Consider the following 144,179-nt stretch of genomic DNA (forward strand, 5'->3'; position numbering starts at 1 on the left):
TAGCTCAGAAAGACTTTTAGTGTCCTCTATGCTTTCTTCTACGAACTTCGCTACGAACAAATTCCCATTTCTTTCTTACTCGAACCATTAACCACTCGGTTAGTCTACAACTACACCCAGATAGCGTTAAAATAGCAATACTCGGTTCTTGAATCTTCACCAAAGGTGGCGATACGATGATATCATTGTGGGTGTGAAAAGCACGTTGTCTGATGATAACGTAAATCGCTTTCAGGTTCAGTCTTTCGTGTAACCGAACGCTTATCAGAATAGTATCGCGAATATGAACTCACGACGAGAAATCATATCATTTTTCTTCGTAGTTTGTCGTGATATTTAATCAATTTGCAACTTTTCACTTCTAGTGATTTTGTCCAGTGGCCGGGTCAGAGTTTAGTGGAATTTTTATAATTTTATCGCGTGTGACTAATTTAATGAGATTATTACTGTTCGGCGGATTACTTAATATTTTCGTCTCGTAGTTTCTCGTCAATTTTATACGGTCGTGGTTGGGGATTTTCGCGGTCGAGTACGTCGAATCGACGAAATTCATCGTATCGTGGGGTGTTGTGCACGTGAGAACATTTACCTACTTGTTTTGGCACTTGTCGGAAATGCCGGAAGTGTTGTCTGAGGTGAGTAAAGGGCTTGGTGCTTGGTATTTTTTTTTTTTCTAAAAAGTAGTTTATTTATCATCCTTTCCGATGGGTAGTTGGTTGGACCGGTCAACTTATTAATACGAATACGAAGGATTATTTATTGAGAAGGGATTGTTGATGGATTTGTTTTCGTACTTGGAGTATTGTTGATTGACCACACTGCATCAGAAAGGGGATAATGAAGGGGTATAAATTTAACAATCAGTTTTTTTTCTCTGGCAGAGAGTAAATTACCTAGTGGATCATTTTGAGCAGCCGTTGATGCAATTCTGGGATTGACGAACCGGTCATGAAGGAAATGAAACAATCGTCCTCACCTTTCTCTTTGTGGCTCGAATCTCCGCCTTTTCCTCCAAAGATAGAATTTTTTTCTGTTTGAAACTGAATATTTCTGGACTTATTTTTAGAAATACACTTCATATACTTAATTTTTGATTTTAGACTTTTCAATCTTCTGATAAAATCCTCGGCTTGGAGTTCATGGTACAGAAAAGGAAAAGATGGCGTCCATTTTGAGATCCCCACGTGGTTTTTTGAAACCTCACTTCAGCTATTCTTATAGCCAACTTTTTGTGAAAGTTGATAGAGAGGAGGAAGGGATGGAGTCCATTTTGAGATCCCACGTGGTTTTTTGGGACCTCACTTCAGCTATTTTTATAGCCAACTTTTTGTGAAAGTTGATAGAGAGGAGGAAGGGATGGAGTCCATTTTGAGATCCCACGTGGTTTTTTGGGACCTCTTTTCAGATTATTTTTAACCATCTTCTCGTGCAAGTTGGTGGATATGAGGAAGGGATGGCGTCCATTTTGAAATCCCCACGTGGTTTTTTGGGACCTCGTTTCAGTTATTTTTAGTCAACTTTTCGGTGCAAGTTGGATGTTGCAATCGAGCCCACGAATCCTCGTTTCTCGACTCAGCGATATTATCTCAACGTTGGCCAAGGTGTAAGTCGTGTTTGGGTTTTGCGATCGTTAAAAACATACGAAGCTCGGTTTACGAGGTACGCTTTATTACATTAATTTTCTAAAAGAAAGGCGACGCGTGTATACGCCTTATACTATATCTATATGTGTACGAGATAATAAAATGCAACGCCATATATGAATCATGCGGAGCTTAATGACTGTCGGATTTTTCCCAAGGTGTAGAATTTATCATCCAAATGGGCGCTCAGGTTGTAAAATTTTCAGTCTCGTGTTCCCCTTCTTCGTTTTTCTCAAGTTTGTAGAAAAAGCGTCGACTTTATTAGAAAATCATGTCACCTTGTGTGAAAGTAGCTCTGCTCATCGTCGGCGGAATTGACGGTTGGCTGAAGTCTGATGCTGGAAGAATGAGGAGATGAAGAAGAAGGAGCGGAATGAAGGGGTTTCAAATTGGGTACCTATTGGGTAAGTATTATAAGATTCGGTATAATTTTTGAATTTGAAATGAATCGATGACGTTGTCGAAATTGATGGAGTTTGTTTACACTCGTCGAAATATGTTTTACATTTACAAGCTCGTTGTTTCTGGTTTTTTGATACCTTTTCATCGCTATAAGGAGAAAGGAAAGGGTAATATTTGAATTTTGAATTAAGAGTATTCGCAGGCAGATATCTTGTACGAGTATTTCTTGTAATTGAGTTATTCGAGATTGCTTTGATTAGTGCAGGTAACTTTAAAGGATCAATAGGGTCGAAAGACATCGTCGAATTCGAATACCGAATGTTATTTCATAATTGGAAATCGAGACGTCAACGATTGGAAAACATTTTGTCGTGGAATTCTACCTTTTATAGACAGTCGGAGCTCAGTTTCCAACGACGTGGAATGTGATAGAAAATCTTTCCTAAAATACTCGTTTAGTCATTCAATTAAAAGAAAAACACGCGGTATTACGTGATATCGTGTTATATATTCGTTAACGATGAAAACCTATAAGTATAATGTGATTTCGATTTCGAAGTTATGTCAATGGAATGGAAGAAAGCCTGAGATGAGATGAGTTTCTTCTTTCGTAGGTACGTATTAATGAAAATACGAAAAGATGATACTCGTGTTTCAAAATGGAAACAGCAGCAGCCTGTAGCTGTATCGTGCTCGGTTTGTATGCATTTTATTTACTTATACAAAGGTGGGTTCGGTTTTACTTGTGGGTGGCTGAGGGGAGCGCGAATGAGTAAATTATACGAAATATTGTGTTTAGGTAATTCATTATCAGTTTGAATTCAAAATTTGCGATTGCATGTATTTTATAGTTTAAAGGTAGTTCTCGTTTATTGTATCTATTGAATGAATAGGTACCTATACTTACTTATCACATCTATTTAGTTTTTCTTTTGAGAACGGATGCTTTAAAAGCTAATAAGTAGGTACATAAAATATTTTAATATCTGTATTTCTTCGTTTCACTTTTGAAGATTTATTAATTAAGTACTTACTCGACTTATTACCTGTGCTTTTAGTCGTACAAAGGGCGTTTACTCTAATTGCATTGCAATGAATTATTTTCAATTTAGAATCTTGGTTTCGGATTAGATATGTATAAGTAGATACTTGGGTAGGCTACTCGTGTAAGGCACGATAATTGATATCAGACCCGGTATACTCGTATAGCAAATAATTTCGGTAGTAAATTCATTTGTAGTAGGTACCTATTTTTTTCACCAAAAAATAATCATGGACGAATTGCATTTGAATTTGGGCTTTCTTCCGTCCTTTGGGTTCTGGTATTCTTATGATTCAACATTTAAATTTTTTAGGATTTTTTTCCCTTTAATAATGATGAGTATCCAGACAATTTTTTTTTTTGATTTTTTGGTGCAACATTTCTGATTGATTTGATTTTCAACATTTTTCAGAAAAGGTTGGTGAAAATTTGAGCAAATCGGATTAATTATTCAACTGCTCTTGCTGAATCTGAAAGTTTCAAAGGCTTCCGCCGAGAAACTGATTGCATAAACTTGTGCGTCAGAATGTATCATGTATGGTACTGAACAGTGATCATCAATTTTTGTCCTCTTATGTCCGCCCAACCCATTATATTTTTGAATTTCTTATAGCTCTTACCTATCTCATCAAACAGGTCACCTACTTAAAAATCGGCCTTTTTTACTGCTTGAACATTGATTCCTGTGGGGAATAGACAAAACTCAAAATTTGTAAATTTTTGTGTGAGCTATTGAAATGTAGGTTTTTTAGGCCCCCAAACTTTATTTTTTTTGTGGAAGGGGTGTAGTTGAAGCAAGCTTCAAACAAGTGACCCTGTGTGGTATAGGTTTTGATTGTGGGAATCATAGAAGGGGATTTTTAATGAGATATGACGTGTAGGAATCGGATAGGTAAACAAAATAGGAAGCTCATGGGAATTTCAGGGAAGTAGGATCGTTACAGGAATTGGAATAGGAACCTGCCTAACCACATAAATATAAATATCAAAAAGAACTTGTTTCTCATACTCGAAAATCTGGGGAATATTTACAGAGATAGGTATCAACCTACCTAATCAAAAAAGCAAAAGGTTTGGGATAATATCCCTTTTTGAGGAATTACGAAATTCTAATTGATACAAAAAGATAAACTAATTATAAAATTAAGGTGGAAAATTAAATATTCTAAACCATTCGATCAATTCATTGATCACTTTGATTATTAAAATTCTAATTGGAAAAATTCATACATGAATTATATTAATTATTCTTTGAGATCTTTACCTTGACCTGTATAAAGAAAATATTTGAGACACCAGCTATTTACCTTGACTATGTTGTAGACCCAAACTCTTCATTGATGAAGAGAAATTCACACCATTATGCCACAGAAGATGAACAAGTCATCTATGGGCCGGCACACCAGACTCTTCAACTGTTTACTCCATTTTATCACTCATATTCGAATATTAAAATTGATAATTCATAATTTGCGAAATAAATAACTCGAAAATTCAATTCAAATTAACCCATTATAATATCATTGAAATATTACAATTTAAACATTACAAAACTTGTAAAAAATTACTCAAATGCGCGAACGCGGAAAACGATTGTTCTATTCTACTCGAATAAACTTTTCCCCACTCTCACGACTTTCAACATCCATCCACACAGATCAGAAATGACATACTGATTATCTTATCTCAGATTAGAAGGCAAATACCATTTACCTATACGTCACCTGGTGAACATAAGATACCTACTAAGATCTCTCACAAAACTTTGCACTCCCCACCCCACACACGCCTCTCTGAAAAAAGCCATTCACACCATCACTACAAGCCCCACTTCACACGTCTCTGACAGAAATGACAGATTAATACATTTCCAAATTCATTTGTTTTTTTTTGTTTTTTAAATAAATATAAAAACATACAATCTTAAAGTAGGATGGAAAGGAGCCTGCATGAATCCTGATCAGGTTCCCAGCAGAGATAGTCAGGAGCAAGGGCCCCACTCGGTGGCTACCAACCAGCGGTGTCTTGCTTCCAGGCAGAAGGGGAAAGTTTGTTGGTACTGCTACAAAGGACACCATTGCACTATATTACCTAAAAAAAAAGAGTATCTGAAACACTTCGACATGTATTAGTTTCAGGCATGGTAAATATACAATGTAAAATAGTAATATATAGCACAAGGTACATAGATTCACAGGCTTGGTTAGGCAAGGCAGTCTTATATTTGTCCTAGTTTGCTCTACATTAACAGGTAAATCAACATAGTTGTCAAAAATTGGGATGGAATAGATGGATGGTGAGTTCCAGCACCCTGAAGGCCCCTGTTGCAGATCAGCCGCTAATTTGGCACAAAGATACACTTATCCCATGAGACACTCGTAGATGTGAACACCTATCAATGTGTGGTCCAAACAGCTAGAGTATAAGCGCAGCAGCACCAGACACCATCCTGATAATAAAGATGGTAAGGAAGGATGGAAGTCCCACTATGATATCACTGTTGTAGTATTTGTGACAGCCTACATCAAAATCGAGCCGCATCACTAAGCGAAACTCTCATCTGATCTTGCCCTCATCTTCACAATCATAAAACCTACCAAAGTCTTAGCCAGACCGACAAAGGAGAACACTAGGTAGAATCAACGAGGTATAAAGAAGGAAAACTAGGGAAGGAGAGTCACTCTACACGAAATTAAAAAAATAAAAAAGTATGGGGGTGACCTCTCAACTTGGAGAATAGAAGAATACCTATTCCATATTAGTCCTAATTGGGATACTAGCCACTGCCTGAGTCAGCTAGTCTTACTAATCTATGTAAATGAGCCTCGTATTCAGAGTTGAACTTGATGAGCCACACATAACCAATTCCTTAGCAAAATCATCAAACGTTTTGTCAAAAATCATCTTCTTATTCAATCGGTCTATAAACTCGTATTTGGATGTAATAGGCAAAGAATACAGACAATTGTGTGGAATAGTCAGGTCTCAATTGCATATCCGCTCGCTATTCATGCTGAAAGCAATTTTATGATTGATTCTTGTTCTACACACTAGAGCGAATAAATTTAGCTTGTATGCCTATTTTTCCCCCTCCCCCTTTTCCGAGGGTCCACCCCCCAACATTTGAAATTCGTGTATCTCCTAATCTATGGGTCGTACAAAAAAAATTATTGAACAAAAATTGTTCCTTGACATCAGATCTACAATTTGAGCTCATCAAAATTTGTTTTGGAGCAACCCTTCCCCCTCAAATTTCGTAAATACCCCTCCAGAAAACATCAATTTTACGTTTTTCACATTTTTAATGAAAAGTTTCAAAGTTGAAGAAAAATCTGTAATATCTAACATAAATTGTTCAGAATTGAATTTATTTTCCAACGAATTATATTACGAGCATTTTTCCATCCCCCCGCTGCTATAGTGGACCCACCTCCCCCCTTGGTTACAAATACCAGACAACTAGGGAAACAATCCAACGCAAGTTGTTTCGGGTTGAAATTTGCATGGTAGGTGGGTACCATCGAAAGACTTACGCGTGGAAAATTTCAGACCCCCCAGACCCCTCCCTTTTTGAGAAACCTCCCCTTTTCTGAAATTACAATAACAATAATTTTCTCAACCCCATATGAACCGATTTTTTTAATGTTTTAGTATGTTGTAGACATTCATAAGTGGTATCACCATAAAAATTTTCAACCCCCAACCCCCTCCCCTCATAATTACTCCTCAAAATGGCGTTTTTTTGCTTTTTATTAATGAAAATTGGTATTCACAATTTTTTAAACACAATTTTCGGATGTATTTTTGACCTCTAAATATCATTTTATTCAGGAGGTTCGATTCATATGAACACGACGCCAATATTATACAAGTAGCCGTATTTCAAGAATAGTGAAAATTGAGGGGCGCTGAGGCCCTGCAGGGGCTGTATGGGTGTAAAACAAAATCTGACGCAAAATTTGTGCTCAGGGGATTCGAATCATATGAAAACAATACTAATATCACCAAAGTAATTGTTTTCAAAAATGGTAAAATTTGTGGTGGGGGGTCTGGGGGGTCTGGAGGGAGTTAGATGAATGTAGCAGAAAATCTGACGTCATATTCGTACTCAGCGGTATCGAATCATGCGAAAACGACACTCTACTCATTAAATTAATGGTTATTTTCCCCCAAAACTCTCATTTTCAGAAAAGTGGAGGTTTCTCAAAAAGGGAGGGGTCTGGGGGGTCTGAAATTTTCCACGCGTAAGTCTTTCGATGGTACCCACCTACCATGCAAATTTCAACCCGAAACAACTTGCGTTGGATTGTTTCCCTAGTTGTCTGGTATTTGTAACCAAGGGGGGAGGTGGGTCCACTATAGCAGCGGGGGGATGGAAAAATGCTCGTAATATAATTCGTTGGAAAATAAATTCAATTCTGAACAATTTATGTTAGATATTACAGATTTTTCTTCAACTTTGAAACTTTTCATTAAAAATGTGAAAAACGTAAAATTGATGTTTTCTGGAGGGGTATTTACGAAATTTGAGGGGGAAGGGTTGCTCCAAAACAAATTTTGATGAGCTCAAATTGTAGATCTGATGTCAAGGAACAATTTTTGTTCAATAATTTTTTTTGTACGACCCATAGATTAGGAGATACACGAATTTCAAATGTTGGGGGGTGGACCCTCGGAAAAGGGGGAGGGGGAAAAATAGGCATACAAGCTAAATTTATTCGCTCTAGTGTGTAGAACAAGAATCAATCATAAAATTGCTTTCAGCATGAATAGCGAGCGGGAGCTTTTTTTTGTGAAATTGAGACCTGACTAGAAAGATGAAAGCCAAATAGAAAAAACCTTTCATTTGTACCTTTTGTTTTTTTTCTTTTTTATAAAAATATAATTTCGATTGAAATTAAAAACACTTTGTATGCAAATTTTCTTCCATTTTCATTTTTTTTTTTTTGAGAATTTCCCGCACTTTGTTAATTTTTTGTTTGTGTGGTGGGGGAGTCAAATGGAGGGCTTTCTGAAAATGTGGTTGAAAAAAGGTGGTAAAAACTAAAATTAAATCAGTTTTCTGTAACTACCTACCTAATTTAAAATTCAAAAAATTCACTGTACTTTTGCTGTTTGACTGAAAAAATCTTGAATACAATCAATAATTATTCCCTATTTCTGACATGCTGAGTCGACTGTTTTAGGTCGTTTTGGAGCTTCCAGCAAAGTTTCGGAAGTTCCAGTTTCTTAAAGAAATGAAATTAAACCTGTAGAAATGAACTTGAGCACCTATAAATGCATTCAAAGCATATTAGTGACTCACTTGACCTGTTAGGCACAGAATATTTTTTTAAAATGGGTTTCCGCCCATTCAATACCTGCCATAAATTTTTAAAATTTTCCATCATGAAATTTTAGGAGAAATAAACGATTCTAAACTGGCAGAATCGGATTTTGGAAAAATGATGTGTAATCGAACATTGAAATTGAGTCACTAACAAGCATCAATCGTTTTAATCGTGCTGAAGTTGGGTCATTCCGCGTAAAGTGAGAATATCGTGTCCAGATGGGATAGCTCCAAAACTGTAAGGGGGACAATCATTTTTTGGGGGCCTATGGTTAGGGGACATTGTCCCCTACATTTTAGTACCAATTGGGCAGGTGGGGGGTGGGTCATTTTCCCCTACCAATCAAAAATATAGCTGAAATGTCCATCGTCGTGTGTGTCCCAGGGCATGTTTCTGTTGCCTTGTTATGGGTTTTTGGACCACTGATTTGAAGTTTAACTTGAATGAATGAAATATTCTATGTGATATAAGTTGAATATTCGCTTAATGGATCATAAATTTTTTTTGAGGTTCCTCAGTCTGAGTAAAACCAATTAAGAAAACTGTCCCATGGTTTTTATTTTTATTTGTCCATCGTCGTGCTTGATTTTGTTTTGGCCGTGAGGTGTACTTATATGAATTTTTTGAAATTCTAAAATGGCAATCCTGATGACATCTCATCATACCTACATGATCCAGGTATTTTTTTAATGTCATTGTGAGAGGCACTCACGCCACAGCAATAAATTTCTCTAAAACTAGAAATTCCGAACCTGAATGTCCATGGTCATGCCTTATTTTTTTCCCCCTTCCCTAATTTGAAAATTTTGATAACTTACACCAGAAGTGTATTCAAGTACACTAAGTTCAATAAGCCATCAACTTTTGCAAAAAAAAGTTAATCCCCTCCCTTAATTACTGAAAAAGAGAAATTTTGTCCATAGGCATGGCCAAAATTTTTTGTCCATCGTCGTGTTTCTGCTTTTTAAATAAGCAATTAGGCACAACAAAAGACTGATTGACACAATGACAGACATTTTTGACATTGACAGTCATCCATGACGTCGATTGCTTGTTTTATTCGCTATCACAGGCTCTCTTCATGTCAAACATGTCCATCGTCGTGTCAAGCATGTCCATCATCCATCATCGTGTAAAAAAAGAGCCCCCTCGCCCCTAATAGTGGAGCTCCTGCTCCGGAAACATGCTCAATGGTCTCCACCAACTCAACATTAACAATTTTGGCCAAAAAATTTTTCAAAAAATAATTTGAAAATTTGAAAAAATGTCAAACATGTCCATCGTCATGTGAATCATGTCCATCGTCGTGTAGAAAAAAGTGCCCCCTCGCCCCTAATAGTGGGGCTCCTGCTCCGGAAACATGCTCAGTGGTCTCCACCAACCCAACATTAACAATTTTGGCCAAAAAAATTTCCGAAAAATGATTTTAAAATTTGAAAAATTTTAGATCCAATTTTCTCACTTTACGCGGAATGACCCAGTTGAATTGAACAAATTTGAAGACTTAATACACAAATATTTTTAAAAACTGAAATAAATTTGAAAAAAAATTCTGGAGGCTCCAGAGCGGCTTGAAACCACCTCCAATTGATTCAGAATGTTGAAATTAAAGCAGTTAGTAGCTTTCCAACTTTATTGAGCGACATTTTGTGGTAATTTCAATTCTCAAAAATCTGCTGGAAGCTGCAGAATTCCTTAAAACTAGTGTGGTAATTAAATCTCAGCTTTCTGAGTCAATTCGATGTGATTTTGACTTTCCCTCCGTTTTCCCCCAAATTTAATTTTGAAAAATAAAGAAGCTTTTTTGAATTTTTTTAATCGCAAAGAATTCAAAAAACATCTCAGAATCAGGTTATTGATTTATTCATTCGGTGATTTTCATTCCTCCAAGAGTTGCAACTTTGTGTAATTTTCGTACCAAGAATTATACTTTGTAAAAGGTATAATTACCTTTTGAGAAATTTGTCTTTTAGTAACCCTTTTCAACTCGTTGAAATTTATCGAGGCAAAAAATATGTTGAACATTTAAAAGCGTACGTAGGTATACCTACCTTACTCATTTCACTCTTTATGCATTTTTTTTTCGCACGCTCACATTAATTAATTAGTTATTTTTCTCCACGAACGAGCACCTGCAGGTAAAGGTAGTACCTATACACGTATCTAAAGGTACTCTGTGTAAAATAAACGTAATATACGTATTGTATAAGTTAATAATGCTCGAATAAGCATTGGTATTCAGCTCTTGCTGTAGCGAAAGCAAGCTGCGGCACACGAAATATACGAGCTACGAAAAGTCTGAGTACAGCTTGCTACTTTGGAAAGTTCGCCATTCATCTTTACTCTTACTTATTTCTGCAGTTCTTTTAGGTTCTTTCGGACTTTTTCTTGTTCGTTTAATAAAATTTCGCGTATATTAACGATATTAAAAATTCTATCATCAAAGTTTTCGTCGAGGATTCGAGTTAGTTAAGGCCAACGCAGCAGACGGGTTATTTTGTCGGAGCAGTTTGCGCTCTAGAAAAACTAACTCCGCGTATCTCTATATAAGTTTATTTTAAAGAAAACGAGCTTAACAATGAACGAATTTCGCTAATGAAACAAATTCATTTACGTTGTTGTTTTATACTGCTGCATTGGCCGCCTTCGTCGCTGGCATTGTCGTCATCGCGTCGACGACGTTCAAAAATTTTCTAGCGGAGATTTTTAATTGTGAAATCAGTGCGAGGAATAGAGAAGTGTGGAAGGGTAAGAGTGCAAGCTTTATGGATACTGCGTGAGTGTGAGAAAAGAGAATGGAAAAAACGTGCGAAAAAAAACAGCACGAGCAAAAGTATAATCGTTTTGTCGACGGATACGACGACAATATGTAGCCTACGAGTACGTGCAAAGTGTCCCTTTTTTCGCGCGTAGTTTTTCTTCCAAGTAAAGAAAATAAAGCTCTTGGATTTTTGTTACCCTTATCGACAATGTCGTTCGTTACTGTGGTAGGTTTTTTTTTTGTTCCTCTACTTTTCTCTTTATTCGTTAAATGGAATGCGAGCTGTCAGTGCAAGACAACTAATATAATGCGTTATATATTTATCTTGATAGTTCGTCGTCCCTCGGACCCATTACTCGTCGGTGACCTTTTATTACGGGGCAGATTGAATCGTTTCCAAAAACTATACTCGCCCAGAGTGTAGGTAATAACGGGAAATTTATTTAACCGCTTTCTTTTGTTGAGAGGATTTTCCTCTCGGTGTTGATGAATTCGTCTATAGGTATAGCGAAAAAGTGGCTGGATTTGTCAACCAGGCGAAAAGAAATCGTCAGTGGGAGGGTAAGGAAAGAAAAATCTAAACAAAATTATTCAGCTTGAATGTGATTTATAACAAGGTGGAAAATTGAATAATTAAGTTTTCCTTCTCGTAGAAAAACCAATTGACTGAAGCAATTTTGTGACTATAGACCGAGAAAAATTGAAAGAATATTTGAAAATATGTATAGGCTACAAGATCGAGCGAAAAATTGGGTGTGCTAAATTTCATGTTTGGTCCATTTCCCTCGAAAAAAAAATCAAAATTTGTTCAATCTAAGAATAAAAACTGATTGATATTTGATGGATTTTACCGATTTTGAGATTCTCCAGTAGATTTTTGTATTCATTTTTAGCTCATGAATTCAACAAATTTTGATTTTTTCATAGGAAATGAACCAAACACGAAATCCAGTACACCCAAAGTTTCGCTTACTCTTAAAAATATAAATGAAATTCCGAGTCTATTAATTCGGGTCTTTGGATCATTTCAATCAAATTTAGGCTCAATTTTCTAACGTGCTTAGAGTTTTTGCGCGAAGCGCGAAAAAACTCTATTGTAACCACTTTTTCATGGTCGTTGTCCTCCTCGTGTAGATCAAAATAAAATATAACGATATTTCATGCAGCAAAGTTCCAAACATTATTTTGAATTTAATTTTATAAAAATTGGGCATCTTTCTAAGTATCTATACAAGAATTGAAAAGGTAAATTCAGAAAAATGAATAATTTTTCAAAATAAAATAAATTACGATATTTCGTGTATGTCTGAGGTGAGATTATATTGATCATACCATCAAGATTTGTTGAAGAACTATTCAAAAGCATACAGCATTAGAATTTAGATCACCCAATAAGCAAAAGGTAAATGCAAAAACTCTCTTGCAATCAGCGAATAGCTGATGGCTTGTTTTTTTTCAGGTCTGAATATTGTAGTGTACGTATTTTGGTGGTTCATCGCTCAGATCCTACTTCAAAAATTACCATGGATTTTCTAAACAACATATTTTCGAGCCATGGTTTTCCAGTCAATCTTGTCTCAGATAATGCCGCCATTTTCAAGAGTAAAGAATTTGAACAATTTTGTTTGAATGCTGGAATTACTCAAAAATTTATCGCCCCTGGGCACCCTTCTACAATTGGCCAGGCAGAAAGATTCGTCCAAACTATCAAACATGCTCTTGAAAATTGTCTCAAAAATTCAACTTCTCCTATTCCAAGGTTAATACTTACAGCAAATTTTGTTTTGATATAGGGCTATGCCCCTTCAAAATGGTAAATCACCAGCAGAGGCATACTTAAATCGACACTTACGAATTCAACTCGATGCCCTTCACCCCCTGCTCAATCCGAACCTAGAACTACACCACCAGTCAAGCAATTTTTTTAAGTGATGGAGAGAGTTCTCATCTTCTCATATGTATGAATGAAAACTGGCAACCTGGAAAAGTCACTTCTCGCCTTGGAGCACTGTACTATAATGTTGTTATGCCCAGTTGGGTGAAAATCTGCCCTTCTGCCAATAAATACGCGGTAAAGAGCAGTTTAATTGGCGTTTTATACTTCAACCAGACTTTAAAATGCTGCCATGCAGCACAAGCAGCAGATTTTACAATTTTCAAGTGACATTAATTGACAGGCTTCAATTCACAGGTGTAATTTGAAGCGACTTTTTAGGTTGTCACATTTTCTGCACATGATAAACACGCCACAAGAATATTTTGTAGCGTATTTTTATCACGTAAAGCCGCTATGCTTCTAATTAGTTAAGTGGCGTATTTTTGCATGTTGAAAAAACCAGCCACAAAAATATGCTACGCAAAGATTTCGTAGCGTATTTATTCGCATATTTGCTGAAAAACGCCCGTAAATGTGGTATTTTGCGCATGTGTTTCAGCTTAGTATATAAATCTTTAGTCACTTCTACCAAGTGCTCTGGTGGCGTAGGTAGCAAGGATTCTGCTCACAGATCTGGGGACTCGAGTTCGATCCTAGCTGGTGCCAAAAAATTTTTCAAGAATATTGATCAATGGCAGATTTTTACGTGTAAATAAAATACGTTTCAATTAATGGGCAGAAAAAGCATTGGCGTAAAGTGTTAAGCCTGGTACACACGATCCAATATATTTGACAAACCAGGTTTGTCAAATTGACATCGTTGATAAAATTTATCAACATATATTTGGTTGCATGGAAAGTCAAATATATTAGATCATGTAAACGCTCTGATAATCTAAGTTTTTTTCCCAAATTTTCAACGTTTTGTTGATCAATGACACCAATTCTGAAAATAGAAATTATTTATATTTTCAGAATTATTTTCAGAGTTGTGTCTATGGTGTCTCCGATCAACAAAACATTAAAAATTTGAGAAAGACATCATCAGAGCGTCCACACAACCAAATATGTTTAATTAAATTCAATTTGATTTGACAAATCGAGTTTGTCAAATATATTGGATCATGTGTATGCTCCTTTAAATCTCCTGCCCACTTTTTTATGTCGCGTAAGAGCAGATTTTCACCCAACTGGGATGGATGACGGATTCCAAACGAAAAAACATGTGGATCAATTATTACAATCGCATGTGCCGTCTCAGCGCCATGAAACGTTTTCAAAAGATCCTGATCAGGCTCCAGATCTACTTCAAAGGTCAACTCAGACCAAACAACCCCCTAATAGATTTTCCTATTAAGTAGGGGAGAATATTATATCTGTAAATGAGTCATCGACTCAACAGCCTCCAGCTGAATGCATAGTTTAGTCATTAGTTACCTTAGTTCTCGTATAGACGCTGTATAATAAAGATCGCTTCAATATGTGACGTCTTATTTCACTAGCAATGTACATAACAGTGGTATTTTTCAAAAATCAGAAAATTAATAAAAATCAAGAAGTGTATTCGCCGCAGTTTACTGGATAAAGAAAAATTTCCAAGTGAAAAATTCGATTAAAAATGTAACTTGGCGATATTTGTTTTAGAAAAAGAATTTGAGTCGTCATCTCTCTTTGGGAGTTGATGATTTTCTCAAACCTAATTTTCAGGATTTCTGAAACTAAATTCACAGGTTGAATGAAATGTTGTTGAAAATTTCTCGTGAAATTTCATCATCTGAAAATTCATTCATTTCTTTCTCATTTCAATTTTTTTTTAGGGCCCTCGAAGAACAAATTTATTGCATCAAAACAGAGTGTTTTGTTAACTTTTTTGAAAACTCCGAAAACTTAAGGCTCTTTTATTAATGGTAATTGAAAAACTAGCAAAAGTAATTGAAAAGTTGAAAGTTCCAACTTTTCAATGAAAAATCACAGAAATTTCAATTACTGATTATAAATGATTTCATTGAAAAACGACAGATGAACTTTTGAATTATTTTATTTTATGTTTTTCAATTACCATTATAAATGAGCCTTTACTGGAAAAAATTTTAATATCACAACAAAATTAGGAATGAAATTGGGTAAAATATCGTAAAGGTTTTTCATTTTGAAAAAAATTCAGATTTTGAAATTCGAGGTTGGTATTTCTGGCAGTCCTATAAAATCACATTGAAGTACACCAGTTTATTTATTCCAATTCAATGATGAAAATTCAGGAAACGGAGCCAACATTTTAGATGCTGAAGTGCGCTTTTGATTTTTGGTGAATTTTTAAAAATATAATGTGAGCCAAAAATGCAAAAAAAAATAATATATACCTATTAAAAAAAAGGGCTACAGAATTGATATGAAAAACTGAAATTTAGAATGCACCCTATATTCTTCCCCTCTTTCGATTCGGTTAGAAATGGTTTTGAAACATTTTAAGCAGTTCTGAAGCTTTCATCAGTATTAAGTCGATTTTTGAAAGATGAAATTTCCACAAAATCTTACCCAATAACTCTGAAAGGCTGAATTTACTCTTGTAACGTAATTTCAACATGTTGAATCGATTGGAGATGGTTTCAAGATGTTTCGGCGACTCCAGACATATGTATTTTGTGATTCCAGATTTTCAAAAAGTGCTGGAAATACGTACATCAAGTTGGATTGCTCCGAAGGTACCACTGGAGAGGAGAAAATAGCTCTCGAAGAGTACTTATTTTCGAAAAAAAATCGTAGTTTTTCGCTCCTGTCGTTATCTAACCTGTTTTGGACGAATTTATATTCAAAAATAAGCGATTTGAAAATTTCTACACGTTCAGTAGAACCCTAAAAGTGGTTTTGGATTTTGAAGGCAATAGCATACCTGCATGGATCGACGCAGAATCTGAAATACTTTCATTTGGGATTAAGCTATTTTCCCTAAAACAGGTTGGGTAACGAAAAAACTATGATTTTTTTTCGAAAATGCCTCCTCCTTGAGGGCTCATTTCTCCCTTTCAGAAGCATCTCTGGAGCTAAAATTTTTTCTGAATTTAAAATGAAGGTCTCTGATGAATTTGGTCAAAATCTGCCAACTTTTTTTTGCGCGATCCACCCTAAAATACATATTGATGCTTGTTAGTAACCTACCTAAACAATCAAGTACCTACCTACTCACCATTTCTCCAAAATTAACTTTTGGGTAAAATGTTGGGGACATTTTAATTTTTTAAAATCTACCAAAGGCTCTAGAACTGCTCAAAATCTTTCAAAACTGCTTCCAATCCATTCGGGGGGGATGGGGGGGGGTGTGAATACACAGTACATAACTCATAGCAAATTTGAGCTTTCCAGATGAATTTTTATGATATTTCTAATTTTAAAAAATACACCAAAAATGAAAGAAAAGCGCATTAAATTTTGGATAATGATGTGCGGGTAAAATTTAAAAAAAAATCTATTCAACTTTTAAAAACTGTTTTTTTTTGCCATTTTTACAACCTTTTTTCAAAGTTTAAAAAAATTATTGTGTAAAGAAATTATTGCCTCTTCCAAATGGCATGTTCAAAAAAAAAAAAAAAAATTGAATGAAAACTCTGGTAGAAAGGGCTGAAAAACCAAAACTGTATCATAATATATACCATTTACCCCTTAACACTGTGATGAGCAGATATGCCCTGATCACCTTAGCACCTTAGCAGTTATTAACATAAGTAACTATTCTATGAGCATATGTTATTGTATTCATCCTATGGGAGGAGCAATGAGCTACGTAATGTACTTGTGATCCGAGCCTCGTTGCAAGGATCATGATGCTAGAAAAATCACTTGGTCCAGGACACTCGAGCTCTCCGGACCAACGTCAGTTACAGTGAAGGTGAATATTTAAACGGCTGGTATGGCTAGTTCCATACTCCCTACATGTGTTTTACCAATCTTTAGATGGTTACTTAGTACTTGCAACATGACTCGTCGTTAATTTCCTCATATGGTCATGGAACTTATAACATGATACTTCGTTGATTCCCTCGTAAGATTGTGGTACTTATTTCGGCTCATCTCTGATTAATCCGGACAATCGAGATGATAACCTTACAAAAATGGAGCTACTAATCATACCTGCCGAAGCGACTATTATTGGGGTCGCCATGCCAGGGAGAGGCAGGCAATGTGTACAGCTTACTATGTGTATCTTCTTTGCTAAGGTAGTAACTTAAGTAGCTTACTGGGGTTGTGTTTGCCGTTACTTAATGCCAATTGGGGAGTATGAGGATGACATCATAATCATAAAAGCCATCTGAATACTTGACCTTGTTTTATGTTATGGAGTATACTATTGTCGAGTATGCTGTATTCACACTAGTGTTGTCTACCCTGCTTTTAATTAATCTAATCTTCTGAGTGCGAGGTGATGATGTGTTAATCACCTGAGTATTCGAGACTAAAAGAATACAACTACGTCGTATTCTTTTAAATATTTACAACTCGCTTTATAAGAAGTTGCCAGGTTTTCCTGTGGATGTTTGAAGTTACCTACTCATAGAGTAAGAAGATAGGTAGTTTGTATTGTGTACCTATCTCACACACAGATTAATTATAAGTACCTACTTAATTGTAATTAATTGGTATAATATGCTCAATTACTTGTTTTACCCTAACATCTGTAAATAAAAACCATAAGTAATTGGTACGAGAAAGCTTTCTTTATTTATAGTAAGTATAGTAACTTTTCACTGTGTTCATTGAGGTAGAAAGGATTGCCTATTCTAGAGCTAGCCAGGTATATTTGGAAAATGTTCCTTCTCAAAGGAATATTTCTCAGAAAACCACCTTAGGACAAAATTATTATAATCCATTCTTCTAGCAGTCCCATCTAACCCCACTGTTACAACACCAATTCTAAAAAAAAAAGTCGATCTCGATTAGGCCTAGTTGAAGTCAGGTTCAGGAAACAGAACTGGATAATTAGGTAAGATCCATCATTGGTTTTTAATAAGGTAAGAACATGTTGAGAAAATTGAAAAGTTCCATATTTTCATCCAAGTGAATGAAATACCTACCTACCTTTATTATTTCATTTTTTTCCTGAAAATTGTTATGATTGTTTTTTTTTAAATTTAAAATTGAAGACGTCATAGCAAAAAGGACATATGTGTGAAAGTTGTATTTTGAGAAAAAACTGTTTGAAAGTTTGAGTGCTTGTGAAGTTCAGAAATGTGCATATTTGAACATGGTGATGATTTCATCTTATTTTCCCACTATCTAACTATATGAAATGCTATGCACCATCAGTCTGGAGGAAACTGTGTGTTAGCGGTAAGCGCTCAAACATTTCAAATTATATGTCCTTTTTGAAGCAAAAAATTGGCCAGTTTTTTTTTTGATTTAAAAATGTTTTTGAGCAAATTTTTGGATTTAAACCAGGTAAATAATGGTTGATAACACAAAATCGACCATGAGTAACCCATTATCTCTGAAAAAGTGAATTTTTAATCGACTTTGCAGTTTTAAAATGGCGATATCTCACTGGTTTTTTGACTTTGTGAAGTGGGGGTGGTCTCATATGATAGAGGAAGGTCTGAAGAATAACAATATGGATTCGTCTCAAAAAGGACATATGTGTCATATATACCCCTTTTTGTTATGACGTCTTCAATTGCTAATGAAATTTTAATTTTTTCAAACTGCAATTTGAAAAAATCATTCAAGTCTAAGTGAAATTGTAGATTAAAAAATTTATTGCAGTTTTAAAACACCTTCTAATCAACACTATGAAAATACAGAGTCGATGGGCATTACTTTTGGAAATCTGTATCTAAGGATGGGGATTTGAGGGTGGAACTCCTTTGCATTGCATCCATTCCGAAAAATAAAGAATTGGCGCGATAGATGTAATTTCGCAGAAAAAGCAAAGGAGATCAAAGACACATCGTGGTAGGAAAATTCGGCCACCACGTGGCGTTTTTTCTCTCTCGCATGCATGAAGCTATCTTCTTTATTAATGGTCCAACATTAGGTGACAGCTTAGATGGAGTTTTAAAACCGCCTAAAGCGAGACTCCACTCCAGCTCGGGTCATATCGTTGACAAAAAAAAATTACCCGTTAAATGCGAACAAGCGCTATTGAACGTGATGAATTCACGTTCGCGGTTTCCAAAATTGGATAGTTTGTTCGATAATAATACCTACTTTATTTCAACAAAATAAAAGACTATGAGAAACCACGTGACTAGTGATCAAATTAATGTGAATATATGTCACTTTCTTTCTTATTAGTTATTACCCTGTGGCTTGTTGATATACTGTTTTTTCTGTCTTATTTTTTATTTTTGTAGACTTAGGTAGAAAAAATGCTGTAAATTCCAGGTTTTTTTCACTGTATTAAATTTATACATTCCAATCAACGTAAAAAATTGAAGCTATTTTTCAATTATTCTTGAATTTTGATTCGAACAAACCTTTAATATTGTAAGCATTGTTCCCAGATTATTTTTATTTTGTTTTCAAAATTGAGTATTGGATTTTTTTCAAATTGATGGTTTTTTCACATAGGTAATAAAACGATACAAGAGTTATTAGAAATAGCAGAAAAATTCCACATCAAAATGAAGCTGAGATACAAAAAATAAGTGAAAATACCCAATCAGTTAAAATTTAAGGTATCTATCTCATGATCAGTTTGCCAGAAACAAATTCTCGTCTGATGTTTGCCCACTTTTCAGTTCATTACTCCTTCTTATATGGTCAAAAAGTCATTTATTGCAACTTTTGCTCCTTCATTTTCAAAATATGCAACTTTTTCAACTAAAAATACTTATTCGAATACTCTTGTGTAGATCATACCTTCTCGAATGACTGTTTCATTGCATTGTCTTAATATTGTATTATTTGAAATTGAAACTGTTTCATTTTGATCGGAGTAAAATGAAATAAAAATAAGGTAATCTCAATCGGTTCAAAATTACACACAACCTTCACTCAAGTACACAAATAAAACAGTTGAGCTAGCTACAATTTTTATAAAAATGTAGGTGGGCTTTTAACGTTAGCAAAATTGAATTGGAAATCCTTTACGAATCAAATGATTTGAAACAATCTTTTCTTTTTGTACACCTACGATTTTACATCACTATAGGTAGTAGGTTGCTACCTATACCGAAGGAATAAAAAAATATTAAAACCACCAGATATCGTCAAAAAAACCACCTCGCAATATTGTACCATTATTACAACCACACGTTACCATTTTCCCTTATTTTTTTCCCAATAACGTTTGTTCGAATCGGAAATACATATGTAGATATTCGGATTAAATTAAAACATTACCAGAAATATTGCTCTACTGCGTGCCATTCTCTAGAAAGGAAAAATGTATTCAAATGTAACGGGATTGTTTTCTCACCATGCACAAGGTGGACTAGAAATATTATTGCAGTAAGGTACCTACTTCGTATTAAGACTTAAATAAGCCGGAATATTTGGTTCATTTTGAAACAACACGTGACGATGTTTGCGCAATTACTTTACCTAGCTTTGGCATCGGATAATATTCCATTCCGCAGCTTGCAGCTTAAATTGTTCATCTCCGACATTCGTCGCTATGTTTAATAAAGGCGAAACTCCCAAACCGATTTAAATTTTTCATTACCGAGCTCGCGCTGTACGCTCTGTGTTTATATCCAGCTCGTTCGTCGTAACATACCGCAACTTTAGACAGTATTTTCGGCGATATATTACTTGCGGATTCGTTATACTCTTGCTCTTCGTACACTACTCTTCGTGTATGTATTTACGAGCGATAGGGTACCCCTGCGTCGTCGAATTTCAACGCAATTTCTTATATTTTCGGGCCAGTCTAGGTCGTTTGCTTTACCTCTTCCTATCTCGTACTATAGCGAGTAACGACGAAGCTTCGTATTTCGTTAACGTAGGCAAAGGCATAGGCTAGCTCTCTCGACCTCATTTTCATCGGCGAATTACCCTCTGTGAAAATCAACCTTGGAAATATATTTAGGCTTTAACACCCGCGCATACGAAATGAGATTTATGTATCAATTCTACCGTTTCATTGCGTCGAAAAAATTCAACTTTTACGACGCCTCGAGTAAAATGAAAATAATTATTTAGCCAGCATTACGCCACATTTAATGCACAAAGCCTGCCTATTTGCAGCTATACCTACGTACGATAAAACCTCGCAAAATCATCGTCAATTTCCAATAAGTTGAATTAACGAAGCGTTTACTGTACTACTGTACTTACTCGTTTCGTTCATTTCGAAGCGAACGAGCAAAAAAAAATCAAATTTCGCCAATCGATATATTTATCTGCTCAATTTTTCAAACCAGGAATAAACCTACGTCGAATTCGAATTGTAGGTACGTATAACCATACGAGTGCGATAAAACTGCCAACGTTGATAAAAATCTAGTCTTTTTCGATGCTCGTACGTACGTATGAGTACCTAATAAAAATAGATAGGAGCTTGTGGAAAAAATCATCGTTTCGACGACGTCTACGTTTGGTAAGCAAATTGTCTCCGTTGTCGTCGCGTCATCGGCATCGTCTTCGTCTTGCTCAGTTACGCCCCAAAATCGAAACCGACAAATAGACCGAAATTACCTGCAATTTACTTATACCACGGTGTTGGTATATAATTTCAAACCGAGTAGATGTGTGTCCCTTCGTCGTCATCGACAGCGTTTCAGATTTAAATAAATCATCGTATACGTATTTAGCTACCTACTGTGATACTCGACCAGTTGACAATCATTCGCTCATATTCATAATACTACGTACCCTTACCTAAATTCTAGTCGTAATAATCCTTTTGTACCTCTATGTATCTACTAATCGAAGTCTGTGTGTTCTGTTAATCTTTTCCATAATATAGGTTTGCATATTAGGTGAAGGAATATGCACATACTTAAATGTACTTCGCGATATATGTGTTCCTCTTCCTAACTTGTACGTGATATTGTTATAATTTGAGGTTACTTTAAATTCAATTCACTAATAATCATCAGTAAAGGATTATTAAGAAATACGAACAAAATTTTCTCGATTATTGTGCTGTAAAATGATGTTTAGGTACCTATTAACTACCTACCTATGTATATCAATTCCAACTTCCGAGAGAGTAGAATTCAAAATAACCACTGATCATTTGAACAGTCATTTCATATTATCGAGTATCTACAGATCTTTTAAATCTTTGCAGGTAGGTAGGTCTAGGTACGACGTACGAGTAGGTTTAGAAGTATATATTTCCAAGATTTCAAAAATTCGAGAGAATAAGAATGTAAGTGGGTAGGTAGTTCTACCAATTTTACACTTTTTACGTCCGTGTAAAATTTCACTTACAGTATGCACATGAAAAGTAATGGTGAATGGTTTTGTCAATAAAAGTTGTCCCCATCTAACATTTTCAGGCACTATAATGAATTCAACTTCCTCCCCCCGGGCCACAGACCCCCTTATATGATCAAAAGTTCCATCGTCATGGCTGTCTCACATCTCGTTTTTAAATAGTTACATAGCTGGTTAGCAAAGAGTGGTGATGTTCTGCAATTTTGACATTCGTTTTTTTATTCCTGAAAACTATACGCAAATTACAGTATGAACACAATTCACTTCAGTGACGCCTATGTGCTGTGGAGTGACTCCAAACCTCTGTCTTCGAGTTTTTGTTCCCTCGGCGTAGTTAATTTTCAATGCATTCCCAATGGCTCACTATTTACAAATTTTGGTGTTTGAAAATGGAAAAACTGTTTAGGCAGTTCACCAAATCATGTCCACTGATGAAATACTGAATCCGAACACCGCTATGCAGTATATAAACGTGATTCCATGAAAATATGGTTATTTATCTTTTGCCGCTTCTTTCATCATGGTTTCTCACCTCCGCCATACACAAACAGAAAAAAAAAACTAAGAAATGTTGAAAAATTATAATGTGGTGAGTACTGATACTACTTACACTAAAAAACACGAATTTAAACAATTTTACATTTATATTATCCCTACTTAATAAAGTTTTATCCACTGTCATGGGGAATGACGTTTTTTTCCTTCGCCATGGAATTTATACTTTTTTGACCAAGCCGGAGAAATTTTCACCTAGAAATCCTTAAAATTCATGGTACCTATATTCTCAATTTAAAAATATTTGAATTACTGAAACACTTTTCTTAATTTTGTAGGTGATCAGTTCTCTAAACAAAGACTAGTTTTGAAGCGAAATTTGCAGAAAAGCCCCACATTTTCAAATGGCTCTCCCCCCTCCCCTGAGAGATATGAATTGGGCACAAGGCACAACACTATCAATGAAGTCTCGAGTGTATATATTAACTATTCCAACCAAAAAAAAATTCTCAAAACAATTGTTTTTGGCGAGGAAACATACTGCAAAATTGTGTAAAATTGATAGAACTACCCAAGTTCTAATTTGAACCAGTGTTTGAGGAAAAACAAAATGGCCAAATTAAAAAATGAAAATGAATCAGGTCCACAATTAGGTCCTAAATTTTGGAGAAATTATGAAAAATGTTCTCAATCTACCTGCTTATGGTTTTTTGATTTTTGGAAGTAGGCCTTTCGTACAGATTCCTTTCATCTTTTATTCAATACAACTTATGAGCTGTCTGAGTCCTTCAATGAGACTAAGTAATTAATCTTTTACGAAATTTATTTATTTGAAGGAACAAAAAGAAAAGCAATCTGTTACAAAATATGTAATAAGTAGTAACATTTAGTGTGCACAAGATTAAGATTGAAATCCCACTGGTAGGTCCGATGAGTGACATCTATGCAGACGGTTTATTTCTTCATCACAATTCAAAAGATTTTTCACTAATATTGTTGTGGTTACTTAGAAATTCTTTCTTGATAGATATTACTTGATTACTTCTTATGGATATCGTTGATATCACACTAAGTATTTCCAAATCTTTATAAGTTTTCTTAGAATTTTGTTCTGAAATCTTTCGAAGTTTTGATAATCAGGATATTGGATTCACTAGCTGAATCCCATAGTTCAATACCATACAACCAAATTGGTTTGAATAAACATTTTGTATATCAAGATCTTGTTTTGTTGGTTCAGCATATTACCTAGTTCCAAGAAGCCAAGAAAGCGATTTGAGTTTTTTGTCAAGTTTAGCAGAATAATGATCTCTCACTCTCCATGTGAGATGGTTAACAAGGTGTAATCCCAGATATTTGATGACACTTGTTAGAAGTATTTCATCATTATTCGTCAACTGTATATATGTACTTAATGGACGAATAATTCAACATTGAAAATGAGGCAAAATGTGACTGCTAGATTTTGGATGCAGAATCCAGGAACTTGTTTGTCAACTTGGAATTGAAAATTAATGAATTTTGAAAATTTTAGTGAATGATGACAACAACAATGATAATTAGAGATTGTTGTCATCATTCACTAAAATTTTCAAAATTCATTAATTTTCAGTTCCAAGTTGACAAACAAGTTGCACTCTGGTGGTAGAATACATGAAATACAATGTTGACATGCTGGAGGGGGACATTTCATACTCACACACGCTTATACTCGCGCACACTCGACTTGTTGAGATACAATTCTCTATGAAGGCAAAATTACTGCTCAAGCAAAGCGAGAACAAATCTAATACAAAAAAGACAAACGAGTTCTAAGAATAATGTTTTGAAAACATCCAAGAGAATCCTGTAAACCAGTCTTTATTGAAAATAACATACTGCCAGCTCCATGTGAGTACATTTTTCATTTATGTATTGTGGTAAAGAATGGAATAATAAATCACAAGGTACCTTCTCATACATATGAAACACATTTTAAAAATTTGGCTATAAGTGAAAATTTAAGAACAAAAATTATGCAAAATAACATTGATTTCATGGCCTCAAAAATTTAACAAAATACCACAGGAACTAAAAAATATAGCATCCAAAAAACTTTTTAAAAATAAACTCAAGTATTGGCTACAGAGATACATACGCGTTCTACAGTGCTGAAGAAATGTTGCAGGTGGATTAATAAGTTGTTTTCTTACTGTAATTTTTATAATCTGTCTTTTTTTTGTATTGTTTAAATTTTTTTATGCTACTTTATTTCAAACTTACTGTTGTTCTCACAAATGAGTATTTGCTGTGTTTTCATGAAATGATGTATCTTATAATCTGTTGTATTTCTTTTTTATGGTTTTGTGTTTTCCCCCGTTTTTTTTCTCTTTCATCATTTCAAACATATTATTCTCACAAAAGAGTATTTCTGAATATTTTGTATAATTTATTACCTATCTGTATTTTCAATTTACTCCCCCCCCCTCCTGCAGTACTATGTTAATGTTATAATTAATATCTAGATTGTTGACATTGTAAATACAACTAAAGCTGTCTACTGCAATAAATGATTTGATTTGAAATTTTTAGAAAAAATGGGCCCAAACAACAAAACAACGTCCATTTTTCCATGTTTTATTTCAAATTTTTGGTCGCAAGGGGGGCATGGCTCTCTCCCCCCTTGGCTACGCCACTGATATTCAGCTATTTAAACCTTTTTGTTGATATTTGTTTTTGTAATCTGGAGTATTTATTTTTTGTTGAGATTATTGTTGATATGTCCGTTGTCGAGTATGTAACAGATCGTACTTATTCACGATCTTTTGAAGTGTAAGGTAGTTGTTTTAGAGTATTCGAGTATGTTTGAAGTACGGCCATTTTCGCTATTATGATGACTGTATTCTATCCCAACCAACGGAAAAATTTCAAAATTTTCAAAATTTTGAAACATCTCATCATGCTCTTAGCTCTGGCTGTTGCTAAATTTTCCGACTTCGATTGGAGATGAGAGTGAGAGATGAGTCATGAGGTCGAAATCCAGAGATGCTTAAATACATAGTTATCAATAATTATGATAAAAGTTGAATAGGTACCTAAATTTTTTAAAATTTGTAGTCAAGTAGGTAATAGGTATAGGTACTTACTATGTACTTTAGTTCGTCATTCAAATTCACCCAAAAAACAATTTTTTTTTTATTTTTTGCAATTTTTGTATTTTTAATACAAAAGTCTGCATATTTCTTGAAATTTTAACAATTAGGTAAGTAATATTTTTGAGCTTTTAAGCCAATGCTCAAGAGTGAATGACGAAACAACTTCACAATTAAGATTACCTATATTATGAATTAGTCAAGATTGTGCAGTGTGCACATTCAGAACAAATGTAAAATTTAAGGAAAACTGCAGGAATTATTCATAATAGATCCACATCAATAATTTTTTTAGCCACGTTTCTTTCTAAAAAATATTACGTACTGAAGTAATAAATTAAGATAAATTAATCCACCTCTTGATTTTTTTTGTTTTTTGTTTCAGGTAAATACATAACATTTTTAGCCATTTGAGTAACTAAGCCTGCAGAAGATGTAAGATGCGTATGAAAATAAGTAAGTTATTTTTATGATTTGTGAAAGAAATCTTGCTCAATTTTCCCCGATTTTTGAAAAAGTTCCAAAGATTTATCCTCAAAATTCCGTTTAATTTCAATAAATTATTGAAAACGAAGCGTATAGATACTGCCATTCAGTTCCCCTTACTTTTTCTAACCACTGGTTTTTATTGAAACCCCCTCATCGATGAAACGTGATGGTGTATAAGTACATTATATTAATTTTCAAACAAGATAATACACAAAATATTGGATATAATAAGGTTAAAAATTCCATACCTTATCGAATAAAGAAGCGTCGAAAAATATGGCGTAAACCAAGGATTATTTTCCGGGTTAGCGTATCGTCCATAAGTAAATAATTCAAAAAGGTATCTGATGCTTGGTGAACAAGGGTAAAAGAAGAATGCAGGGTGTAGGGCAGAGATGAGGAAAATACGTGCCGGGAAATCGTAATATTACATGTACCTGTTGAACGGGTTAACCTGTGTTGTACAATATATAAAAAGTCGACTATGTACGCGCGATAAAATAATTGCAAAATGCTTTGGGGAATATCTTGATGGTGATTGATTATCTTTTCGTATTTTATTATTACAAAAGTCGGCGTTGCGACGGCCACCACCGCTGCCACCACATATACTAGGTATATAGGCTTACTTTGGAAGAATCGTGTATTTTTATATTCGTATAGTCGTACTGTACAGTGAAGGAAAAAAAAACTCACTCGTGTGTTTATTTTTCCCCTTTTAATGTCTTCGTATAACGGCAATGCGGATCAATGACGTAATTCAATCGAGTAGGCTGTGTAAATAATTCAAAAATAATCGACAAGCTTACAACTTTTAATTGGAACAAAATGAGTGTGTTGACATTAAATTTTTCTTGCTTTTTATACAAAGAAGTTTATATAAGGTAGAATATTAAATTAATATGGAAATACGGTGGCTCGAAATTATTTACATTAATCATTATATAAAGTATATACCGAGTACTCGTCCATTATTTCCTTCTTCATCGAAGAGTTATAGCAGGTAGGCAATCCTTTCGAATAAACACATCCCACGGTAATAATATTTTTTAAAAAGTCGATCTTTGGCAGTAATTGAAATTTAGACCACAAACGAGCTCCTAAGCATAAATGCAACTTGACTAGAAGAACGAAGAGAAGAATCACTGGAGCGGAGTGTTCAAGATACATCATCGTTGGGCATTTCAAACAGCGAAGGACAAATGTAAATCGGTTCGCTGGAATCTTTGAACGTTTCTCGACCTTCTTCTATGTCGGTGACATCTGGTACTCGTACGTCTTCGGCAGGATCTTCATCGATGGGCGGATTCGAGCTGTTGAATAAAAATCAAATCAATGATCAAAGTTTTGTTGCAGAGGTTTTTAATGATGAGACGAACTAAAATAAGTTACCTGTTGCCTTGAGGCTGCGAGTACAAGCTGAGAAATGAAAATAGACTCTGAACTGATGAGCCGTGAGATCTGCTTGCAGGTTCCATACTGACGTTATTCCAAGGACTTGACACAGACGTTGGTTTACTGTTCATTTGCGTTTTACTCATCATTTTCCAGTATTTTCTGCGATGAAAAATGAAACGAATTAGGTAATGGAAGGAGTATTGGTCAAAATAGACGCTTTCAACTTACCTGTAATAGGTTCCTGCAACCATGGCCATGGCCATGATAAGTCCAGTGAATACAAAAAAGATGAAAAGCAATCCGAAATATTCTCCTTTGGTCAAGCAGACATCTGGTACCTCGGTTTGCGTTAGTTGTGACGATTGACTATCACCTTCTGGGATTTCCGATCTTGATTCAAATATCTAAAGCAGAAATATGAATTAGGCAATGAGCTGTGCTAAATCATCCAGGGGCTGGTTATTTACCTCGATCATTTCTCGTAGACGTTCTTCCTCGGTAAAATTACCACTTGGTTGTAGATCTGTACTATCTTCATCTTCGTCAGCGTCCCTTTTTCTTCGTCCATGGGATGTTTCGCTTCTTCCAGCTGGGCCAGAACAATAAGCCTAAAATGGGAAATAATTTCATTGAAGATTTGCCAACAAAAAATGCAGCCAACACATCACTGTAGGTATACTGAGAAGCTCACCGGAGTACATGCATCCCGACAAGTACGAACTGTTGCTTCAAATACCAAGAAGTTTGATTCAGGTAATTTGAAAGCGTTAAAACGAGCTTCCAAACCATCCCCTTCTCTAGACCTGTCCAGTGCTGGAAATACTTCGTTTTGTACAGGACATCTAAAAACATCAAGACATGATTTAGTCAACATCCAGTTGGTATAGGAATTGAATTCAAAGAAAGGAACAGATACCCATATCGATCAATTAGCTGTACAGCTCTGCCAGAATATGGATCTCTGGCTATGACATTTGTGGCAAATATATCATTAACGTAATTGTATCCATCTTGTGCTTCGATTCGGAATGTCAATGGGTCACCAATAGCGATGGTGTTGGTGGGACGACCTTGGTACAAAATCATCAGTCGAACTCTTGAGCTTAGGGAATTTTCTGCTGGTAGGTATTCGATGGGAACTGGACTTCCAGCGCTAAAGTTGGGCAAAAAATGAATTTAAATCGAAAATGAAATATCCCAGAATGTTTATACTTGAAGTACCCAACCGTTTGTTAACCAATTTGGGCAGAATATGAGGATCATTGAGGACCTCAATTTGAGGTAGAGGGAAAGATTATTTTTGGTGGAGTAATTGCAGAGCAATTGAAATTTTAGTTCAGCTTGGGATTTTTTCCTTTCTGATTTCAAATTAATTTGTTCGTAGTGATTTCATATGATTTTTGATAGTGATTCAAAAGAATTTTTTTGTAGATGGGCTAATTCCGAGTACATAATTTTTTTCGCGATCAAGTGTTTTGAATGAATCTTTTGTGCTGATTTCAAATGTAGGTGTTTTCTTGTGTAGTGATTTTTGAATGAGTTTTTTTTGACAGTTTCAAACTTTCAAATGAATTTTCTCGTCACAATTTTAACTGAATTGTCACTTCAGTCTTTGAGTTGATTTAGAATTTGATCAATTTAGCGAGGACTTCTTTTCATGACAATCTCAAATAAATTTTTTCATGGTGATTTAGAATAAAGTTTTTGACGGTGATTTAGTGAACTATTTTTGAGTGGTGATTCAAAATTAATTTTTTGTGCTAACAATTTTTGATGATGATTGGGAGTTTGATCAATTTAGCTAAGAATTTTTGTCTGATGATTTCGAATAAATTTTTTTGTGGAATTTTTATACGAATTTTTCCATGTTCATTTAGAATAATTTTTTTGACTGCGATTTAGAATGCAGAGTTCATATTCGATCACTTTTCAATCAGGTAGGTAATTGAGTCACTTGAGTTACTAAAGGTAATTGTTGATTACTTTTTCAAAATGTTGGTCCAACGTTGCTTTTTTAAATCGAAAATTTCAACAGTACAAGTCTCTTTTTTGTAAAAAATTATTGCTAAAAAATTATCACTTTTTGATTAGAAATAGCAAAAATTTTCATTTATTGCTAAAAACTGTCTGAAAATCGTGTTTTTTCTCGCTTTTTTACTGAAAATTTGCAAATATTCAAATTCATGTTTTCTCATAAATTGTCAAAGCCTCACTCTTTGCTAAAAATTACCTACTAAAAAAAAATTTCCTTTTTTTTAAAAATTGAGATTATCCTAGTCTAACTCTGAAGTTCAGTCAAAAATAACTAACTTCTTGCAATTTGTCAAAATCGCCGTAAAATCTTGTTTTTTTCGCTAAAAATTCCAAAAAGTTCAATGTTTTTTCCAAAAATTGACAAAAGATTTTAATTGGAACGTTTTGTTTTGTGATTTTTTTACACCAAATTCAATTGAAACGTTTTGATTTGTTTTTTTTTATAATTTTTTTCTGCGTTGAAATATAGTTTTTTAGCTACTTTTTTTGTAAAAATTTGAATATTTAAGAGCCCTGAGAATTTGATCGATTTGGTGAACAATTTTTTAAGTCATAGGTATTTCTATTTTTTTGTGATTTCCATTTTTTTTTTTCTAAATGAACGAATGTTTTTATGTTGATTTTAAATGAGTTGATCAGGGTTGAATCTGAATGGGGGACGAATTTTCTCGTGATGATTTTGTGTACTTTTTTCGTGTTGAAAAATGAAGTTTTGGTGATAATTTAGCTTAGAATTCGTGATTTGAAAAGAATTTTCATATAGATAATTCCATTGAGCTGTTCAGAGTAAATTTTGGAGTGACGATTGAAAATTTCATTTTTTGAATTCAGTTTGGAACTTTGTGATTTTAAAATTAATTTTTTGATGGTGATTTTAAGTTGATTTTTTTGTTGTAATTTTTGGCAGTTTTTTTGGGATGTTCTGAGATGAATTTTTCTAGCCAATTTTGAATTTATAATGAGAGACTTCGAATAAATTTTTGCTTTACACAATTAAATTATTAGTGATGATTTAGATTTTGTTTTCAATTTAGTTTAGAATTTTTTTGTGGCTTATGCTGACCAGTTTAATTTTGGGCATTTTTTTTGTCGAACTATGAGATCATCTCTGCTGAATTTATTTCGACGAAATTCTCTTAAATTTGTTGTTTGAACTTAGTTTGGCGTTAGATTGAAGGGGCTTGAGTGGGGATGATTTTGACTCAAAATTCGTGGATGTGGGAGAGGGGAGGGGTGAAAAATTTTAAAAAGTCAAACTGAACAAAAGTTGACAGCTTTCTGGAAATCTGGAGTGATTTGAAAGGGAGAAACTTGGGGTTTTCGTATCTTATGACGTTGAAAAGCCTTGTGTTATTCCCTCAGTCCCTTACCCTTCCAAATTTATTTGAGTGGCTAAAATTTGGCATACCTACATGTAGGTATGTCTGCAAGGTGCTCTTTGGATGCGCCTTTTGAGAGTTTCGTTGTTCAAATCCCTCCCCACTCCTTCAAAGTTATAAAAATAACATGACTTTTCAGTTTTCCAATTTTTTTTTTTTAAGCTTCTGATTTTATGTCATTGCTGGAGCTTTCTGAAATTGTCGTTAGGAAGATAAAATTTGACATCTACATTTAGAGGATGCTCTGGATGTATCTTTTGAAGGTTTTTGCTTTTAACCCTCTTTTCACCCTTCACCAGTAACCAAAAAGTGTTTTTTTTTTACCTACTTTTGTACCGGTGTACGGTTTTTGATTTAAAAAAAAATGAGCTTACTTTGCGGTCATGTAACTCGATGTGACGACAGCCTCGCCAGGACTTCGAAATAAGCAAGTTAGATTATACCGTTTATCACGACTGGTTTGGACGAAGTCGCTGAACTGCACCACGACTATGTTTGTCATCATGTCTCCAATCTGCAAGAAATATTCGCCAGGGGATTGCCAAAGCTGAATTTAACCAGATCTGAATGAATTTTAATAAAGACTTACTCTGATAGTACCACAATCCGGGTATCCTTGAGCTCCACTGATCCTCAACACATTGAGAGTTCCACCATTGCCTCTGTAAAAGCACCGGTCGTAGTATCCATGCGCGTAGATACGTCCAATGAATCCTTCGGGGGTCTTCAAAGTGAATTCCATTCCATCTTCACTGCAGCTTTGACTAACTGCAATATATTTTAAATTATGAATACTGAAAATTTGCCTACAGCATATTCAATATTCAAAAGTATTGGGTTTGAAAATTGAAAATTACCATCCAAACAGTCTTGTCCGCTTCGACCTGTAGCTGCTCTTTCATAAAAATCGTAATCTCCGGCGTTTTCAAAGTAATTGGGATTATTGGCGTCCAAATCCCTGGTATCACGATCTGTCAGTTCACAGTTTTCTCTTTGAGGACCATAAGGCACAGATCTGCGAAAATAGCCCGATTAATACTTATTTCAGTTCGAGTAACAAAGTAAAGTAAAGTAAATGGGAACATCAAACCTGTAATTGAAGGAACGGCACAAGAAATCGCGAGATTCAGCGCATTCTCTTTCGCAAGCAGACAAACTCGGCGCAGCTATAGCTTTTCTCACAAACTGTTTCCTCATTTTTAAATGAACTCCAATCTGTTGACCAAACAAATTCGCAATCAGCAAACCCTTTGAAATTGACCACCACCCAGATAAGTTTAATTCTAGACATAATTGATACCTGTTTAAATCCATCCCCTTCTTGACACCTGACATCAAAAGGTCGAGGAGGATCGAACCCTCCAGGATAGTAACCACCAGCCAAAGGAGGAGGATACGATGCCACTCCAGGTGATAGATGAGGAATACCTAAAGACGACGCTCCCAATGGTGCTGGAGAACCGGTATATGCCGGAGATGAACCAGCACCTGGATAACTGGCTGGTGGAATCGGAGTAATGCTGGCAATTGGATAAGCTCCACTGGTTGCATGTGCTGCATTGTACGGAGAAACATCAGTCGAATGGGATGCTAAATGGTTCCAGTAACCGTGTCCTGGCATCTCTCTCGAAGGAGCATATGGCTGACGTGATTGCTGAATCGGTGCTCCGGAGTAACCTGGGTAGCTACCGCCTCCAAAAGCGTTGCTGAATCCAGCTCCTGTCAAATTACACATCAAGTGTAAGTGTTAGCCTAATTTAAAAGATACATATTTTAGCGACCTTTGTATATAAAAAAGGATTCTAATACCTGTTGGAGGTTTTGCCAAAGGCGAATATGGTAATCTGGAGTAACCTCCTATTGCAGCATCCGGACCTAGTTGACCTATTTCGTTCCTTTGAAATGGCGGTGGAGTTGGACTATCTGAAAAAGTATTCCCACATTAGATGAACTAATTATAAACCAAAATTCTACATGAGTTGGGATACATACTGGCTAAATTCTCGTAGTAATCGAAATCTCCATCGTAAAGCGTTCGATGACCATCTCGTTGATTGTATTTGCTCAGTCGACAGACTCGTAAACGTTCGCTATAAATTATCGAGTGACACTGGAAGCTTACTTGACGTAGACATTCGTCCAAACACTCGCCCAATGATCGACCAGTAATCTCTGAATGGAATTCTCCTCCCAGACGACTATTTCTGTATCTTTGAAATGCTGTATCTGGTTTTCTACTTTCCGATGAAAACAACGCAGAGTTTTCAGGAAAATCGTTTCCTTTAGCTGTGTAAAATATTTTCTCAAATATGAAAGGTACCTCGAAATGGAAAATGTTCCAATAATTTGTGTAAAAAACATCAAATACCAGTATCGAGACAAACGAGATCGTAAAGATCATGAGTAGGGCTGCCACTGGTCCGAAGATCGTCTTTTTGAGACATCGAATCTTCCTCGAATATGATGCATTGCTTGATCTGTTCGTCGTATTCGACAGCTCGACAGAAATATCTGCAATACAGATGATGAAAAGTTATATAGGTATTGTATTGACGAGTTGAAAAATATCTTACGTATGAATAAGCTTACTTTTCTGCACGCAAACATTGAGCTTGGCATTCCAGAAGGGAAATATTGGTGAAAATATCCGCTTCGAATGGTCCACCCAAACGTTTGTTTTCCTCTTTTACGAATATTATTGCTCCATCGCATCTTCTTTCAGCTACAAATAAATAAATAAATTGATTGGAAGAGTTGACAAATCTTCCTCGCCATCAGTAAAAGTTCTTCTAGTCAATTATGGAAAGTACTTACCGTTTAAACAAGTATTCTCAAGGTAATCTGTGGAAGGATCGTCTTCCATAAGCTCGGGGTGAGATCTCCTGGTGAATCGACTCAACGAACAAGTATGCGTGGTCATATCATAAGACGCAGATCGGCATACAAAAGTGAATTCATTCAAACACCTTCAACAAAACAAGATTCTCATTTCAGTGGAGCCAGTGGAGGAAATATTAACGTAAAAATTAAATCGAATTCTGTACGTGATACCTGTCTTCGCAATCACTTCGATTAGCTACTACTATATCTTTGAAATCACTAAGAGGCAGTTTGAGCTTCTTCCTGGGATGTCTTTCGAATATGTAACGTCTGTCCGGACATTCTCTCTCTATTCGACTAGCTGAAAATTTGGTAAAAAAAAATTAATAATACTCGAACTAGAAATTGGGTGCGTTCGAATTCAATTATTATTAGGGTGCTTACAAGATAGGCAAACTTCATCGTAATGTACGCTATTTGGAACCAATACAAGTGTTCCAAGTCCTTCTGGTTGAGCTTGCTCTCGAGTCAAATAGCAAGTTGATTGTTCGTATTCGACTATGCCGTTGAATGAGGCTATTCTACTGCCTGGTTGGAAATCGAAAGAGGCACAAGCTCGAACTAAATTATTGGTAGCGGTTCGATCGCGTAAGCAGAGCTCTTGGCATTTTTCCAGTACTCTGAAAGGTGGCGTTGTATCTTGAACCTGGTGGAAAAGATGAACAATACTTGACTTGTTTGAATTTTTTTTAAAAAAAGGGGGATTTTTCAAGCTTACTGTGTCTTCATCGTAGCCTTGTAATTGGTGATCTGGCAATCTTTCGTACACCACTCGACCTAGACCTTGATTGCACGTGGTTTGAGCTGCAACATAATAATAATTGAAACTTGATTAGCGCCTAATAAGTATGTGAGTAATACAAAGAGGCGTTGAAGATGATGAAAGGAGCACATCATTTTCAAATTGAACGCTATGCAACTTTAGATAATTTTCAGGCATTTGCGTGCAATTTTTTGCACAGTTGCCCGAGTGCCTTTTTTAATTTTTAATTTTTAAATCGACTCTTCTGAGCCTTGAACCCTAACTATTGTCCTTACGAGGGTGGATTTTGAACAAGCACTCTCCGATTTGAACGAAACCAAGCCAGATCTCAAATATCAGGTGCTTATGCTCAAGTTCATTTGTAGACTCTTGGCAAATTTTATCCTAAGGGCAATTTTAATTTTTTTTTCATAAAATTTCAAGATTTTTGGGCAAAAGTTAATAACTTTAATGAATAAAATTATGTTATAAGTAAGAGCCCTTAAAATCTAAAAAATTAAAATTCTACAAACATTCTACGAAATGAAAATCTGAGAAAATCAAAAATTCCAGGACAAAACAATTATGGAAAACCAAAATTCTAGGTAAAAAACAAAAACTACGGAAAATAAACAATTTCCTGGGATCGAAATTCTGGGAAAAAGAAATTCTAGGAAGTAAAAAATTTGAAAGACAATGCGCGCCCGAGTTGAAAAATGGAAGTCTCCTGAAAATTTTCCACATCCTCTCCCTCTTCTAAAGCAAGGACCAATATGAATGTTTTTTTTCAAAAATGAGTTTTTTAAAAAAACAGATTATTTTACAACTTTTTTTCTACGAAAAAGTCTCTTCCCCCCAAAAAATATATATATACTTAATTTCGTTTTAAAAACAAAAATTTAAAAATTTATTGGAGAAGTTTCTTTGAATTCTTTCCCCTAAAAAAAGAAGTTTTGCTTTTTGAAAGTTGAGGTCAAGAACAATTGTTTTGCAATGACAATTTTTTAGAGAGAGGTTTTTTCTTTTCCAGAAAATTTTTAACAAGAGAATTCTTTTTAAAGAAAAGTAGGTACCTATAATAACTTTCTTGCATCCATTTTCTTTCACAAATTAAGATTATGTGTATTTTCAGCTCAAAAATAAAGTTCTCATTCTCTCTTTAAAAATCAGTTTGCTTTTAAACGCCGAGCCATCAACAACTACATACTCTGATTTTTTTATTATGCCTGGTAAAGATGAAACTCATGAAATTGCCAAAACAAAGAAGGCTGAAATGATGACTGAGCTCAAGGATGTCCTAGCGGGAGGTTTTTGTAAACCAAAGAAAGCCGTTAAAATTTCTAGTTCTATCAAAGAAGACAATAAGCCAATCATTATCAAAAATAAATTTAGTACAATACAAGTTGCTGACGTTCCAGACAATAACCCTAATCCAGTTGTAATTGAAGAAGTTGAAGAGAAAATTCCGCCCATATTTTTTACTGAATACTCTGATTATATTCACAAATTAACTGCGATTAAGCGTATTGTTGTTAATGACTTCAAGATAAAACTACTGAACAAGCAAATTCGAATCTGCCTCACCAATATAGATGACTTCCACAATTTAATGCGACAGTATTATCATCAGCTTTGTAAGAAATATAATATAGTGCAGTCTTGATAACTCAAACTCCGTTAACTCGAAAACTCTGGTAACTCGAAGCAAAATCTGTTTCTGTGCAACTCTCCATATGATTCAATGTAAAATTCACTTCTTTAACTCTAAGTAAAAAGTCCAAAACCTTCGATAACTCGAAGTAACATTTTTGAAAAATATAGAAAAAACCTCTGTAAGTTGAACGTTGGTAATGTTTTGCATCTATAACTCGAATTTCTTGTTGAAAAAACTTGTAAATGCAAATCTGATTGATGCAAACCTCATTTAACAAACTCATCAGAGTTACTTATAAGTACATTTATGTCCATAAACATGTACGTTTCGCTCAAATACACAGGTATATGTGTTTCCATTTCGTTCCGGGGTAAAAAAAACATTCATCCAATTCAAACTTTGCTAACTTGAAATATGCCAAAAACAAACTTCCATAACTTGAACTCCAATAACTCAAAAATTCCGATAACTCGAAGTCAACTCTTTCTCCCTTCAGCTTCTAGTTATTGAGACTCCATTGTACTTTCAGAAATTCTGAATACCAACAATCATGGTTACCAGATTACATAAAAATGGAAATGTGATTCCTGTATGTGATGTTACAGTACCAAATTCTGCTGATGGCTGTAAAATCTATAAATAAATCTTTAAAAATGATGAAGGTTGCATTAAAAAAAAAATAAAGGTCGCATTTCCTTTACAAAATGAAGTTTTAATTTTCTCTTCAAAAATAAAGTTTGCATAGCTTTTCAAAAACAAAAAAAATCTTCGTTTTCTGTTCAAAAATAAAGTTTTCATCTTCTGTTCAATAATAAAGTGTTCATTTGATTTCCAAAAGTGGCGATTGCATTTCCCTTCTAAAAATGAAGTTCTCAATTTTTTTTATACATATATAACGCTGGCTCTCTGGAAAACGCATTCCTGGGACGAAATTCCACTCTTGCTTTCCTCTTCGTTGGTTGCACTACTTACACAAGTCAACAACTACTGGTTCTGGGCCATTTTGGTGCCTCCAGTCATTTTTCAATTTTCACCAGAAACTTCAAATCACTCTGGAAATTTCAGAAATGAACTTTGGCACCAATAACATTGGTCGGTGCTTATTGGGTACCCTGTTGAGCGTTTTAAATCGTTACTTTGAAAATTTTGAAAGCACCAGCTCAAAAGTAATTTTTTTTTACCAATTTGTGAATTCCAAAAAAAGTGAAAATATCATATTTTCAAAGAAGTTTCGTGACGAGCGGTTTTTTCGACGAAGTATCCTTTGGCGTGTCTACACGATCACTTGACTCGAAAACAATCTCAATTGGCATTTTTAGAGCTTCCAGCGAGATTTCAACTTTCTCCAGGAATTTCAAATCGTTCTGAAAGGGACTAACATGAACTTGAGCACCTATAACATCGGTCAGTTCTTATTGGGTACTCTCTCGACCGTTTTAGGTGGTTACTGCAAAATTGCTGGAGCGCTGGAGTGCCAGTTCAAAAGTTGATTTTGCCGAATTCGTTAATTCCAGAAGAAGTGAGAATAGGAAATTTTCAAAGAAGGTATGAAAATAGCAGGGTTTTTTGGTTGATGTAGTCACATTAAACGATATCTTGCCGAAAAACCTGCTCGTTATATGCCTTCTTTGAAAATTCATTTTTTTTTAAATTTTCTGGAATTTACAAATTGCTCAAAAATTTATTTTTTCTCACTGATTTTCCTCGAATTTTTCGGTTATCACCTAAAACGACCAGGAGGGTGTTCAAAAATCACCGACCAATGTAAAAAGAGGTTTAAGTTCATTTTTAGATTCTTCAAAATGATTTGAAATTTCTGGAGAAAATGAAAAAAATCTCTGGAGGCTCCAGAATGGCTCTAAACTGCAGGGTAGCTGTTGATAAAGATTCCCATATTCATATCGGTTCACTTTGCTCAAAAAAATTTATATTTCACGAAAAAGTTTAAAAATTGCTCTAAAAGCAGCTTTTTAAAATTTTCAAAATTTTCAAAAATTCGCCAAAAATCCAAAAAAAATAAACTTTATAATCTGAAGTTTTCGTTATCAGGGGTTTTGAGAAATGCTCTTTATTTCTTCTAATCGAAGAATGCCAGTTCAAAAGATTCCCTTGCTAGTCATTTTCCAGCATTTGCTTTAAATTTCTCGCACAGCTTCTACAATTTCAGTTTTTTTTCCACTTCGACTATTTTGAACCCTGACCTGTGTCCTTATACAGACACAATCAAAATACCAAAAATATTAAAAGAGTCAGACAGACGCAACTAAATGCATGCTTTTAGATGTATCGGGTTAACCAACCGATGAAAATAGACAGATAATACCACTGGAAAGAGTAAACTCCGGAAATAATTCTGCTCGCTGCCGAATGCCTATTAAAGCGATTATCGATCGGCCATATTTCCTCAATGGGTGAATCACTGGTATATAGATCGCGAAGCACTAGTCCTATTTTTCCTACACACGAGTGCTAATACTCGTACATTATAAATAAACGTAAACGTACTCGTATAATGCAGTTTTAATTTCACAGATCGATTAAGTACTCGATGATGCAAGTTTTAAATACATACTTTAGGTAGGTACCTATAGACAGGTTTACGTATTATTAATACAGCCTACCTACGCGAAGGATTTAATTCCAGCTAGAAAAAAATTTTTAATTTCGAACTTATTTTGCATTTTACGATGTAACTCGCAGTTTAGCGGTACCTACGGTATATTTGTGAATTTTAATTCGTACACTGGATGGAAGAGCGATGTCGCGAGGAAGCTTTATTCATTCATTAAAAATTTATTGCATGATTAAAAAAAAAAGAATCCAACGAACGCCAAAGCTCATAACCCCCGTGGTTTTATTGCGTTTATTTACTCTACGAGTACGTAGCACCTACAGCAGCAGTACAAGTACCTGCGTATACGTATGGCGCTTTAATATGAACCGATGACGACGACGATGGTGTCGATAAAAGAGCTAAAAACGGAAGTGAATATAATTCGTTCTAACCCAATAGAAAAATTAACATATGCGACCAACGGTGTACTTCCTCTTAAATTATCGGTCAACGTGTGAAATGCGCTCTCGTATAAAATTAACAATAATTTTTTATTGTAAAAATACCAACATAGTATTAATATGTACTTATACGCGTATGTAGGAGTTGGAGCACATACTTTGAAAACTAACGATTACCCGACAAACGTGCACTCGTATAGTAATTATTTGGCATGAAAATATGATTTTTTTTAGTGACTTAGTTTTCGCAGATGGTTGGCCGAGGTGAAGGGTGCAGTTTTATGGGTGATTGTTTTTTCTCTTTCAAGTTACATATCGTAGGAAGTAGAGGAGTTGGGAAGGGGGTAATGTTCGTTTGTTTTAGCGTTTTAATTTTTTAGATTTTTCAAATAGTGATTTATTGTAGGAGATGCGGTGACGTAATTTGTTCTTTTCGTTCGAGTTTAGAAAAAAATTGGTTAACGGCTATTGAATTTTTTAAGATTACTGACTACTGTGAAAAATGTGAAAGCTCGGAATATAAAAAGATGATGTGGAAAAGTTTGAGATTGTAGAAGGTTTTTGAGTTTTTAATCTTTAAGTGGTATGTGAACTATTTCTCGCCGCATAAGTAGATATGTCAGAGAATCCCCTTCCCCAAAAATTGCTAATTTTTCGAGGTGAGAAAGGAAGACGTTGTCATCTAATTTTTATAAAATATTATACATTTTTTACGTACTATTTTGATTTTGTTTCAAGGCTTTGGGAAATCAAATCAATTGCTAGTATATTTGTTCGTGTTGGAATCAGTCCCCACGACCCCCCCACCCCCACCCCCACCCAAACGTTAGGTCGAACGTTGAACTGATAATACTTCTAAAATTGGAGTAAAAAAAATCATAGGTATAATTTTCTCTAAATTTTCTAGTTTTTCTTGTGCCCACTTTTTTTATTTGTTTAACGAAGAGACGAAGTGAATGATTTCAGAGTTTCAAAATCTGTTTCAACGGTTTCAAAAAACCAATGTTTTTTTAATGATCAGTTTAGAAAAATATGAAAAGTCCATCAAAAGTTAAAATTTGGTTTGTCTTCTACGTACCTATATCTGTGAACTACCGATCAATTGAACGGTCCCTTTCTACTCATTCTGGAACTTCTTGCAGATCTGTGAATTTTTTGTCCTCCCCCCCCTCTACCACAAAAAAAAAACAACTCAGACTATTGGAATATGTTCGAGCATTAAACAATCAGAAACAGATTTTTAAGTAGGTAAGTATACCGACTTGAAGCGATCGAAATTGACACTAATTTTGACCCTTTTATGAGAAATTTTTAAAACTAGAAAAATTGTAAAATCCACTGGTGATTACGGAATATCTCGATGATTTTTTTTAGATTTTGAATACTTTTTTTTGTTGTGATTGTTGTGATAAGTACCTATTTTTCGTGGTGATCAAAAAATATTTTTTTTTGTAAGTAGGTTAAGTGTGTCAAAAATATCATTTTCTGAAAAGTGTCAAAAATCAAAAATTGAATTTTGGATCCCTAATATGGACTGTTTCAAAAAATTAAAAAAAAACACGCTGAAATATTATAAAAATACGTTCAATTGCTGAAACACCGTTAAAATATGTTTAATTAACACAATAAGAGTAAATTCCAAATGGGCCAAATTAATTTTTTCCTGAAAGTAGTCAAAATTTGAAAAGTCAATTTTGGATCCCTAATATGCACTGGTTTAACGTAAAATTAACTGAACCCATAACAAATGTACACCAGTCCATATTAGGCTACCCTATAACTTTGAACTTTGAAAAATCATAAGTATATGTACCTTGAATAATTTGTAGATTGTCTTGATTGATTCAGAAAACTTCATCACTTCTTAATAATAATAATAAAAAACACTATAGGGTGTCCCCGGAAAATTTTTGGAAAAGCCAGATTTTTGAAACACATGAAAAATTTTTTGAGGTTCTTAATTTCGTTTTTTCTCTCTAAAATCGCGAGTTTTGGCTTTAGAGAGTTGATTTTGGTCTCATTGTGTTTTTCTGTGAAAAATACATCAGATTAAGTTTGTTCCCACCAGGTAACGTTAATAACCACCGAGATCAACCATCAGTCCATATTAGGAACCAGTCCATATTAGGCTACCTTACCCTTAGTGAATGTTTTTTCACACAATTCATTCTAAAAAAATTATACTTAACTGAAAATTGTTAACAAGAAATGTGATCACAAAAAAATTCATTCGAAATCGCTTTTTAAAAAAATTCATTAGAATTCAACAGTGCAAATCTAATTAAAACCCACAATCATAAACGAAAAATTTGTTTGGGGACAATCCACAATGAAATTTTTGCAGAATGAAGAATTTTTCTGAGGTGATTTCGAATTTTTTGGTGGTTGGTGGTGAGAGGGGGGGAGGGTGATTTCACAATTTTTTGATAATTTTTTTAGAACGAAATTCAATTTTTGTAAATTCAAGTTTGGAATTTTTTTCGCGTTTTTACCCGAATTTTTCGTTTATGATTGTGGGTTTTAATTAGATTTGCACTGTTGAATTCTAATGAATTTTTTTAAAAAGCGATTTCGAATGAATTTTTTTGTGATCACATTTCTTGTTAACAATTTTCAGTTAAGTATAATTTTTTTAGAATGAATTGTGTGATGGTGATTTACTTGAGATTTGAGTTTTTTGGTTTTTGGTTCCGAATTTTTTCATGATTCCAGATATGGATTTTGAAGTGATTGAAAATTATTTTATTAAAATTTCAAAATTGGATTTTTCCGCGACAATTTCAGATTTTAAATGAGTTTTTGGTGTTGCAAATTTTTTTGAGGCAATTACGAATGAATTTCTGTGTAATTTATTCAAGATTTACTTTACTTATACACAGGTGGACTTTCTGAACAAAAAATTGAATTTTTCATCACTCGATTTTCAAACTAAGTTTTTCATGAAAAATTTTAGATTTTTAGGTGAAAATAGGTCAAGTAAGTATTTATAAAGTTCGGCTAGGTAATTAGAAAGAGTAAAAATCAGAGGACCTGATTTCAAATTTATGACAATGTAAAAAATGTTGAACAAATGAGGCCGTTCCTAAGGTGGAAAATGCTGTCGAAACAAAATGTTTAAATTTTTCTAGAAATCATTGGAATTAATTTGAGCTGCTAAAATTCGAGTTGCCCAGAAGAATATCTCAATTGCGTTTTTTGGCCACAATAGTAAAGAAAAAAATTTAAAATTCAAAGTTTTTTGTTCTTGATGAAATTTTTGAAATTTGCACAAATGGCTGAATCTTGAATAAAATCAATCCCCTAAATTCGAATTTCATGCATCATTTCTGGCATTTCTAGATACCGTAATTTCATTTTGATAGGAAATTTTTGGAATTTGCTCGAATGGTTAGGTACATTTATTGTCTGAAACCAATTCCCTGAATCTGCAGTGAAGCCTCCAGTGCCATATTTGATTTGTCCAAAATAAGCGTGAACATTGATTCAAGCAGCTAAAAATTGACTTGCTCAAAAAAAATCAAAAACTTTCCGTTCTTTTGAAAATGAAGCATACGTTTCCAAAACGCTTCAAGTCCAAAAAAATATTGATAAGAAATTCATGATATTTAGTACAATTTGAAAACGTAGAAATGGCCCAAATTAGCTGATTTTTTGATATGTTGTAGCCAAGACTCTTGAGCACAACATATCAAAAAACCAGCCATTTTGGGTCGCAACTTTATGCTAGATGGCTTTGCAACCTCAGAATCTTTGAAAATGGACTTAGTGCGTTTTGGAAACGTGTGCTTCAAATACATATTTACACGAATGGTTTTTATCTTGCTCATGTAAAACCAACTCTCCAAATTCAAATTTTCCAATTTCGGGCAACTGGAGCTTACAACGTAGTTTTTCAATTTTTCTGAAATACCTAAATCATGCTGGAAGCTCAAAATGGCCAGAAACGGTGAAATTCGGTTTGGGGGTGTTGATATGTGTAGTTTCAGGGTCAATGTCCTGAATGTCCATCGTTCTTACTAATGACGCGAGTAAGCAGATATAAAAAAGCATAAATCGTCGGAAATGGGTAATCAATTTTGAATTTTCAAAAATCCGCCAATAATCGAAAAATCAATTTAGACAGCTCAAATTTTAGTTATGGAGGTTTCAGATCATGCTCTTTTCAACAAACTCGATCCCGTTTCAATTAAAGACGGACATCTTCAGAAGTTCCTTTGTGATAAAAATTGAAAAAAAATTGTGTGCATTTTTATGAAATGTGAACTTTTACATTCCTGACAAAATGTCGTATCAAGTATTTTTGGGTAATTCTCAAAAAAAGTTTAAATTTCAGAACTAAAATTTTTCGAAAATGAAAACCTTTTTTTGAATTTTTTTCAAATGGGACTTGATTCTAGGCATACCCAGGACCCCAAAAATGACTTCAGGCCCAAGTCATCTTCAATAGGGGCGGGGGAGGGGCTTTAAAAAAATTAATGTCACATGTTGAAAAAAAAGGCTGTTCACTACTTTTGGGTAGGTATAGGTATAACTGGAGCAGTTATTAGTAGCTTTAGCTCACAAAAAGTTCATCAAGTAGGTACCAGGTTCATTTTAATGGGAGTATTCAAACATGATAAGGTAGGTACTTTCCTTCGCCGTGGACAAAAAAATCATGATAGCCACGACGAAATACCAAACTGTACTATCCACGACGTAAGAAAAAAAGAACTAAAATTTGTTTTACCGGTAATAGAATCAATAATTTTTCAATTTTCAAAGTTGTGGTCATCAAGTACTTACTATTTGAATATTTTCTTTTTTTTCGAGAAAAAAAATGTCTCTTTTGAACGTGAGAATAATAAGCCACGGCGATGGATCCGAAAAAAGGAAATCAGTACAATTTTCACAGATTACAATTTGCAGACTGGTTAATTGCATTTGCTTGATGGATTTGAAATGGGCGCAGCACTGCTATCACTAAAACCATACAGTGTACCCATTTCACCTTTAAAAAAATCGAATAGGAGAGCCAGAAAAAATTAACAAAAATTGGCCACGGCGATGGACCAAAAACTGGTTACATCACTTTATGACCTCGGTTTCAGGGTATAAGTATCATTCCAAAAATTTATATCAGTTCTGTCATTTACTCTCATATCATATAATAATATGTACCACTTTTTTTTTTCAAAAAAAGTGATAGTGTAATTCATTTTTGAAGATGAAGTTGAAAAATTTAAGTGGTTACAGGCCACGACGATGGAGTTTTCAGGGTTTGGGGGGGACTTGACCCATAGTGGAGGGGGGGTTGGGGGCCATTAAACTATATGCACGTGATGCCCGAGTTGGTATCTACACAATACCACTGAAAAAAAATTTCAATTGTCAATAGTATTCAAGTAAACCACCAGTTACATGATTTTTAAACTTTTTTTGAGAATTACCCTTTTACCAAAAAATATATATTATGGAGTTGAAAGTATAAAAATTCTATTTTATTAAGCTCTCACCATATTGTTATGATTGGTTCTAAAATTGTCGATTACCACCATAAATAAAAACCTAGTTACTCGTACGAACAATTTTCTTTTAAATTTACTCAGACGAATTCACCTTTTTTTTTACCATAGGTCTTCATTCTCTTCAATTTCGTAAAAATACAAACATTATGGTTAATTTTTTTTAGGTTGTTGTGTTTTTTTTTTGTATTTTTGAATAACCTGGAGAAAATAAACCTCATGGTGAAAAATTGACGATGACTCAAATCATAGAGGATTAAATTAAAAATCATTCTATAACGTCATCAGATTTCTCTTGGAACCTACGTAAGATGCATTTTTATAACAACGTTATTATTTCACACATTTTCTCATTTTTTGATTTAATTTTTTAATTTAATATTCTCCTATGCAAAATAGAACATGAAAATAACTCACACCTGAGTCCTGAGGGTGCCTAATTCTAACGATCGTATTGATTTTTTCTTCAGTTTATGTAGATGATAGAGTTGAATTAACTATAGCGAATTATATACCTATGGGGCTGTGAAGGGTGAATCCGTCTGTTCGTCAACTACAGGAATATTTTAATATGGAAAATTACATTTGTACTGAATGAAACTCGAGGCATAATTTTCTCATTTCGTTGCCTTCTGTGATTTCCATTCTCTATATTTACTTTCAGAAATAGTTGATATTTCATCTTAAAATTTTATAATTGGATCTAAGCCCTACTTGTTTAGCTGCAACAGGAACAAAGGCTCGATAAAGGTAGACGTGCAAAACAGGGGAAAATAATTCCTACATGCATAAAACTTTTGGAGAAATCATATTCATATATACGAGTATGTAGTACCTTTCTTTACATATATAAATGCGTACTTAAGTATCAAGCTTTGGCTTAATAATGACACCCTGAGACGATATTTTTCCAACAATTAGTTCGAAATAGACGAGAGAAAATGATATAGAAAATTACTAGAATACGATATGAAATTTTGAAACGAGTCTGAGTCTCATATAGAATGTTTTTGAATTAGCTCTTTCGTTTAAAAACAAATCACGTTGCATTGTCACACCACCATAAAAAAAAAATTCCATCAATTTTCACCATACGCATAGGTACCATATCCTGCTCAGTATTGAAAATTAAAAAATATGTAGACCCAGGTGCCTACATTTGACTTTGATTCTATTCACGTTGACCAAAATCTGTTGACGAAATGTACACGTAGTTAGATGATATCGAATCGTATATACATTTTTCCATCGTCATTTTTTTCCACAGCGTAATCGACGTATAAAAAAATTGTATACAAAACGAATCTGTGACAAAATGAAACCATTAATCATGCGTATCGTTCGAATGAGATATCGTCCATTCGGTATTCAAAGCGAGGAATATTTATACGCCGTGAGCCGGGGTAAAATCGACTCTTTTTTTCCTCATGTCTTTCGGCTGGTGAAAAAAAAAATGAATCGAAATTGGCTGGTACGGTCGGCTCGAGGTTTATTATACTCGCATTTTCGTCACGATTTCCTTTTCCTTTGCTGGAAATTTGAATAGTTTCGTCGTATCGTCGTTTCGCGCAATGATGACGGTGTTCTTTGACATCGCTGCCAAAAACTTGGCGACGAGACCTTTTTAATACCTTGCAACCTCGCTCGTAGCAATCTCTCGAAAACCAATCATCGAAACAATAAGTTTATTAAATTTTTCATCTCGGCTGAAAACTTTTACGTTTAGTTTTTCACCAGATGAAGTCGCCGGATCAAGGGGAAAGTGGAAGTATTAAAAGTAAAATCCGTCTATAAACACGCAGACTGGAATAGATGGTATTCCGTAGATGGAAACGATTTTTAAAGTGCCTTTAGAGACAATAGGAGAACATTTTTCTCGCATTTTGTAACCGGTAGTGGGAGGATTATTCTAGTTTTTGAATGTATAATCATACGTAAGCCTATTTTGTCGTGCTTTTGAGATTGAAAAAAAAATTGAAATTAGCTTGAATATTATTTCTTACCGTTGGTTAACATATTGAGAGCAGTTAAAATGGTAATTGCTTGAACCATTATGTATGTAGACGACTGCTTGATTGTCATGTTGAAGTGTCTCGAATATCGTAAAGCACATTCGCCTTAATTTCTAAATCAAGTCTGTGTTCTTTCCAATCAACACGCGAGCACTGTATTATACAACAAGTTAATGTTAAGAAAAAAGTTCGCAAACGTCAAGTGTAAAAAAAAATCACCGGTAAAGTCATGGTTCTTTTTTCATTTGGATTACTATGTATTTTCACCGGTATTAGACAACGAATCACTGCTGCTGTAGCATAACATCAAACCGATAGTACATTTATATTTATACACAACCGAGGATTGTAATTAACGAACAAGCCAAGTGTCAAATTCACACTGACGGCGCGTATGCGTTGAAAGGTGAAAATGCACGATGCTCTTTGCATAGCTCGATGGACCAGCGACCAGCCGGATATGTATCCATTGTTCGAGGATTTCCGGAAAAAGTGACCGCGAGGGATGGTGAACTCGCGGGTCGTTATATGGTCATCGGTGTATCGATGGTTATCTCACCTGTAAGATAAACACGAATGAGATTGTGTGCGAATTTTTGGACGTACGGTGTTTACACCTATAGGTGGGTTGGTTGAGAGCAATAAGATTCTCGAATATAATATACGAGTAGTTATAAATTTTTGATAGTTGTTGGAACTGGAAGAACGCAAAATGAGTGAGGGATCGAGATGATTTAGAGATCATGTGGGTATTGACCCTTTAGTGAGTAGAGAAGATTTGACGGATGCACTTCGAAATCGTTTATTGCATCAGACTGGTCTGATTGAAATTAGTGCACATTGCGCAAGGTCGCTTTAATCAATAAGAATTGAAATTTCACACAGGAAACAGGCTCGAATCAAAATCACCTACTTTCTTTTTCCTGTGTGAAATTTTCGATAAACCGAAAAAAATTACTTTGAACGATTCGTCCTTGGTATAGAGAAACAGATAAAGTAAAAAATTTGCTGATCGCTTTCCCAGCTACCACGTTTCTTTTGGACATTTGCATCGAGTACTTTTTACAATTTTTTTTCTTTTACTGGGAATTGTCTTGAGTTTTATTGTCTGGCATAAAAGACATGTACGTACCTACTTTGGGTTTAACTACAGGGTTAGAGTTTTACCACGAATTTGTAGAATCGCTCGCTTTATAGCATCGTAACCTTATGTTCTTTGAATAAGTATAATTTCGGGTCAGAAACTTTCATCCTTCAAGTTCGCTTCTGCGATGGAGAAGTGGATTCAACTGAGGAGAAAAAATTGACGAACAAGGTGTCTTTTGTAAAGTACGAGCTGACTAATTTGCATTTTTTTTTCAAGTTGCTTGACGATGCTGTTTCAAACTGTTAGCTTGAAATTTTCAATTTTTTTTCCTTCGTTGGGACTGTCAGGAGTTCTTGTCGTGTGTTTGTTATCGGTTGCCGGATTTCGAAATTCGGATAGAACATCCCAAAGACAAATGAAAAATTTAACAACACTTAGATTATTCGCTCCACAATTACGAAAATAAAATAAAATAAAATCACAACAGATTCCCAATCTGTTTGGGTAGGTATATGTTTGCTTTTGTTTTTATTTTTTTTAAAACCAGTCAATACTTACCTGCGTCTATTTTTACCAATAAAATAAAATAAAATGAAAATTAATACAAATTGAATGAAATGATATCACATCATTAAAAATACCTAAATGGATAATACACCCTTTTTTGTAGCATTATTCAAAAGTGACCTTGGCAACCTGTAAACTTGAGTGAAATTTCGCGAAAAATTCAAATAATATAAATGCGTTAACGAAAATATCTTTGAACATTTCTAAGAAGTTTTTAACCCAGAACTACCAATCAAAAACAGTTGAAATTCTGATTGAAAATCAACAATTGTTATCATACATTTTTCAAGCATCATTCGAACAATATTCTTAACATTTATAGTTTCTTAAATGTATCAAATTTCAGGTTAAACTTGATAAGAAAACCAAAAATATTCATCAATATTCTATTTTTGCACTGCAAAGAATTTTGACCTCAAAACTGAATCATAATTTTTGGGATTTGAAATGGTGTTGTGCAATCTATCAAAATGGTGTATACTTAGGGCTGAGATTTTTATCATCTAAAAAATGTAAAATATTCCCTATAAATATTTCCTAAAAAACGTGAAATACATTTATGTAAAAATATTTCCCAGAAACCCGAAATATGCAAAAAAATTCCCTTACAATATGGGTATCATTTTAAAGAGAATTTCATTCCCTCTTTCATTTTGTTGATATTATGTAATATTTTAGATAAATACCTAAATAAGAAATTCTATCATTTCCATCAAAATTAGCATAATTTTTGATTTCTTAAAAAACAAATTTTTCATTTTTCAAATTTCAATTTTTTGATTAAAAATTTTTTTTCGAGTTTTAAAATTTCACCTGTTTTGTGAGTTTTTTTTAAAAATATGTATGTATTTTCCAAAAACACTGAAAATTTCTGGATTTAGCTAAATATTCCGTAAAAAAGCTCAAAATTCATTAAAATATGCATTTATGCCTAAAAATACCTTATACCAAAATATATTCTCTAACATATTGGGCTCAATTGACTCAAAATTTTATGAAATGTAAAACTATGTTGGATATACCTTATCATGTACTACAAAAAAATATGATATAAAATATTTTTCTCAGCCCTTAGTTATAATTTCAGCAGAAACTCAAAAAATTCTTATCACAATTAGGTAACCTTTTTAGAGCACTTTTGAAGAATGCTGAACCCAAAGTTGTGCCATGATTCTCTAGTTTTCATAATTTGTCTCAATCATGCATAGATTAGATAATATACCTACTGGGTGACCAAGAATAAAGGATTTCGATGTTATCAAAAAGAAGAGAAAATTCCTATTATGAAAATTAGAAAATTGAATAATCATGTAAAAATGAGCGTTTGAGTGATTGTTTCAATGAAACACGAAATAATCTTTCACTTTGCATTGAAATAATAATTTGGGCACAGCTTACAAACACATTTTACCATTAAAAAAATATGTGTTAATAGTCATTCATGAACTAAAATTTTGTAAAAATTTCCAGAAAAAAAGTTGAAAATAGGTTAAAACTTTAAAAAATTACTAATGTATTAAAAATTTTGTCAATCAGAAATAACTTCCGAAATTTCAGAAAAATTAGGCAAAAAAAACACTCACGCATTAAGCGTGAGAATACCGACTTTTCTCTAAATAAAAATATTTTACAAACGAATTGATTCGTTTTTTTTTTAAACACTTGTACAGCAATTGATTTGTTTACAATCGAATAGAATCATTTACAAACGATCGGGGATTGAACAAATTGATTCATTTCTAGGTGAATCACTCGCGAACGAGTTAATCAATAGTTACTGAATCATTCGCGAACGAATTGATTCGTATAAGTGACTCGTTCGCGAACGAATCGATTCATTTACTCAATTTTTGATGAATCATTCGCGAACGAATTGATTCGTATGAGTGACTCGTTCACGAACGAATCGATTCATTCACTCAATTTTTAATGTATCATTCGCGAACGAATAGATTCGTATAAGTGACTCGTTCGCGAACGAATCGATTCATTCACTCCATTTTTGGTGAATCATTCACGAACGAATTGAATTATTTTTTGTGAATTATTCGCGAACGAATCAATTCATATGATTAATTTTTGGTAAATCATTCACGAACGAATTTATCAATTGTTAGTAAATCATTCGCGAACGAATATAGTTGATAAATTAGTCGCGAATGACTCGATTCATTGAATTATTTTTCGTGAATCATTCGCGAACGACTCGATTTATTCAATTTATTTTCGTTGAATTGTTCACGAACGAATTGACGGGTCTGTTAATCAATTGCCAATGAATCATTCATGTATTAATTTTTCATGAATCATTCGCGAACGAATCGAATTATTCGATTAATTTTTGGTAAATTATACAGGAACGAATTCGAAATAAGAAAATCGATAAATTTCAACATTTTCTGTCAAAAATCCATTTAATTAATTTTTGGTTAATTATTCGCGAATATATCGAGTAATTATCGAGTCCAAAATTGATCCGCGTACATTCGAAATAAAAAAATCGATAAATTCCAACATTTTCTGTCAAAAATCGTTAAAAAAATTTTTAAAAAAATTTGCTCCTGGGGTAAGATTTGAACCGTGTACCACCCGCTCACCAAGCCAACTCCTTCGCCACAGGTCCACCGTTGTACTTTTCCAAAATGCAATTTTAAAAGGTATACATGTTGACTACCTATTTGAAATAAGAAATTCGATAAATTTTCATTTCTATTTTCGTGAAATTGATCGATAAACGTATCGTTTAAACGTACATTGTATCAATAAAAATATCCTCGATTTTTTGTCGAACTCGAATTTCCAAAAATTCATCCGCGAATATTCGAATTTCGAAATAATACGAAAATCGATAATTTTATTTGGTAAAATGGCACATTGAAAAAATCATCAACTTTAAAAATTAATTACTCAAGAACAGCTTAACCGATTTTGATGAAATTTAAATTTTCACCCGTTGGATACTTGCCTAACATTTTGTCATCATCAGCATGTTTCAAAAGTTCGCAGCTTCAGCGTTTATCGAGCGACAAAATTTGCAGGGTGACTTTGCACAAAATTCATTAAAAATGAAATTTCTCAGGAACGGCTGAACCGATTTTGATCAAATTTATAATCTTATAACTAGGTTACAAGCCCGATTTTTTGACATAACCATCATGCTCCAAAAGTTCAAAGTTTTCGAGGTTATTGAACTTTAAACTTTTTTTTCACAATTTTTCAAAATTCAATATCTAGAAAACGGCTGAACCAATTTTGATGAAACTTTGCATACAACTAGGCCTTTACCGTCCCTACAAACCAAAATTATCACCACGATCCAAAAGTTTACAGCTTTTGAGTTATATCGAAAAAACCAAAAAAAACTTATATATATATATATACATATATATATAAACCTTATATAAGGAAACCTGAATTTTCGGGAATGGTCGTATCGTGATCCCAGACCCTCAAAACGTAAAGAAAAGTCACTCCCCGACCCAACTTCCACCATCGCAACAAATACAGTACTCCACTTTTCTTAAGAAAAGTCGGTAACAGGGTGAAAAAGTGTTGGAAACATTTTAAAATTACATGATATTAACATGAAAAAACTCATTAAAATCAGTTAAAAATAGTAACATTATTCTATGGTTCAATCACAACAACCAATGGAATTTCTATGCAGGTAACCATGTATGTAATTACAATTAGATATATGTAAAAGACAGAGCAGTGGGTCCGAAACGATCCTGAAACCAGAACTGATTAAATCCCGATTCAAATTCAATCTCAAAACCAATCCCAATCCCAAAACCAAAACCATTATTTTTCTTGATCCCAAAACTGAAAAAATCCCTGAACTGATATAATCTTGAACCAAAAACAATTCTGGAACTGAAACAAAATCGTTTTGGTTTTGGGATTTCAATTTTTTTTTTAATAGTATATTGTTTAAACAGTCACAAGGTATTAGATACCTACATAAGATGACTTGATATCATTAAATGTACTTAAATTAGATCATTGTACTTGATATCTTGAATAAATTCAAGTAGATCACAATAATTATTTTCCAAAAAAGGATTTTGATTAAGTATGATAAATTTTATGTAATAATGTACAGTTATTAGATTTTGGACAATCAAATATGACATGATGGGACGTCTTTGGGAAAGAATGAACTCAAATGTAGCTTTAATTGCAATTATTAGTTCAGAGGAAAAAATGGAAATATATTTTGAAGGTTTGAGTGGATAAACATTGTCTTGATAGACAAAGCAGCATCCTGAACCATTATCTTTTTTAGAACCATCAGTGTAAAAAATTTCATAAGGGTAAGGGTGCCCAAAACTGACCACTTTTTGTAAAACCGCCACTGAGGCACTGATCAAAGACTATTTCACTTCAAAACATGGTGAATAGCTTAAAAGATAGGTTGACCCTTCCCCTAACTCATATCAAAATTTTGGCGTAAACAAATAATTCTTAATATGTTTTTGGAATTTTTTCCCGCAACAACTCAAAAATGCATTTTTCAAATTTTGGTATCCTAATCCCAACCACCCTAAAAAGTGAGGTATCCTAATTCCAACCACATTTGAAAGTGCAGCAACCAATAAAATACTATTTCACATAAAAATACAGTAAATGGCTTAAAAGATGGATTGAACCATCCCCCAACTCATATTAAATTTTGGGGTTATAGAATAATTCTTTATGGCTTTTTGGAATTTTCTTCCGAGGCACCTCAAAAATGACTGTTTGAATTTGGTACCCTAATCAAAACCACCCTGAATTTACATGATCTTATAGTCGGGATTAGGAGACCCATATTGTTTTACACTTTTGTAAAAATTTTCTATAGGTACCTGCGATTGATTACAAAAACAGCAATACTAGGTATCAAAATCTCACTTTAATCACAATCACAAATCATATTCAACACCACACCACAAAATTAGTTACAAGTTGAAAATTTTTGATGATAAAAAATAGTAAAAACAATTTTTTGATCATGGAATTTCTTCAAATTCAATTTATTTTGGGAGTTTTGGCTTTACAGTGGCCGGGAATGTCTCAAATTAACTGTCTATGATAGAGGAACACACTTATATCATTTTTCAACAGGTAGCGCTGCAGACGAGATATAAAGGGTGGTTGGGATTAGGCACTGGTTAGTTTTGGACATCCTTACCCTTATTGAGGGAATTTTTTGATTTTTCCACGTTTGTGACCTGTTCTGACAAAAGGGACCACAAGTCAGAAAACGTTTTTTTACAGTAGTACGTATAGAGGCAAAAATGTAAAAATAAGTCAAAATTTTGAAAAATTGTTTTTTTTGCAGATTTTGGTTGTTTGACATGTGAACTGTCATGTGACACAGCCACAACACGTAATTTGGCCGGAAAATGTTTTGAAAGCGCATTTTATCTGGAGGTGGAACAAAGCATTCATTGTAGAGAATTAAATTTCCAATCGACTTAATGTCATTAGTTTTTTTCTAGGAGGCTTAGTTTTCGATATACATATTTGCAAAAGAAAGGAAAAATTCGAAACAAAAATTCAATTTTAAAAAAAAATGTTCTCATTTCATCTTACTTTTTCACGTTTTTATAATGCAAACGTGTTCTTATCGTAAATTTAACTTATTCCATGTTATTCTAAGCACTTTCAAGTACCAGAATCCATTAATTTTTGAAACATTATGTACCTTTTCTCGGAAAACATCATTATCAGTTTTCATAAATTTTTTTCTTTAAATGCGTTTTTCTCAAAATTTTGTTTTTTAATTTTTTCAACTTCAAGAAATGAAAAAAGGTGGAAAAAAATGAGCTAGGAGGCTGGGATTGGTCTCATTCGACTCGATATGATGTCTAGTTTTCAAAATGGCCAAAAAATGAAAATGAAAAATCCGACTTGTGGTCCCTATTGTCAGAACAGGTCACATTTATTTAGATTATAATGGAAATTAATAGGTATTAAGTACTCGACCTCTTCTGTTGTGGGATTTACATCCCAAATTTTATTCATCTTTTTACCCCCCTCCCCCATTGCATTACAAGTTTTTATTGTCTTTTATAGGTATGTATGTATTGTATTCAAATTTATTTTCTTTTTACCTGACTGGCTGACATATAAGCAACCCCTCTTTTTCTTTGCAATGATCTTCCATTATCCTTAGGTAGGCTAATATGTATGGTCTCATGCCAGTCTACTTAAATCTATCAGTATCTCGATAATACGAGTATACCTATTTCAATTAAAATAGCAACATAATATGTAGTTAATTCGATCTGCCACAACGCTCAAAAGGACTTCAGCATATGCACATGCAGCTATTTTGGAATAGGTTGGTATTCTAAATGCAATAAACATCTCGTCAATTGTTGAATTAATATAAACACGCTCTTGCACGCTGTAAACTATTCTAATATTAGTTGTCGAGTTGAGTACCTACCTACTGTACACACTACACATACTTACTTTACTTACTCGTATACTTACGAATCGTTTACGTGTATGGGATGTTATTTCTACGAACAAATTTCAAATTCGTATACGTAACTCGTACAATAAGAAAATTGTGTATAATGGTAGATATATACCTATTACCTACCCAGACCGAACACGTCTTCATTCATGGTAGACAAGGCATACCCTTATAGATATCTCGTATTTGTATATTCGTCTAAATGTGAGCTGGGTTTATACTTACTCGTAGGTAGGTACTATAAGGAAAATTTTTTTTTGAAATAAGTACCCGCCTACACGTATCGTTTGAATTCTGTTCGGATGTTTCGGTACATACGTACGTATTATTATTGTTGCGGTAAAACAATCGTTGCATTTATTATCTAAGAATATCTACAAAATACTCTCGAATTGTGTATTCAATTAATCCTACACCATCTTATGCAAACATACCGATATTCAAGCGAGAAGTGGCGAAAATGTATATTTTACTCGAAGACGAAAAGGTCTTATAATAGCTAATTTGCGGCAATGTGCGGTTTAGTTTAACTCATCCTTAAGTGCATGAAATGGAAAAAGAGCTGTAGTAAACCAAACATTACAACGTTGTGTTGTGTGTTGCCTTAATTGGTACTCCAAAAGGATAAAATGGATCGGATACTAAGTGGCATGTTAATTGATGAGTGTTAATTGAAAAAAAAGAAGAAAACGTAAAAACAAACGCTCACTGGGTTCCATTTTGTGTATTGGTTTTTAAATTGAAAAAAAGAAAGTCTTGGCAAACGTTCGATAATGCTCGGTAATTAAAAGTTTTTTTGCCTCAAAGTTTAATCTACCAATTGAGCTAGGGAAAAAAGGTCTACGAAAGTTTTTTTTTCACTCGCTTCAAATGTATAATATAACTATGAAATAGAAAAGTTGATCTTTTTAAGTTGTTTATCTGAAAGCGTCAGTTTGTGTATAGCACCTTTGCAAAAGTCTATCTCGAGTGTCTCCGGATTGGAATTTCCTCGTGTACTTTGTATAGGCTACCTCTAACTTGAGACTTATGTATAGCTGGATGTTTTCCTCGGTACGTGTTTCTCTCCGGAGACTGTGTTTGTATTTAGTGCTCGCCAAAGTAGTTAAGGACCGCTTAAAGATTAAATACTCGAGTATTTTTTTGCTTTATGTTTTTAAAATGGTCTACGTCGCGTGGTCATTGCCTCGAATACAGGAGTGAAGGCGTCGAAGCGTAAGGCTTTTTCCTGGGTTAAATTATAAAAACTTATTCCATTTTAAAAGTTTTCGTTTATGTACGAATAAGTACTAAACACTTCTTTGGCTGGTTTATTCATATTTTGTGATTGCACGCGTCTGAATAAGTAAATAAAGTTTAGCTCGAGTAAAGTAATTTTTTTCCGTTCGTTGCGAATTGATAGATATGTAGATATTCTGGTAGGTATTTGTGAATGGAATGGAATGGTTGAGAGGATATAGGGTTGGTTTTGATGAGATACATGTATTTGGCGTGTTTTAATGGTTCACGTTGTTGGTTGCGGGCTTTAGGCTACATTCGTCAGTCGTCGGGTTTAAGCGCAGATTATTACGGTTTCGAGGAAGGTGCGCAATCAAGCAGGGTACCCGGCCGGCGACTATGCATGCGTTTCGCTGAAAGCTTCGTTTATTCGATCTAATATTCCAGATAATATTCCAACCGATGTGTCGTAATGCCGGATGATTACACGCGAATATATGTACATACATGGACATGGGATAGGGTTAGGGTACCTATACCTTACCCCTCTCCCTGTCGTAGGTGTACTTTAAAATAACGGCACTGTTTCGTGCATTTACACGTACATCGGCTTATGTCGATGGCTTATTAGATGGGTAACGTACGTGTTGATTTTGGAGATTATTTGCCAATTTAATGACTGTATGATAGAGAGCTACTTGTTGAATGTGACTGATTTTGTTGCTACGTTGATTGTAGGCCTATATGGCTTGTTGGAAGCAGAATTAGTTCGAAGAACGCACTTTTGAAAGTGGTGCAATTTTACAGGAAGTAGAGAAACCTTAAAACTGATAATTTTTTTGAATTTGAAATATTTTTGTTTCAAAAGTGGCGAGGTAATGATGATTTCAGCTAAAGTGATTTTTTTGGAAAAATTTTATTTAAAAAAAGGAAATTTTGAGTTTTTTGTATTAGAAAAACAGTAGTACTTAGTACAATCATATCATGTCATATTCTCCAACATTTTAATACCATATCAGACTTTCAAAAAATAGGGGGGGGGGGAAATGTAGATTAATTTACAATATGTTTACAGCATTTATGTAATTTTACAATACATATTTGATCAGGCTTTTATTAAGCACTCGAAAGAAATTGCATTCAATTCCAAACCTCACCCTAGATTTTCAAAAACTTGAGAAAAAAATACTAATTTTTGAAATTTTTGTTTGTATTAAAGCGGATAGCAAATCGGCGACTTATAAGATCTTGAAATAAAATTACTAAATTATTGAGCGACCCGTCAGGTGAATAGACGACCTTGAGAAGGAAGACAGACGATCATGAGAAACCAGACAGGTAGGTCAGTGACTTTAAGAGACCAGAAAGGTAGACGGACAATCTTGGGAAGCCATATTGATGGGTCAATGACCTTCAGAGGCAAGACAGTGAGACAGACGACCTTGAGAAGCCAGACAGACGGATCAATGACCTCAAGAAGCCAGACATGGGCAGGTAACTTAAAAAAAACTAGACAGGCCGAGTCAATGACCTTAAAATGTCATACAGAAAGATAAGACGACCTTGAATAGCCATACGGAAAGGTCAATGACCTTAAGAAGGGGGTCAGATGGGTAGACGACTTTGGAAAAGTTACACATACGGGGCAAGGACTTCAACAGACCAGACATGGTAGACAGATGACCTTGTGAACACCAAAATTACTAGTCAATGACCTTCAGAAGCAAGACCTGAAGATATGTGATCTTGATTAGCCAGACAGATGGGTCAATGACCTCAATTGACTTGCCAGATATATGGCCTTGGAAAGCCAGACAAGAAGGCAGACGACCTTGTGTAGCCAGAGAGATGGGTCAATGACCTTAAAAATACTGGTGACTCTTGGAAAGCTCGATAGACGGGTCAATGACCTTAAAATGTCATACAAAAAGATAGACGACTTTGAATAGCCAGATGGAAAGGTCAATGACCTTAAGAAGCCGGTCAGATGGGTAGACGACTTTGGAAAAGTTACACATACGGGCCAATGACCTCAACAGACCAGATATGGTAGACAGACGACTTTGAGAACTCCAAAATTACAAGTCAATGACCTTCAGATGCGAGACAGGAAGATATGTGACCTTGATTAGCCAGACAGACGGGTCAATGACCTTTAAAATTACAGGTGAACGTTGGAAAGCCAGATAGACGGGCAATGACCTTAAAAAGGCAGACAGGAAGACAGGTGGCTGTGAGTAGCCAGACAGATGGGCCAGTGACCTTTGAATGACCAGGTCCAGATGATTATTGTCTGATTGAGCAATTATTATGTCAACTTGACCAAGAAACGTAATATCCATTTTATGACTAGAGCTGGGATTTCTATGCAGAAATATAATGAAAGTATGCAATTTTTTCATCCAAAATATGCAAAAAATATGCAAAAATTTCAATTTGAGTGACATACCTACCTACTTATTCTTGAGAAAAATTTTTCAAGCTTAAAACATGAAAATTCAAAACCGTTAATTCAAAACAAAATGAACCCAGTGATCAAAAAATACATTTTTCTTTTTAAAAAATGGACAGAACAAGTCATTTATAGATAAATTCATCAAATTATTCACAGAAAAAATTTTCTTGATAACATTTCAGCAGTGTTGCGATTTTTTGAACAAAAAAAGTCTTGAAAAATTAATTTTTGCAAAATTTTCTCTTAATACGTATGCAAAAAAATGACAGAAAATGCTCAAATATACCTATAGCTAGAAATATGCAGGTTTATTCATAAAATATGCAAAATGATATTGAGCTCCTTCGTCAAGAAATTTCATGATTCCTGGAGATCTTAGGTATCAAATCCTATATGACCCTTTTTGTCATTTTTTGACAATTTCATTTCTCTTCATAAGTAGTTATTTTTGTAATTTTAGCATTAGGTAGGTATTCTATTCAATATAATTTGAGATCAATGAAGAAATTTTGTGTAATTTTAATCAATTTTGTCGGTGTTGTATCAATTTTTCTTTTATTTTAAACAAAAATCTTATTGCTTTTTCATCAATGTTGCGATACTTTTAAAATTGTTTTCCATATTTTGTGAAATTTCTTACGTTTTATAAATTTTTGCACTATTTTCAATAAGTTTTATTTCAATTCCATAACGTTTTCGTGAATTTTACTCGATTTGATCATTTTTAATCAACTCTTCATTAATTTTCAACGATTCTAATGTTATCTCTGCAATTTTAATTCACTATAAAAGTCGTTTTTTATCCTTTTTTGACCGTGACGTTTTGGTGTAAATTTTACCTACGTATTTCTTTATGATTTCTTGTCAGTTAGAAAGTCTACCTATATAGTTCGTGCTTTTTTGCTCAGCACAAAAATTTCACATCATTTTTTATTTTTCTGTCAATTTTGATAATTTCTTAGAAATTTTTGGGAAATGATGTCCATTTAATTTGGTACCTATCCTAGATACATATATTTTTTTCATTGAGAATATTTTCGATATTTGTGCAATTATTTTCGTTACAGTTTTCAAGTTTTCTCTTACCTAATTCTTGTGCGGATTTTTCCAATTTTTTGTTGATAGTTGAGAAATTTCTAATTTTTTTGTCCAATATATTCTAAATTTTATGAGTTTCACAAATTCTCTGTAATTTCATCTACTTTTTATGAATGTCTATACTATGAAATTTTCGAACATTTTATGGTGACTTGAGACAAGTTCTTGAACATTTTATAAATTTTTATACTTAGGTAGAGTTTTGTAAAAAAATTTCTCATTTTGTACAATTTTTGCAGCAATTGTAAGCTTAGTAGATACAATGAGTGTGAATATTTTCATCTGGCAATTTGTGAACACTAAGTAGTAGGTACTCTTCACGAGATTCTTTCCTCCTGCTTCTCTTAGAGCTCAAAGAATAGGAGAAAAATGATATCGATCACTTCATTCCACATCATCAAACGGAATCTGTAAAAAAAATTGTCGTCAGCACCATCATGCACTTTTTTTTTACAAACTGTGTTTATTATCGCAGATTATAATGTTGCATTGGCAAAATCAGCATAAAATAGTTAATACACAAATGAGCAGTATTATAATTGCACTCGTAATTCCGTGGGTTCATTTGATTTGAAATCAGTCCAAACCGAGCCGAAGTCCGACAAATATAGTGGTTAAAGAACGATTGTAAAGCAAAGTGTAGGAGGTGATTTGTACCAGTACACAGATTGCATTCATACTATAGACGTACACTGTATCTACGTCGAGTTTTATATGTATTGAATGGTGTGTCAAAAAGTAGGTTACGATGATTCCAATGTTCATGTATTATTAGAAATATACGACAAAGAAAGAGAGATCGTCAGAGGGTGAAAAATTAACCGTTTCGCGTGATTATAGCGTGCTTAACTGCTTACGCGGGAAGTTATATCGTAATATTAGATGATATATTTTCGCACGGATTGGCAGGAGGGGTATTACTATTACAATATGCATTAATTTTTCCAATACGTAGACTCGAGTTGACTGACTGTTGGATAATCGATATGGACAAAGAATAGGGTAAAGGCATAAACGCAATGTCTACCACTCTAAACGTGTTTAGCTCTACAGGTTGGGTTAATGTCTTTTTAACAAACCGTCGAACACGCGTTTCGATGTAGTAATTTTCAGCTGGTTTACTGTACAAGTGGGTTTGTGTGGTCTTCGAGTTGCCAAAATGCGATATTTTGTTAACGAAGGAAGAGGATCGTGTAATGTTGTTTATTCGAGTAAGTAATAATATTGTCTAGTTGATGTTTTTTTATTCGAATTTTATGAATGTTTTACTTGGACATGAAGAGTGATTTCAAATCGAACGCAGTTCATGCTGACGATAGACGATATGAAAAGAAAAAAAAGAAAAAAATAAGAGTAAAAGGGTTGTAGTTGATGAGTGGATCTGTTTCTTCCAATTTCGCTTTGTTTTTTTGTTCACGTGGAATGGCACACTTGAGAATGATGAAGTCGATATATTTTTAGCCTTATTTTACCATTTTTTGAAAAAAAAAAAAATAATAATAAGGAAGCAAAAATACTACCTATTTTGCGCTTATCCCTTCGTTATTGCTATTCTCGAAGGAATACGTGTTTTGCGAATTTTCTGACACTTAATGATATGTCAGTCAGGTAACACCAGCCAACCATTTCGGAAGAGAAGGAATTCGAAACTTTTAATGAATTTGGAAAATTCAACGAAACGCGATAGAGATCCCCTTTTTTTGATACCATTTTAAAGCCTACGTGTGGAACAACCACGTGTACTTTCAACGTATCTACGAGTAGGTAAGTATAATATATGAGAATCGTGGAGACAATTTCTCTGGTCTTTTTAAAGCCAACTCGAGTTATAATTGTTATAATATTGAACTTTGGCTCACTCGCGTGATCATTTTTTTTTTTTTTTAACATCATGGTACCGAGGTATTATTTTACTGCAATACGTGAAATTTCCCCAGACTCTCAGTATGCCAATGCCATACATATTATGTACATGTTATACGCATTATGAAAATACCTCGGTTGTTTTACTCGATGCCAAATAAACAACCCAAAAAGCTCCCTTAAGGGGTATCTGTCGTTGGTCATGCGATAACGTCTACTCCAAAATACCACCTTGGAAGCCATTAAATGATCGCACGAGTTGATTAACCTCTTATCTTTCAGCACGCGTCACTCGAGTACCCATCTGTATTAATTATTCGACGATTATTTTCGACTTTTTTGATAAGTTTTCTGGTCAATGGGATGACACCGTAATTTCCATTAATTACAGTCAATTATTACGAACATTTATGGTGATGGATTAGGTGTTAGCATGGGTTGCTTATTATAATACTGATACCGAATATGGATGAAATATTAAAGCTTGTACTTATTCGTGGTGTATTATATGAGAAGGAAATTGCTGTAATGTGAGCTCTAAATCGACGTTTAATGTTCAGATTCATACTGTATTCGGATTTATGAAGGGTTAATAAATAATAACTATACTAAGTAGGTATCTGAGACAGAGAGTGTAATAGTGAGAGTTGGAATAACTGGTATAAAGAAGGAGAGTGATATTAACAGTGTATGAGAGAAATTCCTATAATTTTGTGTTAGACTAATTCTAAGAAATATTCGTTAAGAGGGAATATTTCTTAGATGCCTGCTTAGCTCAAGATGGAGAGACTTAGTCAATCAAACTACACTATTCACTTAGAACAATCCTTGGTTACCTTTTTAATTAAACAAAATGATAACACAAGGAGCAATTATGTACAATTAGTTTAATCAGAAATATATACATAGTTGAGCAAAGTGTACCAAATAATTTACAAGAGTCTAAACGTAAATTATTCTGTATTGCCATGAGATTCGATCGCGACAGCATAACCGGCCAAGATTATGCGGCGAGATTACAACACATGCGAGCTAGGCTCGGAAGATTGGTTTAGGGGGTGAATTAAAATACATATAGAAGCGAAGTAAAACAGCTTCTTAGGTAAAATAGATCAATTGATAGATGATTAACACATCGTCATCTATCAATTGATACAATTATGCAAGATATATTATTAACGTAATTAGATAAATTAAGGGTGCACGTAACCCTGAATAAAAGGATACATGATTACCTAAGGTGGTCTGAGTACAATTCTGTTTTGTCTGTTCACATTGCCTGCCTCTCCCTGGTGACCCCAATTATAGTCGCTTCGGCAGGTCTGGGTCGGAGTTCCATTTTTGTGGAGACAAAAGGCGCAGATTTCCGGATAAATCTGGCCAGTGACTAAAAAAGTACCACGATCTTACGCGGGAAATTAACGAAGATCGCGTTATTTAAAATAGTACTATGTCCGTACGAGGAAATTAATGACGCGACACGTTATAAGTACAAAAATTACCATCTAAGGATGGGTACAACGAATGTGTGGTTTCCAGAGAGCCGAGGCAGGGCTCCCAGGTCACCTATTTAGCTGGTTAGAGCTTAAGAGAAACTACTGCGGACTAAGCACTCGAAAGACTGATTTTTTTAAGGAATACAAAGCTGGAGCTGAACCTCAGCTTCGACAGAATTGTCGCACGATAGCCTTGAGCGCGCCCCTACAGTAAGATTCGCGTAATCTTGCCTAAGGTCGGCAAGATCATAAAACTACGTTGAGGAGAAATTATGTTAAGACCATGCATAGGCGGTCAGGGCAGTCCTGCTCATCACAAGAGAGTTGGTATTTCTTTGCGTTATGTATATACAGTAAGAATCGCTTATTATTAGAATGGTTAATGTTATAAATCGCTTTATGTTATTAAAATCGTCCGGTCCCGATCTTTTATATCTCATTACATTGAAATTCCATCAGTTATTGTAATTAGAGCATCGGATAATGTTATAATTTTCAAGTGATTTTTAAGCGTTTTTCGCATTTTTATGTAATTTTAAAATGTTTTCAACACTTCTTCACCCAGTTTTTGCCTAGTTTTTTTTTTAAATTTCAGATTTTTTTCTGATTGACATCATTTTTTGATACTTTTTTCATAACTTTTTGAAGTTTCAACCTATTTTCAACACTTTTTCTTACAATTTTTGCCAAATTTTAGTTCAATGACAACATATTTAGTGAAAAATTGGCCATATAAAAATTTTTGAAAAAAAATCACTTTTTTGTTCAATCGGTTTGTGTTATAAGTCGCTTAATGTTATTAAAATGGGCTGGGACAAACTTTATAACATTAAGCGATTTTTACTGTACTTAATTGGACGATGAACCCTGTTTGATCATATGAATTGATTTAATATTTTTGAATCTGAATATATGATTCGTTATTTTTATTATTGATTATTGACGATTCTTAATAGTTATTGCAGTTTTAAACTAATTCCTATCAATTTGTGGTCATTTGATTTTCGATCGGTTAATCTGAAGTTGATGTATTTTTTTGTGTGTTTTAGGTGAGTACCGTCATTTTTGCTTCGAAGCAGTTTGTAATAATTAAAGAATTACCTATAGGTATGTGAGTATTCATTATTTTTTCAAATTGACAACTTTATGTTTATCTACTTATTTGGTACTTAACCTTTGAATTTTTGACGATAATTTTCCTTAAAATACAGCATTGGTCAATTGATCATACCGCCGTTGGGTTTTTTTCATAGATTCAAAAATGAGCCAAAAAAGTTGTCAGATGTATTTTTTGCATTTTTGATGACGTTTTTTGAATAATTCGAGGTCCCTGAGCATGAAAATGACAATTATTTTGCGATTCGACTCGTAATTTTCAAAATAGTCGCAATTTTTCACTATACTTAGATGAGGAGAAGATGCAGATAGTCCCCTCCCCCTCACCACCATGGATCACGGTTATCGTTTTTGCATTCATGTTCATGAGAAGAGAGAACGAGGTTGGCAGTAGAGGTTTTTTGGGAGGGAGGGGGGAGGGGGCCAAATTGAAAGAACCTGTAAAATATTTTGGAAAAAAATTCTTGATTTTATCCAATTTTGAAGGAGATTTGCTTTTGAAATGACTGTTTTTTGTTAGATGATTTTTAGACGAATTTTGTATTTTTTGAGCTCGAGTTTTTTTTTCAAACCCTATTTCTGCTTGATTTTGAAATTATATTTCCAATTATCAAATGTAATTGGGTTACGGTAGGTAGGTACTAGATATTTTGAAATGCATTTGGGAAAAAATGTTCAGATCAGATTTGATCAAAGTAGGTCAATTTTAATGAAAATCTTGATACAGTTTGATAAAAGTTGATCAATATTGATTAAAATCTTGGTATAGTTGTATGAAAGTTTATCAAACTAGATCAAATTATATCAAGGTAGATAGACTGGTCTCACCCTTGTTTGATCAATTTAGATCAAGTTTGATATTGCGACTTACCTAATTTGATCAATTTAGATCAAGTTTGATATACCTATTTCTAGCGACCTTATTGAGTTAGATCAAATATTATGAAATTTTATCAACCTATATCAAGTTGTATCAAGAAAGATACACTGACCCTAGGCATTGTTTGATCAATTTAGATCTAGTTTGATCAAGTTATATCAAATATGATATAAGTGATTTGACCAACCCTATCATGCTTGATCAAATGTTATGAAATTTGACCAACCTAGATTAGGTCATATCAAGGAATATACATTTCTCCCAGCGTTTTTTGATCAATTTAGATCAAAAGAGATATCCTTATGTCAATCATGTTACCTAATTTGATCAAATTATATCAAATGTTTCAACCAACCTTATCAAGTTAGATCAAACAACATTCAGATTATTGCATGCACCTGATATAACTTGATCTAATTTGATAAAAAAAATTCAAATTATGCCAAATTTTTTATCAATATTGATCGAATCTAATCAAATTACATAAAGACTTTAATCAATGTTAATCATCTTTGATCAAAACATTTTTTTCTCTTAATTTTCACGAATAAAAAAAATAGAAAAAACGAAAAAAAAGTTGTATTGAGTATGTGGATGGGTTATGCATTCAATTAATGTGTCAGACCCAATAATTACGCATTGATACAGTTTTCAAAAATATTTTCATTTTATTTTGTTCCCAAAAAAATACTATCACGTTCAGTATTTATAAAAATGTATAATTCACATTTAAAAAAATCTTCTGAAGTTGATGAATTAGGATAATTTTTGAAAATCGTTGAAATCTGCCCTTGTATGAAAAGCAGTAGGTGAATTTTTCTAAGTCCAGACCTATCAAAGGAGAATATATACTCCTGATGTCCCTCAATTCACAAGGAACGGGGTAGCCTAATGGTTAAGGACATAATCTGGAATGTGAGAGGTAGTAGGATCGATCCCACCTCAGGGCACGAATTTTTGAAAAATTTTTCCCTACTTTTTAAAAAAAATTTACAACCGACATCTCATATTATGCGAGGCTTACATTTTTGCAGTAATTTAAGCAATTTTACTGATAAATATGGCTATTTTTAAAAAATGTGCATTATATTTGATCTAACTTGATCAAAGTTGATACAGGTGATCTAATTAGATCAAAAAATGTCTCGATCAAAATAGATCTTATTATATCAATTTTGATAAAAATTAGTCAACATTGATCTATTTTGATAGAGACATTTTTTTGATCAAATTAGATCACCTGTTTTTGATCAAATTTTATCTGAACATTTTTTCCCGGGAAGTCAGATTCAGGAGGAAAGATTGGTATTACTTGTTTCTGTTATTTTTTTAATCATAAAAATGTAATAGATTTGCATTTGAAATAAATTTGACAGAAAATAAGTACAATAAAATAATTTGAATGGTTGAATTTTTGTTGCAATTTTTTTCCTCTCCTTCTCCTTCGAAGTTGTAAGTTCTTATGAGAAATCATCCCTCAAGTTTTTAGACCTTCATCTAAAAATCAAGTGCTGTCAAAGAGCCCAAGTAAGTAGAGCGGGAAAATAACGTGAAAAATTGGCACATAAATTTTTTCTTCGAGAATGTGTTCAGATGGATCCTCTGAACCACCAAAGAAAAGCCGACTCTCCTACCCCTGGAGGAAAATTTTTTAGGGGGCTGAAACCGGTTCCGATTCACGTTTTTTGCAAACGTACCATTCGATATATCACTCGACTTTTCACGATTTTTCAAAATTTTGACCCCCATTTTGGGGCACAGAGGGGCTTTGAGGGGTTGTATGCAAAAAATAAGTTCACATTCGTATTCAGCGACCTCGAAAACATACTATTCGATGTATCGCACGTCCAGATTTGTTTTTCAAATATATGATTCAGTAGTGTGTTACTTGAAAAATCAAGCAACCCTCACGAACCCCCGAGGAGGGTTGAAGACAAACCAATGGTACTTTGATTAGTAGTTGGGTGAGTAGACTTTGTAAAAAAAATTTGAGCGAAAACGAATGATTTTAAGTGGTAATTTTGATTGAGAATTTCCAAAAACAATTAGGGTAATGAGAGGAGGGGTTCTGAAAGTGCATGAGGCTCATTTTAGAGGCATTTTATTAACAAAAGAGATCAAACTGTTACTTGATTCCATTCATTTGTTTTCTATTTTATTGAATCGTATACACAGGGGGATTGACATTGTTTGGGAGACTGAGTACAGTCCTTCCTTCGAAAAAAAAATATATATATTTCCGACCCCCAAGATGAAAATTTTTTGAAAAAGGTTTACTTACTGACACTTCTGCGTAATTTTTTTGATTTTTTCGACTTCAGAAGGCAGTTTTCAAGGGTACCAAAAATAGGATTTTTCTCAAAAATGGACATACGAGTATATATCAATTTTCGGTTGCTCTTTTAGTAGGTGCCACTTTATATATAGACTCTGAGGAAAATATAAGAATATGAAATTATTTTTTGCATAAAATTCAACTACCTACGTATGTACTTTAAGGAAATGGGAGCATGAAAATGCGAACATTTTTCAAAAAATTTCACGTCAAAGCGAAAAGGAAACTTATGCTATTTCATTTTAACTGGAATTTCGTGGTTCATGTATCTAGGTACCTACTACCTACTCATTTTTTGTAAGTTTCAATGTATGTAGTTCAAAACATCAAAATTACATTTCACCATACCGGATTTTTCAAATTTTAGAATTATTTACAGTGTTAGGCTTTTTCACCTCACCTTCTTAATGATTTTGGGTTGATTGTAGATGATCTGAAGAGTAATGAGGGGGGAGATAAAAATCAACAGCAGAAATTTGGGGGTTTTAAGCTCAATTTTTCCTCATTAGTTTTTTTTTTTTTTTTTTTTTTTGAAGAACGAAAAGTTTTAGAAACGAACTTTTGGCATCATTTTTGGAGACCTCCAGTTCTTTTTCTTATAACACGTCACTGGAATAAATCAATGATCATAAGCTAATGAAAAATAAATTTCTCTCTTTTTAAAATTTTAAACAATTTTTTCAAATTGTAATTTTTGATAAAATTTTGTCCCTCTTTGGTTCTTTTTCCTATTGCTAAAATGACTTTCTGAAAAAGTTTGAATGCGATGCTTGAATAGCTTCGATTATTTCGAATATGCAGAACTTGATTCAATTTTGAAAAATTGGACTTTTACCATTCGGTAAAATTGTTCCGTTATTTTGATGAGCAGAAAAATTTATCGACCTAATAAATAACCGAATGATCATTCAAAAATTCTAGGAAATATCTCGAAAGCAAACCTGAAATTTTCAATGAATGAAATTATGAAAAGTTTTACTCGTATGCTTGTGTAAGTAAGTAAATACATCTTTTTTTTTTTCAAATGTAAAAGATATTTGGGTTTTTCAGAAATTGATGTTTCGAGAATTAGGTACGTATGTTTATTCAAATTACAGCGATTTTTTCGTAGTGTTTCTTCGTTTACCATCCTTCTACTTGTTTTCCTTTTTTTTTTTTTTTTTTTTTTTACAAATTTTTAATATGTAGGTAGTAGCTTATACCTACACTTGTTATTTTTTATAGAAATATCTCCAACTCAATTTTTTGATTCTCTCACGCTGTCGTGATTTTCTTTTTTACCCTTTTGTAAAACACAACATTTGCATTGAAATTGCATCGTGTTTTACATACCCTACATGTAATTCGTTTATCATATGCTGATGCTACGTATACTAAGATACATTTTACCTGTGGAAAAATAAAACAGAGTAAAGTACGAAGGGAAATGTTCAACATGGTGACGTAGGTCGGTACTTTGACAGAGAACAAAACATAAAATCAGCCCGAGGAAAGAAAAAACGGCACCAAAGCAAAAGATGGTACATGGTAAAAGAAAAATACGCCATTTTTAATGTAAAATTTTTACAATACCATTACATTTGAGTGTCACTTTCTTTTTCTTTCTTCTCTTTTTTTTTTAATTTCGCTCAGCAAATGTTACATTTTCATTTACTTGGTTCATTTCATACGTAACGACTACACACGAGGACTATAATAAATATACGTACGTTACGTACGTATATGTATCGTATTCTCGTTGCTTTGCAGACCTATAATAATGTGAGGCGAGGTGAGGTGAGGGGAGGGGAGGGGAGCTTGTAAGCATTTTAAAAAATACATTCGTCGTCGTCGTAAACCGAATTACTGTTTAGGTGTTGTTTTTCTGTTTTTTTTGCACCGTGTATAGGCCTCGAAAAAACATAAGGTGTTATATTTGTTATTTCGATGTAAGAACTACACGACGACGACGATGAAGCTTTTGGAACGACTCGATACGCGTCTCTGGTAAAAATTTACAGCCTGTGAACTCTAGAGCGTTTTTTTTTTATTGCTTCGAAATTAAATTACTTTTCTTTGTCGCTTTACGTACGTTTGCGTAAAGTTGGTGGGCGCTCCGCTGCTGGAGAGATGACTAAAAATGGGTAGTAAAGGCGCAGGCGAACCAATATATACACTTACGCGAGCGGGTCTTATAATATTTCTTTTTAAATCGAATCAAATTGTTTAACAAGTGGAGAATATACCTCAATGATTAATAAATTGTTGGTCGGACGCTTTTCTACGTGGTACGACAAGATGATTGGAGGACATGGGATGGGGTGGAATGGAGGCGAACTCGAGTCGAGTTGCCGAATTGCTGGGAAATTAATTTAACGATTTTATTATGTAACATGGACGGCGACGAATTAATTTATTGCCAGTAGTTATTTGTTGGCTCGGTTGCATTGTACGCGTCTACTCGTATTCGATCCCCGACGTAAATATTTGCCGGAATTTCGATATTATTCGATTGTTCGCTTGATTGTATAGTAGGTTCTGCTTTTTTTTCTCTTCGTGCTTTTTCCAGAAATCTACGAGAATTTCCCGAGACTAAGATTGTGTACATGTAAGAAGCCAATACGGCGCGGAGAATCAGGGAAATAGAAATGGAAAGGGGGGAAATTAGATGATTGAATTGTGAGGTTATTTTTACGAAGAGCACGTAGCATTTTTTTCAAATAGGTTTTGATTTATTGTAGGTATATTCGATTGGTGCGATGAACAAAAGGGATAGAATTTTACTGGAAATTGAGTTAAAATCAAGCATCGAGTATGTGGCTATGTTTGATAATTAACGAAATTTTAGTAAGTCAATTTGAACAAATAATTTCTATAATTTTGAAAATATTCAGTTATAATTTTAAGATGTTCTTATGTCGACTCTAACCAGTGTGAAAGAGTGTTTGAAAAGTCGTTTGAAAATGCGTCAGGAAATTAGCCATTACAAACCACACCACTATTTATTAATTATTAAACATAAGCAATTGTCAGGTAGGGTAAAATGAAACGTCATCAAAAGAATATGCAAATTATCTAAATTGATATCTTAAATCAATCAATCAATCAATCAATCGAGGTTGTCAGGTCCGAAGTTCTGGCTTGGCTGGAACTTGGATGGATGATAAGCGATCTGTAATAAAAATAATCGCTTTCGAGTACACTCACATACTACTCATGGATCATGTAAGGCTCGTAAATAACTCATAGATAACTCATAAATATCTCAATCAATTCTAAAAGACCTCCATCTCAGGCCATGCAGTCTCAGCCACAGCCAACTGTGGGGATGCTGCGGACCTGAGTAACAAATCCACCTGTGGTTCACCCACCAGTGTTAGTATAACGGAATGATCTTCATTGGCCAACTAGCAGCGCCTTACAGTGACGCCCTAGGCACCAACACAGATTTACCTGAGAGGCCACATTGTTGTGTGTATGGCTCGTCACACATACTGCATAGTGGTGCCTCTTTAAGTCCCTCCACAGGGTCCTGACTCAATGACAAGACATACAATGCGTGTATCAAAAGGCGACCACTATACTAATCACAATCACTGTCTCCATTAAAATCATATCTAGTTACATTAAGGCACTATAGCTTCACTCAGGTGAAATCAGTTGGCCATCTTTGGTGCAAAATGAATGATTTCAGCCAATCACAGCACAGCATTGCTGTCTGTGAAGTGACATCACTGTGACGTTTCATGAAATTCAATTGTTATTTTGCACCAAAGATGGCCGAGTGATTTCACCTGAGTGAAGCTATAGTGCCTTAGTTACATTGCATGTGCAATGCACCATGATATCATTCAAACAACTAAAGCAAAACATATTCTAACAAGTATTCATGTATCAGTGCACTCAGTAAGATAACTTACATATTTGCGTAAAACTTGGTAGGTATCATATTTGTAATTGTCAATACAGCGTCAATGGAGCAGGTATTTCTTAGGCAACCAAGGAAACAGCAGCAACAAGTACAGGCACTTTACTTCACTTCAACACAGTCTTATAATGACAACACAGTCTTATAATGACTGAGATCTCTGTGCTCAGCCAAACTCTTTGTTGGTTTGTACTCAAATAAGTTGGAGAACTCTTGCCTCCTTCACCCATGGTTGCTAAGATAACCCCTTGTAATAAACGCAACTCAATGCAGCTGCCAATAATGCTTATTTGTGCATCATAAAAATCTATATGCGTATCTGTGTATTGTAAAAATATATAGAAAACACACAGCCACTAATTAATCTGTGACACCAACACCCCAGGAGGTATCGGAAACGCCAAACGCACCAAGATGACAAAAATAGCGTGAGAAACTTACAAAATACTTGTAATAAAAACGACTTCTTACATCAGTTTTAATGATGTAAGCAATTGTTGAAAAGTTTTACGTAATTTCACTGAAATTCCATCATTCACCTGTTGTGTGGTAAATTTTCAACGCATTTTTACGCCAATTTTACAAGTTTATGGTAATTTATGCGAATTTTTTTTTGCAATTTCGTTCCACATTTGATTAATTTTTCGTACCTAAATCATCAATTTTTATTTTAGATTCAAGCATTCTTGCGATATCTGTTCGCTAACTTGAATTTCTATATTCGCCATAGCTTCAGGAATAAAAAGAAAAAAAATCTTCAAAAGGCTGTTTTGAGTCTATGTAGAGTCCAGACACCATCCACCTCATTCTAAAGCGGTTAAAGGAATTCAGATACAAAGTACCTAAAACACAATGTAGGTATAATACGTAAGTAGAGTATATTAACATCAACGCAATCGTAGGAAAGTAAGATTATAAAACTCAGCATTCATACGTTCACGAGCGCAAAAAAGGAATGCAAAAGCAACAAAATAGGACAAGACAGGATGACAGTTGACGCCGGAAACAGGCAAACTTTCACCTTATAGTCTTTTACGTAGGTAGGCAGGTAGGCAGATCTTAGTGTGTATTCTAGCGCTGATGTACCTTATACCTATACCTATCTTCATACAATGTGAAAGTCCTACTGTCATGTCGTCAACTGCAACATGAGACTTGAGCGTAAGTAAAAGCTAAACAACATTGACTTTTAAAAGAGGGGTATAATCGTCGCGTGATCCCCTTCCAAGGGATATTTTTCGATTCCCTCGCAAAGTATTATTTTCTCCATTCCTTTGCTATACACAGTCATTTAAATATCTTTGCGCAACCAATTTCGCACCGAGTCGAGCGTCGAGCGCAGTCCGCTAGAAAAAGATTTTTTTTAAATAAGAATTCTCTATCTTTGGTTCGAGTAGGTAGGTGCGCGGAGAAGAAAATTCTATTAATTTGTAAAATGCTAATAATGCCTCATCTCAAAAGACAAAGCTTTCGTTGGCGTTAGTGTTCTCTCTCGTGCTGTAAACTTTCCATGCATAACCGCAACACAACTCGCCGTTAAATGAACTTTTGTCTTTGTAGGGGTTCATAAGCTACGTCGCGCTTCTCGCTTGTGTTCGTGTTCTTTTTCCACATGATCATCCGAATAAGCGTAAAATTACGTTAATACAACACCGAGCCGAGTCGCAAGTTTTTTCAGATGAGAAAGTATATAACGGAGAAGGGGAGCTTTAATTTGTGGATTAGTTTTGGAAAGTCAACGTAGGTAACGAGGAAACCTTTACTTTTGAACTGGCAACGTCCGATTTGAACGAAACTAAGCTATGTAGATCGAAAGAATATGATCAAAGATACGTACCCATAACCAAAATTTCAGGCTATAAAGCTTATTTTTTATTAATTTTTTTAAAATTTAAAAATGTTAAAAAGCTGCTGTGAGGGCGAGTATTTAGATTTTTTCACAAAGCATAATTTTTTTTTTTGAACAAAACCAACCAATGTGAATAATTTCTTTAATTCAACTCCCACGCATCAACAACTCGTGGCGTACAAATACTGGGAAGAGGCCTCAAAGGAGGCTGAACCCAGGGGGATAATCCCAACAGCCCAGAGACAGTTGCTCACTTGAGGAATCTTAGAACATCCATACTCCCTGTTATTCAGTGACCACGTCTACATACCTGCTATGCAATACTTACTTGGTGTTTCGTGGAATCCAAGAGTGAATCTATGCCCCAGTCAGTGCTGCTAGTGTGTGTGGGGGGGGGGGTGACCTTCTTCCCTACAAACAATATCTTGACATGCACGAACCAACACCTCGTGATGTCGAGACCAGACTCATCTCCTCTGCTGCAGAAGTAATGAGGAGAAGAAGCTAGGGAAATATGGCTTTAACAGCAGTCGAGTCCAACAGCCTACTCACACTGGAGGAAGCCAATGAAGACATATTTCTACAAGGCTCCTCGTTTGCACTGGCACACTATGTCAGCCAAGACCTCAGAATCTCTGCTGGGACAGCCAGGGACTTTCATCCGCCACTTGGGAGATAGAGAGATGCTACAGAATGGGGCATAATTAACGCAACCCTGTCATCAAAACTTCACCTTTATTCGACATAAATGGCACAAATACAAAAGAAAATTGAAGTAAATATTGGAAATAACTTCTATTAGTCATAAAACACGCGCATGAGCGCAATTAATCATGTTTCGGAAGACTTTTGTTGATTTTAGTGACATTTTGATTTTTTTACTCATTTTTGGCCCAAAGATTTGAAAAACTTGGTCAAAGGTGATTTATCCAGCACAGTAACATTCTCTAATGTTGCTCTGAAATGTTCCTACACCATTTTGAATCCCGCAAATTGAAAAATACTCTGCTCTATGCAACGTTTATGTTCAAAACTGAAACTTACGTTCGCTCCATAATCAAAATAACACTGATCAACTCCAACTGCTTAGAACATATAGTATTAACATAGAAGGCTCATTGTGATAATATGTGTCGAGGAACATAAAATGTGGGAGAAAAGTCTGACCAAGAGTTTCACTACCCCGCTTCAGCTATTGATATCCCCAGGGGTTGTCCGTGTTGCATCGACTTTAATTGTTTTTATGAAAACTACTCGAAATTTTGATCGAGGACATAGGTGTTTGAGGTAAGAAAAATAATCTACGTTAAATTCTCTACAAGATGAAGGAGGTTTGAACGTTATCCGTGCTATAGAAAAAAAGTTACGAAAGCTCAAAGTTGTAAAACTCTTTTTAATAACAGTTTTTTTGGTGTTTTTGTGGTTAAATACAATTTACTCAAAAATTTGATCGAGGACGTAGGTTTTTGAGGTAAGGAAAATGATCTATGTTAAATTCTTTACAAGGTGGAGTTTATTTGAAAATTATCCACGCTATAGAAAAAAATTTATGAAAGCTTAAAGTTGTAAAACTACTGGAAAACAGTTTTTTTGTATTTTTTTTTACAACTTTGAGCTTTTGCAACTTTTTTTCTATGGAGCGGATGATTTTCAAATTTCAAATAAACTCCATCTTGTAGAGAATTTAACGTAGATCATTTTCCATACCTCAAAAACCTACGTCCTCGATCAAAATTTTGAGTAAATTGCATTTAAACACAAAAAAACAATTCTTTTCCGAGGGTTTTACAACTTTGAGCTTTCATAACTTTTTTTCTATCGCTCGGACAACCTTTAAACTTACTTCATCTTGTAGAGAATTTAACGTAGATTATTTTTCTTACCTCAAACACGTATGTTCTCGATCAAAATTTCGAGTAAACTATTTAAACACAAAAAAGCTATGGTGATGATTGGACTTTTCCACCACATTTGCGAGGAGATGTTCCGCAACGAGCTCCTGTACAGTGGTATAGCGAATGAGCCTTCTATGTTAATACTATATGTTCTAAGTCCAACCGCTTGGATTTGGAAACCTGGAAACCAACTGTTGTAGGCAACTCAGAAAGGACCAGTGTTGCCTCTTTGGCCAAAAATAGATGTTCTGAGTTGAATAGGTTGCCGCACCAGCGCCTTACATTTAGGGTTGCGTTAATTCTGCCCTACCCTGTACTAACCCAATCACACAATGTAGGGGAAGTGGTAACTCTAAAGTGTAAAATCAGAGGAGGAGTGAGCCAGGGTCACTACATAATATGCTGCATCATCACAAAAATCCAACCATCCAAAATCTTGCCAGGGAATGTATGTACTACTAGAAAAATTAAAAAACTCGCTATCCCTCACCCTCAGATTGCATGTGGGCTGGACGGCTATATAGGACATTTGCGCACACAATTTGTTTGAAGGAGAAAATTGTAGGACATGTGCACACAGTTTTATAACAATAGGACAAAAAATGATTAATAGATTTTCCGTAAAACAGGACATTTGTGCACAATGTTCATTTTATGTCAGGGTTTTCCAAAATGTTGATGAAAATAACTACTTCACACAACTGAATTATTTCATGTATTTGATAAACGAATTTGGGTGTGTGATATATCGAATAGTACGTTTTTGAAGTCAGTGAATAAGAATATGAACTTATTTTCTGGTTCTAACGCCTCACAGCCACTCTGTGTCTCAAAAAGGGGACCAAAATTTTGAAAAATTGTAGAGTCGTGTGATACTATGGAATGGTATGTTTTTGAGTTTACTGAGAACAAATATGAATGAACTTATTGTTTGGGTCCAACCCTTCAATGTTCCTCTGTGCCCCAAAAAGGGAGCCAACATTTTTGAAAAGTCATGAAAAGTTGAGTGATATACCAAATCGTATGTTTTCAAGATCACTGAGTACAAATATGAACTTATTTTTTTATTTTAATGCTCGCTTAAATAAAATATTTCTTTGTTTGGGAACCACTGACAAAAATTCATTAAAGGTGCGCAAATGTCCCTTGTTTGACAGGTGTGCGCAAGTGTCCTATGCTTCTTCAAACAAAAGGAAAAGTGTGTGCAAATGTCCTTTTACCAGCTGGACCAGCTTGACTGTGGCCAGGTACGATCAATCATCATGAGAGAATTCAGGGAGATACCAATCAACATCAAGGTGTGTAATTGGGCCTTCCCCAACATCTGCTCTAAAACCAAAATAAAAAAAACAAAGAATTTGTAAATAACCTCTTTAGGTTAGGAACAAAAATGAATGGTATAAAAAAAAACAAACTTATAAATAGCTATAATAGTGTAACAAATTATCGTCGACCATATAATGGACAAATATTTCAACGTTGAAAATGAGGCAAAATGTGACGGCTAGATTTTGGATGCAGAATCCAGGAAACTTTCTGCTCATGCACGAAACATGTTGTTTATAGTATCCTGATGGGTCAGGGGCTGGTGGAGAGAGAGACGGTTCAACGTTGCAGTTGCTACACAGTCAACGTCACTCCTAACGTCGTAACACAACCAACTACTTTACCAACACTAGTAAACTGGCGCTTGTGCAGAACGTTTCCTGGATTCTGCATCCAAAATGTGGCCGTCATAGGAGTATACTCCAATTTGAAATATGTATTTGTCCATTATATATGGTCGACGCAAATTATCAAATATTTCCCCTAAATTCAACTTATTAAATTTAATTTAAATAGCTTACAATGAATGTATATTATAGTATAGCACTATCCTAAGCTAAAGGATGGAAGAAACCTATGGTAGGTATGTATATGTGTGCATCCTTAGCATTCAAAATTACTTCCCAACTTTATCCATTATGTAAGGTGATCCGAGTGTTCCCACTTTCACACATACAAAATCATATCCTGTTGGACAATCCTGCTCTAGGAGATCTGTTTCTAAAGTAGTTAAGGGTACAGTGGTGCCCGGAGACCTCCTACGGGTCGCTCCAAATCCATGGAAGGGGGAATCTGCGGAAGGGCCAAAAAAAACAAAAAAAACTGATTGCGGGTTTTTACCTAGAGGAGGGGGGGGGGAGTAAACATTGTAAAAAAAATGAGCTAAATTGAAAGACATGACTTTCAAAATCGCATTTTTTTGGTTGAGTTGACATGGAATGATCCTGCAGCTTTGAATAATTAGGTTATAGTGATCTGCCGACATTTTACAATTTCAAGGTCCACTTTCAACACGAGTGAGAAAAATATCTACTTGTAATAAGTATGTACTTACTTCTAGGGCATAAATTATTCAAAACAAATGTACTTTTTCTCACTTAAACCGAATCTTTCCCATTTAAGAAAAAAATTCGTGCTATTTCTCATTTTAGAAACATTTTTATTTCGTAAAGTTGCTGAATTTTGTCGTCCACTTTCCCATACCATGGCCCATTGTACTCCACACCGTTGTCCAGTTACAATGTAAGTAATAAAATACACTTCCGACGATTTATTCATTCATTACCATACGACCATTACTCCTTCCCTTTGGTAGAATGTACATTACATAGTTTGTGGTCAATGGCGAGTGAGGTGACGTTTCACCCAAAAATTATTTATTCAATTCGCTAGCCAACTCGCGCTTTTCGACGTCTGTTTTGTTTAAATAACGTTGAACTCGCGATGGCAGCTGTAAACATGTGCGTAGAAATTTTTTCCTCGTAACACATCGTACACAGGAACATGACGTCATTTTTATCCAAGCTCTTTACTCTGCTGTGTAAAACATGCACTTTCGCATGTTTCGTGAATACTGAATCTAATGTACATACGAAAGGTACACTTAATCGACATAATATGTATGATATAAATATTAATCGGAGTCATTTGCGTGTGATTCACGGGTTCCCTTATGCCAACTTGCGCTTCGCTGTTTTTCACAGATTACTCGTAACATCTTACCTACCTACTAAATAACCAGAAACGAATTTTCACTCCCTCGCTATAGCTTTGATTCGTGCAATATACAAATAACTTTCAGAAACTTTAAAGACGCAATATTCACTCTTCTCATAGAAAAAGTCAAAAGACGTTTCGTGTGTTTAATAATTCAACAAATTGATCCACCCTTCTCTTCTCATTTTTTGTTAATGCTAGGTAGTACGTATAAGCAATTAGATCTACAAGATTTGTAACACTCCTCATGCATCCCAACATTCTCTCCTTTTTTACTCAATTATTGAATTACTTACTTACAATTTTATCAAAGCTAGAGTTTGTACCCATCTGAATTATCACCCAGTATAATACAACTTGTTAAGATATTAGGACAAGCATCGAAGAACTTTTGGAACACACAGTAACCGAAACGTGTGTCGTTTACGAATGAATGGTTTCGGCATCAAACTTGCTCAACGATTAAAATGCTTTCGTATTACATTAAAATACCACATCTACGAGTATGTTCAAAAAACGAAAACTTTTAATCAGTTGTCAGTTTCATTAACGCAGTAGCACCTACATACATTTTTAAACACCAGTACAGCATTAATCATTTTTCAATTTCGACCGTGAAAAACTCTCTCCCCTCAAATTCAACCATACTTTATCCTTGGCGAAACTTTTTCAAAAAAAAATGTTTTACATCCGCGAAACAAAAACACGCCGAAAAAAAGAAAGAAAGAACGAAGGAAAGTAACAGCTTCTGTATCTCATTATCGTAAAAGTTTTTACAATTTATTAATTAGCGACGTTTCCAGAGTTGTGAAAAGAGTGCGAAAAAAAATTCCGTATAAAAACGACCCCCTAATGATAGTTTAGAGAGACAAGAGCTCATCTCTCTATTATACTGCGTGCGCGCGTTAAAACTCGTTAATTACGAATCGAAATTAAAGCTAGTTGTGTATAAAAAAAAAAGAAAGAAAAAAATAACGCACAATCGAAAATAGTATAAAAAGCTTTTGCGATGCTGACAATAGTAATACCCTACTAAAATTCCGAAAACCATCTGTTTTAATTCCGCACCCTCGCCTCCCTTCGTGCCCATTCCATCGCAGGTGACGTGTACCTCGCGTTATACACTTAAAAAACATCCGTTTTTTTAAAAGCACCTCCCCACGTGAAAGTCTGTATTTACAGGGTTAGTCGATGCTATAATCGGTCGACACTTTTCTCTCTCTCTCTCTCTCTCTCGTCGTTCCAGAAGGTATGGCTTTTTTACTATAAGCGTCCTATTTTCGACATCGTCGTCGTCGCCGATATTTTCTACCTGCTCGTTACGCAATAATGGAGTAAACGTGTTTTACCGCGAATTTTTTCGATGACGGGCGTAAATTCGCTATTATTTTCGTTCCTTCTTTTCCTCTTCCGTTTTTCATCCAAACTTCAATTAGGTTCTCGATGACGAGCGCTGATGATGAGTTGAAGTGTTTAAATTTCGCAGCAGTCTGTGTAATTACCAAAGACCATCAATTAAATTGACACATCTTGAAGAATTTTAAGTTTTGGATATTTTAGCCTATACTTGATGCTTTCTAATTACGAATACGAATTTCTTTACAAACTTGAAACGTGAAGATTACTCGTAAGGAATTTGATTGTATTTTTCGAGTATCTTGTAAAAACTTCATGAATATCCTACAATATTTATTTTGAGATAAAGTTCTAAGTATGAGAAGATGAATTAAAAATGCAGAAATAACCTTCAATCGAAGCAAAGCTGACCTTTTTTTGTTATTTTGGTCTGTTGAATGGAAAATGTACAAATTTATTTATTTTTTCACATCCAAAGAATTTAGAACTTTGGGTTACTGTTTATAGTGACAATATACTGAGTCAAATAAGCTATACTTTCCTATTTTGTTTCCTTCTATAGGTATCTGTTTGTACTTATACTTTCAACTTTCAAGATCTTGAAGTTTTTATTTTCGACGAGTTTTAAATGACATCTCCGTTTCTCTACTTTATTTAGCAGCAACTACCTAACCTTCAAAGAAATACATCTGATAAACTAACATTAAGTACGTCGAAATACTGCACTCGACAATTTCATGTGTTCGAGAAGATGAAATAAATAATTCAGAGTGCGATGTTGATGTGTTTGGGAAGACGGTTTTTATTGAAATTGAATTCACATGAGGTACCTATGTAACATCGAAGTGCACAACTTACCGAGCGAGTAAATGATTCAACAGATGCTCCAGAGTCTGGACATTTAGCCATTCCTGACTTTCAGAATTATTCACCAAGTGCTCGCCTGTCTCTATAATTATGTACGAGTAGTACCTTACAACCCAGCACTTCTTTTTAGTTGGCAGTCTGCTTAGACTACATGGAGTCTTTCGAAGGCTTTCGCCTTAATCTAGTTAATCTATGCAATACTTTATCAAGTCCACATAGGTACGAGTAGGCGTGTTTGTCTAATAGGCACCTTGTTCGTAGTAAGGGGCAAGATAACTAGCTTTAATTGAAAATTTTAGTTTTGAAGCACGGTTCCAAAGAAGCAAATTAATTGACATATATTTCGTATAAAATTGAAAGTTTCAGCCAGATGAATCAGTTTGCAGGATGTGGAGAGAGGAGGTAATTGTTGACTAATTTAGGCTCAATTTTTTCAAAAATTGTATGATGAAATCCATTTTACCAATATTTTTTATAGCAGGTAACGTCTCTTTGGTAGAATAACTCATTAAAGTAAGTACTTTCATCTAAAATTCAATTTTATACAAAATGTGTAAATTAATTTGCACATCGAAATTTTTCTGTGAAAGAAAAATCAACTATAGGTTCATAAATATATACGAGAATGATTGATTCTAAAAAGTGATTTAAATCCAGAGGCATGACGAAGCGATGTTTCGTTGGGAGGGGGAGGGGGAGGGGGAGGGGGAGAGACTGAAATTCATTCAACTTTTCTCGTCAGATTTTTTCCAAACTTTTACTCTAGACCTCTCTCTCCCCCCTCCCCTCCAGATTTTTCTAACCAACTGGCCAGATGTGAATCGAAACACTTTTTTTTGAAAAAGGGAATTTCGAAACAAAAATGTCGAATAAAACACTAATTAAATTCTTTCCAAATCCGGAAAAATTGATCAAAAATTGAAAAACATCGTTGAAAGTTTATTGAAATAATCATCAAAAATCGCCCAAAGCTAGTGAAATTCCATCAAAATTGTCAAAAAATGTTTGATAAAACGAGTTTAGAAAGCTTAAAAAGTTGAGAAAGTATTAAAATCATCATAAATTCCCAAAAATTGATGAAATTTCAAGAAAACTAAGAAATAACCAGCAAAAATGGCATAAAACCTTCAAAGCATAATATTTGAATATGACATCAATCATCGAAACACGTTTGAAAAGCACCAAAATCATGAAAAAACACAAAAAAAACTAGTAAAATTGTTGTAAAGTTTGCACGCAACTTTCTAAAAGCACCATAATTTTGTATAAAAAATCTCAAAAACATGTTAAAAATAACGTAAAAACGCTTGTGAAAAAAAAAAAACATTAAAATAATTCAAAATCTAATGAAATTCGGGATTGCTGGAAAATTCATCGCGCAAAAATTCATAGCAGGAAAATTCTTGGAACAGAAATAATGCCGAAATCTACTTAATTAAAACATGATGAGGTTTAAACAGCGCCTTTATTATGAAGTATGACACAAAACGTAATCAAAATCAGATTACGACTCGAGTAATCCACCTTCGATTTGAACAGTTTGGAGAGAGCGTGGTCTAAAACCCTCAAAACTAAAATTTCAGCTGCCTAAATTGTTTTTCGATTTTTCGCGAACTTTTTAAAATTTCCCAAAAAAATTTCAAAAAGCTTATTGAGTGAAAATGAGCAGGTTTTTTGGTTCAAACACATCAACATTTTATTGAATAATAGCGCTTTTATCCATAATATATAATTATGTTACCTGGCTATATTTTTTTTTAAATCCAAATTTCATCGTTTCGAGCCATTCTGGAGCCTCTAACACGATTTTCAATTGCTCCAGGATTTTGAATTTGCTTCAGAAGGCGTAGATAAATTTCCTGGAGGCTCCAAAATTGCTCAAAACAATGAAATTTGAACCTTATTGGGAGGGGGGGTGGTGTGGTTGGAAACTAGATACAGCGATTCGTACGAATGTCAAAAATTTCCTCGCGCGAACAAGAATCTATTGATTTTTTAAATTTAAGTGCTCAAGTTATTTGTATAAAAACTATGAATTTTTCCTGCTATTAATTTCGCGCTACGAATTTTCCTATAACCAAAATCTGGCCGAGTTCAACAATAATTCTCTAAGCTGTGGCTAAATGTGTTTAAAATGACAATAAAATAATAAAAATACCTACGTTAAATAAGTGAACTAAAATCATCAAGACTTGCCAATAAATTGATACCTACCTACACTACATTAAAAAAAATTTATGAAATTTGGCCATATTGAAAAAAAATTGTATAAACTTGGTTAAAATTAAAAATGTGTTAAAAAGTACAAAAACACGTAAAGAGAACAAAAATCATTGAAATTGTGACTAATTATTGATGAATTTCGAGCAAAATTTGCCGAAAACATTACGAAAACATGTTGAAAATAACGTGAAAATATTGATAAAAATCGTTAAAATCAATAAAAATTATCAAAAATTGATGTAATTTGTTGAAATTTGACAAAAACTGCATAAAACATTCTTTAATTTTGATTCTTGAAAATCCCTCAAAAAATGATAAAATTTCAGTAAGGGGTTGAAAATTTAAAAAAAAAAATGCGCAGCACAAGGAAAAAACTTATCTAAATGGCATACATAAAATTTTAAATGGCTTAATAAAGTTGATGGAATATTTCAGAATTTGAGAAAAATGCTGTGAAAATGGCATACGTAGAATATGATTACTACATTATGTAGGTACATCTAAACATTACCGATAAAATTGATCAATAATAATGTTATAAAATTATAAAAATTTGGCAAAAATAGCATGAAGTATGATAACTGATAAAAAATGTACTTAAAATTGCTTGAAAATGTCTGAGAGTTGTCAAAAATTGCAATAAAAACTGACGACAATTGCTTGGAACATTTTTAAAGTCGATAAAGTGTTCGAAAATTAGAGCAGAATGTTTTTTTATATTTTTTTCATTTTTTATTTTTATTTTTTTTGGTTCCCCGGACACACAACGTGCCGGGGTTTTTTTCAAATAAACATATTTATTTACATCTTAAATCTAAGACTAAATCTAAACAGAATGTAGTATCTTAATTTATCCCCAATCCTAGATCTATGATGGGGGGGGGGAGATGGGTTGTCCACCACTACCCATACCCCCTAAGTGGTTGCCAAGGGCTCAATCACCCTACCAGGCTTTGTTATTCACGCATGCCCATCGGGTAGACTGAGTCCCCCAACCCGTCTTGGGGAAAGGATTTTAGGGAGCAGACTTTGGTGCCTGGGGGGGGGTGTCAACAAGTATTGGTCTCCCCTTTGTATTACACAACCCCCGTTGATAGGGTCAGAACATCCAAAATCCAATCCCTAGAAAACCTAGCTGCCTGTGCCAACCTTAGAAATGATAAATTTCTTCCAGAGTGGTATAGTGGCTGCAAGAATGATATGTCAACAACATCACCCAAAGGAAAAGAATACATATAACCAAAGCTGAAAGAACGCTAATGCTCAACACATCCAGTGGGAGCCAGAGTGAAGGTGATGCAGACCAGTCAGAAACCAACCAACAGCAAAAAACTATCAGTCACCACAAGAGCACTCCATCCATGCTGTAGTGTTATTTTAATACCCAATCCAACCTCAGAAAGACAACAGTGTGCCAATAACTTACTTAACATTAGTAACATAACGATATCAGAAGATGGAGTTCAATCAACGTATGAAGATACAGCCAGGGTCTCTGTAGTCATCCAGAAATGAACCAGCCCAGAAGCTGAAGGTGCCATGGCAGTAAGCGTGTTGAAGTGTGCCCAAAAGCACATGGCTTCGCGTGTGGTAGCCAGAGAAAATCAAAGGCCAAAGGGTGCTCCCCTCAGGGGGGTGGGTTCCTGGTGGAAACTACGCAGTACACACCACTGGGACCATATGAAAATGGATTAACACTTGAAGATGTCAACCAACCCGTCTTATTTGTTAGAACAACTTTTAGACACACACGAAAACCAAGGTTGGACAATCCTATTAGTCCACGATTGATCCTTGGTAAACACTTTGCTGATATTGAAAACCAAAATGCGGCATGCAACATAGTCGATAAGGTGATGGATCAGTTGATCACTGATGGTGAACTGGGCCATCCTTACTCTTTGATATTTTCATATCACATATACCAACCCTAAATGCAGTACCTTGTACTGAGAAGGATAAAAGAGAGAAAAAATGTACAAAAGTTTGACTTTTGAAAGTTTTGAGAAACTCATTTTAAACACATTTTTTTTTCTCTTAAAATATACCTAGTTTAATAACGCCTTCAGTTTCAGTGGTAGCCAATTTTGGAGGAGAACTCTGTTCGATTATCTAGTGCATGCTTCATTTTTGACTACCTAAGTACCTTTTTTGATTGGTTTATTCGTCACAAAAGAATTCAAAAAATGAATCAAATCACTCCATTTTTGATCCGAATCGACGAATCGTTACTTGAATCGAATGATTCGAATCATCCTTACCTAATCCTCATAAATGAAAACCTTCGGTGACCATTTTCTTAATCACTTACATCAAAATCCTTCAATATCGAGTTCCAATGAGATGATCATCAACGTGAACAAAATTTTCCATTTCAAAGTGCCTTACAGTGTAGTACGAGTATTACCTATGAAGTAGTAAACGAAGAAGGCAAAATGTCATTCTTATGTTCTCTTAATAGACTCAAGACTGATAGTGAGACACATTGTACTCGTATATAAGGTGTTGCGAAGAACGCAAAATGATTTATTGCACCAGTATCTATAACATTTGTACAAATACATATAAAGCGATGGATTGTGCTCACATTTCGAAAACGTGAAAATAGTCTTTGGTAAAATGGTTCATTAGTTAAAAGTAGGTAACAAACATTTTACGTTTTCATCGTATTTTGAGGGCCTTGCTAGTTGCTTTTCGTACACTTACTTACTTACTCATCGAGCAGGTGTGTCGGGGCTTTGACTAATTATAGAGCCTTTGTATGATATTTGCATTTACGTCGAGACCAACGACGACGTGAACGAATAAATTACACAGAAAAGTATTTCGTAGGTACTGGTATGTATAAGACGAAGAATCACCACCCTTTCCTCCCCTCCCTAGTTCCCCGTATCGTCGTTGAAATAACTTATTATAGGTTTTTCCATGGCAAAATGATTATTCGAGATAAGAATATTGCTGTAAGGCTCGATGTATGTACATGCTGGTTTTATGTTTCCGACGACGATATATTTTTCACGTTTAGGCTCGACGTGTGGTACCTATAACAGTCGACTTGGAATTCGTCGCGTGATTCGTAATTTCACGAAGAGTATTTTTACTACGGTGAGGGGTTTAGCTTTGGTACGCGATAACCGAGATTTTATTCGTAGATAAAACAGTAAAGGCTTCTTTTTCTTCTAGATATCGTCATCGTCGTCGCGTCGCGCTACGTGAAAGTGTAACTTTTGAAAACGAATTGAAAAAATTTACACGTTTTTATTTGAATATTTCGAATTCGAACGTTAATATAACACTCTGGTTTTTTTTGCCATTCAGGTACGTGTGCGGTAACGGTAATATCGCGCGGATAGAGATGTTGCTGCAAAATGAAAGATGACTTGGAACGTAACAAGCTGGAGGAAGCTCAGACATTGCTATCAGCACCTACGTGGAATAGAGGTGAGTTTTTACTCCATTTTTCCCCTTTTCTAAATCACGATACCAAAGGGACGAATTTTTGATGAGTTTTTTGCTGGTTAAGTACTCGAGTACGAGTATAAGCAATTGGAATGTGCTTATGCTTACACGTGCAAATGTATGTCATTTTTTTTATAGATGGGCAATAAACTAAAATACGTATGGGTGATGTAAGGAGGAGGAGGAGACAAACGTAAATTTACATTGATAAAAATGTTAGTGTTTCTTTTCATCATGCCACGTTTCATCATCATCGTGAAAATACTTAAATAGTTTTACATTCGCCCTATTTCAAGCCACACGAACCGTGTTAATTAACCGTAATTAATATCCGCGTTGAAAATATGCGCGAGGAAATTTCGAAAATGCCGAAATGTGTTTGCCAGTTTTATGACCTCTTGCTCGTTTCGTTTATTTGTTTTGCGAAATGAAAAGTTCGAGCTTTTAGGGGTGCTTGTGTGTTAACGTATCCACTTACTACGTGTTGTTGCAGCTCGTCAGACGAGTCGAGGTACATAGCTTTTTCTTTCGAAGAAGGACTGGGAAATGGGTTAGTGTTATTGAAAGTTGTAAATGGTAAATGACTGGAGAAAGACGCGGTGAGAATTATCGTTGTGTGTTTTAAAGTGTATTTTTTTCGTTTTTTTTTTTTTTTTTTTTTGTTGAAAAATTACTGGTAATTTAGGTTTATTGTGAAATAATTTTTCAGTGTAAAATGCCAGGTTAATGAACCGTTCTTGGCTCCGAAATTAAAATTTCAAGGTGTGCGATTTGGAAATGTTTACGTTTTAACGCGAATTGGAGAGGAAAAGGAGAAGCGAGAAGGTTCTATAAATAAGAAGAGTGAGATGAAGATCGAGGTTAAAAGTTGTTGCGGTCTCAAGTTCGCGGCCAATGAAGTTGCCAAATCCAAGAATTTAGTTACCTACGAGTATACTTAACCATGGCTGAAAAAAAATGCAACTCGACTACCAACTCGTATAAGTACCTAACAACCTAAGAATGAAACAAAAAATAAAAAATAATCCTACAAAATCAAGTTACCACGCTAAAGTCTTCATTATGACCTCACTTGACAACTTTTTTGTTTACACTTCCCTTTATCAGCTTTCGTTTAAGAGAGGAGGAGAAAAAAAATGCTAATTTTGACCCTTTTAATTACAATGCGTAAATTTAAATATTTATGATGAAGTTTATGAAAATTTATACTACTAGGTACCTGAATTACTTCCTTTTCTCTCCCTCCGTCGCTAACTCCTTTATTTTTATTTGTTTATTGTTGTTTTTTTTTCGTACCTAGTGGTTTAAAAATTATTTTTGTAGGAGTTCCATCGTTCGATGCGCAACGATCAACTTACAATTATCTAAGTTTCAACATGACTAAGTATGATTTTTAGCTGAGAGGAAATTGATCCAAATCCAGCGCATGAAATGGGATAAGTACATTTTGTAAAGCCTTAATTTTTCGTTAAAATGTTCGACAGCTGAATAAGATGACTTGATTCTTTTTTTGTCCTGTGAAAATAAAAGAGTAAAAGAATATACTTTGATAACTCGAAGAATGACCGCAATGAGAAAATGAACGATTGACGGGAAAAGGAAATAATAAAAATGAAGCGAAATATTTTTTTATGATGTGATTGTTTTTTTTTGTTGAACATCTAATGAAAAATGTTTTCTTTTTAACCCACAAATGTGTAACTTTTGGCGGAAAACCGAAAATATCTCCGCAATTGTATGTTGTTGTTTTTTTTAGAGAGAAAAAGTAGATAATAGTTTATATTTCCATTTTCTTTTTCCATCATGCTTCTGATAACAAATTTAGTATGGTTGTGCACATGTTAGATGGTGAAATTAGATGTTCTAGTGTAAAGTACAAAGATTGGTACAAAATGTGCCAAAATGTTGGTCGCTCTTACGCTTTTTAAAATTTAGATGCGTCATTTTTTTGGTGAAGAAATAATTATGAAAATTACTTAATTCAAGTTAGGTGCCCAAATGTAGACACCTTAAATTTTTTTGTTTTTGTTTTTTTTTTTTTAAATAGGTAAAAATGCAACCTAGCAAGCCATAGATTACACCTACGAACTTCAAATGCTAATCAATCGAAGGCAGAGGAAATTTCGCAGTTACTGAACATCTTTTTTTGAAAGCTGAAATTTTTCCTCATAGCTTAGGTAGGTATGCGGCCATTTTAAAACTGACGAAGTTCATGAGTGGCCACTTGAAAAATAACTAAGGACTAAAATTTCATAAAATTCATTGAAAAGCTGAAAATGTCAGATTTTTAACTACATACCAGTGACTAGTTACTTACCAAATATGTACGATTAATACCAAAGCTTTATGGTGATTACTACTGATTATAAAAAAGTTACTGGTAAATTATGTAACACCATGTTTAATTAATCAGAAGTGCCTGAGTTTCTGCTAAAGTACAAATACAATTGAACGTTACAGTTACATTACACACACAGTGAAGCATAAAACAATTCTGAGTGTATTTTACTTTAAATTACGATTGATTTATCAAAAATGGCTAGTATTTGGCAACAAATTACCAGTATAATCCATCAAAAAAATCACCAGTACCTATACTTTAACGAAGAAATACCAGCAGTTTACCAAAAAATTACCAACAATTTGCCAAAAAATTACCAATAAATTACCAGTAATTTACCAAAAAAAAATCACCTGTAATTTATCTAAAAATTACTGTTGACTTACAAAAAAATGACCGATTTACCATAAAAATAACCCATGGTTTACTAAAAAAATTACCCAGTGATGGAAAACTGAAACTGAAACTAAAACTGAAACTGGTTAAAAACTTGAACTGAAATAGAGAAACTGAAACTGAAACTGAAACTAGAACTGAAATGAGAAAAACTTAAACTGAAAACTGAAAACTTGAACTGAAAAAAATAAAACTGAAACTAAAAACTGAAAACTTGAACTGAAAAAAATGAAACTGAAACTAAAAACTAGAAACTTGAACTGAAATGAAAAAGTTTTGCCATCACTGAATTTTGTCGACAAAATCATCAATCTATTCTCAAAATTCTTATTTTTTTCAAAAATTTTTGCCCTCGCTTCGCTCGGGCCAATTTGAATCTTTTCTTTCCAAGTTTCCGCTAAGAGTCAGAGTTTAAAAAAAAAAACATTGATGAAAAATGAAATTTAGAAAAAGTTGAAATCAGAAAAACAGAATGGCGAATTCTCTCATTAAAATTGATGTTGTTCTACTTTTTGAACTACAAATTATCCAATCTTTTGCCCTCGCTTTGCATGGGTCAATTTGATACTCTTCTCAGAGTTACAATTTCAAGAAACCTATTGAATTTGAAAAATGTTGAGATCAGAAAAACAAAAAAGGAAAACCTATTTTTTTTTTCATTAAAATCGATTGATGTCGTTCTACTTTTTAAATCACAAATTTTCCAAAGCTGAAAACTTTTGCCCTCGCTTCACTGGGGCCATTCAAGATGCTACTTGGGTCATTCCATGTCAACTCAACCAACGTTTTTGGGTCATGTCCTTCGATTTCGCTCAATTTTTTTTACAATATCTACCCACCCGGTAAGTAAGAAAGCCGCAATCAGTTTGGTCCCAGCCCCCTCAGAGGGCGGATGGGGGGGGGGCTTCTATTACTTTCACATTGTCTCGAGGTACTCAACTTCAGCAGCCCATTCCTCCAAAACTATGATACTTTGATCAAAACTGATTTCACAGTTCGAAAGGGCATTGAATTTTGAACTTTTAAAGTACCTATGTTGAAATTTTCAAAAGTTGAAAGTTTAACTTTCAATTTGAAAGTTCAAATTTCAAAATGGCGCTGTAGCCTGTAAGTGGGAGCTACCATTTAAAATTTTGAAAAAATTTCCATAGATGTACATTTTGATACTTTTTCGAAATATTTACTTAGGTTTCGAGATGGCACTCGTTGACAGAGGGGGAGCATCCCCACCCCCAATTTTGAGTGAAACGTTCGAAAGAAAATCTGGCTGGGGCATGTGATATATCGAATTGTATGTTTTTGGCTACGCTGAACAACGTTAGATTTTCGATAGGGGCCCATCCACAGCCCCCAGCACCTCCTCAAAGGGGGTAAAAGTTCAAAAATGCGTCTTGTTCGTGTGACACATGGAATAATATGTTTTTGGTGACGCTGAACACGAATATGACGTCAGACTTTTGATTTGACCCGTCCACGGCCCCCTGCACCTCCACAAAGCGGGTAACCCCCAAAAAAATGGTAACATTCGTGTGACACATGAAATAGTATGTTTTCGATATCGCTACTGAACACGAATATAGCCATAGTTTTTTAAATCGACCTCATCTATGGCCCCCCGGCCAGAACCTCCCCTAATAGGTAAAAGTCCAAAAAAATTGTTGGGGGCCGTGGATGAAGCCCAATCAAAAATCTGACGTCATATTGGTGTTCAGCGTCACCAAAAACATATTATTTCATGTGTCGCATGAACAAAACACTTTTTTGAACTTTTACCCTATTTGGGGAGGTGCTGGGGGCCGTGGATGGGGTCCTATCAAAAATCTAACGTCATATTCGTGTTCAGCGTCGCCAAAAACATACAATTCGATATATCACATGCCCCAGATTTTCTTTCGAACGTTTCACCCAAAATTGGGGGTGGGGATGCTCCCCCTCTGTCAACAAGTGCCATCTCGAAACCAAATAATGGGAGCCCCCCCACCCGCCCCCTGAGGGGGCTGGGGCCAAACTGATTGCGCCTTTCTTACTTACTGGGTGGGTAGATATTGTAAAAAAAATTGAGCGAAATCGAAAGACATGACTTTCAAAATCGCCTTTTTTTGGTTGAGTTGACATGGAATGACCCGCTTGTAAGTAAGTGTACATAAAATGCAAATTTCTCACTTGTTCTGAACAGAACAGAACCACTGGATTTTCAAAGTTTTTTGATACTATACAGTGCTCACTGCTCAGCGTGTTAATTAAAATTTTGATTATTGTGGCAAAATAACAATTTTTTGTCGGCAAAAGGACGATGCGATCTTCCTCCCAAGTATAGCATAACTTCTCTTTTCTTTGGCCCCCAGGCCCGGATTTTCTCTGCACAGCCCTGCATATTTTATTCATAATTTTTGAGTTTGAAATGTTTGAATTTGAAATTTGAAGTTTTTGTTGCCAAGTAGCAAATTAGATTAGTGTATGAAAAAATTCATGAAAGAAAATAATTTTTTTTTTCATTTCCTTTTGAACTTCAAGAAAAATTTTGAAAACTGAAACTGAAATAGAAAACTGAAATGAAAACTTGAACTGAAAAAAGCAAAACTGAAAACTGAAACTAAAAACTTGAACTGAAAAAAGTAAAACTGAAACTTAAAACTGAAAACTTGAACTGAAAAAAATAAAACTGAAACTAAAAACTGAAAACTTGAACTGAAAAAAATAAAACTGAAACTAAAAACTAAAAACTTGAACTGAAATGAAAAAGTTTTGCCATCACTGAAATTACCAGTAATTTACCTAAAAATGACCAGTGATTTACCAAAAAAATAAAAATTACTGGTTAATTACAAAAACACTGCCGGTAAATTACAAAAAATTATCTGTAATTTACCAACAAAATTACCAGTAATTTACCCAAAATTACCAGTGGATTGTAAAAAGATTACCAGTAATTTACCATAAAAATTACCTGTAGTTAACTAAAAAAATTACCAGTAATTAACTAAAAAAAATGACTGGTGATTTACCTAAAAATGACTGGTAAATTACTAAAAACTGCTGGTCAATTACAAACAATTTTTGTAATTTACCAAAAAAATTACCCATAATTAACCAAATGAATTACCCGTAATTTACCGTAAAAATCACCGGTAATTTACCAAAAAATGTCCAATGATTTACCTAAAAATTACTGGTAAATTACAAACAATTACTATAATTTACCGAAAAATTACTCGTAATTTTCCAACAAAATTACCAGTACATAATTTACCTAAAAATTACCAGTGGATTACAAAAAGATTACCGGTAATTTACCATAAAAATTACTTGTAGTTAACTAAAAAAATTACCAGTAATTAACTAAAAAAAAATGACTGGTGATTTACCTGAAAATGACTGGTAAATTACTAAAAACTGCTGGTCAATTACAAACAATTCCTGTAATTTACCAAAAAAATTACCCATACTTAACCACATGAAGGGCTAATTGTGAAAGTCGCCTTAGTCATTTTTTTGTACACACAACTTTAAACATTTTTTTTTCATATTTCATCAATTTTAAAGGGAAAAATGAGTAAGGTAATGCATTCTGGGATAGTTGAAGATGTTTTTTTAATACTTGACCATGAAGTTTTTACATTATCACTGAAGCAGGACAACAATGTTTTCATTGATTATGTACAAAAATCACTGCTGACTAAGGCAACTTTCACAATTAGCCCTTCACATGAATTACCCGTAATTTATTGTAAAAATTACCCGTAATTTAACAAATAAATTACCCGTAATTTAACAAATAAATTACCAGTAATTTAACAAATAAATTACCAGTAATTTACCGTAAAAATTACCGGTAATTTACCAAAAAATGTCCAATGATTTACCTAAAAATTACTGGTAAATTACAAACAATTACTATAATTCACCAAAAAATTACGTGTAATTTACCAAAAAATTATGTGTAATGTGGTATAGATATACGTATCTAAATGCCTATATAAAATTCTGATAGGTGAAGAAAAATGATACTAGAGGTCATTAGTTGATTCTGTTTGAATCTTTTTGAAATTGCTATAAGTTAGAAAACGGATCAACTAACTTATTATGTTTGAAAGATGTAGACGTATGTTTTGTGCGTTCTTCGTGATATTTTTTGTATGATTTAGAAATAACTTAATTTACTATGATTTTTTGTGTAATGTGAAAATATCTCGACATTACAATGATTTGAAAGATTTATCTTGAACTTGATTTGAATTACCGAATACGCGACTCGTGAATTTTCTCTCTACGATATGGTTGTTCCTGAAATGGCTGCCTAAAAGCCAGAGCACAGAGGTGCTGGTGATCGAGATGTGGTGAGAAGTAAGAGTCCCCCTCATTTAGGTTAGACATGTTATAATTAAATAACAACTAGAAATACCTACCTGTAAATATGAGATAGTCTGATTGAAGACTTTTTATTAGTTTAATTTCCTCGATATGATTCCATTATGAATCGTGAAAGGTAGTTTACCTACCTACTAAATTTAATGATATATCTCGATTGAGAGATTCTTTTTGAAACCCATTTGGAACTACACGAACTATAATGAATCATACGTTGTATGTATCTTTGAAATAAATTTACTCACGAGTTATGCTCGTACCTTCTTGGTTACTTTTACAAAATCATTTATTTTACATGTAGAGAAGATTATTTTATTTTGAATGGAATCTGATAACCATAGTTAGTTATGTGGTTGCTAGGAGGTTTTTTAATTCCTACACTTCGATCCTATTTCCCAAAGTCTCATTCTTTCCATTTACCTATCTTCTCCTGATCAATTTGGTTGTCCTAAAATGAAAGCTATTTCATTACAAATCCATACATGTATTCCTTTTCATATTTCACTCAATACTCTGTCAGATTTTGACTCCTAAGAAACCACTCGTATTCCTTGTCCCAAAAAATCCCAATTTTTATCCAAACCTAGTTACCACAGTAATTTACCAAAAAATTACGTGTAATTTATCAAAAAATTATGTGTAATTTACCAAAAAATTACCAGTAGTTTACCAAAACATTACCTGTTGTTTACCATAAAATTACCTGTACTTCACTAAAAATATTGTTTTTTTTGGCACTGGTATTCCGTTCCGTTCATGAGCAAATGACTTCACATTTTTACTGGTCTGTTCGGTTTTGTTCCATTTTAACAAGCAGGGTAGGTAAGGCACGTAAGTATTCCACCTGGCAGAAAATTTTTTAACCGGACAAAGCTAGATTGAAAGAGCATGCAAAATATGGCATCATCCCAAATTTCAAAAGCCAAAACAGTACATTATTCAACTTTTAGTGAATTTTTAAAAATCAAAAGGTCAAAACTGAACCAAAAATCAGTTACTAAATTCATCTAGAAAACTAAAATTTGATTGGGGCCATCATCATAATCCACCAAATGGTTGAAAATAGTTTGGAGCCATTTTGAGCAGTTCTGGAGCCTCAAGCAGATTTTCGAAACTCGAAATTTCCATTAAATTATACCAAATAATGATGGAAAGCTTAAATTCACACTGTACCGTAATTGAAACCTGCTGAATGACAGACGGATGGTTTCGAACCGTTTTGGACACTCTAGCAGCATGCCATAGAACCTGTCCATATCAACTTTAACACAGATGCATGTGGTTAATATGGGCAGGTTCTATGGCATTTTTTGGAAAACTGGATTTCCAAAGTGCTGCTGTGGAATCCTCAAAGTGTAAATTTCAGCTTTCCATCTTGATTTTATAAAATTTAGTAGAAATTTCGTGTTTCAAAAATTTTCTGGAGGCTTCACAAGGTTCAGAACTGCTCTAAAGACATTGGAAGTTTTTAAAAGTCGGTGATTGGAATCTAAAAAGTGTTTGAAAAAGAGTTTCTAAAAACGTCCAAAAACAATACTTTCAAGAATAGGTAGGTACGTGTAAAAAACATATATACATTATAGCTCTTGAAGAATTCGTTCAACTCGATCACACCATCAAACAAATCTAATTAACGATTTAATACGTAACAGAACATCAATAATCTGTCACCTAGATGCGCTTCGTATAATTCCAATTATGTATTCAAAAACTCATAATACAGCGCGCTTCTCAACCCAAACACTGCAACATTCGAGTACTCTCAATCATTCACTTAACTTCACAACAAACATTTAACCCCTTGCAAAAAAAAAAAAAGAGCAAAGACGAGAAAAAGCTCTTTTGAAAAATTAAACTGAAAGCATCATTTACCACGAAAAGCTAATCTACATATTATAATGATGAAATTTCATAAAATGAAGCGCGCAAACATGTCATATTCTCCCCCTCTCGTTTCTCTTCCTTGGCTGGAAAAACTCTTACTATCGCGAGCGGTCGTATCTGTATTCTTCTTCTCATCTCCACTATACAGAAATAACACTCATAAGATGTTATGATTTTTACAAAAGACTTATAACATTGTGTGTTCAAAGACTGCGACGCCAGCATCGGTGCTTACATTAACATCATCGTCACAATTTCTCCATCTTATTCGCGATAATTTGTTAGAAACATTTACGAGGTTATACGGCTGGAAAGTGAAAAGTGGAAATAGCGCTAGTTTTTTCCAACACGAGCGTATATTTCGCCCGCGGAGCTAGCTCCTTTCTGAAAAAAAAATGCCATCTTTTTGAAAAGCTACGCAATTTCGAACCGAGACAAATGAGAAGACGGTTTCTGCATAAAGAATAATGCGAAACAACAATCGTTCGCATGAAAAAAAGTATCGAGATGTTTCTTTGCTAGGGCTGCCTATTTTTCCGATACTTATTTATAGAACGTCTAACTCGCTTTGTCATTAGTTCTTATATAAGAAGGCTGAAGGGGTAAGAGAAATTTCTTACTTTGGTTTCTGGAGAAATTGTCTTCTAATTGCCTCTCATTCTGCTGCATCTTCTGTTTGATGTTTGACGAAAGGGTATTCTCTAAACCTTTTTAAAAGATATTCAACGAGATTCAGAAGAAGAAAAGATACCTGGTACGCAGTAAATTCTGTGTCAAAACAGAATTGGAAGAGAAAAAAGTGGACAAGTTCGAAGTTCAACATGCGAAAAAGGGTAAACTCGACCAGTTTTTTTCGCTTTTCCGCTTTGTTGACATTTGATTCGCAAATATTAGATATTCAATGCGAACTAAAAAAAAAAAAAGGACGTAGACCTAAGGTTTGAATTTGACCAATGCAACGCACCGTTGAGTCGCGTCGTAGAGTCGTCGACTCGATTCGATTTGACGAGGATAATATTTTAAATAATTGATTTGCCACACCGTGAGACAATTTCGTATCGTCTGCGTCGTTATTATTATTATACGATATGATGTATTACTCAGACTTACCCTTCACCATGCGTTCGTTACCTTTTCCAGTTTTCCCTTTTCGATTTCCAAGTTCGCAAACACCCACATTTCCGCAAATACATGGCATTTCTTTTCGCCTCTCGAGTCGAGTATGATGAGCTTAAGCGTGAAATAGCAAGTTATAATCGAAATATCGTGTCAGTTTCAGTGATATAGTCAGTATTAAAAAAAAGTGTGCAAGTGTTGCTCGTGTGTACGTCTCTCGTCTCGTCGCTCTATATCTATGTGCACGCCATCGCACATACAACTGCTAAAGAAACGTTGTATTTTTAGAGAAAAAAGAGTCAAGAAAACGTACATAATTTATAAATTTGATATAAAACTATGACGTATACGTTACGAAGCGAAAAGAGAGACGTTGGGGTATTAATATGACCTCTCGATACGTTGTTGTTTTTTTTTTTTCATTTTTCTACTCTCTCTCTTTTTTTTATAAGCGAATAACCGTAGCGTAGAATTTTTTTTGGCATAATATCTAAAACAGCGTATACACATCGAAATATCAAAAAAATATTAATCGTATTGTAAATGTCAATGATGTATTAGGTGGGATGAGCAAATGTTGTGAAACAGTCCATGAAAAATTTCTCTTCGACATTTTTTTCCCTTTTTTTTCATGCGAGGGCGAATAAGAAATAGGTTTCGATGTGAAGAATTATTAAAAATTGGATTTAAAAATAGGAACATGATTTGAAATTCAAAGATGTGATTCCAAAAACGACGTTTATAATTTTCATCTTATGGTTCTCGGTTTAGAAAAACTTTCATTTTTTACTGAAGATATTTCCAAAAGTCTATTATATATGCACATTCCTATTTTTGTTTTTTCCAATTCCAGAATTTTCCAGGTATTTGTACCTATTACAGTATGATAAATTAATAAAATTGTCAAAGTCGTCAATGATTATTCTAAATTTTGGAAAATGACCAGATTCCAATTTTGTTCTGTTTTTAGGGACCATTTCTTTAATTTTCTGATAAAAAGTATCTCATAATTTAGTCCAAGTCTCAAGGGAAGAGCAATGTAGGTTAGAGTGAATCACCCTCCCTCCCCCCCAAAAAAAAGTCAGCAGATTTTTACCAAATTCAGCAGAAACCTTCACTTTGAGTTGAAAGTCACTCAGAAAATATTGTAGTTCCGGAAGTGCCCATGGAGGGGAGAAATGGGTTCTCAAAGAGAGGGCGTTTCCGAAATAAAAACCGTGGTTTTGCACTCCTGATGCTACCCAACCTGGTTATTCGTGTATTGAACATTTTTTCCAAAAATATCTCGCATTAATCATGCCAAAACATCAAAAGATACATCATTTCTGAAATTTGGAGAATATTTTAAAACGGAGGGGTGCTAATTTTTTGATCATTATTGACAATCTGAAAAATTCCAGAAAAATAGCCAAGAACATGTGAAATTCTTTCAATTTCTTGAAATTTTCAATAATGGCTAAAAAGTTGGCACCATTGCGTTCCAAAGAACTGCTCAGTTTCAGGAATTATAAATTTTGATGTTTTGACTCAATCAATGAGAATAGGTAGTAGATACCTATTGGAGAAGAACAACATTTTCAAAACACAGATTTATCTAAAAATAAGCGATTTGCAAATTTTCAAATGCTCACTAGGGAACTACCCAAGGTGTGACAAGCCAATTGAAAAAAATTTTCACAGGCGGATAGAGCATCAAAAATATACATATTATTATGAGGCAAAATTTTAGCTGCTGAAGTTGACAGTGGGACTTCTTCTTACCAGATTTAGCTAATATATCTTCACTGGACCACGACAAACTATACACATGTAACATTGGGCTAGTGCATGCTAAGAGAATCAGACAGATCACTTAGTTAAGGCACTATAGCTTCACTCGAAATTGGTCGGCCATCTTTGGTGCAAAATGAATGATTTCAGCCAATCACAGTGTCAAGTGACGTCACTGTGACGTTTCATGAAATTCAATTGTTATTTTGCACCAAAGATGGCCAACCGATTCACCTGAGTGAAGCTATAGTGCCTTAACTTGGTTTCTTATTAGAGTGCAATCCGCACAACAATTGTCGACATCGACATTTACATCGACTACGTTTTTGTCCAACATGATGATGGATAAGTGATCAATTAATTATTTAGTAAGAATCTTCTGTCCCTACAAAAGCCGGGTAAATGAAAATTTTCGAAATTTTCTCATTATTTCTGATACATCAACATGCTATCTCGACACGTAGATGTAAAATTCGATACTCAGAATTTACATCTACAACATGTCGACCAATTTTTCAGAATTAAATTTTCTGTGTTAGTGTTTAAAAGTTTAGTAAACATTCAAAAATATGATCTTGTTCAATGAGGAAAACAAATTTTTTAGGGCACCGGGCATTGCTGAAATTATTCACTTTTCCACACTTTGGAGTTGTAGATGATGATGTTGATATTGTGGATGTATTTGTGGATGTCAAATTTCACATCAACATTAGTAACATCGGCATGTCAACATGAAAATGGATTAGTTTAGTACTCTTAGATAAAGTATTGCACCATCTTTGATATAAGGAATTGCTGTTCAACTTTTTGTCTATACAGACTTTTTGTCTGTACTTCTTCATAAGTGGACTTTGCATTGATTCTGTTTTCAGCATGAGCAATAGCCACATCAGAGGAAATCATTTTTGAAAAAAAAAATTAAAATTTTTAAACTCAAATTTTATAATTTTACAAAGCAGGAGGTCGACATAAATTTTAATGTGAATGTCGATCCATCCACATCCGCAGGGCTGCATACCGATAAACATGAACGGTATTGATACCAGGTATTGGTATTTAGCATACAGTTCCCAAAATGGTATTGGTATTTCGGTATTTTCCAATACAGATATCAAATTTTGGTATTTTGGTATTGGTATTTTATTATGTTGTGGATTTTTTTTCAGTACCTATCTGGTATTGGTATTAGCATTGTACCAATATAATACCGAATAAAAAGTGTGTTTTTAGGCCAGAATTAACAAAGTTTTTCCATTTTTTTTTTGAAAATTACACTTTTTTTCTATTTAAACACCTCAATTTGCAAGTTCAAGGTTCATCATTATCACTTACAAGCTTTTCAATATGAGTTATTTTTTAGTTATTTTATTTATAATTTTGTTATCAATCAAAAAATTCAAAATACCAATACCAAAATATACCATTGAAAATTATTTCGGTATTGGTATTTTGGTATTAATACCGTTTCAATAACTTTATTGGTATTTTGTAAATTGGTACTTCATCTGGCTGCTAATCGGTATTGGTAAAACGGTATTCGTAAATTTTTTCAAAATTTGCCGGTATTGGTATTTTGGTACTTATATCGGTATGCAGCCCTGCACATCCGTCACTTTTGGATGCCACATGTGGATGTGAATTTCAACCCTGTGTTGAGCCAATTGTTGACACGAATGCAGATCAACATCAGTCGACAATTACATCGACAATTAGCTCGACACAGGGTCAAAATTCACATCGACATGTGGCATCCAAAAGTGATGGATGTGGATGGATCGACATTCACATCGAAATTAGCATGGTCATTGTTGTATGGGAACTTAAGTAGATGATAGCTCAATTTGAAAGATTCAAATTGACTCGGCAAAATGTGTAAAACCTTCAAAAGGAACAATAATTCTAACAGCTGATCAACTGTCTTGATTTTGCAATTTTCTAAATCAGCTCAAAAATCTCAATGTTGATTTTTAATATGCGCAACAACAGAGGGCGCATCTTCGATATCATTCCACTTGGTACTGAAGAAATTAAGGCACTCACAGAATAATTGATCTTCTGTCTTGTGATCAAACTCTTTGGTGAGTACTATCCATGCTTCACACGCTGAGAGCCTGCCAGCAATGTGACTGTGTAGCTCTTTTGACACTGTTTGTGAAATGATCATCTTTGCTTGGTGTGAAGATTTTTGCCATGTTGAAATCAACTTATGTTTTTTGGCAGTATCTTCTGCTTTATCTGTACCGAGTGATTCTGGTGGGCAGGTGGATTTACCTTCTCTAATGTCCATGGCATTGTATAGGGCGAGTATGTCGATCACCTTCATGTGTGAACTGGCCGTAGGCCCTAGGAAGAAAGTGGGCCCTTGAGTGGAGAGTGACCCTTTTGGTGAAAAATGGGCCCCTTTAATTATAAATTTTTGATAAAATTCAAAAGTATGCAACTTTTTTTGGTAATGACTAATGAGTGAGAGTTTGGGAGGCCCGGTGTTCGAAAAGACTACGGAAAATGGGGCCTTAATGCACAAATAGGCCCCAATTTCTATCATCTCTCCGTAGACCCTTTTGGGCCAGTCCACCCCTGAGCACCTTATCTTTCCACCAATTACAAATTATGACGCAATTTTTACATTTGTTTCAATAAATTTTTAATTTGAATGTGGATCAGAAATTTTTTTAGACCAAGATGTGTTTCTGGAGAGGAGATATGAGGCCTCAAAGAGGAACCATTTTCGATTAAAAAAATCGTGGTTTTTTCGCTCCTTCGTTACTCAGCCTGCTTTGGGGAAAATAAAATAGCCCGGTCCTGAATGAAAGTATTTGAGGCTCTACATCGAGCTATGGCATTACTCCTAAAATGCAAGACCACTTTCAAGATTCTACCAAGAGGTTGACAATTTGCAAATAGCTTATTTTTGGCTCCTTAATTCGTGAATTTTGAATTTTTTTCTGAAATATTTCACATCAATTGGGCCAAAATAAAACTGGGGAAATATTTTGAGATGCAGTGGTGGCAATTTCTTGACAATTATTTCGAATTACCAAAAATCGAGGAAAATAACTAGGTATGTAGATAATAACCGACTTATTAAAAAAATCTTTCGATTTTTTTGGCAGTTGATACTTTCCATTTTTCGATTTTTTTACACTTTGTTCAAAAAATAAAAGACATTATTGTTGACCACAGGTAATATTTTCATAAAAGTGATCAAACTATTAATTTTGTCGTTTTTCCAAATTATAATTCCTACTCTTCCCCCTCGCTTCTTTCTGAAACTGCCCTAAATTATTATTTATTCGGTATTTAGTGTCAGAAAGTTGTAATTCGAGAGTCGATACTGTAATTTTAATGAAGCAACAAAAAAACCTTCGCTGAAAAAATTTGAAATTTCAGAAACGAAGTTCTCTTTATAATTTATTGGTGCAAATGACCAAGTATAGAATTTTCTATAACCACAGGAACTTAATACGGATCTCGCTGTTTTCCAGGCGCAAATGTCAGTATTTCTCCAGCGACAGTGAAAAGCTCCAGAACAGGCAAATACGATCTAGAGACTCCAGAATGCCTCGACAACACGTTCAATCGATTTGGAAGGTTGAGATTAGGTAACTGACGAATTTGGATTTTCGACTTACAGTACCTCGTTATTCGTAGTTTTTTTTTATGCACAAAATTTTAGTAGAAGTAGTTTTGAAATTGCAGAGCTCAAAACGCTCGTAGTTGATGTTTGTAGAAAATTTTACGTATGTAGACTCATTTTTTCGTCAAAGTATTTGTAGATCGTATTTTGTAGAAATTGGTTTTGTATTCAATTGTTTTTCAATTTGTTTCAGTTTTTATTTTTCCTTATTTTTTTTTGATTTTTTAAAATCGAAGATCGATGGCTTTTTTATTATGGCGAGTATTTTTTCTTTCAATGTTCAACATTTTTGAAATTGAATGCAAAGAACAAGAGCACAGGAAAATTCCTGAATTGAAAATTGAAAAATTCAAATTCAGACGACACAGTTTTATGAATCGCGTAGAATTTCGATCTGTTCTGTTGCTATTTGATATACCTCGAAGGGAACAAATAAATATCGAAAGCTGTAGGTTCTCGATAATGATGCTCAAATTTGAATCCCTACATATTATCGAAAACTTTGGGAAATGAATGTGGACTATGTACTGTGGACAGAAGGGAAATGAAGTAAACTCCTGTGGGGAAGATAGTGATGGATCAACGACAAATAAATGTATGTACCTATACGACGATGAAAATCGTATCGAAATTCGTGTTCGCGGTATGTGTGAATAATCAATTAGCCTACATACGTTGTCATTTCCCGTTCACACGCGATATGATATATGGTGTTATAGTTTGACAGAACAAGCAGGAGGGAAAAAAACGGAAAAAAGGAAAAAAAAATTATAGGTGATGGTCGACGCACCAGGTAGGTACTACCTTACCTACTACTGGTATTATTTTGTACCTACGACCAGGAAAAAGTATACATTATACTTAGTATACAATGATATTTTAACCCCGATTCCGCACAACTCACCCCCTTTCTTAGAGTTGACCACCCCGCACTAAGTCTGGTAAAACCGATGGACAGTAATTACGTATACACGTTTTCCATAAGGTACTCGCGTCGATTATGTCATTTTAAATAATTTATACGTACCTTTGGGTAGTTCGAGTAGACATGACTCAAAATAAAAGGGGAAAAGTCCAACTTGTTTTTGCATACGTTTATTTTCATGGCTCGTGGTTGTCGAATATTTATACAAACCTGCGTAATTTATATAATACCTATGTGAGTTTTGTCTTCGTGGTATTTTTTTTTTTTTTTTTGGTTTTTTTGTTGTGTACTTAGTTTATTACTTATGCTTACGCATATACCTGCCCACTTAGTACTTACTAGTCTGCCTATGGCGCTTGTAGAGATATTTTACTTTACTTATGTGCTTGAGGAAGTAAACTAGGTATTTGCCATATTTTTGACTAAAATCGATAAGTTTATTCGATGATTAAACAATTCAACAGCGACATAATGAGCAAGAAGAGAGGAAGTGATGAACTGTAAACGAATACACGTTCATAGTCTTGACATTTTAATACGTAGGTACTTTTAGGTGATATTTTCAAATCGTTCTAGAAATACTTACTCGTATTTTGATTCTTCGCCGGCTGCTAGACCCCTTTGCCATATTTCTCCAAAGTAAATATATCTAGCAATTTGAATACCTACTTAATTCCTCAGTCAATTTCTATGTAAAAATTTGACAATTTTTTGTTATCTCTTAAATAACATGATGACAGTATTTACAGTTAATCCGCAGCTATTATGTTCAACGTTTTAGAAAATTCAAAAATCATTTGTTTTTGCAGAAAATCAGTGAAAATTTCTTCAGAATTTTGTACTTGACGTCCTTCCCTCCTCCCAATGTATTGTGACCATTTTCGATCCGAGCTTCTACATAATCATTTGGTAAAAATTTACAAAAAATACTTGAGATGAAATAAACTTCTCTGGAACATGGCTTGAAAAGCTATTAAAACCACATACCTACCTAATAGTAAAAAAATGCGACTATAATTTTTTAAAAAAATTGCAAAAATCAAGTAACTATGTGAAGTAGTCAGTAAAGTTTCTGAAAAAAAATCTTCAAAGTTTTGGAAAAACCAGAATAGGTATTTTAGAAACTGATGAAGTATAGAATCAACAAAATTTCAAATCTGACAGAAATAAGTAGGTACTTCAATTTCATTAAAAAAAATTGTAAAATTTGATAGAGTGAGATAGATAATTATTTTTTAGATAGAGGGAAATTATTAAGTCCTAATAGGTACCTTGTCCTGGATAGCTGAGATTAGTGGAGAGGTTCAATAAATACCATTTACTCTACTCATAAAGTTATTTGAAAGTACCAAATAAATACACACATTGGACAAATATTATTAATTATGTGATTCATTGATATTAAAGAACAACTAGCAAAAAAACACTTCTAAGGTTATTCAATATAAACTAGATAGGTACGAGATTATTTTATAATGGATACAAGGTCTGGCTTGCATCCTACGACTCGCATTACTAACTAGAAAAGTCTTAATAATAATGATAAGTGGATAAGCTTATTAATTAGTGATGAAGTAATGTTCATCATCATCTTGAGTCGTATAACCGCTCAAGGTGGTATCGTGTACAAATCAACGCATACCCTTATGCCGAATTGGATATTTTGGGCTAACATCCTTTATGTTGGTGTTGCATCTATTGCGATGATGACGTATCTCATGGAAATTTATTTTCGAGCTTCCACTAGTAGTTTCCCACTTGCTTACTAATGACATCTATAACACAAGCACCTTGGAGATGTTACATTAATAGAAATCGAATGTGATTACTTACTAATGACACTGTGACTATACACATTTTCTGCTTCTTTCACGGGTGTCCCAGTCCCTGTCCCTAATACTTGTGGTGTGTTACGATTAAAAAATTGAATTAATTTTGGACACGAGGTTGTCAGCTTCATTTCTGAGCAAGTATCAAAAGTTGGTAGGTAGGAAAATAGGTATCAGAAGGAGAAATTCTACATAGGTAGGTAGGATCAAATTACGTAGGAAATAAGATATAATAAACTCTAACACACCACATAAGCTTCTCGAAAATAACAAAATTCATTCTCGAATAAGAAACTAAAAATTCTTCTCCTTAAAATAATTTAGAGCAAAGCCAAGAAGGAGATGAGATAGAAGATCTCATCTACATAAATTTGTTCACGAAATTCAAAAATTCAAACTCAAAAGAAAAACAAATTTATCTCACACAAACCAAATCATCTTAGTAATTCGAAGATAGGTAAAAAAAAAAATCTCATATGTCGAGATATATCATTAAATTTAGATAAAATAAACTCGATTCATAATTGAACCATTTCAATTTATAAAGCAAATAAAAAGCTAGTGTTGAATCCTATTTAACTATATCATACAATACAAAATATATGTACATTAAAACCATATAATCATGGGGTATATCTTACGGGATGTTTGTTTGCTCACCTACTTAGGTCATGGCAGAGCCATGCCTACACCAGCACCCTCAGTGCAGCGACTTAGGCTTCCATAATTAGCCTGATGAGCACTTTGAATAATATTTAAAAATCACGAACTCCAAACACAATTAAATTCTCGATTCAAATCATAATAAAGTTTAATCTTCTTCAAAACATAACATCAAAAATCATAGCAAAAATTAGGAAAATTCAAACACATAAAAAGCACACGTCTTTCTCGGAACGCAGTCAAAATACAAGTTTTCGAGAACATAGAAGTTTATCTCGAACGTCTCAAATTTTTCCCTTTACCTCCTCCATTTATCTCATCCAAAGAGAATAATGATCTATCACACTGAAAGAAATGATTTTCAAAACGCTGTATTCAGTCCCGAAATTGATGCATTGGTTACTGCATAGTACAGTAATTTTCAAATTACCTCATTTTGATGTAATGATTACATAGTTCAAATCAGAGAATGCATCAAATAATGGAATGAGTACATCGCCAGGATGGATTTATTGCATCACCTTCCAAAATTAATTTCTATGTTCTCATTACATTTCTTTGGGGACTCAGTCCTGCAGACATGGTATTCAGAACATCATTTGGTGGGTAATAGTTACATCGTATAGTAAGCAATGATTACATTCCTTAAACATGGCTGAGAACCATATAGTGATTTACTGAATACAGTAAACGATGTACTGAGTACATCGTCAGTGGTAAACATTCCCAAACAGTGAAAAACTTATAAATACTTCGAGGGCCTGCATCAAACATTCTACTCGTGGCCATTACGTTAAGTGCAGGCAGTTAGAACGAGAGGTCGCAGGTTCGAATCCCGGTTAGGAAGGAAAATTTTCGTAGGGAAATTATTAGGTCTTGAAAAAATCGTTGCAGTGAAAATCATTTAGAAGATGTGCGGAGAAACTTGAAATTGATAGAAAAAAAAATACCTAATATAAACCCCACTTTTTTAAATACTGTTGAATAAAAACGATGGAATGGTTACTGCACTTCTGTGTAATAGTTACTTCTCTAAATGTGTACTGATTAATGCGTTTCATTCCTATACCAAAATTACCGCGTTTTAATGCACTGAGTGCATCGTTTTAATGTAACTATTACTATTTATTTCTTTCAGTGCAGTAAAATGAGAAATTACGAGGTAATACCCATTTTATGACATACTAGACACTTCAACAGAAATGTCTTACACAAAGCTCCTTTTCTATGAGAGATATGTGACGTGACGTGACAAAATCGACCTTCCGACCTAAAAAATTATTTTTCACTTTTTGACGGATTTTTGGTACTCGGACATTCAAAAATCATTTAAAACCACCCAGAAGTCCCTATGATTTGCATAGCTCCATATACATGGTAATCCAGTCAGAAGTGTGCTCATTTTTTTGATTTTTTTTTTTGATTTTTTCATTATTTTAACTTTTAAATTGACCTGGAGGCGAAACAAAGCGTTCTACGAGAAAAATACATTGAGCAAAGTTGTAGAGAATTGAATTTCCAAAAACCATTAGAGGTTTATTTTTCTCCAAAATGCATAGTTTTTCCGTTTTTCTCAAAAAAGAAAAACCTCATGATGATTACCATAAAATTTCTGTTTTTTGAGAAAAACGGAAGAACTATGCATTTAGGAGAAAAATAAACCTGTTATAGGTTTTTGGAAATTTAATTCTCTACAACTTTGCTCGATGTATTTTTCTCGTAGACGCTTTGTTTCGCCTCCAGATCGATTTCAAAATTGAAATAATGAAAAAATAAAATAAAAAATTGAAAAAATGAGCGCAATCACGACTGAGCCCCCTGTATCAATGTACCTAAATAACCATTTTACCCAGTGATATTCACACAAGACAGGCAAGAAACGTTATCCAAGACTATGTTTAGCTCAGTTTAGCCGGAGAACCTGATTATAACGCAAGCGCTTCCGCTAAACAAGCAGAACTGGACTGAAAACTTTAACCCCCCATAACTCAAAAACTTATTTTCGGCTCGAAGGTCGATTTTGTCGCGTCGCGTCACATATGTATTTCCAATGCTTAGCAGGATCGAAGTCGAAGAGTAATTAATAGACATAATTCAAATAGAAATCACGCTGAAATCACAAATTATCCACTAAGGAAAGTGGGCTCAGACAGGAAAGAGGGGCGGAGGGGAAAAGCTCCGCTGCCTATGCGTCTATAAGTTTGGTGATTAGAGATCCTATGCATGAGCCTTCAAGCTACGAGCCACAGCTCTATAAATAGTTCCCCACGTTACCATACTTTCAGTACAAAGGGATATATTAATTTTATAACCGCTAAGGTGATTAAGGCATTTCCTTGTTATCAAATTGATCTAAAAAACATTTTAAAACACAGAAAAAAATGACAAAATTTTGAAAAAACTCACTAAAATGGTTTAAAATATCACAAAAATAGAAAAGACGCCATCAAAATTTGTAAAAACTTCTGAAGAATTTACTTATACCCGAAAAATTTACAAAATAAGTGTAAAAGTTAGCCTAACAATGCTGAAAGGTTTAGAAAAACTGGATGTGGCATCAAAAAAATTTGTTCAATTATCCAAAAAAATGATTAAAATTCCGGAAAAATTGACAAAACAGTGGTAACATTTTGGAGAAAAAAAAACTTGCAAAAATTACTCAAAGTCCTAGGAGTCTGGAGTATCTAGAAAAATAATTAAAATTCCTTAAAAATTGATAGGTAGATAGAATAGCTGAACATTTATGAGAAAAAAAACTTGCAAAAATTACTCAAAGTCCTAGGAGTACTTAAAATTGATTGAAAAAAAAACATCTTATTAAAGTTTCGAAACACGAGAATATTGTAGAAAATGATGAATTTCAAATCTGACAAAAACACTTCAATTTCATTTTTTTAAAAATGGGTGGTCTGTATGTGAAAATTGACCAAACAGTTCTACAGGTTTGGAAAATCTAGAAATTGCACCGAAAATTTGTTCAAGCATCCAAAAAAATCAACGTACAGTACGTGTAAATTGACAAAACAGTGGAAAATTTTTGGAAAAACTCGCAAAACCTGCTCACAAAAATAAACTTATTTGCCAAATTGTCCCGAAAAACAGTCGAATTTTGTAAAAATGAAACATTCCTAAAATGATTTCAGGATCAACTGATTTTGAAATCAGGGTAGGAGTCTTCAAAAACTTATACCTTGTTGCATTTTTCAAAGTTTCGGGCTCCAAGCACACTTTGAGACTCTGAAAGGGTAACCTCAATTTTAATTTTGAGGACAAAAAGATTTAAGAATCAGAATCCACATTTTCGAAAACCTCGAAGTATTTCAAATGCTCGTATCACTTTATTTCAATTCGAAAATTTTTTCATTTCCTCCCTCTCAGGAGTTGATGCATCGAAAATCTAAAAAAAAAAAAAATGGTATAATTTTAAGACACATGTTTTTACCTTAGCACTTGATATTTCTGAGCACCTAATGAGGCAATTTTCTCTCAAATTTCCATCTGATCCCTTCTAAAGATGGTCAATTTTGAGAATTGGCGAAAGTTTTCGATGATTTTGTTAAAAAATGGTCGATTTTGAAATTAATTTATTGTAAAAAAAGTATAAGTACTTACTTCTCAAACTATCATCTCAAGTTTTCAAATCACCTGCCCCAATCGACTCCCGATGTCGAATTTTCAGCAAGATTAAATTATTGTCATTCGTCGAAGTTGATTGCAACGCATTCTAGAGCAATTTCGATGCGCTGGAGAAAAGTAAATTTTTGCTGAAGGCTCCAGAATGGTGGTAAACTGATGGAAATCTATTTGAAAAATCGACTTTAAGGTAGAAACTGATTTTTATTAGATTTTTACCTTAATACTGATCTACTCTTTTTGTTAAAAAAAAGGAGGATTCTGATACCAAGTCATGTCATTTTCGAAACCTTCTCAAAAATCAAGCAATCAACAACTTTGGCTGTTCAAAATATGGTTCTGGGGTGTGAATGGCAAAATTTTTCAGTGAGATAAATTTCTGATCAATCAGAGATGTTGAACAAGTTGTGAAAGTTCGATATTTTTCTCCAAATTTTTAATTCTAAAAAATTTGTTTACTTCCCCCTGGGTGATTGTTCTGTTTCGAAACATCTAAACCATAACGTGAAATATTTTACTTTGATATAATGCAATAAACTATTCACAAATTACCTTAAAACTCGTGATTGAAATACGTTTTCATGAGCTAGTAACGAGAGAGAATTATAGAAAGATATGTGTATGTGTTTCTATCAATTTGCTTTTTAATGACCGTAGAAGCACGCAAACCGATTAGTTGGATAATTTCGCATTTATTGTTAGATATGGGTAGAGTTTGAGGTTGAAAGGTACCAGAGATAACCGACTGGCTCCTGGTAATGAATTTTATATTACCCCGAGTAAATATTACGTTATTTACGTTGACGATTTTATCAACTTGATTGGATTTTTTTTTTTTCGGTTTGCAATTTCCTAGATTCCATAGTGTATTAGAGTTCTTATTTGGTATGGTTAGGTGATTAAATAACAAAAGGAAAATAAATGATATCATGGTACCTATATGAATTATGAATGAGCATTCTTTTCTTTTCTTGTTTGTTCTGGTAAACGGTTAGGTACCTATTTTGAGATTTGAGATTTGGTTGTTGATTGGTCATGAAACTTGGTAAAATAATTTAACATTTCCGTGATTTTGAATTTTGCATGTTCCTGTCCTTTATTGTGCTTAGTTTTTATTTGTGATTTCATTTTTTTTTTCATTTTTTATTTATTTTTTTTTTTGATCTTACTGATGTTTATTTTTTCAACTCCAGAACATAAAATTATCAGAAAATATATCTACAATTTATTCAAGCAATCGAAAACAATGGGTACCTATCTACTTACACTGTGAAGGATTTTTATCTTTGTTCCTAGCGGGGGAGGGAGCAGGGAGACGTTCAAAGATTCATACCGTTGAAAATAAAAATGGGCATTAATTCTATCATATTAAATACAGCCAAGTAGGTAGCTAGGTACTCAGCACATTTAAAAAGTAAACGATTCAAGTGTAATGGACTTGAACTGCTCCGAAGTTCACAATTCCACACGTAGATAGGTAAAGGTATTTACTTGTGAAAATTACATCGTTGCGGCTGAAAATTTCCACCTTGTTTGCACAATATTTCACCTGTCGTTTCGCAAAACTTGAAACGTTGGTTGGTGAAGAAAAAACTTTACAGCATTTTAATCCGACCAACTGCAAATAACTTATACGCTGTGGTATGTCCACGTACGATCTGCGAAGTACGTAAACCATAAGTATAGACGAGTACGCGAATACGAAGAATAGGAATAGTATCACTGTGTGAGGTGACAAAAAAATAAAGACAGCGAGGGTTTGATTTGTTTGCGGCAAATCAATTTAGTAAATTAAATATTTGTACGAGCGACGAGCACGAGGAGGCAGACGTTTGGTAGGTCTACGTTTCTGTTATTCTGCGAACGCGTTATATTTCCTTTTATCGTTCCTATCAATCAAGGCTGGCTATTTCTTACTAGCTGTGGTCGCTCAGTCGATCTGATCACCATAAAAAGTACAAATATGGGCGAAATTTTGTAAGTGTGACTCATCTTTATACCTTATACCTATAGTCTGAATCGGAAATTTAAAAGAGTAAGTTGTGTTTGGGAAAACACGAGGAGGGGTTGAATTATGGGTTATTTTAATCAAAAAATTAAAAAGGAAGGGACTTGTAATATGTGAGTGTGTCCTTTATTGAATGTAATCTACTGCGTGGTATTAAAATATTTGTATAGGTAGGCACATATTTTATTCTGGTGTTCGTGATTTCAGGTGATATCAGCCCTAGAAGCCAAGTCAGTGTTAATACAGTATTCGAACTAAGCACAACATCTACCGAAGTCGCTTCTCACCGGAGAGCCAGTAGCACCAGTATACCAGATACATTTATACCTGCAAGTGAGTACTTTTTATGGCATTTTTTTTTTTGAATTCTTGAAGTATGATTATCAATTTTGTTCATTGCACTACTATAATCACTAAAGATTAAATTTGATTTGAAAATTTGCACTGCTATATAGAAAAAGGAATATAACTTTTAAAAAATTGGCAGTTCTGTGATTTTTAAAAACTACAAATTTCAGATTTATTGGTTGGTTTTATGTAATTTATGTACCTACCTTTTAAGTTTAGTTTATTGTTATTTTTTTTGGGGGGGGGATGTCTCACTTTTCATGGGAATCTCTCGGTCGCTAGTCCTCTATTTTTGGCTCATTTTTAACTTGAAATGCGATCACCAGTGGGGGGACCTTCTCCACCATTAACAGGTTCTGAATTTTTCGAAATCACCAAAAAATTACAGAATAAACTGAAGAAAACCACGACATGGTTAGTTATTGTCGCCAAGGTACCTAATACCTATATCTGCAGAGTGGGTAGTGAAAATGATGAAATTAGTGAGAAAAAAATGGTTTTGAAAGTCGATTGTGAAATTATTGATCTTTGGCAACTCTGAAGAAAAAGTTGTCAAAATTTGGAAAACGTGGAAAAAATGATTTTCAAGTTGGAACAAAAATTAGAAAAAAATGTGAGTATTCGAATATAAATTATTGAATGGTAACACTGTTCGTAGTGTGTAATGTCCAAAAATCGGAAACTCTGAATGAGCTCCTCCCCTTCCTTCAAAGAAATTGAAAAGATAGGGAGGAGATTTGGAAATTGTGTGAAAAGGTGATGAAAAAGTGGTGATTTTTGCTTGAAAAAGGTCATTGAAGGTTTTAAGATTTTCTTTTTCTCTGTTTTTTTTTTTTTTTTTTTTTTTTTGGAAGGCCGAAAAAATGCCACAATTTTTTTCACTCTTGTCGAAAGTGGTTCCCATAACGCGTTAATAGTTAGAACATGATCTATTAGATGGAAAATTCCAATATTGTTTGTTGTTCAATCGTGATAAATTTCGAGATTTTGGCAAATTTCTTTTGGGATGAATATGAGAGAGGGAGTAAAAATAGGTACCTAAAATTGATTAATTAAGAATTGTACCTGTGCAATAACACGTTTTGAAGATTTTGGGGCAATTTTTTTGAAAAAATTAGAGGTCGAAATAACACTTCCTCTCATTTTTGTTTGAATTTGCTTTTAAAATGCATTAGGTAGGTAGTTGTGAAAATATGGTTTTGTGGAAGATTTTCAGAGCTTTAGCAGTCCAATTGCGCATCTTGAGGTTTTGGGATTTTTTTTTGAAAAAGATAACCCCCCAAAAATTTGCTTTTTATGATGAAGAATTTCTTGAGTTGTACTTTAGCAGCTGCTCAAAGCTCATTTCAAGATTTTAGTTTAAAAAAAACTTGAGAATGTGTTTTTAAGACAATATTAGTAATTAAATTTTTTTGTGCTATTTTTGACCCATTTTTAAAAATCAAATCTTAACAGTGCCTTCAATGAGCAGCAGGATTTAATTTTGAGAGCTCCTCCAAGATGTATGAACACGAATATGACCTATTTTTTTTTATTTGACCCCCTTCATGTCTCCTCAGACTTTCTTTATCGAGATTACAATCTGAAAAGATCGACGAAGTCATGTTACTATACACCAGATTATGCAGTGTTTTTGAAAATGAGGGGCTTCATGGAAAAGAAGCCTTAGTAAATTTTTGTTCACTGATTTTTACAATTAAAATTTTTTCTACAAGCAAACCTTTTCCAATTTGTTTTTTTTTCATGGAAGAACACTTCAATGTCATGAAATTAATAAAAAAAAAATTTAATAAGTACATACATTCAAAATTGTAAAATAAGAAAATAACTAAGGCCCCTTTTTCATGAAACCCCTCAAGTCTCAAAAATGAATACATACGCTCTTTACTTTTTCGATTTTAGCAGTGCTGTATTTAATAATATGTAAGTATGTACCTTCATTTGATGCCCTCTAATGAGAGCTCAATGTTTGAAAAGAGTCGGACCAAGAAATACAATCAAATTCTTTCTGCATCTTCAAAAAACATACAATTTGATAATATCGCATAATTTTATCATTTTTTTTGAGTTTTGACTCCCAATGAAGATGATCTGGAGGGCGTAGAAAGGGGTAAGATTTAAAAAAAATTGAGTTCACATTCGTCTTCAACGTCTTTGGGAGCATAAAATATTCGATATTACCATTTCTTCCAAATTTGTTCCCAAATTAGAGGGAGAGAATGTCTCTTTCCATTGAGAGAATGAGAGTCTTCATTTTGAAAATTGCACGTGTATTTCGAATCAGAATCAAAAGTTACATCACTGGCAATTTCTAATCAATGTTAAATCATGTTTCCCACTTACTTAAGTACCATTTTTAAAGTTGAACATTCAATTGCAAAAGTGAACTGTCAATTTGCGGAAACCTTAGTAAGTTAAATATTTCTGAATTCGATTTCTATTCAACCTGCTTAGTGCTTACGAATAATTAAATCACGTTGTTTTAAGCTGACGAGGAAACATGTTTTTTGAGGTGGGGGCGGTGGTGGGGGAGGAGGAGGGGGGGATAGGGACTAAAAATTTGCCATGATAAAAAAAATGCCAATTTTGGCGAATAAAAATGACGAGTTTTTAAAATGACATAAAATATGAAATGTGAATTGTGTCAATTAATTACCTCGAATTAAGGCTTGTATAAAATTGTTATTTTCCTTTTTTGAATTTACGGAAGTTTCAAAAATGGAATGTTTTCGAGGGCGAAAGCATTTAAAAATTTGTATTTCAAGAGGTGTAAAACAATTACGTTTTTTAAAAATCTGTTCACTTTTTTAGCCCAAAATTCTTGATTTTTAAATGATGGGTTTTTAAAAATGTCAATTTTGAAAATGAAAAGCAAACAGACCCTAGAGGAGTGAGAGAAAAAGCTAGTTTCAAGATGTAAAAAAACAATGTTTTTTCAGGTAAAAAAGTTATTTTTTTTGTTCAAACATTTCTTAAAATTTGAATACCCAATAGGTAGGTTTTTATATAGCTCGATTTCAATTTGAAAAAAAAGCAGAGACCTAAACGCGAAGCTGGAAAAGAAAAATTCAAAAATTCGTATTTTGAGAGGTAAAAGACATACCTACCTACCTATATTTTTTGTGTATTGACGATGAATTTATTTTTTTGGCAACACAATTTAGAATTAGGATATTCTCAATTTGAAATTTCAATTTTGAAATAATAAAAAAAAAACCGGATTCACTGACCTGAGCTATTTTTATCTAAGTATTTAAGAGGTATAGGAAGAAAACAAAGAGTGATTCTGCTCCCTCCGCAACCATTCGGTCTGGCTCGTTTGCTTGTTTGATAAACCTTTGTCTGAAATTTCGTTATTAACTTCTTGGTTTTCTTATTCCAAGAAGAAAAAAAAAAAGACATTTTATTTTCATCGAAGCTAAGATATTACACGTTGACGTTGAAATACATCAAACTCGTCTATTTTTACACCAGTGATGGTTTCACCCTTACGATTAGTCTGGTTTTTTCCCACTTATAGTATTATACGTCATCTCACCTAGACGACTTACGTTAGCCTATATAATTTGAAAAGCACGTCTGCGTCTGGCTCGAGATTATAGCCTACGTCTGTATTAACTTCGCATAGGTAGAAGTACCATAAAACTACGAGCAATGTACTCATTGGCAAATAAACTTTATATCGTGTAAATTTATGTGCTCGATGTATCGATATTAACGATTATCGATTTTCGCAGCGTTGGATCCGCGGTGTTTATTACACGAAAGACATTCTATATGGGAGAATCGATATTTGGGCAAGGAGCATAGAAGGGCCGGTGCCACATTCCAAGGACGCGTGTACAATTTTTTGGAACGGCCTTCCGGATGGAAATGTTTCATCTACCACTTTACCGTGTAAGTACTTTATCATGTTTTTATTAATACTTAAACGTTGATTCGAGACGATAAAACGATGCCGAGAGTATTGTTTCTCTCTGCGGACTGGACCTAGTCATCGGCTCGTGCCCCGCATCCTTCCTCTTATCCTTCATCGTATATGTATCGTCGTAAAACTACGTGTGATTGTTCGCTTCTTATGATTGCGGTGTAATGTACAGTGTACAATGTACATGAACGTACTACATACAATGTGTAATGATATATTTTCATCGATCATCGCCTTATACTATGTGGCCTGGTGTGCTTTTACTTACCTCCCTGGTAACTCTGTCTATACCAGACTGGGTTAATGTTGTCTGTCGTGGCTTTTTTGTATGCTCAGTTATAACCCTTTTAAAGGCAATACAGCTTAGTTGGAAATTTATTGATTGATGTAGCTGTTCATGAATTTGATATGGAGATGAAAATACTTAGTAAGAATGGATTACTGAACGATGCATTCCTCTGGTCTGTTTTTTTACTCAGCTCCTGAGCTTTGAATCTTTCTACGTATACTGTGTTAATTGGTAAAATAATCCTTTATAATGGATAAAGATTAAAAGGTTCGAGACACTGCATTCTATCCCAGAATTAGACCAGTACATACTACAAGCACAATATCTCTAATGAGGCTGTTAAATATAAGTGGACTACCCTAAGTACATCGCATTACATTATCTTATGATTGTTGAGTACCTAGCTCGTGTTTATGCACATTCATAGCATAAAATAGCCACAAGCGTGTACATTACGAGATTCCTACTGCATAGATATGCTGGGTACCTACATATTTTCTTTAGCTCAAGTAGAGTACCTAGGTAGATTAGATACACAACACAATTAATCTGAACTATAAAATTTCCAAGTTTATTAATATTTAATATCTTGTACGTTTATTATGTACTTTACTTATGTAGGTACCTATACTTATATTAATTGTGCACACGACAACTATTATTAAAACTAATAACGAGAATGATTCTAGAGCAGTACTACGAAATATATCGTATCCTAGCACTAGTACAAAGATCGGTGAAGTAGGGATGCGCTAATTTATTCTTATCTAAATAATAAATGAGTATTTACAGATATTCGCAGATATAACGTAAGTAGTATAAGGTAACGCGACGCGAGAGATACGAATATCATAGTACTTTACAAGTGGATGAGGCATTTCATTTTCATCTCACACAGCACAGCACAGTCTTCGTAATGTATTATGTATATGGGATGCACGATAAGAGTTTTAATACAAATATGTGTGTGTGTATTGTATATAATGCATCGTATGAGTGTATTTTACCTGTAAGTATTCGTGCGACAAATATGCTAAAGCCAAAGCTCATCTTTGTCGCTCGTATTGCCATAACGTTTCTATCCTAGCTAACGTGAAATCGGTGTTCATTGAAGCGAAAATCGTGTCTTCATTCAAAACTATGCTATATATGATTTCGGTACCTACCAATCGCGTTTACATTAATAATACCTATACCTTGAGCTCACTTATTTGGACGCAGTGTGCTGCAACGATATGCAATTTTTTTTCTTGAATTTTACAAAAAAAAACAACCTTTTTAGTAGGTATCTAGTTTGGGTAGTTGAGCTTTTGAATTATCGTCTTGAGATTGCTGGAATTTTCATGCATTGTTTGCTTTTTCAGCCTTTGAGAATTTGAAGAATTCTTGATTCTGCATCGTTTCATTTTTTTTATTTTTTTTTTATTGGAATGCGAGTGTGATACGAAGAAGTAGACATAGATATTTCTTTTCTTTATTCCTAGATTATGGACTATTGAAATAAGGAGAGAATGGTATTTTTTCTAAAAATGTAAACCCTTGATTTTTATTCCAAAGTGTAGAGGGAAAAAGTTCACGTGATTATACTTTATTCAATGTTGATCATTCATTTTTAGCATACCTATATTAGAATGATATTATTAAGAGGCGTCCCCGTGAAAACTTTCACCCCCCCCCCTTCTACCTTCATATTTAACGTGTTTTGCTTTTGTTGCCCCAAATTTCACCAAATTCAGATGTTTTCAATTTTCAATTAACAAAAAAAAACAACACATGTTTCTAAGATTGACACGTTTTCTTAGCTTAGGCTTACAAAACAGATGGATTCAAAAAAAAAACCGACAGAGCATTCAAAAAAAGGCTTACGTCACCAGTCAAAGATTTCAAATTCTGAACCTGAATTTTCAATTTTTTGGGCGAATTCTTGAAAACTGTTTGTTCTATTTTCCATTTATGAAAATAAAAGATCACGCTGTAGCTACAGCAATACTGTTGTTTCTAATGGATATTTGAATGTCTCAGCTGTCAGCTTTGAAATGAATGCAATTCCGAAGTTATTTGTTTAGTCGGATTAGTCGTCCTTATAACCACTGATTTTGATCGATTTAGATATTAAAATTTTGAAAATATATTAAGTAAGTACCTATGTATATATTTCTGTCAGTTCATATGATCAAAAATTTCTCTTGGATCATCTCATACCAAAATGAACTGGAAACCCCAATTGATTTGGGGATTCGAAAACAGGATATCTACTAAGTACAATATATTTTTAATGAAAAATATGGGCATAGATCAAATGAGGATTTTTGAACTTTCGTGAATAAAATTTGAAAAAAAAAAAATGAAAAACAACCCATTCTAAGGTTAATGAACATTTTAAAAATACAAATATTGTATTTAAAAAAAAAAAAAAAAAAACGAAAAATTTATGAGGCAACTCTCAATTTTGAAAAAACACACACGAAACTGAAATAAAACACAACACAACACAACTCAAAAAAATGACTCCCACTTCAATTAATCATACAAACAACGAATCCAGAGTTTCAAATTTAGTATGGTGGAGTTTTTTGAGATGTTATTTCGATTTTACTTTTTGAACATTTCAACAAATTATTTTTTTTACGATTCGTCTTAAATTAATTATTTAAATTAGGAGTCATTTTTTTGAGTTGTGTTGTGTTTTATTTCAGTTTCGTGTATCTTTTTTCAAAATTGAGATTTGCCTCATTAATTTTTTTTTTTTTTTTTTACAATATTTGTGTTTTAAAAATATTTATTAACCTTAGAATGGGTTGTTTTTCATTTTTTTTTCAAATTTTTATCATCTTAGTGGAAAATTATGATCGAATGACCACAACAACATGTAAAATAAGTTTCAAATTTTTAAGTCAAATGATTTCATCATAACGATAATTTGGAAGTATTGAAGATATCAAGAGGTCACAAGCACAAAAAAAAAATTGGTAAAAATATTTCGAAACATTTTGAAAAATTGTAACATTTTATTTGCACATAATTTTTTCCTAGACTCCATAAAAAAATGAAAAACAACCCACCCTGATACTTTAGAAACATGAATATTATAAAAATAAGTACATAAGGAGAAATTTGTGGGTTGATTTTCAATTTTAACGAAGGCCCACAAAACTATTTTTATTCATGAATTTTAAAGGTTTTTGAGGGTCAGAGAAGGATCATATTATTGGTCATTTTTGAAAACAGAATGTGAATTAGAACTAAATTAAAAACTGACTGCGAAATATCTACGAGTATATATCACTCGATTTTTGACGTCTCTCCAAATAGGAGGATCATCAATGGAGTTATGGGGTCGTTGTATAAGTTTTATACCAATGATAAATTGACATTCGATGTCTGTATTATCGAAAACATTTTTTTTTTTTTTGGAGGGAGAGGAATTTTAATGAAAATTCGTGTTGGTCGTAGAGAAAAAATGGGGAAAAAAAGTTGATCGAAATATGTATGTGAGAATGTATACCTAATGTATTTGTATACCTACCTTGAAGTTGATTGCAAAAAAAAAAAAAAAATGGCGAATTTTCACAAGATTCAGTGGAGACTGGAGACCTTCATTTTGAATTGAAAGTCACTCAGAAAAATGTTGGCTTCGGAGGGGTTCCTAATTTTTGTAGAGGGATCATTTTCGAACAATTTATTGGTTTTTTGCTCTGGTCCATTGCCAATTAGTTTTTGAAAGAATGACCCATTGTTACAAATGGATTATAGAATTTGAGATTCTGCGTCGATTTTGAACATTGCCATTAAAATCCAAGACCACTTTTAGGGATCACAGGGCGAGTTGAAAATTTGCAATTGCTCATTTTCGAATAAATATTCGTATTTTGAAAAATCATTTTCTCAAATATTTTGCATTAATTATGGCAAAACATCGAAAGGTATCATTTCTGAAACTGGCGAAATATTTTAGAACACAGTGGTGCCACTTTTTGGTCATTATTCCCGATTTCAAAAAAATCGATAAAAATAGCCCTAAAACTACGTAAACAAAATAATTTCTTTATTCTTCAAAATTTGATGGTAATAATGGTCAAATAATTGACACTCCTGCGTTCTAAAATATTTCTCCCATTTTAGAAATGATGTCTTTCGATGTTTTGGGATAATTATTGCAAATATTTAAGAACAAAAAAAATTCAAATATGAATTTATCAAAAAAGAAGTGATTTGCAAATTTTCAACCGGTCGGTAGAATCTCAAAAATGGCCCTGGATTTTGACGAAAATGACCGAGGTCGACGCAGAATCTCTAGAATTGGGCTATTTTCCCCACAACCAGGCTGGCTCGTGACCAGAGCGAAAAAAACACAATTTCTTCAAAAATGTCCCCTCAATTTTTTCTGAGTAAATTTGAACTCAAAATCAAGGTCTCTACTGAATTTAGTCACATATTCTTCGACATATTTTTTTCTGTACTATTTACCTGTACTGATACGAGTATGTTCATTTTTACCTTCAATTTTACACAAAAAAAAAAAAAAAAAAAAATTGGGAAGGGCGGAGGTTAATATTACCTTTAGGTTATTTCAAGATCTTCACTGTAGGGTCATTCCACGTCAATCGGACCAAGAAGTGGTAGGTGGGTTCGCCGATTTTTTTAAAATTTTTCCTGCGGAAAGACCTTCCAAAGGGATGACCAATGGCGCAAATCGCAGCCCTCTAGCCCATTTTTAACGGCAGCCAGGGGGTGTCAAAGTTTTCAGTGATCCTAAAATACCATCCATTTCAGCAGTGGATTACTCGATAACCGCGATACCTATCAAAATCAAACTTTTTCCGATAGTTAGGGGTTTTGAAAGGCTTTTTGGTGATATCATAAAAATCAGTGTTGCCACTTTTTTTCGTACAAAAAATTAGCTGAAAAAGTTTCAAAACGTAGTTTTTATATCGTTCCGACTCTCAAAAATTCTGAAAAAAATATATTATGGACAACTTTTCATGCTGAACAACATATTAAAAAAATTGGGATGGTAACTTGGCACAAAGTCCATTTAATAAAATTTAAAGTTTGCGAAAAAATGCGATTTTTTTAATTTAAAACATGAAAACAAGTTTTGAAAGGTAAAGTTGACCCATTTGACCCCTATTTTTACGTATCTGTTGAAAAAGTTGAAAAAACCCTTTCACTCGATGAAATGAACTCCTCACAAAAAAATCAAAATTCGAAAAGATTCAAAAAATGAACGAATTTTTATTTTTTTGTTGTGAGTGTAATTTTTATCAACTTTTTCATGAAATACGTCAGAAAGAGGTCAAAATAAGACAACTGAATAAATTTAAACTTTTTTTGATGTTTGAAATTGAAAATTGAATTTTTTCGAATTTTGATTTTCTTGTGAGGAGTTTATTTCATCGAGTGAAAGGGTTTTTTCAACTTTTTCAACAGATACGTAAAAATAGGGGTCAAATGGGTCAACTTTACCTTTCAAAACTTGTTTTCATGTTTTAAATTAAAAAAATCGCATTTTTTCGCAAACTTTAAATTTTAATAAATCGACTTTGCGCCAAGTTACCATCCCAATTTTTTAATATGTTGTTCAGCATGAAAAGTTGTCCATAATATATTTTTTTTCAGAATTTTTGAGAGTCGGAACGATATAAAAACTACGTTTTGAAACTTTTTCAGCTAATTTTTTGTACGAAAAAAAGTGGCAACACTGATTTTTATGATATCACCAAAAAGCCTTTCAAAACCCCTAACTATCGGAAAAAGTTCGATTTTGATAGGTATCGCGGTTATCGAGTAATCCACTACTGAAATGGATGGTATTTTAGGATCACTGAAAACTTTGACAACCCCTGGCTGCCGTTAAAAATGGGCTAGAGGGCTGCGATTTGCGCCATTGGTCATCCCTTTGGAAGGTCTTTCCACAGGAAAAATTTCAAGAAAATCGGCGAACCCACCTACCACTTCTTGGTCCGATTGACGTGGAATGACCCTGTAGTCTTGGGTTATTGGTTACTCGTGTTAAAAATATCTACGGTATTTCCTGTCATTTTTTCAGATGCTTGAATCGAGTCTGAAGTTTTTTTTTGGCGTTGAAAATTAAGTTTCTCATTAATAGGTAAGTTCAGTTTTCAAATTTTGAAACTTGAATTTTATTGCGATGGCCCAAACGGATCCAAGCTACATTAGATGTAACCGTTTCGGAACTACAAGCTCTCCAACTTGAGTAAATTCACTAGAAAAAAAAAATCAGGAATTTGAGAAAAGAGTTCCCCTTAGTGTTCCCCTAAGTTATTCCAGAGAGAATGAATGAAGGTGATTTTCAGTAGATGGAATGATACAATAATATAAGTAACTTCACAACAATTTCTTTTAGGAAAAATCGGAGGACTCCTTATGCAGAAACACAGTTGATTGTTGTGGAATGACCCCCAAATTACCTAATCAGTCTACCAACTCGATTTGAATTTTTTCACATTTTTTCATGTAGGTACTTGATGTAGGTACTTGCATAATTAATCATGAATTTACGTGTACCCAGTTGACCAAATGCTAGCAAATTTTGTGCTAGCGTAAATGGTGCCGGAATTTGAGACACTTTTTTTAAAAAATGCTGGCAAATCAGTTGCGATTAGGTCGCATTAGAGTAGCAGAATTGCGCACAAATAGCTAGCACGTAGCTGGCACAAAGCTAGCAAAAAGCTAGCATTTTGTTGGCACTTTGCTCTGCGTTCTGCTACGTACATGCGACTAAATCGCGACTGATTTGCTAGCAATTTTTGCAAAAAGTGTCTCATATTCCGGCACCATTTACGCTAGCGCAAATTATGCTAGCAAGAAGCTAGCATTTTGCTAGCGTAGAAAAACTTTGATCAGTAAAGTAATTAATATTAATTAATTTTTAAAAATTCTGGGTGTTTACCTTTAACAGGTGGTAGTTTTCCAGGAAATTCCAAAAATTAGGCGACTGTCCCAGCTCAGAGGTAGCATAACGCTAGCATCTTGGGATAGTATAAGAAGAGTGATGTCACTCTTCTTACTTTTCAACAAGATACCACCTTGAGCTTATATTCAACTTGATGACACACTTTATCTAAGAGTAGCAAACTATACCATGAGAGAGATCGACGCTAGCAATTCGCTAGCATTATGCTAGCGCTTAGGTTGAAAAATCTCTTTATTAAATAAAAAATTACGTTTTTTTTTAAATAGAAAAATTGTCAAAATTTAAAATTTGAAAATGAAGTATCAAACAAACCATGAAAATGAAAAATTTCAAAAACATTTGAACAACATTTTAGTCCACGGCAATGGGAGTAATTGCACCGCCTGCCGATCCTCCGGGACAACTTTTTCCTTAAAGGGGACATCCTAAGGAACATTTTAAAGCAAACTTGCTGAAAAAAAATTGGCCTTACTTACAAAATGGCGGCCATTTTGATAGAAAGGTCAGCCGAAATCGCAAATTTTACGTTTCAACATAGGACGTGCACGAAAATTTTCAAACCTTACAAACGTAGATCGAAAGATCATGCAAATTGCAAAAATTCATCACCTGTCAAAATTTCAAGTGGTAATAAAGTACTTTTTTCGATTTCTGATGAATTTTCAAAAATCAAATTTTGGCCAAAATGTGAGAAAAAAATCAAAATTTTACCAAATTGACCAAGAAACCTGAAATTTGGGATATACCCTATTTTCGACATGCCAAATCGATGGGAAACGGTTTCAACTTGTTTTGAGCAGTTCTGGAGCCTCCAGCAGATTTTTGAAACTCAAATTGAAGTTGTAAAGCTCAAATTTATTCTGAAAACTAATTTCAATACGCTACGAAGTACTGCAGGTGAATTTCAAGTCGTTTTGGAGCCTCCAGCGACTCTTTGAAAATTCCTGAAGCCTCCAGCAGATTTTTGAAACTTTAAATTTTCACAAAATTTCATCAAACTGAGATGGAGAGTCGAAATTCATTCTGCAAACTAATTTTAATACGCTACAAAGTCGACTGCTTGTGGATTTCAAGTCGTTTTGGAGCCTCCAGCGACTTTTCGAAGGTTGTATGGCGTTTTTTGGAAGATTGGAATTTCCTAAAAGTAGCTGGAAGCTTCAAAACCATTTGAAACCTGCGAAGTAAATTTCAGCTTGCCAACTCCAATTGATAAATTAACCCTTTGGAGGTTCTCTAGGTTTTCGCGTTGGAAAATTGAAGTGCCTTAATGAGTGTGATAGGGTACCTCGCCCAATTGGCCAAACCACAAACAAGTCGAGCTTTTGATGAAAAGTTTTATAGGAAAATGAAAGTTTCCAAAAAACACAAATGTGACATTTCCTAAAAAAAAATTTAATGTATGCAGAATTTTTTTTGAAAAAATGAACCAAAAACATATGTCAAAAACATTGAACAAAAGCACTCTTTCAAGAAATGAAATAAAAATTGAATTGGAAAAAAATAAAAATACAAGGTTGAAAAAAAGTCATCTGGCAGTTCACAAATTCAGCGAGAATCAAATCTTGTTGGCAAAAATGCCTTTGTTTAAAGCATGAAGAGAAGAAAAATCTATGCCGCTAAGAGAGGATTTTTTATCAAGTCATAAAATCTTTTCGGAAATCGAGCCGAAATATGAGAAAAAATTTAGCAAAATTGCGAGCTTTCTGGCAGGGGGTAACTAATTATGAAAACATTTTCGCCTTTATTCACGAGATGTAGCATAGAATTTTCTTTCATTTTGGGAAAAAATGAGTATTTTATCACTTATTGGAGTATAGGAATATGAAGATGAAGATGAAGAGAAATAGTGAACAAAAACACAAATCCAGAGCGTAAACGAAATGAAAGACTGAACTCGTAGATGAATTTGGATTTTTATTTACTATTTTTACTATTTCTCTTCATCTTCATCTTCATATTCCTATACTCCAATAAGTGATAAAATACTCATTTTTTCCCAAAATGAAAGAAAATTCTATGCTACATCTCGTGAATAAAGGCGAAAATGTTTTTATAATTAGTTACCTCCTACCAGAAAGCTCACAATTTTGCTAAATTTTGTCCCATATTTCGGCTCGATTTCCGAAAAGATTTTATGACTTGATAAAAAATCCTCTCTTAGCGACATAGATTTTTCTTCTCTTCATGCTTTAAACAAAGGCATTTTTGCCAACAAGATTTGATTCTCGCTGAATTTGTGAACTGCCAGATGACTTTTTTTCTACCTTGTATTTTTATTTTTCTCCAATTCAATTTTTATTTCATTTCTTGAAAGAGTGCTTTTGTTCAATGTTTTTGACATATGTTTTTGGTTCATTTTTTCAAAAAAAATTCAGCATACATTCAATTTTTTTTTTAGGAAATGTCACATTTGTGTTTTTTGGAAACTTTCATTTTCCTATAAAACTTTTCATCAAAAGCTCGACTTTTTTGTGGTTTGGCCAATTGGGCGAGGTACCCTATCACACTCATTAAGGCACTTCAATTTTCTAACCCGAAAACCTAGAGAACCTCCAAAGGGTTAATGTTGTGGGAATTTCAAGTTTCAAAAGCCTACTGGAGGCTCTAAAATGACTTGAACCCACCTGAAGTCGTCTTCAGAGGGTGTTAAAATTGGAGTGTAGAGTAAATTACAGCTTTCCATCTCCATTTGATGAAATTTTGTTGTCCCCTTTAAGAAAAAAGTTGCCCCGGAAGATCGGCGGGGGGGTGCAATTACTCCTATTGTCATATGCAGGAATATTTTTAATGATTTTTGTATGCGCGCTGAGGGATGTAAAAGATACTTGCTCGCATTTTGCTACAATAAATAACGCAGAAAAAGGTTTATTGGTGAGAAATGCGTAAGATCTGGTAGCACGTTCCTATCATTTGACTACAAAAAAAACGCCAAGTCACCAGATGCAGAAACTAGAGATATGCTTACATTTTTCTAGAGCCAGATGGCTAAGTAAATGCTAGCTCAGAGATGCAAAAATATTACCTGAAGTTTCCTATCATAAAACTGTGAGCAGGTACATATTAGTCAGTGATACGCTGGAATTAAGCGAGCAGGTATAGAGTGAGGCAAAAGCTAGCTGAGATATGCGAGAATATTGCTTGAACTTTCTTGGCATAGAATTGCAAGCAAATATCCATCAGTGATACGCTAGCATCAGGCGAGCATGTATGAAGTGAAGTAAAAGCTAGCTGAGATATGCGAGAATATTGCTTGAACTGTCCTAGCATAGAATTGCGAGCAAGTATCCGCCAGTAATACGCTAGCATAAGGCGAGCAAGTTAAAGTGAAGTAAAAGCTAGCTGAGAGTCGCTGGAAAACAGCTCGAAAATTGCTAGAATTGAATTTGCTAGCGAAAAACTGCAAGAAAATCGCTTACTTTTAGCGAGACAATTATTGCTGGCCACAAAAAGCGAGTAAATTGCTAGCAACTTATCAAAACGCGAATAAAACGCTAGCTTTTTGCTAGCATGTGGTCAACTGGGATGTGGGTTTGGTAGAACTAGGTTCAGTATTGCCCATTACATTTTGTATTCCATATCAAAATCTTATCGTGATTTCCAATAATTCTAAGTTGTGGTTCTCGCTTGCACAAAGTGATGTGCGTAGTGAACACAGATGAAGAGATAACACCAACAAAAGGCTGGTTTTCCCTTTCTGCGATAAAAGTCACTCGTGTCGATGCATACTCTGCAAGTATTGTAATATCGTATATAGCATAAAATTAATCGCAGATCATTCCAATAATAGTCGTCGTGTCGAGAACAAGGTGTTTATTCGTAATTCGTGTAACCGATCGCGTATTCCTTAATGTGGTGCCGTGCGTCTTATTTAAATTTGGTTTCAAAAATGCCCTCATCGTACGTATTTCGAATCCTGTCGATGGTTTTTGAAGAACACCCTAGTTGGTTTTTATTCATCATATCGTTGCATAGCCGTATCGAAAGAAGAATTCCTCCTCCTCCACCAAATCCAGACCTGGAAGCGGAACCGCCAGGTGATATACCTTTATTTATTATAGGTGTACAGATTGATCTCGCAACATTTCAGTTTAGTGTAAATTTTATGGAGTAAGATGGAAGATAAAACGATAGGCTACACGTATCATCATTTCGTTCTTTGATGCGTAAGGTATGTACGGTTTCGTAAAAAAATTCGGCTGAGAATTCTTTTTGAAAAATGTAAAAAAAAAACCTTCGTTCTATTTAAAATAACAGCATGTAGCGAATAACCGAGAAACTGTTGCTTTTTACGTGATATTACGAGCGAGGAAAAGGGAAAAGGAAATGAAACAGGAAAAAAATATTACTGGCTCGCTCTGTTGTTTCGTCACGTAAGTTTATTTCTTTCGATAGACTCGACAGCCGACTTTATTGGATAAGTTGAAAAGAAGAGGTCGTTACGATATTGTGTATTATTTTTGTGTTTTAGAATTAAGTTAAGATTTATTTCAGTTGAATAAATCGTGGCTAGTAAATTGCCCGACTATGTTATGGAAAATGATGGTCGATTTAGTGTATTATTGACAGGTTCGTGGAGATTTTCAAATCGAATTTTATATTATGAATTCTGACCTTTTTAAAAAAAATCCTACGATATAAAATTTTTTATATTGAAGTAGAGATGAACGATTAGTTGTTTTTAAAAATTTCGCAGAACAAAAATTCCGTATAATCAGAGCAAAAATGTGCTCCTTGGAATGTTTTAGCCTACTTGTGAGTGATGTAGATAAAATTCAATATGACAAATCTGAATGTTTTTTTTTTTTTAGTTATTTACAGTGTACCATTTTTGGACGAGCTGGGCTTCGTTGGAAAGCTTCAGTTGAATATAAGTCATCATGATGTCAATTTATGAAGCTACGTCAGGCAAATCCACCCTCCTCTCGCCCTGAAAATGATCATGATAAATCTATTTCTTAAAGGAAAGATGATAATGAAATTAATTTACTTACTTCCTCCGAAATCAAAATTACAATATTTTTTCTGGTAATCTACGCAATAGGGTATCTGCTGTATCTTACCCATGTGACTATTTCTCATCTGTAAATTAACATGATCGTTTTGACGTGCAGTCAGTTCTTCCAGATACCTATTAAAAGTACCTACCTAATTTAATTGGTTAAATCTTTCGCTCGATCGGCGATTCATTGGCGAAGAAGACCTACCTTCCTCCTCCCCCCTTGTTGAAAAAAATTATTCGAATAAATTGAACGTTGTTCGGTTGAATAAACAAAACTATCTAAACGACTTATTTTGTTACACTGCTCTATATCGTCGAGTTTACACTATTATTTTTATCTGTTGCTATGGATACGACGAGCATCAACAAAAAATTGTATCGAAAATAAAAGCTTTTTCGATGAGTATTGTACGATATATAGGTACGATGCATTGTTGGTTTTTATCCTCCTCCCCGAGTTTAACAGGTAATTTTTGCCCTCCTTTTTGGGATATTAAATTTTATACCTACGATGTCTTGTTCCCACATCTAATTTCACGAGCACAATAATCCTTAAGTAGGTAGTATAATGTGAGTCGTTGTTTGGCTTCTTTGCAAATGAGTTTGAGAAAACAGAAAAGGAGTTTGAAAATGATGCGAAGTGTTGTCAAAGGAATTTGTAGGTTTATGACTCGTTCAGATGAAGTTTCATTGCATAATTTGGGTTACTTTTTACATCGGGACAGAGATGATGATTTCAGTGAAGATTTTATGCTATCAATGTAGAAAAAAATAAACTTACCGAAGTTGCTCTAGATTAATTAGAAAATGAGATAGTAAATTGTGCAAGAATTTTCATCAGATAAAAAAAATTATTCATGTTGTTAATGACTGTTGAACATGAAAAAAAAAGCCAAATTTGGCGTTTTTTTTCTTTTTTTCTGCATCTAGGAATTTGGCTAAGTTCATGCCTACCTATAAGTCGTGCCACCAATGCACTGTTGTTATAATTTATTGATAACTTGAAACTTGTGAAACGATGGAGGTTTTTAATTAGGAAAAAACGCTTCGAGCTGTCTCGAGAGAATTTTTTTGGTTGCTTTGTCTCACGATGGACTCGTTTCAATCAAATATTCATTCTCGAGCGATCGATGCAAAGGATGTAGTTTTCACTCGTGGAAAACATTCTCAATGCATATAGTTTTTATCTCGGCTAAAAATTATCTGGATGAATGATGAAATAAATTTACTTACTTACGCAGCATATTTGCTCAGTAAGGCATACAAATTAGTAAGTTCTTACGAAATTGTTTATATTTTCTCAGCTCATACTTTCAACAGTAGGATAGATATAGAAAATAATTTTTGATGTTTTGACACAACATTTGGTGGAAACGTTCATTTTGAGTTGGAAATCGCCCTAAAAAAATTATATTGGTTTCAGAGAATCTCTGGAGTGAAGATCCGGGTCCTCAAAGAGGTTGAATTTTCGAAAAATTGAGACTTTTTCGCTTTGGATTTTCTACTCAACATGTTTTTGGATAAGATGACCTCAGCTTTTCAAAAGATAAAATTTGAGATTTTGCATCAACCACATAGGCCATTGATGTCGAAATCCAGGACCATTTTCAGTGTTCTACTAAGGGTGGTTGAAAATTCACAAATCGCTGATTTCTGGATGAATTTTGTGTTTTGAAAATATTTTTTTCTTGAATATTAATGATTCCACAAAATCAAAAGATGTCATTTTTTGAAACTGGAGAAGATTTTGAAATGGGGTGATATGTACCTACTTACTATATCTACTTTTTAACCACTAAAAATCTTCCTCACCCATATTTCTAGCATGAAAACGAATGAATGATTCAAATAAATTGTTTCTGAGCGAACGCTATTTTTGGATATTTTGTTTACTATTAAAAATTAGGTCTACATTACCTGTGTGGTGTGTACTTCTTTCATCTTGAGTGAGTTTTTTCGATTTTTTTTTATTCTGGCATGAGAATAAGACCTAGTGCCAGTTTTTGCCCATCACAAGCTATCGCCACCAGTCTATTTCCACAGGAACTCGCATAGTTCTGTGGCCTTGTAACAGGACTCATGACGACAACACCTGTTCCCTTATGTGTAATGAGCCAATGATGCAAGATCATTATCTCCAATGGCATTCTGGCATTCTTTTATTTTATCTAGGCTGGTCGTGGTCTCTTTTCAGCATGTAATCATATCAGTGGGATCATTGAAAGCATAGGTTACAACTTTACAAGATGGCTTGAGGCTGTTCCTTCCTTGATATTCTCAAACATGACAACTGCCTTCTATGTGATGTTTTCCTTGATATATGTACAAATTACAATAATTCAATGGTTTGTAAGTACATATCTATAATGAGAAAGTGCAAAATCATCTTGCCTTGCTGCACTGGAATGAAATGCAAAGTTTTATTCACTTTTTGATTCATAATTTAGTGCCTGCCTGACTGCCTCTTGCCATCCTATCACTAATCAATATGTTATTCTGTGCTTCTACAGCATGTAGAATGCAAAATTACTGTGATATACTTACTAATCATCTTTGTTGTTTTATTGTGTTGCGAATTATTCTTATATGTAATTTAATCTTGATGAAAATCGAACAATTTTCAAACAAATGAAAAATCTATTATTAAATTGATAATGTTGTAAGCTAACATAGTTGAAATTAAAAGAAAAATTGAAAAGCTGAAGAAGATAACTAGTCAGCAAAAAGCAGAACACCTGTTGTAATCAGTGAACAGCTGATGGCTTGTTTTCAGTTGGTTGCAGAGAACGTAGTTAGCATTCTAACAGGAAGAGAGGTATTCCAATTGACAGAAAATTTTCTGAACTGGACAAAACTAAGTCGGAAGAAGATGCAACATCATTAACTAACATTTCTGGCGCTAAAGTGCATTTTTCGATTTTTAGCGGAATTTTTAAAAGTCAAATATTTGGGCCAAAAATGAAAACAAAATACAAAATTTTACCAAATTAACAAAGAAAGCAAAAATTTGATGTGTACTCCATTTTCAATCCTCAAATCGATTGAAGACGAGTTTCGAATCATTTCGAGCTCTTCTTCAGCCGCCGGCAGATTTTAGAAAATTGACATTTCTACAGTATCTGATCGAATGAAGTCGTGAAGCTCAAGTTTACATTAGATACTTATAAACTTATTTTTACATGTTGAGATATTGGAGGTGTTTTCAAGTCGTTATTCTGGAGTATCCGGCCTTATTTTGATCAACCCTGATTTGTAAAAAAGTGCCACAAAAACGGTAGAAATTGACTTTTGAGCACATATAAACGTAATTGGTTCTTGTTAATCAACCACTTGACTGATGATGAATTTTCTAGAATCCGCGGTTTCTGCCAGTTTGAAAACGTTCATTTCTTCATCGATATCACGATATAACATTTGAAAAAAAAATACAGTTTTGAGCTGGCAGGACCTGATTTTGAAAGATTGATGTGTGTTCAGTCTAGGAGGTGGCTAATAATCTCCAATCACTTATTTGGTTGGTTTTCATGGCACATTTTGAAAATTTGAGATTTCCAAAATACGACTGAAGACTCTAGAACGGCTCAAAGTCACCGCTAATCGACTCAGTATAAATTGAAATCAGACTATAATGTAAATTCAAGCTTTTCTACTTCTCTGGAAAAAATTTTATAGCAATATAAATTTTCAAAAAAATGCTGGAGGCTCCAGAACTGCTCGAAACAGTTCGAAACTGTTTCCAATCAGTTTGGCGAGATCGAAAATAGGTTATAAATACTGAATTTTAGCTTTGTAGATCATTGTGGTAAAATTGCGATTTCTTCCACATTTTTAATCAAAATTTAATTTTTTGAAAGTCATCAAAAATCGAAAAATGCACTTCAGCGCCTCAAATTTTGGCTGACGATGTATTTTTTGCATGCTCTTTCGATTCAGCTCTGTCTAAAATCGGGATTTTCCCTTCCTTTATTAATTATTTTGCCACCCAACTTGGAAAAGGAAGGATTCGAAAGTGACTTGTTCTTGATTGGTAGTTATTGTGAATCAAATAGAGCGCTTATGACGTGAAATCTGGACACTGGACACTGGACACAGAACCTGGAAATAATGTTGGCATTTCATATAGTCAACCGACCAATGCTCAATTGATTTCAATTATTTTTGCATGCTTCGCGCTGAAGAGCATAACATTTTAGACCATAGCCTGGCCAATTTCCGAATGAAGTTTCCGTAAATTGATTCCAGATCGTTATATATCTACTGATTCTTCCCTCTTTGTTTGATCATCATGAGCGATCAAATCAGTTCACAAACGATTTGCGTTAGCGATTATTATGACTCAGTTTGTGTACCTGGGTATCTACTCGTACTAGCTCAGAACAATCTTTTTTGCAAAATACCTACACAATACCAATGCTTTTTTTGAAACTTGCAAGATTTTAAATATTTTTTTGGCATATTTAAGTGGAGTGTTGTGATACTTTTGAAGATGTTTTTTTTTTTTTTTTTTTTTTTTGGAGAGGAAACTATTTCACTAGTTGTTTATAGTGGCCTTGATCGGATAACTTACGCTATAACAATATGCCGGATTTATTCTTTTGGTAAAAGTTACCCTCAAAAATATTGATGTTTTTAAAAAACTGAATGTACCATTGGAAAGAGGACGAAATGTTCTACAGAATTCAATCACTTGCATAATAAAATGTTTACCAGTGAAATTAAGCTAATACAAAAACTGTCTTGCAATCAGCGAATAGCTAATGGCTTTTTTTCCATAATAAAATTGACGGCGTCTTGAAAATTAGGTTGGGTTGATTTTTTCCGAGGTGTTAGCAAAACTATGTACTGGTGTTTTGAAAAACCTACTGGTAACCAGGAAAGTCCTTTGAAGTAGCACTTTCTGACTCTTGAGTTTTACAATCTCACAATTTTTTTCTTCAATTTTAGTTTTCTTTCAATTTGAATTATTTTAAGTATAAATAAATTACATTAAAATGTAATTTTTTCATTTTTTTTTTTTTTTTTTTGAATATGAAATATAAGTGCAAGGATTTTTTTAGCATTTTTCATCAACCTATATTCTCGATGTTAAATTCACAAACGGGTGCTTGAACAAAACAGGTTTTGTACCCGTGTTTTTTTTTTTGAAACAGATTATAGAACCTGGTGTTTGAAACACCATCATCCCAGACCAATAGTTTTTTTAATACTGCGCTAAAACTCGAATTAGGTATTTTATTTTTTACAAAAGTAAATCACAGTTTGGAGGTCGGATTTAGATTAGTCTTTTATCAACTGGTGATATTTTTCAGTTTGCTTGTGTATGTTATAGATGTACACACCAGAGGTATGACATATTGTGGTCTTATTAGGAACTTGGCCTTATTCTGACCCTCTGCCTTAGGTATATTACAGGTATTATAAAGCATCCAATCCAATATTTTGTTCAAATTGAGGTACCTAAATTCATTTTTTTGAACGGTTTAAAAATTTTCTCAGAGTTGTTGTGGGCATTCCTATACCATACAGGATACCCTCCTTCATCTCATTGTCTATGATTAGGGTTTGAGTATAACTAAGTATGAGAGGAAATACTTCATTTTAAGCAGCAACTACATATATTTTAGTATTTCCATGCAACTTTTTTTTTGAAGAACATTTTCTAAATGTAAAAATATTGAGCTGCCTCAGCAAAAAAAAAAAGATTATTTTCTTGATTAAGTATTACTTTTTGCCTTTCGTTTTTTTAAATGTACATAATACTGATAGTTGCGAAGTGACGTTTGAAAAAAATTCAGAAAAGAACTCTACAATGTAAGTATTTTGAGTACCTACTTGGCAATAAGTGAACTTATCACTCATGTACCTAATAATTCTCAAATTTTTTATTCACTCTTCCATTTTTGTATATTTTAATTGATTCTGGTTCATCACTTTGTTAGTTTAGTTTTGTAAGAAACTAAGAATTGATTCCCAAACAATAAAAAGTGATAATGAACTTGGTCTCACTATACCGCTCATTGGCATAGCCCAGGAATTGCCACTTGGCAAGTCCGCTGACAAGGAGTTATTATCTGTTTAGAATTTACAACCATGCATGACTTAGTTGATAGACTTCAATGTAAGAAGCAAGTTCCTACATATCTTTGATGAAGACATCAATATGTATGTCAGTACAATTGTTCGTGCCAATGCGGTGTTTTAGCCAAATGTTTATTGGTGAACACTTGAAACACCTTTTAGAAATGAAGTGTGTCAGTGTGGGTAATTTCTGAATCAATGTGAACAGACTGATTGGTGATGCATTGAAATGTCATTACAATGCAATTCTTATTTACATACAAAGTCTACATAATATGGTTTATGTTAGATGAACAACCTTATCATGTACCTACTGGTGCATGTACCTATACTTTATATTCCATATACTTCATGAAGTAGCTGGGCCTAATTAAGTATACTTTTGAGCTTGAGATCTATCATTTTTGCTATCGTTTGGGAATTGATCTACTTTTGTGAAATATTTAATTTTCACTTTAAAGAAATGTGTGAATCAAATGCAACATCTTGAAATTTTGAAGTCTTAAATCAACTTCCAAGTATGTACCTACTTATTTATTTTATGTTGTAAGTTCATTTTTTGAAAAACAAAACTGTTGTCTTTTAAATTTTCGAACCATTTTTCTTTCAAATCTTCAGATTAATACCATATTTCTTTTACTTTTCATTTTCATTCTCATACTTTTTTATATTCAAATCTGAGGCATGATAGAGTAGATGTACCTAATTCATTTCTATAACTATGAGCCTTCATATGGAGTGGAACAACAATTGTAGCTACTGCTACATTGTCAATTTCTGCACGAGTTTCAGCCAATTTACTCTTTACTTGTTTGCCAGATGGTTTTGATTCCACGAATGCAATCTAAAATAAACGGTAGGTACCTATTTAATTAATAGAAATACATACAAGATTGTTATAAACAAGCTAAGTAATAATAATCACCCATTTTCTTAATTGCGTGAATTGATCTGAACTTTTTCGAATATTTAAATCTGGCTGTTGTTTAGGGTGCACTTTAAAGGAATTTATTTTTGGAAATTGTAAAGCGTATATTATAGGGTATAAGTGACTCCGTTTGTTTCTCAAAAAGAATTACAATTCCTCGAGGTAATTTTTTATATGACACCTCAAGACCTACAATTGGGTACACATTCTGCACTCTTGTTAGATGTAGGTACTTATGTGCAGGTGTTCCAATGGGTAACTATATAAAAACAATCAAGTATTTGTAAGAAACTGGAAATAAAATTATAAAACTGGAAAACTTATCTTCTTATTGGTTTGTAGGATTCTTGCAAAATCATTTTCTCAGATATAAATACTACACATATATTCACAAAATGTTTAAAGGAATATACTTAAATTAACAAATGACAATTCAAAACTTGTAAAAGATGATGCAACTGAATGAGTTGATAATTTTTTTATTGTGTACCTAAGTATGATTCAAAATAAGGAATTTTGATTTTATCAAAAAGGAGAAAAAAGTCCCAGCTTGAAAATTGGAAAATTAAATAGCTTTCATTTTGCATTAAAACAATAATTCAAATGCACATTTTTCGTTGTTACTTATTCAATTTTTCAATTTTGACTGAGGGATTTTTTTTCTGTTTTGGCTCATCAAACCATATCAAAACTCCTTATTCTTAGACACCTTGTAGGTACTATAGGTATTATGTCATCAAAATATGGTAAGTACATAAGTCATAGTTCTCACATGAAAATGAGATTTTATCCAAAGTTTTAGGTGTTGAAATGAAAAGGAAATTGCTGTCACTTCAGATGATTTTTATTGCTGAACTTGAACGTTTTACACTCCACTGAGTGCATAGTGTTGCTAGAAGAATTTTAACTGCTTACTTTTTGTAAACACAGGAAATATTTCAATTTGTATTTTGTGATGAGTATTCCTATAAGGTTTGACATTCGTCGCCATAATGCCCAACTTTGGAGTCTGATGGCTCAGGATAATTTCATCTTGGAAAAGTATTTTCTTATTGAGAGCATGTTTCAAAAATATTTGACAAAAACTTAAATCTTCAAAGATGAGCGTGTTTTAAAATGCACAACTTTCAAAACCTTGCCTTTCGGAGTAGTTATTTGTAATTTAAAAATTCGAATAAATTCTATAAGCGTGCATTTTCATGATATTTGTAGCTGTGAACTTTTTTTGATGCGATGTGCAGAATCATGTTGAGCATAGAGCCCCAAAATGTTGGTCAAAATATAAAAAAAGTATTGCATGCCGTATCATTTCATGTTTCAAGAGCTCTGGATACAATCTAATTATTTTTTGATTTGATCGCTCCAGTGCTCCCATCAGCCCCTCCCATTACCTGAAAATCGAAAAAATTAATGGGAGCATTGGAGGGATCAAATCACAGAAATGAGTTGATATTTTGTATCCGGCGCTCTGAAATAAAACAATATGTCATATAATGTTTCAATTTTTTAGTACATTTTCCCCTAAATTTTAGGACTTTGTGCCCTAATGGTTCTGGAAATACCATCACTAATATTCCATAGTAGTGAATATCATAGGAATGAATGCTTTTTGGATTTTTTTTCTCAAATTTTGAAATCATAACCCCAATACGTATTTGAAATCTTTCCTTCCTCCTGGCGCATAACACGCTTCATACTCCAAAACTTCAAAAAAGGGGTACCAGGGTAAATAAGAAGGTACACAATCTACACATAATATGCAACGAGTCGTCGAGAGAGAGACCAGCGAGCATTTTAACATTAACAGATAACCCTGTCCTCGCTGTCTACGTCATCTATACCATTATACCTTTTAAAACGTGCTGTGGTCGGCATTAAGGAATTATTTTTTCATTACACCAAGGTCTTTAGATGATAATTGATGGCCTATGGTGAAGACCAGAAGGGCGAGGAGAGAAAGGTGGCGTCGAATCATTAATTTTGCACCACATTATGGTGATACCTGCAATGCGATGCGATGGAGGTCCTGTGAAAGCACCTACGAGTAATTAGAACGATGGGGAAGGGAATACGTGAAAAATAATTTCTCGAATGTGGTTCCTTTTATGATGACAGAACCATACGAAGCAGCTAGGATGGAAAATATTAATATTTTTTTGCTTCTCTCTGCATGTGGTTGCGGTGATCATAGGTTGGATAAATTACATTTATACCTTTGTAACGGCATAGTTGATGGGCTTTAGATGAACTAAAAGAGAAGTTCTTTTCAGTACTCTCGTATCTTTTGAGAGAAAAAAATTTGAATGTGGTTGAAAGCTAAAGTAGATTTTTTCAAAGTATACTTTTGGACTGAGTGTAAACGTTGGCTAACCTGTCATCGACTACATGAGATTTTCACAAATCAACGTAGTTATTACAGGATTTCGAGCAGCCGGATATACCTACTATTGTAAAGAGATATTATATGTAGAGGCGATTAAGCGTATGTTAATCTTTGTTGGTAAATAAAAAAATATCGTAGTACTGTAAACTTATAGTAATCATTTTCCGTTTCATTATTTATCTCAGCTGGATACTCTCTCTCTTGTACTTTGTAAAAGTTTAATAAAAAAAAGTTTACTTTTGCTATGTATAATTGTCAGCAAAAAATTACAACTCTGACAGAAAGTCGTTGTTGCGTTCGGTATACATTTTTCCTTGCTTCTCTTTTTTTTCCCCAACAGTAGTCGTTGTAAAATAGCTTTCTGAAGTATGCGTTTTACATTTTTAATTTGTCAACTTCGAAAAATATTTCGAGTTGAGAATATAGTACCAGAGTATTGTAATGCTTTGTGTGTGTGTGTGTGTGTGTTTTTTATAGCCTACTGTAGGGTAAAGCATTGGTGTGTCTAGAGCTCTCATAGTGTATAGTATTTGACTGTGTCGTTGATGGTGTTGTTTTATTCACAAGTTGTACCCTTCGACTACCGTTCCTTCGTGCTTGTTTCTCGTGTCCTTTACTTTTTAATCTTGCCTAAGGTTTTGTAGCCTTTCGTATGGTTGCGTTTTTGAAATGTTCTGACTGTGCAAAGATCAGATTGGTGGATATCGTATGCGTAAAAATAAATAGATACATATGCGATTTATCACATTTTTGTGTTATTTTTTACTGCTTGATTCTTAACAGATGGGGCTTACAAAGTTCTCAGTTTTTAAAACCTTGTAGGTAGGTACTAATTTTCGAGATTCTTGGTAAATAATTTTTGTTAATCATCAATCTGTGAACGGCATACCTACTATTTACCATTTTAGGATTGTGATTTGAAATTTAAAAAAAGTTACTTACTATTTGAAGGGCTTGGAATCAAAACTCACATTTGCAGAAATCACCTTTTTCCATAAAATGCAAAAAATTGTTACAACTATTTCCTTGCTATAACCGAGTATGCAAAACACATCACAATTAGCAGTTGTGATGGTAAAAAAAATTCCAGGAAAAAATTTGGAACATCGTGGTACATGGGGCGCTACACATGGCCGCAAAGGTTGGCAAATGTGAGTTTTGACTCCAACATGTACTTTTTTTTAACCCTAAAAAAATTTTGTTGAACAAAATTTGTAGACCTTAAAACACTAAGCATTTTGTGTCTCTTGACATTTTTGATCTAGTTCAATTTTTCGCGATAGAACTAGATCAAAAATGTCAAGAGACACAAAATGTTTATTTTTAAAAGGTCTACAAATTTTGTTCAGAGATTTATCAGTGATTTGGTGAAATAATATTCTTGAAAGGACGAAAATCGTGTAAAACAACGTTGAAAAACTTTTTAGAATGGCATGAAAACAAATTAAGGTTTTAATGCTCTACTTCAATATGGGAAAGTTAATCTGCTGGGATAGTTATTGGTTGATTCTGTACATGACAGATGTCTGTGGTAAACTGTGAGATGAAATCTAATTGCCTCGTGCTGCGTAGAGGCGCATTCTCTATGATCTGTTGATGGGAAAATAGGTACAAGAAGCTTGAGGTTTTGGTAATTCATAAATTCTTGACCCTCAAGTGGGCTCTGGAAATTATGTAGGTCTTCGTGTATAGCGAGCAGTTCGCAATCATAGATGCTATAGTAAGTGTCCGCTAGTGACAGCTTCATTGAGAAGTAAGCAAGTCACAAAATATAAGGTTACTTACTATTATGTATTTTTTCTGAGTTGTGTAGATTGATGATAGATATAGTACAAACATAAAACAGTAAAACTGACATTGGGAGCAGGCTAGGTGGGTAATTTCACTTTTGTAATCTCAATAGTCAATATTAAAAATAAATTCTATTTGCAGAAAAATGCTAGAAAAACACCACATTATAATATATGTACATGTAAGTATTGCAAATTTTTATATCACAACTTACTAGTGATGTCTGTGTTCCATTCACATATGACATAGGGATGCTAATTTAAACATTGTTGGCGTTCTTCTTCAGCCCTTCTTTCCCTGCCAATAACTCAAGTAACCTAACACATATCTGTTGTAATTGTGTGGTAAAATTAAGTACATATGTACATTTGAAGAAAGTTCTTTTTTCAAGATAGGTCTTCTCAAAACAAAACAAAAGAACATGTTCATTTTTCAACTACATAGAAATTGAAATTGAAATAGTTACATACTTACATTAGGGTTGATACCTCCCAAAAAAAAGGTTGTTGGATTTTGAACAAATTTCGCAGAGACCTTTGTTTTGAGTTGAAAGTTACTCAGAAAGAGGTGAAATTTTTGAAAAAATGCTCCTGTCGCTACAAAACTCATCTTGGAAAAATGCCCCAGTCTCAAATGAAATTATTTGAGATTCAGAGTCGGTCCATGCAATTGCTGTCAAATTCCAAGACTACTCTTAGGGTTCTACTGAGTGGTTGACAATTTGCTAATCGCTTGTTTTTGGATGAATTTGTGTTTTAAAAATTCCTTCTTCACAAATATTTTGCATTTAATTTAGCCAAAATACATTTATAATCATTTCTGAAACTGGGGAAATATTTTGGAACACAGCAGTACCTATTTTTTGGCCATTGCTGCCAATTTTTTAAAAAAAAACAACGAGAAAATGGTTGAATAATGACTTCTATGATATGCCATTGGAACAAGCAAGGGTGCACAACTTTTTCTGCCAAGTTCCACGAAGGTATGAGGTGTAGAATAAAATATGCAATGTTACCCTAAAAAATGTGTGTTTTTTTTTTCAAAAAACACTCAAAATTTTAAACTTGCTTAATTTACCTGAAAAGTGATTTTTTTCACCTAAACTGCATTTTCTTCATTCCACATCACATTTTAAGGTTATTTTTAGATTCTGTTTGTATGTAGAAAAATGTTAGAAAAATGTTAGAAAAAACACTAACGCAAATTCTTATAAAAACACTGAAGCAATACATTACACGCAAATTTTTTATTTATTACACAGATATAGGTAAGAACCGAACCTTATATGACAACTTACCAAGTGTTAATTAGTATGTTCTGATTTAAATCGGTATTCAAATTGTCAAGTAGGTATACTTGAATCAAGTTACTTGCATTTTAGGTACTTTTTACACTGACCTAAGGCAGTTGTAAAATACAGTAAAGAATAGTTGACCAATCAAAAAGCTATATTGTTTGAAATTGTCCATAGGATTTTGGGCCTGTTTCATCTGCATTCAAATTAAGTATCATTTATTGTTGTAACCTTGATATAAATTTAACCAATTATCAAACACCTCTTTAAAAACAGGAACTGACTCAGCACCTCTTTATTTTCTCAGCAGCAATAGCTGTGTTTTGAAGAGAGAAATCAAGGTCAGTGATGAAAGTTATTTCATCATTAACATGAATTGCCGAAAAAAATCATGAAGTATTTACCTAGTTGTTGACAGTTTGACATTCAATGTAGAACTGTTTACCAATGATCAATGATATGATTGAATAAATGAATTAAACTTGCTTACCTACTTGAGTGATTTGCGATTGAAATTTTCACCATTCTTAACTTCATCTGAGAGAACTGTTCAATTTCATATGTAATTTATAGTTACTGCAGATCCTACAAAAATGAAGTAAATCAAAAACAGTAAGTATTCCAACACTTATTTTTCAAAAAATTATTAAAGTTTTTTTATTAGACTATCTCTGAATCTAAATTTGAAACAGTGAAATTTCACTGCTTCGCAGTCACGACATTTTGGCTTCTTAAATGCAGTAGTTTTTTACTGCAAAACAGTGAAAAATCTACTGAATTGATTACTTAGTAAAAATCATTTTTACTGATCAATTCAGTAAAATTTTTACTGTTTTGCAGTAAAAAACTACTGCTTTTAAGAAGCCAGAATGTCGTGACTGCGAAGCAGTGAAATTTCAATTTGAAAATGTCTTCCACATTTTTCAAAATAAGACCTTTTAAATGGACGACCTCGTAATTTGAATACACATCCTTCTCTAATTTAGAGAGTAAATTGTATAAAAATTCAATTTTTTGAGCTGTCAATGCACATGTGGTTGCATATTACTCTATCATGAACAGATAAAGGTTGTGAGAGCAGATTAAAAATTGAATTTTTATACAAGTTGGTCAAATAAAAAAATTAAATAATTTTTTGAAAAAAAAGACGTGCTATAGAATACTTTTTTGATTGAATTCATTCAATTTTAATTTGATAACATGTAAGGTTGAGTAAAATAGATTCAATTCAAAATGACACCGTCTCTCTAGAAAAATTACTTCAAAATTCGTCAACTTTTTTGTTGCAAATATTTATAGTATACTTAAGTTCGAAAAAATTGATGCCATCGACTGCAATAACTAATCTGTAGATCTTACATTAGCCCAAATACTCGTACATGTAAGCGTGAGTATTGAGACTAGGATAAAAAATTCTATTCACTTATTGTCATTTGTCTTCTGCATTAGTCGTAAGAAAGTTATTCGTTACGATGCAAATATTCAACTTTTTCCACCCTCTACCTACCCTTATCCTATGTTGAAAATAATCTCGTCATAACTACACCGGCCTCTCTATCTAACTAACTTAGCATCTATTCGAATTGCTTTTCTTATTTTCACTTGAATTTCTCTTTTTTTCAACTCGTAATGAATCGCTCGACTCGTATTTTCAAATATTTTTTCTTCATCACCTCACCCCTTGCGCTAACCACAACCGCTGCTAGCTTGTTCTTGTTTTCGCGACTTCTTTTCCATTACAACTTTTCCGTACCAAGGTACAAGTATGGGGTTTTTTCCGCTCATGTATATTCAATTCGCCATTTTACGTAGAACTTTTTTCTCGTGTACGCGGATCGAGTTTACGAACGAAATATCATTTTGATGTAAAGTCGCCGTAGGGTTTATGAATGGCTGGATTGAAGGGGGAGAGAGGGATGTATGCGGTTTGACGTGGAATGGTTTTTCTCTTTTCTGTGTTTCTGTTTCTCGTTTTATTTCCTTGTTTTGCGATGTAATTGATCTGAAGAGTTGTTTGGTAAGTAGAGTTTTGGATTTTTGGAGTGTTTGGATAGGTAGGTATTAACAACTAGTGGTGACGAGAATTACCAGTTTTGTTCCAACTTGTGATTATTTTATTAACAAAATTTATGCAGTGATGATATCTTACCGTGGATATTACGGATAGTTGTGATTTATGGATTTGGAAAAGGTTAATTAATGTTTTTCTTCAATAAGTATAGGTAGGTATTAGGCACAACATTTTTTCTGTTTTGTGTTTTGAAGAATATCCGAAGTTGTACGCCAATTTCAGTGTTTCAATTCTTGAATTTAAAAAAAAAAAATTAATTTGAAAAATTTAAAACATTGAGCCTTTTTTGAAGAAAGCAAATGTACAAGATTCAGATTGAAACTAATATCAACATTATAAGTCTCGTTAACTAGAGAAAGTTCATCGCCCTTCAAGGTTGTAGAGAAGAAAATTGTCAAAAAAAAGTGGTATTTAAGGTGAAAAATGTTGAAAACTGAATAGGAGGGGGGTCAGGGGTCCACATGTAGGGGAGCGTTCAGAAAATATGCTGTATAAAGGGTTTAGGATGGGTGCACATTGGAGTAGATGCTTTTAGAAATCTCAATATTTTTTACCCCTTCCTCTAACTCCCGCATTCGACATAGGCAACACTTCAATGTGGCGGGGGGAGAGGGGGAACGACTGCATCAAATAAAAGTAACATTTTACCTCGATAGTAAATCCTTCGAACGGTTTTCCTCTTTGTAAATATCAAAGCAACTCAAAGGAATTTCTTGACTCGATAGATTCGAATTTAAATTGAACCCCTAAATAATAAAGTTTTAGGTGGTAAAGAATTTATTTATGTGCTCGGTTTGATTTGGTGTAAGAAAAGTGACACACTTCATGTTGCAATAAAATTGGATCCTTTACCTGAGATTATTACAAAAAGGGTAATGTTGTCTGATGTTTCCAAGATCTTTGATATTTTAGGTATGTTGGCTCCAGTAACTGTTCGAGCAAGAATTATTTTGCAGACCTTATGGAAAGAAGGTTGAGATTGGGATGAGATGGTTTCTGTTGAGTTAGCTAGTGCTTTTTTGGCGTATCGAAATGATTTAGCGTTATTGTCGGAATTTTCAATAGCAAGGTGCTATTGCTATAAGGAAAATGTCGTTGCTCAACAGCTTATTGGATTTGCGGATGCCTCTACCAGTGCGTATTGCGCAGTGGTGTATATTAGATCAATTTCAAGTGAAAATGAAGTCACTGTTTCGTTAATTTGTTCAAAAGTTCAAGTTGCACCAATCAGAAAAGTGCTTCATATTCATCGTTTGGAGCTGCTTGCTGCAGAATTGTTGGCAAAATTAATGCATCAAATCAATTCTGATTTGAAAATTAGTGATTTGTATTATTTTTCTGATAGTCAAGTTACGTTGAGCTGGATTAATATTGACCCTACTCGTTTGAAAATTTTCGTTACAAGCAGAGTGATTAAAATTATCAAGATGTCGTCGAAGGGAAGGTGGTATTATGTCGAAGGGTCAGTAAATCCTGCGGATCTAGGCACTGGAGGAATCAGTTCGAAGGATTTACTATCGAGGTAAAATGTTACTTTTATTCGATGCATTCGTTCAGTATTCTTTAGTATGTTGTCGTATGTACTTGCTATATTTTTATTCGTGTAAATACAGTCCACTATGGGAAATTGTGTTCATGTATTGTTTTATGCAATTTCGAAAGTAGGTCCATTCCCTTGAGGTTACGAAAATGATGTATAGGCCATCTGAAAGGAAATTTGATGCAGATTATTTTATTATTAAGCCAATTTTGAGTTCCGAGCAATATTTGGGGAAATAATCAACAAAAACCAAAATTGGGGGGCTGGAACCCTAATTCTTCTGGACTAAGAACTTTTCTTTGATTTTTTCAATTGAAGAGCTCTATTCCAAAGTGGGTTAAGTCATTTTTAAAAAATTCACGTTTTACAGAGATTTTTACTTCAAAAGTGGGGTAAGTCATCGATTTTTCAAAATAATTTTTTCTACAAGTAATTGTTCTAAGTACCTATGTCCAAAGAAAGGAAAGGCGCACCAACCTTTCGAAACAGAACAAATTTTAGCAACAAAAATTTTAATCGCATTTTTTGGAGGAAAAAATGACTTAACTCACTTTGGAATAGAGTTCTTCAATTGCAAGTGCTTACGGTTTGCTTCTTATTTCAAATCAGATTTTTTTTTAGTATCGGATTTTGAAGAATCGAACTAATACCTACCAATTCGTATAGTCGAAAATACTCT

The 144,179-nt window shown here is 33.9% G+C and overlaps 2 protein-coding genes across 2 annotated transcripts; one reads left to right on the forward strand and one right to left on the reverse strand.

The window, feature by feature from the left end:
- Positions 1-229: 229 nt before the first annotated feature.
- Positions 230-115,246, forward strand: LOC135840436 (potassium voltage-gated channel subfamily KQT member 1-like). Its single transcript, XM_065356978.1, has 5 exons — positions 230-635; positions 86,204-86,326; positions 101,705-101,821; positions 111,122-111,247; positions 115,000-115,246. Exons 2-5 carry the CDS (start codon positions 86,254-86,256, stop codon positions 115,161-115,163), a joined length of 480 nt encoding a protein of 159 aa, XP_065213050.1. The 5' UTR covers positions 230-635; positions 86,204-86,253; the 3' UTR covers positions 115,164-115,246.
- Positions 27,350-47,543, reverse strand: LOC135840515 (uncharacterized). Its single transcript, XM_065357111.1, has 20 exons — positions 47,151-47,543; positions 34,954-35,039; positions 34,620-34,881; positions 34,407-34,536; positions 34,170-34,321; positions 33,945-34,077; positions 33,724-33,866; positions 33,348-33,641; positions 33,165-33,278; positions 32,656-33,074; positions 32,446-32,570; positions 32,213-32,370; positions 31,945-32,123; positions 31,730-31,869; positions 28,859-29,095; positions 28,634-28,784; positions 28,410-28,550; positions 28,171-28,346; positions 27,937-28,101; positions 27,350-27,857 (listed from the first exon to the last, which is right to left on the reverse strand). Exons 1-20 carry the CDS (start codon positions 47,227-47,229, stop codon positions 27,704-27,706), a joined length of 3,438 nt encoding a protein of 1,145 aa, XP_065213183.1. The 5' UTR covers positions 47,230-47,543; the 3' UTR covers positions 27,350-27,703.
- Positions 115,247-144,179: the final 28,933 nt, after the last annotated feature.

The sequence above is a fragment of the Planococcus citri genome, chromosome 3 (genome assembly GCF_950023065.1).
Source record: "Planococcus citri chromosome 3, ihPlaCitr1.1, whole genome shotgun sequence".
Lineage (NCBI taxonomy): Eukaryota > Metazoa > Arthropoda > Insecta > Hemiptera > Pseudococcidae > Planococcus > Planococcus citri.

What these genes read in the sequence shown, in the direction of transcription:
- LOC135840515 (XM_065357111.1), bottom strand. Translation starts at nt 47,229, where the DNA reads ATGACAATCAAGCAGTCGTCTACATACATAATGGTTCAAGCAATTACC. An exon ending in TGCCGTTCCTTCAATTACAG is followed by an intron (nt 32,371 to 32,445) that starts GTTTGATGTTCC and finishes CTATTTTCGCAG; the next exon opens with ATCTGTGCCTTATGGTCCTC. An exon ending in TCGAGTTACATGACCGCAAA is followed by an intron (nt 29,096 to 31,729) that starts GTAAGCTCATTT and finishes GCCCAACTTTAG; the next exon opens with CGCTGGAAGTCCAGTTCCCA.
- LOC135840436 (XM_065356978.1), top strand. Translation starts at nt 86,254, where the DNA reads ATGAAAGATGACTTGGAACGTAACAAGCTGGAGGAAGCTCAGACATTG. An exon ending in AGCACCTACGTGGAATAGAG is followed by an intron (nt 86,327 to 101,704) that starts GTGAGTTTTTAC and finishes GCTGTTTTCCAG; the next exon opens with GCGCAAATGTCAGTATTTCT. An exon ending in AGATACATTTATACCTGCAA is followed by an intron (nt 111,248 to 114,999) that starts GTGAGTACTTTT and finishes CGATTTTCGCAG; the next exon opens with CGTTGGATCCGCGGTGTTTA.